Source organism: Girardinichthys multiradiatus, chromosome 23 (assembly GCF_021462225.1).
Source record: "Girardinichthys multiradiatus isolate DD_20200921_A chromosome 23, DD_fGirMul_XY1, whole genome shotgun sequence".
In the NCBI taxonomy this organism is placed as follows: domain Eukaryota; kingdom Metazoa; phylum Chordata; class Actinopteri; order Cyprinodontiformes; family Goodeidae; genus Girardinichthys; species Girardinichthys multiradiatus.
In genome coordinates, this window is record NC_061815.1 from 27,739,423 (window position 1) to 27,871,401 (window position 131,979).

Genomic DNA, 131,979 nt, shown 5'->3' on the forward strand with positions numbered 1-131,979 from the left:
TGGAAGGTTCATCAACTGGCCACACAGGTCTGAGCAGGTCCACTGATGTCCTCAAGGAAGGGAGAGGGAGCAGAGGGTCATGTTTACATAACTTCCAGGAGAAGCTGAAGATAGCCAGCCATCAAGGCCGTGCAGGGTGCCAGATTCAGAAAAACAACAATTATTTGGATTAGGTTGACTTTTCCTTTTCCCTCAGCCTTGAGAGTCTTGCTGGTGCTTCTCAATGGCGAATCCAAACAGCCAAATTCCAGGTCCTTTCCGCCAGATCCGAGCAAACAACTTTCTCCAAGATTTATCCCATTTCACCCCTGAGTCCAGGAACTGCAACCTGCCTGCGATCCTGTGTAAGGATCACATCCAGTCTGTGATTCAGCTCACATTACATCTCAGTCTGAGTTTTGATCGCTCTGCAGATCCCATCATACATGCCAGGCAACCTCATGCCTCAGTCTGAGTTTTGATCGCTCTGCAGATCCCATCATACATGCCAGGCAACCTCATGCCCAGAACAGTTGCCGACGTCTTACGAATTTCTCGATATGCCAGGCAACTGCCAACTCCAAAAAGCAGAAATCATGTTATCAAACATCCAATTGTGTACATATCTTTGACATCCTCGACTGACAATATCGACAGACACACAATCCTCTACTTCTGCCAGGAGTCCATCGTGTATCCGGAGAAAAATGTCTGGACGTCTGGACAAGAGGGTTCCCCTTCACCCTGTCTTCTCGTCAAGAAAATTTGATCAATTGCATTAAGAGACCAGCTGACCAAATCCATAACTCAGAATTTTGGAAGATATGCAAAAAGAGGCTCCAAAAAGAAAGACAAGACACAGAGCTGAAGCAGGGCAGATATGGGAGGGTGCAGGAGACAGAGAAAAGCGTCCTCCTCCACCGAGAGCAGAAAGAGAAAAAAAAAATAAAAAAAAAAAAATATATATATATATATATACATATGTTCGACTTGAAAATCACCTTAAGGTTACAGCTGTTGTGAATTAGCACTATATAAATGATCTAAATTTAACAATAGGGTTTTTGATACCTCTGACATTAAGGTGTTCAGTGTTCGACATGAAAGCAAAGTTCAGGCCTAAAGAACAACGTGATCCTGTTCAGCTCATATTTTAGATGCCACCAATCCTGATAGATATTATCCCAAGGCATCATTTCAGTCAAATAGACCAATTAAATGACATACATTTCACTTTGATACAAATAATAAAGAATAGTCAAAAATAGAACAGTGTCAATGTAACAAAGTTCCAATTAACCAAATACCAAATTAACTGTACTTTTAATACAGACTACAAAAGTTGGGATTGATGATGCAACAATAAATGCTCCTATAACAAGAACATTGTTCAATAAACAAACCTCTATGGAGGTATGAAGATAATCAGAACATCAAAGATCTATCAACATTCGTTGATGACTGATAATACTCATTTGAGGTGAAGTGGAGGAGTGAATAGGTTTGTGTTGGTGTATGTGGTTAAGATGTAAATGTATAGTACAGGGAAGTGGACAAGGGGAAGGTGCTGGGTATGGCGATGGATGCAGATATGTGGAAAAAGGTGAATGACTGCTGCACTAAGATTCCTCATAAACATAAATTTTTTCTCTCTTCAGTCTGGTTTTAAGGATACCATCTTTTATGTTGGCAAATTCCTCTGACCCTTGCTGGCCAAACAATGTTTTCATAGATGGTTTTGCAACAATATTGGACACTTGCTTTAGCACAAGTAGATTCAAAACTGAATGTAATCACTGTTACCCCCCTTTTTTGAGAATCTTGATGTTTTTGGGTGAAGGTGGACTCATGTTTTGAAATGTACTTTGGTGTGAAAGAGCAACTGGATCAGGTATAATGGTGCAATGTTTAATAAGGATTCTGATAACATGTCATCATCTGGATCACTCTGCAAAGGCTCATTTTCATCCCCATTTTCTAATTGTTTTTTGATTTGTAAATCCAACTATAAAATAACATGCTTGCTTTTCAGTTTTCTGTTATGTTTTATACATCTATAAATCTATTTGAGCAATTTGTCCATGTTCCCTGCGAGGCCGGCGGTAGGCAGGGACAAAAGGGGGGATTGCTCCCGTGTAAAACTGAGACTTTGAGATGTAAAAGGTTTTACTTTTCTGCCACACAATGACAATTTGTTTCAAATCAATTATTTCTAAAAACCTGCCAAATGTTGTGAAAAGCTACCTGGATTTTAACAACCTGTCCAAAGCTATTTTTTTTCCCAGTTCAACATCTTCAAAAGAAGCCCAATTGGGGGAAAGCCAGTCCAATCTGGCAAAAATTGCACAGCACTACACAGCTTACCTCAATACCATAAAGAAAACCCCTTTCTTAGAGAAAGAAAAAAACAAAAAATCTTTACAGTTCAATTCATTGAAAGAAATCCTAGATCAATGCTTCTGGGATTTTTTTGTCACTATATGCATGCTCAGTATGAAGGATTGCTGCAAAGTGGACAATGCGACAATCCGCTGTAGTCAATGGCTATTCAATCTGCTAGGTTTCCTTAAAAAACTAATTGGAATAATTGGAACTCGACTATGTTTGCTAACTAGCATCAATTGTAACGTACTTGACTTGGAATCTGTATTATTTATTTGAATGGACTTTTCTGTAAAGTGTCTTGATATTACAAGTTGTAAAGTGGCACTATATAAACCAAACTGAAAGCTCTCAACTCGATGTCAAGCAGGTGGATCACCCACAGAAAATGTTTTGTCATTTTGATTTAAATGAACAAATACCTGCAATGCTATTAGTTCAGGTTTAATGACATGCTAAAGTGTATATTTGCTTTCTAATCATACTTTGGAGATGAACTATAACTTGTAAATAAAACCATGCATGTGAGGACCATAGATCTCATTGACCAGAAAATATTAGGGCAGAATAGAGCACAGACCCAGAAATGGAGTTAATCTCTTAACACATTGAGTAAAGTTTTACTTTAGCATGACATTGTTCAGGAGCCTGCTTGAACTATTGAATTAATCCATCCTTTTTTTCCCAGGGAACATTGGGATACACATACACAATTGTCACCCACAAAGCATTTTGTGGTTAAGGCTCTTGCTTAGGGACCCAGAGTGACAGTCTGAGGTTTGAACCTGCAAGCATTGGGAGCCTCCACAACCACTAGGCCAGCTAACAGTTATAGCTACACTAATGGGCTTATTTGTCCCATTATGCCCTGCTCATCAAGGCCAAAAATATGCACATTTCCTGTAGTTTGGTCAGATTGAGGCCAGTTTGTATTTACAGACTATTAAGAACCCTCAAGTGGGTCTGTTTCGGTCCAGACCAGGGTTTGCCATCAGCAAGTGTGAATACTTTAAACCAATGTTACTCATACATTTGGATATTTTTTGTTTTTATTTGGTTTGCCCATTTTGTCTGTTAACATTTACTTTAAAAACACTGACGAACATTTGAAATTCACTCATTTTGGCAAGAAACAATTTTACATCTAAACTCTTAAGCTAAACTAATGCTAGTTTAACGATGGTTGTCAAGTTAAAGTCTTCAACTTGAAATTGACTTTGCACTTTCATACATTTACTTTGTGCCAAGGGCCTCCCAAAGGCCTTTAGTTGAGTATGTACAACTTGAGTCAGCAAGTATGTGAGCATTAATCACATGTGATTGTACACAGCAGTAGAGTCTGTCAGTTTAAAAAAAAAAAAACAAAAAAAAAAAACCCCACATAAACTGCATCAAGCAGCCATGTTAAACTCCACAGAAGAAAAGTCAATTTGGAGAATTTTATTTATGCCACCACAAAACCAAGACTCTGGTGCTTAATCTAAAAAAAAAAAAGGGAAGCATAAGGTTAGGCCAAAAGTTAAGAGACACCATCTGCAGATACAGATCTTAACCCACCTTGGTCTCCCTCCAAGTCTCTAGGGTGTACCTGTAAAGACCTTCGCCTGCCCAGTTCCAGGGTTCTGGGGTGCATCAGAACCATGTTCTTTCAGATACTGGATGGTCTGGTAGTAGTCTTTGCCCTTCTCATGTTCTTTGCTGAAGGTAGTGTAGGTGCCAGGAGGGTACAGGCCATACAGAAGCCTGTAGTCAAAATCAGGGTAAGGGTATGGGTAAGGAAGAGGGTAGGGAGAAGGGTAGCCCCACACACCAGGACTTTGCAGAACAGGTGGAAAACCCTGAACAGGCCTCATAGCTGGATAACCAAACTCTTCTGTCCACTGATGGAAGTTCCCAAGTTCAGCTTCCTTCACAACATTAGATGTCTCCCCAGACTGGAGGGCAGGTCCTGGAGGTGGACCAAAAACACCAGAACCCTGGTCCTGGGTGTCATTGGATGCTTCCTCAAAGGCTTGAGGAGCAGTTTTCCATTTTGCCTCTGGAGGGAGTGGAAATATTTGTATTACATTTTCTTGATACATTTGAACAAGTTGACTGAACACTGTTTGAGACTAGTTACCTGGGAGGGAAGACTGAGCAGCTCCTGTCTGTTGAGAGCTGGCATCATATACTGGCATAAAGGCAGCAGGTTGAGAATATCCTGGCTGCACAGGCACAGATGAACCATAGCTGACAGAGTAGCCCACTTCAGGCATGGAGCTCAGGCTGCCAGACACAGTCCCTGCCTGCAAATATTGAGGGTGACTGGAAGGTTGCTTGACCACTTGTACTGGCTTGGTAACACCTCCAGAAGTACTGTGAGACACAGGAGGATAGTGCACAGCACCTTGATGAGAGGTAAGTGTACCCCTCTTGGCACTACTGCTGCTGCTCTGGTGTTGGGATTGTGAACCTAGGTGTAGAGAACACATGTCTTAAGATGCATTTAAATACAGTTTTTTTGCAAGAGTGAACACTACCACCATACCTTTCACAGGAAGTCCATGAACATTCAGAAGCAGCACAGCAAAGAGGGAAACCCTGAGATTATGAAAAGAACAGTTTCACAAGTTAATTGTAATGGCCAATAAAACATTACATAACTGTAAGTTTGCCCTTACCTCAGAATGTCCTGAAGTGTCACCATATTGAAGACCAGCTATGACCAACATGCCACCAGTGCATGTTTATGAATGTTGCTAGAGACCAGTCCTGACCAATCAGAGCTTAACGAGCTAACAATACACAGCTGATCAAGAGTGGCTCTGAAGAAGAGAAGATGAAACGTCTGCTTTCATATTTTTCCTTGTAATACTCATTTTCAGTTTTAATGTCTTAGAAATGTATTTTATCAGATTTCCCATATACAACATAGCAGAGCAGCAGTAACATAGGTGTAAAGAAGATAAGGTGTTAAGGTTATGTGATGATCTATGTTTTCTGTTTCTATCATGCAGAAGGCATTTTTGTCAAAGCTCAAAATGTTAATGTTTGTAAATTATGGCTGGGAAAGTTTGAATTTATGACAACGGGGACATAATAACAACAAATATCTTTACAAAGGTTCCTTTCCAATATAACATTGTTCACACTGATGTTGCGATGACAGAAAAGTAATATATTGCATAATCTTAGTGATAATGAATCAATTTTGTCACAATAAAGTTGTAATCACGGTATTTGTTTAAAGGAGGTACTACATATTTCTCCTTGGTGATACAAAAGTATTTTTTTAATGAACAACTACTACGAACAATACCACAATAAAACAAAAGAAATACATCATTAGGAATGAGCAAAGTCTTGTTTGCAACTGATTCAAGTTAAAAGTGTCACATAAATGTACAAATTACTGTTTAAATCATTTTAAGTGTCATTGCAGCATTACCTCAGCATTCACAACAGATTGTTTTCACTCAGAGGCTTCTTCAGATTCTGTAAGACTGACCGCTACAGGAGATCCTTCTTGCCCACAGCCATCAGCATCTACTCTTTAAAGAAACTTCTATAATATTAGTTACAACAATTAATTTCCCTTTGGGTTCAATAAAGTATTTCAATAACATTCTTGTTTTTTAAAATTCTAAATTACTAAAGAATTAGATGTAAGGGTAATGTGTAGCTTTACAGCTAAAAGTCTTTTACTCAAGTCTTTAATCCCAAACAATTTGGGTTTTTGAGTCATGAGCAGGTCCCAGGACAACGATGAGTCTGCATACATACATGTATGCATATCCATGGGTTACAAGCCAATAGCTTTAACTGGCGTTTTTGGTTAATGAGTTCATGTTGTTTGCATAATGCCTCTTTTTCATTGATGGTCCCGGCTCCACAACGCAGTACTCAGCTCATCCTCACTCTACTCCATACAGAACCTGTTATGTTTCTATTGACTCACAGGTGGCTGGAGTTCTGGGTTGAAGTCCCACCTCCAGCCATCGATGTAGTGCACTGTGACACTATTAGCTGTTCCTGTGTGACACTATCACATTAATTTGTGTGAAATGGTAAAAACTGACTAAGTGAGTAATAAAAAAATAAAAAAACATTAAATTAAATACCAATAATGTTTCTATTATTATGCAAGAATGAAAACATGTTTTTCTGTGTAAAGTGGGATAATTATCTGGAACATAGACCAGCCCGCACTAGGGAGAGTGTGGCAGGAGAAACGAAAAGGAGAGAAGTTTCTGTCTGGTCTGGTCTGACCAAAGTTTGCCTGAAGAAGCTAAAATTTTGGTCTTTATGAGGAAGTTTTGTGTCTTAGCAATGGCAATAACGAGGACAAGCACTTTGTTGTAATTTGTCGCCGCATGGAGCTATGACCAGACTCGCTGACAGAATCACCTTCAGGGGAGTACGCACCAGGCCTGGAGAAGGAAACCAGCGGCAAACAGAAACGCCAACCCTTGTGAGAGGATTTTAAAGCGCAAAACCTTGCAGGAGAATTTATTTCAGAAACACATTTCAGAAACACAGTTTTCCATATGGACTATTGCATGAGCTGTTTAATGGTGGTATTGTTTTGTGTGTTTTGAGGGAAATGTTTGTGCATCTGAGCAGATGGTTTTACGTGTGATCAGCTGAAATAGTTATTAGATACAGCACAGCCGCCTGTGTGTAATTTAGAAAGCTTGCATGGTGTCATTTTTCTTTTCTTTCAGGCTTCAGGCCTGGTTTATGATTTGTAAATAGTAAAATTATATTTCAGTTTATTAGGAATAACCTTTATTAATATGCTCATAACTGTTTATACATGTATACTATAGTGAAATAAAATATAAGTTCTAATGTTTCCCTTTTGTTACAATAGGATAAGAATGCTCATAAACATACAGTACAAGGATAAATGGCCCAAGGGTTGTCATGAATGACCTGAGGCTGGCTTCTATACACAACTCACAAAAAGTTAGGGGTATTTGGCTTTCGGGGGAAATTTATGGAAAACGTAAAAATTCATGCTGCAGTGATATATCATGAAAGTAGGACGTTTAAGTAGGAGCATGCAATGGTGATTTCCTAATCTCAAACAATTTATTGAAACAAAACCCAACGACAGTGGTGGGTAACATGACGCAACGTGTCATGTGCCCTTGAGCATCAATTACAGCTTGACTTCTCATGATGTTTACAAGTCCACCTATTGTCTTCTGAGGCATGGCATCCCACTCTTCTTGAATGGTGGCCTTTAGGACATTGAGGTTCTGGAGTACAGAGCTACGAGCCTCTAGCCAACAACTCCACTGATCCCATAGGTTTTCTATGGGATTCAAATGTGGAGAAAGTACAGGCCACTCCATTCGAGGTACCCCAGTCTCCAAAAGCTGTTCCCTTATGATGGGACCTAAATGAGCTGGAGCATTGTCATTCATGAAGATGAAATTAAGCCTGTGTTGATCATGTAGGGGCACATTGACTAGATTAATGTTATTCAGGTAGTATGGACTTGTCTGTACCATTCACAAACTGCAGGGCAGTTCTGTAATGACTAGACACCTGTCCACACTAACACTGCTACCACCAAAGCTTTGTCTGGTGACAACAGTGTAGAGGTGGACAATCCAGATCATTTACACTCAGCATTAACATTTAAAGAACATACTGGGCCAACTGGTTTCTCGTCCAGCGTTAATGCTCCCTTGCAAGACGATGCCTGTGTCTGGTGGTGGGGTCAGGTACACTTGCAGGTGTCTAGCACACAGATGTAAACTGCTTTGAATGGTGTGATGTGACACTTGGGTGCCTTACTTCTTTTAAACATGCCTGAGGTTGAGTGACATTATGCAGGTCTGCTCACAGTGAAGCCGTTCAGTGTGGGATATGTCCAAGCGACATCCACTTCCATGCTTTAAGTTTCTTCCGGGCCTTTCGGAGAACCTGCTCAGTGGCCACTTTGAGAACAGTCTAAACATTCAATTGCCATCTTTTTTTCATGTCATGTGAGCAGCAGGATAAGGGAACAGTTAAAATAAATTCCAGTTTTGAGTGAACCAGGAAATTTCATCAATTCATGGACCCCGCCCCAAAAAATAGAACAATTTTTCAGTACTTCACGCTGTGCGTGAAGTACTGAAACATTGAACAGGTGCAGTCCAAAAGTCACCTGTAAAGGTTAAGGCACATTAGGTTAATCCTAAAATTTCATCCAAAAATGAAATGTGATTAACAGTTCTACTTTTAAAGGAAAGCCAAAAGTAGCAGAGGGTTACTTGAAAGCATTGCAAGTGCTGAAATCATAAGAGACAAAGACTTGCATTTTACTAGTTTGTTAAAATACAATTAATACCCAAGACATTCCTTCCATCATAGACGATTGCTGATCCAAGGGGCTGCTGGGAAGACCTCCTGTTGCCCAGATCCAGGGTTCTGGGTGTGTCAGGAGCATCAGAACCATGTTCTTTCAGGTAGTGGATGGTCTGGTAGTAGTCTTTGCCCTTTGTGTTCTTTGCTGAACGTAGTGTAGGTGCCAGGAGGGTACAGGCCATACAGAAGCATGTAGCCAAAATCAGGGTAAGGGTAAGGAAGAGGGTAGCCCCACAAAACACCCACACCAGGACGTGGCAGAACTACAGGTGGAAAACCATGAACAGGCCCCATAGCTAGATAACCAAACTCTTCTGTCTGCTGATGGTAGTTCAGCTTCCTTCACAACATTAGACGTCTCACAGACTGGAGGGCTGTTGCAGGGGGTGCTGGAGGGAATGGTGGTAGAACCTTGCTTCTGTCTTGGGGCTGGGTGTTGGTTGATTCTTCCAAAAAAGACTTTAGGAGGAATAGACCAGTGGGTCTCTGAGGGAAAAAGTAGCCCAATTGTTGACACATTAAGACTACTTGCTATTGAACTACAATTAACCAAGTTTGAGGCTTGTTACCTGGCAAGTTAGCCCTAGCAGCTCCAGGCTGATGAGAGCCAGCAACATATCCTGCCTGGAGTGGCATAGCAACACCTTCAACATATCCTGCCTGAACAGGTAGGAAGAGACCAGAACTGGCAGTATATCCTGCATCAGGCATAGGTCTTAGAGCAACAAGAACAGGCACTGCACAAAGTGGGGGTGACTAGGCGCTTGCATTGGTTTGGGCACACCTCCAGAAGCAGTCTAGGGCACAGGTCAAGGGTGCCCACCACCAGTGCCTTGATGAGAGGCAACATTACCCCCTGTATTGGAACTGCTGCCGCTGCTCTGGTGCTTGGATTTTGAACCTAGGTGAAAAAGAACATCCCTTGAGCAAAGGTGTGTTCAATAAATTTATGAATAAATTTAACCATACCTTTGAAAGCCATGAGTCTCCAGAATCAGCAGGGCAAGGAGGGAAACCCTGAAATCAGAACAAGAAAATTTTCACAAAACAATGCACAATAGTTAAATGAACTTACTAAATATATCAAGATACCTCAGAAGGCGCTCAGTAGTCACCATGGTGAAACTGTGATGACAGGCAAGGAACGATGGAAGTTAATAAATGCGATCCAGACCAGATCTGACCAATCAGAGCTTAATGACCTAACAACACACAGCTGCTGAGGGGTGACTGGAAAAATGATCAAATCTCAGTAGTTGGCCAAAATGAAGACAGTTTTTTTTTTTTTTTTTTTTTTTTAAGAACACCACTCAGTTAACCTCACATTGTTAATTTACTGTCTGATTCCTCTTTTATTTGAAAACATTAGATTTAGGAAATGTTAACTGTTAAACTGAAAACCTCCATGTTTGTCCCCAGTGGGGATACCCTGCAGTGAACACATTTTAATCTATTTTTTTCCCTGATTCATTCTTTACCATTTTGGATTGTTTTGAATTTTCTTAAGAAAGAAAAATCAAATTTTTGGTTCAAGATAACAAAAAATTCTCATTAAGGTCTAAAAATAATGAGCCTTTTAGGAGTATTGGGAACATTTAGGGGTTTTGGAACGGCACAACCTATGACAATGTGTTAAGTTTACATCACAATAAATATTTATTTCAAGCAGCTCTTTTTCTAAACTTTTGGTGGCCCTCAATTCAAATATTAGCTTTGTGGATATAACTGTCCCCAACATAGAGGATGGAAGAATCCCAACCTTTATTTATAGAAGAGCTACAGTATCTCTTTCTCTCTTTATTTCAAAACCAACAATCCTAGATTTTTTAAATACACAGTAAAGTTCTGTGGAGAACATCCTTAACTGTAAAGTTCCTACAGTTAAGGATGAAGTGCTTAGAACAATGGATACTAAAAAGTATCCATTGTGGAACAATACTGAAACATGATCAAGATCTGATTCATCCAGATCATTTAGTTATCTGGTTCCTCTTCTGTAGAGCGAGCTTCCTGTTTTAGTCTGTGAGGCAGCTCACCCTGTCTAATTTTAAGACTAGGCTGAAAACTGTCCTTTTATGAGAAAGCTTATAGTTAGACTGGCTTAGGTTATCATGAACTTTCTCTGTAGGCTTACGTTGCTGTAAGACATAATGACCACTTTTCCTCACTCTGTTACATTCTCCTGCTAATATTTAAGTCAGCTCCACTCCACTCAGTTTTGTGAACATTTCCATTATCGGTTGTTCCAGCCTGTCACCTGCTTCTTTGGGGAAACTGATTGGTCATGGGATGAGGAGAAATGAGAAGGGTTTAGTGCAGTAAAAGTTAATCCTGTGAAAAAGTTAATAAAACTCAAGCGCAACTACAATATTATTAAGGACCACCGTTCTGGCACCAGCTGCTTGGTCCTTTTTGACCGACATCTCTCTCTTTCTTTATTTATTTTTTTTCCTTTTAGTTTCCATCTCTGTGTCCAGTTAAAATGATCCCAAAGCAGTTTCCAATTAAGTTTTTTTTATATATCAAGCTAAGCATTATAGCATTTACTGTAATGCTCTACTTGTAAAAGTAAATCTGTTGGGCTTCTTCTTGGTACTCAGACAACAATTCTTAGTGCTACTCTGCCAGACAGGACACTTAAAAAAAAGGACTACAATGGCCAACACAGGTCCTTTATATAGGGCCAATTCACAACACACGTGTCAAGGCACTTCACAGAAGATTTAGAATGGTGCGGGGTAGTTGGGGAGGTTAGATTAAACTACTGAGTGTTAGAGTTTGGACATTTTAAGATGGGTTATGTGTAGGGGTGCTAAGTAAAATAATAAACTGATAAAGTTTGTCCATCTAGAGCACTGGTGGCCATTGTTATATTAAAAACCACAAGAATTGTGGGTACCTCTCTCTGTCAGAAAGATTATAACCACTAGAAAAGAGAAGGGGTCGCACAGGTAGCAGAAATGGAGGGTGTTTTTGCACCTCAACCATAACTGAGGCTTTAGGCTAAATCTGACTCCCCCTTACTCCATCCGACAGGGAGGGAGGAAGGCAGAGTTCAAAATAATTGGAGAGTGTAGTTTCCTGTTGCACTGTGTGAAAGGTGGGTAATTTTAAAATGAGCTAAGTCAATTCAAGCCAGTATAACAATGACCATCAGTGGGACCCTTTGTGGGGTGCCTTGAGACGACATTGTTGTAAATAAGCGCCGTTTAACTAAACAATCTGAACTGAAACTTTCTGTGTAGTTATGCTGCTATAGGCTTAGGCTGCTGGAGGACATAATGACCACTTTCACCCTCTTTGCTACATTCTCACACTACTCTCCAATTTTTCGCTGTTATTTCAGCTTTTAACTTTGTTCTCTCTTCCTAGAAGCTACACCTGGCCTGGCTCTGTGTCTACCTGTGACACTTTTCTGGAGAGGGGCATCGTCCAAGGGCAGCCACAGCTGCCCTGGGGCAACCTGACAAAAGTGCAGGCAAATCTGGTGAAGAGCAGGGGTTCAATCCAGCAACCCACCGATTACAGGACGAACTCCTACCACCTGAGCTGCATCGGATCAAATGGGAGGAAGACCCTTGGTAGAATGACCGGATTAAGTGGGTTTTGGTAGAATATCCGATATCCATCCTAAAACTAACTTCCCTGCAGTCAAAAGTCTACAGTTTTTTGCTTTAAAATCCTTGTCCTCATTGCCATGGTTGAGACAAAAACTCTCTTGCCACACCCTAGCCTAATTTCTCTTCTAGCCAAGTCCACATCATTAGCTTTTTACTTTTAAAATAGAAAGTACTCCTGGATCAGTACTTTTGTTTTTTGAATGCTCTGCCTTAAATCCCCACCTGGTCATGGCAGATGGCTGCTCAGACTGAGCTAGGTTCTGCTGGAGGTTTCTTCCTATTAAGAGCTTTACTTTCATCTATAGCTACATGGGTGCTCAATATACAGGTCCTTCTCAAAATATTAACATATTGTGATAAAGTTCATTATTTTCCATAATGTCATGATGAAAATTTAACATTCATATATTTTAGATTCATTGCACACTAACTGAAATATTTCAGGTCTTTTATTGTCTTAATACGGATGATTTTGGCATACAGCTCATGAAAACCCAAAATTCCTATCTCACAAAATTAGCATATTTCATCCGACCAATAAAAGAAAAGTGTTTTTAATACAAAAAACGTCAACCTTCAAATAATCATGTACAGTTATGCACTCAATACTTGGTCGGGAATCCTTTGGCAGAAATGACTGCTTCAATGCGGCGTGGCATGGAGGCAATCAGCCTGTGGCACTGCTGAGGTCTTATGGAGGCCCAGGATGCTTCGATAGCGGCCTTTAGCTCATCCAGAGTGTTGGGTCTTGAGTCTCTCAACGTTCTCTTCACAATATCCCACAGATTCTCTATGGGGTTCAGGTCAGGAGAGTTGGCAGACCAATTGAGCACAGTGATACCATGGTCAGTAAACCATTTACCAGTGGTTTTGGCACTGTGAGCAGGTGCCAGGTCGTGCTGAAAAATGAAATCTTCATCTCCATAAAGCTTTTCAGCAGATGGAAGCATGAAGTGCTCCAAAATCTCCTGATAGCTAGCTGCATTGACCCTGCCCTTGATAAAACACAGTGGACCAACACCAGCAGCTGACACGGCACCCCAGACCATCACTGACTGTGGGTACTTGACACTGGACTTCTGGCATTTTGGCATTTCCTTCTCCCCAGTCTTCCTCACCTTGATTTCCGAATGACATGCAGAATTTGCTTTCATCCGAAAAAAGTACTTTGGACCACTGAGCAACAGTCCAGTGCTGCTTCTCTGTAGCCCAGGTCAGGCGCTTCTGCCGCTGTTTCTGGTTCAAAAGTGGCTTAACCTGGGGAATGGGGCACCTGTAGCCCTTTCCTGCACACGCCTGTGCACGGTGGCTCTGGATGTTTCTACTCCAGACTCAGTCCACTGCTTCCGCAGGTCCCCCAAGGTCTGGAATCGGCCCTTCTCCACAATCTTCCTCAGGGTCCGGTCACCTCTTCTCATTGTGCAGCGTTTTCTGCCACACCTTTTCCTTCCCACAGACTTCCCACTGAGGTGCCTTGATACAGCACTCTGGGAACAGACTATTCGTTCAGAAATTTCTTTCTGTGTCTTACCCTCTTGCTTGAGGGTGTCAATAGTGGCCTTCTGGACAGCAGTCAGGTCGGCAGTCTTACCCATGATTGGGGTTTTGAGTGATGAACCAGGCTGGGAGTTTTAAAGGCCTCAGGAATCTTTTGCAGGTGTTTAGAGTTAACTCGTTGATTCAGATGATTAGGTTCATAGCTCGTTTAGAGACCCTTTTAATGATATGCTAATTTTGTGAGATAGGAATTTTGGGTTTTCATGAGCTGTATGCCAAAATCATCCGTATTAAGACAAAAGACCTGAAATATTTCAGTTAGTGTGCAATGAATCTAAAATATATGAAATTTAAATTTTCATCATGACATTATGGAAAATAATGAACTTTATCACAATATGCTAATATTTTGAGAAGGACCTGTATACAGAGGAATTGCTGCAAAGTTAAGCTTTTGCTCTGTGCTATCCAGGAGGACTGAATAGTGAAAGTCAATTCAGTTCACAGAGTTTCCTTAGAAAGCCTCAACTTTGAATATACTTGATGTGGAAGCTTCTACATTGAAGATAGTATTAGTTAATAGTACAAGTCACCAAAATTCCTGTAATTCTAAAGCAGATCTTTGTGGAGGGCTTTGGGACAGCATGGGCCATTTTTCAGCATTCTGTATAAAAGAGCATGGCCTTCTACATGGGATGGGGGCTGGAAATGCAATAGTTTTGAAATTAGAGATTTAGTCACCTTTAACTGGCTTCTTAGCCCCCCCCCCCCCCCACCTGGGTTATGAACAGCACTTCAAAGTGTGCATGCATGGTATTCAACAGCCCAGGTCTGATGCCCCCCCTTTTTGGAAAATTGTGAACCATGGACCAGGTCACTGCAGCCAATTCCAAATATAGCATTAGGGCCATTACATTCAGACATCATACCTAAGGTAAAGAGTAAATTTCAAATAATTTATTGAAAGACTAGCTCAGAGGAAAGATTGACAAGCACATGATATACATTTACAGATAACCTAGCATCACATCAAGTCAGCTTGCAGATGTCTGTCAGACACCTGGAAAGACCTTCTGTTGCTCAGATCCAGGGTTCTGGGGTGTGTCAGGAGCATCAAAACCATGTTCTTTCAGGTAGTGGATGGTCTGGTAGTGGTCTTTACCATTCTCGTGTTCTTTGCTGAAGGTAGTGTAGGTGCCAGGAGGGTACAGGCCATACAGAAGCCTGTAGTCAAAATCAGGATAATGAAGAGGGTAGGGAAAAGGGTAGCCCCACACACCAGGACTTTGCAGAACTACAGGTGGAAAACCCTGAACAGGCCCCATAGCTGGATAACCAAACTCCTCTGTCTGCTGATGGTAGTTCCCAAGTTCAGCTTCCTTCACAACATTTGAAGTTTCTCCAGACTGGAGGGCAGGTGCTTGAGGAAGTTGTGGCAGAACCATGCTGTTGTCTTGAGATTGGGTGTTTGTTGATGCCTCCTCAAAGGCATTAGGAGGAATAGACCACTCCATTTCTGGAGAAATGAGGAGAAAACAAAGTTTCAATATTAAGAATCCAAGCCCAGAAGTCTACTTACAATAAGTCACTACAGCTTTACCAGGCAAGGTAGCTCGCGTTCCAGACTCAGAACTGGCAGAATATGCTGCTGGAAGTGGCACAAGAGAACTAGGACCAGCCTGAACAGGTACATATGAGCCAGCAACATATCCTCCTTGAAGAGGGACAGGAGAACCACTGCTTGAAGTATATCTTGCATCAGGCATAGCTGAGCCCAGTGTGATAGGTACTGGCTGTGCCTGAACATACTGGGGTGGACCAAGATGTTTCACTGGCCTGGAGACACCTCCAGAGGCCCTGTGAAATGAAGATTCAGAGTGGCCAGTGGTTGATCCCTGCCGAGAGGCAACATGATGTCCATCTGGATCACGGTGTTTACCCTGGACTTGAGAGCCTGCATGTATATGAACACATGTTTAGAACCAACATAGAGACAACATTTAGTTTCAAGCAGATGCAAGACCTCACCTCTCACTGGAAAGCCATGAACATCCACAAACAGCAAGGCAAAGAGGGAAAACCTGAAGCAGATAAACCATTCAGAACCATTCCATTATCAAGAAGGTGCACCACAAGCCACTCACCTTAATAAGACCTGCACAGTCACCATCTTCAACAGCTGCTCTGACAATAGAGTGAACTGTGATGGTTTATAAATGTTGCAAAGGGCAAGCCCTGTCCAATCAGAGCTTACCTGCCTAAATACACACAGCTGATGATGACTGACTCTCAACAAAGGAACCGAAACACTGCAGATGGTTAAAATACAGAATGTATTTTAATTATCTAGGACTATATAGGGACAACAACCTGTGTTGTGCCTCAGAATATCCCCACTGAGGGTCAATGAAGGTTATTTCTAAGGGTAAATATTTAACTCATGCAGTTTAACTCAAAATGGAAACAATAACATAACCATATTTCAGGATTAGCCTAAGACAGAACCTTACATACAGCACTGACATCTAAACAGCAATCACTGACTAACTGTAGGCAAATAAGTAAATAAAAAAATTCGATTGCGTAAATCCAAACCACTTTAAGCAAACAGTAATTATACAATTAACAACATTCTATTTTATTATTTTCAAAGTATGAGCTGCATTTTGATGTATGCCTTTAACTTTTTACTGCTCCTCTCAGATTACAGAACTGAACCAGACTTTGTACCAAACTACCAAACAGTTCAGAAATCTTTATTCTGTGAAGAAGTTTTAAAAAGCCAGACAAATTAATTAAAGATAATATGGTGAATACAAATTGTGAAGATAAAATAGGTATACTTCCCCACAAGACTAAATCAATGACTAATGGAAGTGCACAGAACTTATGATTTTATGTTGCTGATGAGTGTTGATAGAAAAACACTAATTATTTTCTGTTTTGACTTTAATTAAAATAAGACTTTTTTCATAATTCATGGCTTTAAGATTAGTGAGGAATCAGAATTCAAAACTCTCGTTTATATTTTACTCACAACTCTTCGTTAATTTGTCCAAAAACACATTTTTCCACCTTATTTTACCTATTAGAGCTAAAAGTTCAGTAAAATCTGAATCAGCTTTATTGATCAAGATTGTGTGAACAAACAAAGAAACTGACTTTGGTTACATGCGCTCACATCGTACAGGAAATAAAATAAAAGATAAAGGAACAGTATGTACATGTATGTGCTTGTACAGCCAATTTTCTTTTTTATCTAAAGGAAAAGAAAAAGGCAGATTGTGATAGTGGAAAGATGCAGCATCATTTGGTATCATGTTGAGACTAGCACTGCCCATGACTGTGGTCTTAAATTAAAATAAAAAACAGCAGCAAATATGTACATTTATTTAGATTGCTGTAAACATGAACAATGGTAACTAACAATGTTGTAATTTGTGCTAATGCTCTCGCAATTATATTAGTAAATCCACAAAAATGTGAGCAAACTGGCAACAGGGATAAATAAGGTAAGTCTCCTCATGGTCTCAAGCCAGCAGGGGTCCCCCGAGAGTCCCCTCAATTTTCAGGCAGGGTACATTTCTATCAACCTTTTATCTGTTATGAAGTTTGATTTCTAAAAGATTTTTTTATCCCCATTACAGCTGCTCCAACTCAACGTCGTCCTGAGGAAAGAAGTGCCTGAAGTCATAAACACATGAAAATGTATTTCCTGACTATAACTAAAAGACCTGAATCTGCAAATGCTGCATTATGACAGAAATCTTATTTTTAACCAACTCAAAATAGAAAATACTCGTTTTTTTTTTTTTTTTTTAAAAAGTCAATATAAAGTTAAAACAAAAACTGTTCCAAGTATTCATTTGTTGTTGCTTAGAAGGAAGTGTCTATTGGTTACAGTTTACATTTTGTTATGTAATTTGGTTCATCAACGAGTCTTAGGTAGTGCTATTAAATTTGGTCCACAGGTAAATTTGTATCATTATTATTGATTTTTTAATGAATTCTTCCTTGTTATTATCTCTAACAACAGATTTCAGGGGGACATTGTAAGATAGGCCATACTATTAAAAATCTTGAATTACATTTAAAATATATAAATTCTCTATGCTTTAAAATTGGTTATGTATTAAGAGTACTTGTAAAGTACTTGTAAAGTACTTGTAAAGTAAATTCCTGCAGATTTATGAAAGTGCTTCTGAATCATTTTTTGTGATACCTTTTGTTGTTTCCTTAAATGTTTTTCCAGTCCAGCACTTAAACTGGCCTTTTCTGTCCTGAATCAAAGTTTACTGGCAGATGTGGAGTCAAAGGCAAACACTGTAGACTGGTTGGTAATGTGGAAGTTAATATAATTCTGGGACAACCTTCTTATGTAGTCGTCTTCATGATCTTACCACATTCTGAAAAATGTACATGGCTTTTTAATGTAACAAATCACCTTATTCAGGTGACGTTAATCTGTAAATTATATTTAGATGCCAGTGCCTGATTTAGAATGAAATCTTACTCAGGGTAATACTGAAATATAGTGGAACAAGTAATTATTTCCTTTTTGAGTTGAACTGCTTCATAATTATTTAGCTTTATTTTGACCATCTGCTGTGTTTTGGTTGCGTTGTTGAGAGTCAATTATCATCAGCTGCATGTTGTTAGGCAGGCTAGCTTTGATTGGACTGGGCTGGCTCTTTGTAACATTTATAAACCATCACCTTCTCCTCTGTCATCACTGCAACTGTTCAATATGGTGACTGCACAGGGTTTGTTGAGGTAAGAAGAGGTAAACTGAAACTGTAACGCTTTTATTGGGGTTTTTAAAACTGCTGTTGGTTTTTTTTGTGTTAACTGGTTCTAGGTTTTTCCTCTTTGCCTTGCTGTTTGTGGATGTTCATGGCTTTCCAGTGAAAGGTGAGATCTTGCATCTGCTTAAACCAAAATGCTGTTTCCTCTGGTTCTAAACATGTGTTCATGCACATCCAGGCTCTGAAGTTCCGAGTAGACCCCATGACCCAGACGACCGACATCATGTTGGCTCTCAGCAGGGATCAACCACTGGCCACTCTGCACCTTCATCTCACAGGTCCTCTGGAGGTGTCTCCAAGCCAGTGAAACATCTTGGTCCACCCCAGTATGTTCAGGCACAGCCAGTACCTATCGTCCTTCACTCTGCTCTGCCTGGAGCAGAATATACTGCATCTCTTGATCCTGAGCAAGCAGGATCTCTTGCTGGCTCTTACCTCCCAGTTCAGGCAGGATATGTCACTGGTGTTTCAGTGCCTGCTCATGCTGGATATGCTGCTGGTGCCTTTGTGCCTATTCAAGCAGGATATGTTGCCAGCCCTTCAGAGTCTGGACCTCAGGCTCACTTACCTGGTGAGCTCCTGAAACATGACTGTTTGGAAAAGTTTATTCTATGATCATGAGATAAAACTAATCTAAAACATTGTTCTGCAGAGATGGAGTGGGCTATTGGCCCAAAAGCCTTTGAGGAAGCCACAACTGACACCCAACCTCAAGAGATCAATGTTAGTCCACAACTTCCTCAAGCACCAGCTGCACTGGCCCTTCAGTCTGGAGAAACTTCCAATGTTGTGAAGGAAGCTGAACTTGGGAACTACAATCAGCAGACAGAGGAGTTTGGTTATCCCTCTGACCATATGGGGCCTGGCCAGGGTATTCCACCTGTACCTCTGCCGGCTCTTGGTGTGGGTGGCTTGTGGGGCTACCCTCTTCCTTACCCCTACCCTGATTTTGACTACAGGTTTCTGTATGGGCTGTACCCTCCTGGCACCTATACTAGCTTCAGCAAAGAACATGAGACAGGCCAAGATTACTTTCAGGATCATTATTTGAAAGCGCATGGTCCAGATACCCCTGACACTCCACAGGACCCTGGCGCTGGGCAGCAGAAGGTCTTCACAGTGACCCCTTAAATCTCTGCTGGTCCACACATGGAACCTGCTGCCAAAATCTGCACTTCAAAGATTTTCTGTAACTTTGTTTCTTCCCTGCAAGTTGCCTGGCTAGTCAAATAGTTGGGGCCATAATTTCAATAAAATGCTTTGAATGAGTTGAAGGTCTTGTGTTTAAGACTGCCGCTTAAAATTGCATCTTGGAGTTCTGCCAAGACTTGGCAATTGTACCTCTGAAGGAAATGTCGTTTCAATGCTTCAAAAGTAAGGAATGCTGGGGGGACTAGGCTATCCTGAATGGTTTGTGGGGTTGTAACACTAATGGCATGTCTACAGCAATGGACTGGGCTGTTTCCACATGTGGTCCTGAAGGTTTTGCATTAATTTGCTCCAAGTGTGACGACCTGATTTATGGTCCAAATAAGTGTACTTAAAGAAAGTTGGGGTGGCTCAAGGCCTCAAATTAAATTACAAAACCTGTTGAATTACCTTAATGGTTCAAGGCAGACTATCTCTAGCATGAAGGTTTAAAACGTTTAAACTTGAGGCAGTAAATTAACTTGTACCCCAGACTGCAAACAGCTTTTAATCCACTTTTGACTTTTCCCTCATGCTTGGTTTCAATTTGTGGAAACTCTCTCGTCTAGATTTCCAAATATATTGGATTGCTTGAACAAGCGTCTCGAATAAAATGGTCTGAGTTTAAATTCATATGGAGAGGGGAAACGCAGTGCATAATATGGTCACAAGGTGGCGGAAGGGGACAAGCGGTCTTCCACTTCACTATTTCTAATGTTTCACTCAGATGTAGCAATGCTGTGGGTTTAAAAACTGCTTTTAAAGCAAATATTGCGTCAACATTCCACTTCCAAGCTTTCTTTGGCTGACGGGTCTTTTGGACCTGGGGGAAATCCGGGAACAGCGTGTGCGTCCCGCCCGCCCTATACGCGGTTCTGTGGGTCCTTCCTGTCGGCTTTCAGGGACAATAGGGCCGCTTTAGGAGATCACAACAACACACCACGTAAGTGATTCCGCCATTCAATGACATCAGAAAGACGAAGATAGGACTCAAAGCTCTGCGATCCTGATGCACGACTGCACCTCATCACCCAGCTGAAGAAATGAGCATCCAGCGAGGGCTGTCTGCTGCTAAGATCATTTAACATGTCTACGTCAAACCCTGCTCCCCCGTTGAAAAATATATTTAAATTATATTTTAAAACCTGTCTAAAGATAAAGAATCACTTTTCTTTGTAATCATATATTTTGGGGGGTTTCCCAGCAGAGAGTCCTGAGGGATCTGTGTTATCAGTGATGGGAGGGGAGGGGGTTAAATCCGCGGCCCTGTGCCTATATTACAAAGTTCATATAAAGATAAGAGGAGGTTACACCAAGTGGATAACCTCTGAGATTTCTTACTGTTACAGCTACTTACCAGCAAATTATCCCAAGAGATGAAGAAAACATGAGCTGGAAGATTAATCATGTTACAGATCAAGGTAGGACAAAGTGTCGACATTTCTGTGCAGACAGAAGAATGTAAATTGCATCGTCTGTTCCTGGAAGAAGTTGGTGATGTGTAACAATTACTTTTCTTTAAATCGCAAGTGAAAGATTCTTTGAGCTTTACTCTGTATCTTGATGCCACAACAATGATGTGCTAATTAAAAAGTGCCTTGCTAAAGTGTTCATACCTCTTGAGATTTTCCAAAGTTTTGTCACAGCTCAACGTCAAATTTTAGTGAGCTTTATTGTGATGGACCAACACAAACTGACACATAATTGTGAGGCTAAAAGCAAATAATACATGGTTTTCTATTCGGTTTACAAATAAAAGTCTGAGGTGAAATGTGTGTATTCAGCCCACCTGAGTCTATACTATATAGAACAAGTGTTTTGGGACATGTATCTTTACACCATTTGTAAAGTGAGGTTTTTGCCCATTCTTCTTTTTAAAAAATGCTTAAACTCAGTTGGATTGCATGGAAAAGGTTTAAAGATTGCTTTTCAAGTCTTACCAGAGAGTTTCAATTATTTTTAGGTCTGCACTTTGACTAGGCCACTCTAGCACACAAATATGTTTTGATATAAACCATTGTAGCTCTTGCTGAATGTTAGATTGTTGTCCTGTTGGAAGGTGAACCTCTGTTCCAGTTTTAGGTCTTTTCGTGGGATGTGAATACTTTTACAAGACTTACTGCAGCAAAGCAAGGATTTGCATTTGCAGAATGTGGAAGAAATCTAATTGTAAAATCTCTAATGAGAACGGAGCTCTTTACACCAGCGCCATTGCAGTGTTTGGACCTCTTCTGAACTGTATTCTTGTCCTTCAGTTATTGGATCACTTAGCTTTAACATGCACTCGGGTTTTTTAACTTTTTTTTAACAATGTAGATGACCAATGGGTCATCTACATTGTTACACAAGTTTATATTGTTGTTGGGAAGTGTTTGCATCCTGTTGCTCTCTAAGAAAAGTTGTGCACAGACTTTAACTGTTAATAGTATGGGCACAGGTTTGTTAGTGCACTGACTCTAATTGACAGAGCTTTAGTAACCTTCTGGGTTGTAAGTGAACCAGTGAAGCTTTTAACATTATCTGATTGGTGTTTTTTTTTTACCCTGTTTGATGTCAGGTAATTGATGTTCCACTGGATCAACCAGCTCACTTCAGTTTGGTCTCTAAAGAAAAACAGGCAGAACTACCATTCACGCAGGGTGAAACTGGGAAGTTTCAAATGCGCTTGATACCAGTGCTTCATTTTTGGAATCTTTAAAAAAAAAAAGAGTCATATACAGCACTTTACATTTCGCTTTCACGTGATAGTTAAAGGAAAAAAAACTGAAGTAGGGGATATAATAGAGTGACAGTCCCATGGTTTTATTCTATTTTGGTTTTTCTTTCTAAAAAGTATAAATATAAAACATCTGGATGTTTTGAAAGACTAGAAGTTGCTGATAGTTGCTTTTTTTCTGATGACCCCAATGAGGGGGGCATTTGACTGCTGGTTATGCAAACACAGAAACAGATGTCTTCTATGACTTCTGAGGACATGATATTTATTTGAATTTAGTGGGAATGTATCTTTTTAGTATTTTATTGTGGACTAACTAAAAGGAGTTCGTTACTTTAAAATACAAGTTATTCTTTTACAAAACTCCCTCTGCTTTTAAATGAAGACCCTAAATGTAATAATGCTTTTTACGAGATTTGCAGAGAGGATTTGGGCACCACACACAAATGCATTTTTGTTACAATGTGACACTATTTAAAGGGAAACAAACAGGTTTGCCAGCAGATGTATTGTCAAGCAGCATTATTATTTGTATCTTATCAGAAAGCCAAGTAGACTTATTTTGTGTTTGAAGTGGGCATAGACAATACTGACTTTGTAATGTGCTTAAAAAACTGGGATCTGTTTAACTCTTTTAACTGGCTGTGTAGATTACAACGAAAAGCTACCAGATGAAAACCCAGGAGGCTCTAATAAAACATCTTGTGTGCTTTCACACTCTTCTTTGAATGAAACTAATATTAAACAGCACAATAAGTTCTGTTAAATTCATGGTCACGAACATCACTGATTCCTGCTTTCCCTATTGACTTTGTCGACCTTTTGGATCAGTTTGGTTTTCTTCAACAGATCCAATTTCAGCCTGTTTTCTCTTGGACTCGGGTGAAAGTCAGTAGAACTAAAATCAGCTTGCAAGGTCCTGTCAACAAATAAACACAATTTTACCAATGTTAACCATTTATCCAGACTGTGGATTTTAGCCAACCAAAAACTGCACTGTGGGAATTTTGAGTTTGTACAACAGCAGCAGAGAGTGTGGTTTAATCTGAAGAAATAAAGCTAAGCCCAGTAAATGAAGAACCCTTTGAAGGATCATTTTTGTTTTCTGTCAATATTCCTGATACTAACGTCCATTTATAAATGGGGACTTTTGGTATTTAAAGTAGAAGTTGTTTAGGTGTTACTTTGCTTAACAGAACTATTAAATGTAATTCAGAAATGATCACATACAGTTATGTGAAAAAAAATGTTCACACATTAATTCTTCATCCTAATTTTTATTTCTGGAAAACAAAATAATTACATTCCACTAAAACATCGAAATCAAACCTTTTTGTACTTATTAAACATAAGGAAAATGTGTTTAGTTAGGACACCTTAACTTCTTTGGTGAATGCCTCCCCACATACCATGACACGTCCACCTCCACGTTTTACAGTTGTTCTGAGGCTTCTCTCCTGGAAAACTGCATTTGCTTTGTGTCAAGCATGTCCTCTCTTCTGGTGTCCAATAATTCAGTTTTAGATTCAGCAGTTCAAAGAACATTATTCTGGAAGACCTGGTCTTAGTCTATTGTCTCTTCCTGGCAAATCTCATTCATTTGTGTTTTTCTTAGGGGGCAAATGTTTAATCCTTGCAGATAAATATTGGATGATACATTTGAGCAGCGTCTTTTTGATTGTGCAGGCATGCTCTTTAACATCAACAAGTCAGACCCTACTGATATTTTATGGTTTTTGAAAACTTCTTGTAGTACCTTGTGGTCTGCTTTGAGGGTCAACTTGCTTGGACGGACAGACCTAAGCGTGTTGGCAGTTGGAACCCCTCCACTTGAACACAATCTTTCAAACTGTGGATTTGCTAATTTCACCCCCTTGAGGCCTCTTTTTATCCCTTGTCGGACTCATGAACTACTACAATTTCCTTTCTGATGGTCTCAGTCAGCTCTTAGGATATTCACATGATAATCACTATTTATTCAACAGCACACCAAACTAAATGTCTGAGTATTGATGTGCACCAGATGTAGGACCAATGTATGTAATTTTAGCAATTTTAAGTTACAACAAATGTATGGGTTTCCTAAAATATTCCTCTCCGGAAAAGTGTATTTTACAAAACCTTTTTTAATGGCCCTTTCTTCTCTTTTTTGATTTTGTTAATATTACTTGAAATTTTCAACATTGTTGGATATTAAATACAGTGCCTTGCGAAAGTATTCGGCCCCCTTGAACTTTTCAACCTTTTGCCAAATTTCAGGTTTCAAACATAAAGATATAAAATTCAAATTTTTTGTGAAGAATCAACAACAAGTGGGACACAATCATGAAGTGGAATGAAATTTATTGGATGTGTCAAACTTGTTTAACAAATAAAAAACTGAAAAGTGGGGTGTTCAATATTATTCGGCCCCTTTACTGTCAGTGCAGCAAACTCACTCCAGACGTTCAGTGAGGATCTCTGAATGATCCAATGTTGTCCCAAATGACTGATGATGATACATAGAATCCATCTGTGTGTAATCAAGTCTCTGTATAAATGCACCTGCTCTGTGATAGTCTCAAGGTTCTGTTCAAGACCAAGGAACACACCAGGCAGGTCCGAGATACTGTTGTGGAGAAGTTTGAAGCCAGATTTGGATACAAAAAGATTTCCCAAGCTTTAAACATCAAAAGGAGCATTGTGCAAGCAATCATATTGAAATGGAAGGAGTATCAGACCACTGCAAATCTACCAAGACCCGGCCGTCCCTCTAAACCTTCATCTCGAACAAAGAGAAGACTGATGAGAGATGCAGCCAAGAGGCCCATGATCACTCTGGATGAACTGCAGAGATCTACAGCTGAGGTGGGAGAGTCTGTCCATAGGACAACAATCAGTCGTACACTGCACAAATCTGGCCTTTATGGAAGAGTGGCAAGAAGAAAGCCATTTCTCAAAGATATCCATAAAAAGTCTCGTTTAAAGTTTGCCACAAGCCACCTGGGAGACACACCAAACATGTGGAAGAAGGTGCTCTGGTCAGATGAAACCAAAATCAAACTGTTTGACCACAATGCAAAATGATATGTTTGGCGTAAAAGCAACACAGCTCATCACCCTGAACACACCATCCCTACAGTCAAACATGGTGGTGGCAGCATCATGGTTTGGGCCTGCTTTTCGTCAGCAGGGACAGGGAAGATGGTCACAATTGATGGGAAGATGGATGGGGCCAAATACAGGACCATTCTGGAAGAAAACCTGTTGGAGTCTGTAAGAGACCTGAGACTGGGACGGAGATTTATCTTCCAACAAGACAATGGTCCAAAACATAAAGCCAAATCTACAATGGAATGGTTCACAAATAAACGTATCCAGGTGTTGGAATGGCCTAGTCAAAGTACAGACCTGAATCCAATTGAGAATCTGTGGAAAGAGCTGAAGACTGCTGTTCATGAACAGTCCATCCAACCTCACTGAACTTGAGCTGTTTTGCAAGGAAGAATGGGCAAGAATTTCAGTCTCTCGATGTGCAAAACTGATAGAGACATACACCAAGCGACTTGCAGCTGTAATTGCAGCAAAGGGTGATGATACAAAGTATTAACGTAAGGGGGCTGAATAATATCGCACGCCCCACTTTTCAGTTTTTTATTTGTTAAAAAAGTTTGACATATCCAATAAATTTCATTCCACTTCACGATTGTGTCCCACTTCTTGTTGATTCTTCACAAAAAATTGAATTTTATATATTTATGTTTGAAGCCTGAAATGTGGCAAGAGGTTGAAAAGTTCAAGGGGGCCGAATACTTTCGCAAGGCACTGTATGTCCAAATATGTTAAAAAACACAGTTTTTCACATGATTGTATATGTTTACAACTTTCCCGGAATAGTAAGAAGTCCTCATTCTTGTAAGTTTATTAAAACAAGCAACTTTATTCTCTTAGGGAAATTAAGAAGTCTATGTGGGCATCTAATCAGGAATATTCAAGGTATGCTTATTTGAAATAAAGGCCATAGTCGAAATTTCTGTTTGACCCATAGTAACTCTGAATTATTATTAAGAGTTCTGTCATGTGTTTTATGACTTTCGCTACTCAGTATGACAACATTATTGCCACACACATATTGGCATGCAAGGTTGTGACACTTGGGTCAAATTTCTTTTTAGGAAGTGAGTAACAGCTAGTTTGCGTGTCAGAAACTTGTTTCTTGTGATGAGGTGATCGTTGTGGGTAACCATGTGGTTGTATAAGTGGTATGATAGTATGATTTACAATAAGGATTAACTGCTGCATGTTCTTCACCCTCCAAAATCTGATCCAAAAACACGACGGCAATTAATAAAGCCTGGATTATTATGCAAAGCATCTTTAACGGGGTTTTATTTTAATATTACTATTGATGTGAAGTTTGTCAAAATTGGTTTATTTATTCTTCAAATTCATTGTATTTAATCAACAATTATTTTTTTCCTGACTTTTATTGCTATATACATTTTTTATGTTACTCTTGTCAGTTGGTGGTTTCCATAGCAACCAGTAACAGTCAGCTCCTTTTTCTGTTGCTGTCTGTTACTGTGGTATGTATTAGGATCAGCTCTGTGTTTTCTTAACAAATATGATTTTTTAACATATATTTTAGATTAATTTAAATATATATTTTTTTTCATATTCAATTTTGCCATATTTTGTAAATGGTTTAAACTGTTATTGTAATTCATGTTGTGTATTTCAGCTGTGTTTAATGTTACAACTGCTAACTGCTTTATCAAATGTTCATTTGATTACTCAGTAGTTTGTCTAGAGTTATTCCTTGTATTTTATTTAATGTATAGGGGCAGAAGCTGCTGGAGCTGCTAACCACCAACTTGTTTATTTGTCTCTTGTTAGGTATGTTTTACTTTTTGATACAAAGTAACAATTCAGTTGCCAATTGTACGATAGTCTTTGAATGTTAATTATTTGTGTGTACTTTGTTTCTTTTACCACAATATATGTATTAATTGCTAACTGTGTTAAATATAATGTAGAAAAGTGATGTAAATTTATGTTAAAACCACTATACGATCACCAGACCAGAATGTGTCTGTCGTGAAGTCAACCTGCTGGATCAGAACGAACAAGATGGGTTACACATCCATGGCCTACTGACGGATGTAATGTATCGAAATGTGTTTTGATGGATCATCTGAAACAGCAGCAGCGAATTATATTCCACTCCCCAAATGTGGATTAATGCATATGTTTACACACAGTATTATGTTTCGTAGAAATGTAGGCATTGTAATTCTGCATGCAATAGTCCACTAGATCTGGTGTTTTCAACATGAGTCTACCTGATTTCTTTAGATTATGCAAAACTGGGAGCTGCAGCAGGTTTCAGATTTGTTTATATATATATTAATACCCAGAAAGCTCATTGTATTGCTGCTTTCTATAGCAAATGTCTTAGTTATCTTACCGCCAGTAAAGGGAAACATCAAATTTGCTATCTGGATAATTGTGATCCCAATAGGGCAGTTCAAAGTATTATTCGTCCTTAATTGTTTTACCCATTTTACCAAATTATAACAAAACAACAGTAGTACACAAATCAACACTAACTGGTGCATATTTGTAAAGGATTTTGTTTGGTTTTCAACATTTTTTACAAATGAAAATCTGAAGTAAGTATGCACTTCTCAATGGTTCTGGGATATGTCTGTACCAGCTTTTCACATCAATAGGGCAACATTTTTGCCTATTCTTTGCAAAGTAACTTACATTCAGTCAGACCAAATATAGAGCGAGAGCAAAAATCAATTTTCAAGTCGTAGCACAGCTTCTCAATGGTATTACAGTCTGAACTTTGACTGGGCCTCTAATTCATGAATAGCTTTTGGTCTACACCACTGGATTGTATCTCTGGCTGCATGCTTTGGGTAATTTTTTCTGTTGGAAGGTGAACCTCAGCTCCAGTCTCATCATCTGCAGCCTGTACATGTTTTTTCCAGGATTGTCCTGGATTTAGCTAAACATATCCTTTGCCCAGCTTTCCTGCTGCTCTTGCTGGAAAACGTCCCATAGCATGATCATGCCAATGATCACGTTTTACTTCAGGGGGTGATGTGTTTAGGTTGATATATGCTAATGTGTTTATACTGAAGTTTAAACTCCACACGGGTGGACTCCATTTACTAATAATTATGTTTGAAAGCAATTGGTTGCACTGGATTTTATTTAGGGTGTCCCTCTAAATGGGGCTGACCCCCTTTTCAGATTTTTATTGATTAACATTTCTGTTAATGCATATTGAAATATTTTTTTCCTTGCATTTCACATCATCCTATCTGTTGTGTTGGTTTATCACATTCAAAAGACAGAAATTACAAAAAGTGAAAATAATTTTAGTGTGCAGGGCACATTGTTCTCTGTAGATTTTTAAATTTAATTAGACTTAAACTGATGCATATGTAAACTAGTGAAGATTTCTGTGATTAAGGCTTTTTAATATGCAGAGCTGTCATTAACCTGTAATTTTATTTAGCTAGATTTCACTTCTGACATTACTATTGTAATGTACTGTTATAGTTTTGTAAGCAGAATGTAGAAGATGCATCTGCGTTTGCAGGAGGTTTGTTTTTTACCTTCATCTCTTAATTTCTTTCCCATATTTTGGGTCATTTTTAATACATTCTGTGAAACAGTGTGGAGTTGGTGCTCTGAGCAGACAATTAATTATTTTCCTTTTATTGCATGTCAGAATTGATCTGTTGTTTTTTTTTTTTCTTAGCAAAACAATGAGTATTGACTGTGATCTTGTTGCACTGGAAGCCACATTGTCTCATTTGAGACTCATTCTTATTTTGAGTTTTTCTCCTTTCATTATTCATTAGTTTTGTTTTAAAAGGCCCCCTGTTTTATTTTTTTGATTTTTCAAAGTCTTTTCATTATTGATAATGTCTCACTCTTGCAGAGTTTTCATCACCTAATCAGATGTTTTTGAGGCAGATTTACGGCCTTGGGAACATATACTAGTCAGTACTGTGGCTAGGTCTGAACACACAGCCGGTGTTTATCTGAGCTTTATATTGCAACGTGTTCTCGTTTTCCTGAGCATCAAACTTCTCATTTGCACACTAATGAGTTCCCCTTATGATTTAATTCCATTTTGCTTTTCAATGCTGGGATCTTTTGCTGACACAAAGGGCTCATGTAGATAGAACATGGGCTCAGAGTTGATATTTGCAAATGCAAACAAAAATGCAAATACCTGAAAAACCCCAGACATTTCAGCTGCTTGTCCTGCCTGATAAAGAACACGTGTATAAATCTGCAGTGTATTTCACAGGAGATGAAAAAATTGTCTTTTTTCTTGTCAATATATACACCTTCATTTTCTCTGTGGGTCAAGCTCCATGCAGCACTCAACTTATTGTCTTTAAGTGAGTCACACGACCTGTTGGTGAAACCTGCATGACCAGTCTTCACAGCATCCCCATCTGCAGCCTATCTCATAGCTTCTGTAGCCCCGCATTGAATGAAGGAGTGTTTATTTTCACAGTTGGCATTGAATGAAGGAGTGTTTATTTTCACAGTTGTTAGTACCCCTATCGGGGCTTTCTCTGCTGCAGAGCAGTGAGTGGCTGGAAAAGGGAGAAAAAAAAAAAAACCACGTTTGGGAGGGACCAAAATGTTGAAGGGTAAAAAGAGGAAGGAGGAACTGGCTGCTATAAAGGAAGACGGATGTCGCTAGAGTTGTGGCAGTCGAGAGCATTCAGGAAGACTCTCAGAATCTTGGTTTGAGTTACCATAACCAAAAGGGAAAGGTGTGCTTCTTTTTAAATGTTTCCATGCTTTTAAAACAAAAAAGGGTTGTTTTTCATCTCATATTTGTTTTTTTAAATCATTGTCTCTGTTTCTCTGACGTCAATTTTTGTGTAGGAGAGGAACAGTAAAGATCTGAAGTCAAGTAGAATATTTATAACAGATATTTCCTCTTACAGCTATAATGCAACTTTTTCCTGTACTGCACTTTCAATCGAAAGTGCAGTACATGGCAACATTTGTTTCTGACAAGAATAGTATAGAAATTGTTTGTAACCTTTATTCCCTCTAATGAAACCATCTGATTGAAAACATTGCCTTCTCTTTTTGTTTAGTTGGTAGGAAGCAGCTGCAGAGACCGAAACCACGGGACACATTTGCACAAATGCCGGTGAAGATGTGTCTGTGAATTTTCTGCTGCTGAGTGTTTGCATCTGAGTGACCATGCCGGGGCTAGAGAACAATCTGTCGGTGCGACGCTGCCTCACCTTCGCTACGGGTCTGGTGGAGTGTCTCTGTTTTGCTGGAGCCGTGTTTGGATGGGCTTCCCTCGTTTTTGTCCTCAAGGAGGACCGTTACTTCAGCTCTCTGTGCGTTAATGCCACAGGACTGAACAGCACGCAAACTCTGGGTGAGTTTAATCTGCTGTGGATTTTAAGTTTGATTAAAAGCACTTATTATTAGTATATAATATTTTTAATGGGCATGCATATTCATCTAATACTACTGGGTTTGTCTTTCACTGTATGTTGTTATAGTTTGTTTATAAATGTCCATGTAAATGCAATAAATTATGTCTTCTTACCGTGAAGCACTTTGTGACTTACTTTCTTTGTTGGTAACAGACTGCAGTGCACAGGATGAACAGTTCTCACTGATTTTCACCATCGCCTCCTTTATGAACAACTTTCTGACGCTGCCCCACGGTTTCCTCTTTGATCGATTTGGTACCACAGTGACTCGACTCTATGGAATGTGAGTAAAACGCCTTAAATAATAAGTCAAGAATGCAACACTTTAATGCCCCGTTTTAGACCATAAAATAAAGAAAATTTGCTGGCTTGAAAAATATTTTTGCTTACAAGAACCTTAACTCAAAACCAAATTTAGAACCAAAAAATTTAGGAAAATTGCACAATATGGTGTTGTTGGGAGTTATGATTATTGATTGATTAATCTTGATCAATAATTATAATTAAAAATCATAATTTGACAAAATCAATTTCTTAACCAAAATCCTCATTTATGAATCGAGACCAGAGATGTTTCTGGTGTTGTAATTGTGGCTCAACGCCTTTGACAATTACAACTGTTAAATACTCCCTAATGATTAATAACTATTACCGGAGATGTCACTGTTTAATCGACCGTTTCTGCCGAAACGTGTGGAATTTTTAACCTTCTCTTGACTGACGAATCACTTTTGCACACAATGAACACAAAACGCCTTTTGTTATCATCTACGTGAATATTTATTGAATCACCTACTCAACATGCAAGTTCTACATAAAAGGGGTAAATTATCTAACTAAGCAAAATAAAGAAAACAGCAGTGGGTGTGTATTGAATCAACCAGCAGTTATGGCAAAATTGAGAATATGACAAAGGGGTGTGGGGGGGTAGTGGAGAGTGGGGGGCGCAACTCAGTTATTCTGACTCATAAAACTTCCCCCAACTCCTGAGCAGACAAAGAGTTATAAAGCTTTTGGCGGCAGCTAGCCAGCAGTGAGGTTGGAGACAAAAAAAAATGGGGAATTTCACCATGAGGTTATTTCAGCAGTCCAGTCTTACCGCGCACCTGCGCTTGCTCTCAGGTGGTAAAACACGCACAGAGCTAGGAGCGCAGCGGTTTCAGACATCAGCACAGCACATCAAAGTTCCAATAAACAAGGTTACATGCACATATCATTCAGAACACATTAGATTCTAACTAGCGATTCTCATCGCACTACAACCTCTGACCCTGCCCAGGTCTTCTAATAAAGAAATAAAAGATTAAAAATAAAAGATGGGTTTTACTTGGGGAAGTTTCCTTCTGGGGCAGCGAGTGAGAGGGAAAGAGGGGGGGGTTGAAGCGTTGCTGCGCGTCCGCAGTTAAACTCCAAGAAAGCGGTCAGTCCTCGTCTTCTGGCCTTCTTGACGAAAAGGAAAAATATGATCTGACCATCAAAGTCGACTTGGGATGAAACACGGGAGCGGTTCGACTCCTCAAAACTTCGTGTTCTTAGTTACGTGTTAAGCTCATGTCTTCGATCGGCAAAGTGAAATTTCTGGCCTTCTTAGTCCAGAAACCTCAGTTAGGAATTGTTCGTTGTCCAACGAGAGAGAATCAATGAATTCCGCAAGGAACTCTTCTCTTGAATGGTGCGCTTCAGTTGCTAGTCCGGTCTCCAGCAGAAGGTGGCGTGTTCAACACAGAGGCCTTCCTATATAGCGTCTTGTGACGTCAGACTTGGGACGCTCGTCATATCAGTTGCAGTGCTCGACGGGATATGTAGTAGCGGGCTGTCCTGGATACAAAATGGCTGATGCCATTGGAGAGGCACAGTGACGTCCAACAACGTGCAGATAGTCCAATACTCAGCAAACAAGTGGTCCAACAGTGTTCTCATTTTTTGTAGATATGTGGCTTATATACCAGTTTCTGCAAAAAATGCTTGAGAATACCCTTTGATTTGATTATAAAAATGCACATTTAATTCAATAAATGCCACTTGATGTGCTAACATTGGACAAATCAAGGTCTTCATCAAAAAGAGGACTACAGTCAGAGTTATAAACTGTTAATATGGAGGGCTAAGAGGGACAAAATTAAATAAATAAGCTAAATATATACCTATTTGAGGCGGAAGCTGCCACATCTCCGGATCAGTGTTAGCCCCACACAATTTCATGGGTCAAGTTGACAGTTTAAATTATTTTATGATGACACTGCTGCACTGTGAAATAATTATATTTATTTTTAAATAAATTTATTTAAAAAATACCTTTAATTAATTTAATCATTTAAATGGTGTGTTTAATTATTTAACGGGACATTTAATAGTACATTTCTTTATTTCATGAGGCATTCACATTTATTTATTTCACAATATATTTATTTAATTTTGTCCCTTTTGACCCTCCATATATGGATATTCTTTTACTCTGACAAAAATTTTATTTCACAATATATTTATTTAATTTTGTCCCTTTTGTCCCTCCATACTTTTATGGGTCTTGTTTTACACTGACAGCACTTTTATGTGTTTAAAACACATTTACCTCCAGGCATGTCTCCCTATTTGAGTTTAAATTAACGTGTTTTCATCCAAGCAGCATGGTGGAACTTCACAGCTACAGGGTTCTGAGTTTTAATCCCAACCTGTTTGGAGCTGCTTGGTCTCCCAGTGCAAAACAAACACTACCAAGTAGATTATGTAAAATAGATGAATGAGAAATAGCTTTTTTTAACCCTCCACTTTATTTTTTGTCAAATTTATCCAAGTATACTGGCAGGACTATGGAGATTCTGCAGTGTTGCCTGTAAACACCAAACCACATGGTCCCTCACCTTTTTAACTTGTGAACACAATATATTGACCCTTGAGTCCCAAAATACTAAACCCATTATTCATGTGGTTCAATGCAATGAGATGGCAAACACTGATCAGTAAAGAAAATCACCTAATCATTGTTCATTAGTGTGATTATTGTGTAACAAGTACAAGGTTCCCCTGGAAGCTTCCTTCATTGCACAAATGTCTAATGGTTAAAGCCTAACTACAGTAGACTAGGGATTTTTTAAATGAAACAATTGTGTAATCAAATTGCAAGCAGTTAAGATTATTTGATGTGGACTTTATATATAGAAGCAATATTAAATCCTTGTAAATTAATAAAGTAAATTAAACGTGTAAATTAATGTGTGTTAAGTTTTTGCAAATATTTTGCTCCCATTATTTTCTTTCAATTTTTGTGCACTTAGGAAGGTACATTGTTGTGTTACAACAGCATCAACAAGAAACAAAATAAAACAAAACAGACATAAGGCAAATAATTAAACACTATTATGTACTAGTATAGAAATATTAGTGACAAATGCTGTTCAAGGAGGACAGATCCATCATTTATCTGCGCACAGTACAGTTTATAATTATACTTAGATCTGAATAAATGAGTGAACGGAACATTCAGATATTTTTGTTTGTTAAAGAGCCTAATGGCTGCAAGCTATTCCTGTAGCGTTTTGTCCTGCACCTTGGAAGGATCAAGGTGCTTCTTTGTAAAATGTGCAAAACAGTGATGATTCACAAACCAGTTTGGACTAAATACATGCTAAAGTCCAACAGATGGGAGCAATTTGCAACAGTTGTTCTCTTTTTAGCCAGAAACACAATAGATGTAGAAGTGATACAGAAAAGGCTTTATTGCTATTTTAACAAACCCTCCTGGGTCTTGCGACATTTTTTTTTATTTTACTTTTGCATTATTTTGGCATACAAATCGACTAGGTTATGTTCAGGTCTTTCAATTGCCTGAATAGAGCAAACTGTATCCCTTTGGATTTTTCTTTTTTTTGTGGTAATGACTTCCATTTAAAACACATTTCCTGAACACATTATTCTTGCAATTTTATTGCATCTAAATCCTGGCTTGGAATAAAATGCAGTGCATTCATGGACAAATGACATAAAATATTCTCTCTGTTCCCAGCAGCAAGTGGGGGCTTTCAATACCCCATTGACTGTAGATGCATAAAAGCAGTAGAAAACAAAACTTGCTCAGACAACTAATAGATGCATTGTTTGTTTTGTTTTTTATCAAGTGCTTGATGCCGCCCTGGGTAAGTGCCCTCAATGCCTATATAAAAAATCCCCAGTGGTGCATATGCCCCTAACAGTTAATTTATTTTTGTTGGAGTCTGCCTTCCTTCCATTTATTTTCTTATCAGGATTCAGATTAGGATCCACAGCTCTACCGTCTTGTTCAAATAAACTCCTGATAGGAAAACATTGACTGCAGGAAAATATTTTTTGAAGTAAGATTGGACAAACTTTAAAGTTGAACAACATTTAGGAAAGCAAAAATAAGACTAGAATTCTAGAGTTCTTCTGTTATGCTACTATTACACAGACCAGGAATAACATGAATTGGCAAGAACTGCAAATCTTTAGGATTCATGAGGATTCTTGGAATTTTGCAAATATTTGGGTCAAATTTGTCACACCCTGAGATTCATTTATTACACAGGTACAATAAATAAAGAAAACTTGTGAGATTCGACTTGAGAAGTTAAAATGTTTTAAGTAAAGTGATATTTTTGCGCATAAAATGCAGAAACTAAAGTGCTTATTTTTGGACATAAAATGTCATAGGAAACAGAATACATTTTTTTTAATTTTCTTATTTACTTAAAAAACATATATTAAGAATTATTATATATTTTTTTGGGAACACATGGGAATGCTTACGAATTAATTATGAATTGGTTACAATAACTAAGAATGAACAAGGAATTTGTTAAGAATTAACTGACCAAACTGCACCAAAAGTTTAAACAGCTCAAAGCTTTTGTCACAAATTCCAGAATGCTCAAGAATTGCAAAAGCTGACTAAGAATAAAAAATGAATCCGTTATGATTTCGGGAATTTTACGATTCAACTAAGAATCCTTACATTTAGCAATTCTTGTTGATTCGTATTAATTCTGGTCTGTGTGAAATAGAGGCCTTAAATGTAGTTAAATGTACTGATGAGTAGTCAATATCTTACCTGTTTGCTGTAAACAACCATCGGCCCCGATTTACAGAGAATCAGAAAAAATCCCTGGTTGGTGAGAAAAAACTAAGAACAGTTTTAAACAAGGTAACCATTTCAAAGAATTTGTAGCTATCTGTGACTAACAAAGCTAATAGTTATTGTTGAACAGTGGTAATGGTTTATGGTCTAATCTAGGGGTTCCCAAAGACTTTAAGGGAATACTTTTATGTCAGTAGTGTGGTCATTTTTTAGCTTTTTACAGGCTTGCCTTCCTATAAACTCTCAGCTCTTAAATCAAACATATTGTACCGGCCAGATAAACTTTTATCATGGTGGCTATTAATCACCAATATTAAAACAAGCAAAACCACCAGCAAAAACTAATGAACACAGTAATTATTATCTGCCTAAATTGTTTCTACTTGCCAAAAATCAATAAATGAATTATTAACATAGCCACACTCTTACTTTTCTAACTTCCCGCTGTAGCTAGCTGTGCTCCATGTGCAAACCCTGGCTTGTATGTAAACAGGAACAAGTGTACATTTGTTTTCCACTGTATTTTTTTTTTATATATATATTCTCCTTTATAACAGTGCAACAGTTTTTAAGAAATAAAATGTACTTTAGTGGTGCAAGTTTTCGTTTGATGTTAGTTCCTGCATTTTACTTCCCATGGTCATAAGTATGCTTAGCAATGTTTCATCTCAAGCTTGTAGCTGCCCCCCACAACTGTTTCGGCATGATATTACCAATTTGTTTAGGGTGAGATGTTAAAGAAAGGCCCTCAAACTTTCTGCTAATCAGATGGTCTCATTCTGTTTATGTGCGGAATAAACAAATTGTCTAAATGAGTTAACTTAAACAGCTGATGTGACCTTCCAAATATGTTGCTATATAGTATATAAATAAAATCCGAAAGGTTAAAAGTTTGAAAAACATTTTTTTTTTATTAAACTTGTCATGACATTAGCAAAGCGTGGTTTCAGGTTAATGTTTCATTAGGAATGTTTAAGTCATACTTTAAGAAAGGTTAACTGATGGAGTTTCATCCAACTGAGCCCAAATTATTAAAAGAGAAAGCCTGGATGGCGGAAATGTGAAATAATGTTTTTAGTAAGATTTCTGTTCAGTTTGAGTTGGAGGAATATCAGGAGAGTGTGATAATTTTATGTTTTATGTTTTCAACATTCCTTTACTAAACCTCTTTAAGCTTTCCTCTAATTTAATATCTGTAAAAAATCTGCACAAAATTGCTGATTTATTTCAGATATGTCCATTGGTGTGACTTGGTGCGAAGTCAACACATGTTTTCACTAAAAGAGGGTGGAGGACCAATAAAGAGCCAAGGAATGTAAATAGCTGAATAAGAAGGGGTCAAGTGGTGATAAGGATGAAGTCTGCTTAGTGCAAGCCAAGAAAAGGAAATTAAAGTCTGCTGAAAGCACATAAATCTGCATGAGAATCACTGTTTCTTATGAATTCTTATGAATTCCACACCTCACCTATTTTTTGAAGCTTAAAATTTATTTTTCAAAATCCAAGTTGTTTCTCCACATGGTGAATGTTGCACCTTTTATTTTAAAAACACTGTTTTTCTCTCTCCTTCCAGATTTTTTTACAGTATGGGTAGTTTGATGGTGGCTTTCTCCTCATCAGGTAAAAAAATCTAACCATTTCTCTCAAATCTTTTCTTATAATAACGAGAAGAGGATCTCGTTATTATGAGAAAAGATCTCGTTAGTACGACATTGCAGCTTCCGATTCGGGTAACGGTTAAAAGACAATTCCCCCTCATTTTTCATTACCTAGAGCATATTTAATCTGCTCCAACTCATAAACTACTCATAAACACTTCAAACCTGGACTAGATTTTTCTACACTAATAGCAGAATCTTATAAACACAATTCGGGATTTGTGAAGGCTTTTTTTGATTTGTGAAAGTTTCATAAAGGGCCATATTAATGCTTTTTTGGAATTTGGGCCACATTAGAACTGGTCCTGCTCCAAGGCAGAGTAATCTGGCCTTTGGTGTAGCGACCACATTCAGTCTATGTGAGCAGCTGGCCGAACAAACAGCTGCAGAGACATTGAGAAATGTTTTACCAACAAATTATTCATTTTAATGCCAATAAATAATAAAAAAGGCAAAAGGGCATCATATTGCTTGCAGAGCGGAAGAAGAGACATCTGTGACTCATATTTTGTGTAGTTCTCCAAATAACTAGCGAGGTCTTCCACTTAACAGTTCCTTTGGTCCCACAACTGAGTCGTTTTTCAAATCTCATGTCTGGGGATATTTTTGTATTTCAGAATTTACGAGAAGTGTAAACCTGGTTAAACTTATTAAATTAACTTAATCAACAGAAAAAATGAAGAACAGTCTGAGAATTATGCAGGGGCAATATTACAAAGCAAAGTCATGAAGAAATCAGTGACTCAGTAGATGCACCATAGCAGGAAGGTTCTAGTCCTTAATGAAGCAGTTCTGAGTTCAATTCGCGAGCCCTGCACATGCAGAGGTGCTTAACGCCGGAACTGTATTTTTGGAGCTGGACCAGTTCAAATGTGGTCTAAATGCAAAAAAAGCACTAATATGGCCTTTTTAAAAACCTTTACAAATCAAATAAAGCTTTCAGAAATCCCAAACTTGGTTTATAAGATTCTGCTGTTAGTGTAGAAATGTCTAGTTCAGGTTTGAAGTGTCTATGTACTGCAGTTTATGAGTTGGAACAGATTAAAGATGCTCAAGGTGATGAAAAAAGAGGTGGAATTGCTTTTTAACTGTTTCCCGAAACAGAAGCTTAGATGTCATAATTACAGGATCTTTTCTCATAATTATGACATCTCGTAATTATGACACCTTTCCTCAAAAGTATGACATCTCATCTCGTAATTATGACATATTTTCTTATAATTACCAGAGTCTTAATGAGAAAATATATCTATTTTATTTCCTTTGGTGAATGCAATGAACTTCCATAAATTCCCACCTGTGAATCAGGAAATTTATGTGATATCAGTTTTTTTTCCTCCATCAGCTCTGGCCTACCTACTCTTTCCGGCTCTCTCTTTCCTGGCTGTCGGAGGCATCTTATTTTTAATGACAAACATGCAGGTACTTTGGGCATTGCTTTGCATATTGATTATCATGCTGATTTCTCTCAATGATACTGGAAAACCCTTTATGCCAAAAAAACAGGGACCTGATCTAAAAGTCCTAAAGAAGTGTTGGTGTCACAGAGTTTGGACCTGAAAATACCTTTAACCTCTCTAATGCTCCCTAAAGCAGACTGCTGCTGTGATTTGAAAGAATAGTTGAAATATCAAATATAATGTTGTATGATTCCTTTACTGTGGCCAAAGATGCTATAATCATATACAAGTAAATTGGTCTAAACTCATAGGCTCCTATGTATTTATGCAATTTAGCTTTCTAAAGCTGTCTGAAATTATGTTTTTGTTTCAGCAGCAGTGAATATGTTTAGGATTTTTCCATATACAGGTCCTTCTCAAAATATTAGCATATTGTGATAAAGTTCATTATTTTCCATAATGTAATGATGAAAATTTAACATTCATATATTTTAGATTCATTGCACATTAACTGAAATATTTCAGGTCTTTTATTGTCTTAATACGGATGATTTTGGCATACAGCTCATGAAAACCCAAAATTCCTATCTCACAAAATTAGCATATTTCATCCGACCGATAAAAGAAAAGTGTTTTTAATACAAAAAACGTCAACCTTCAAATAATCATGTACAGTTATGCACTCAATACTTGGTCGGGAATCCTTTTGCAGAAATGACTGCTTCAATGCGGCGTGGCATGGAGGCAATCAGCCTGTGGCACTGCTGAGGTCTTATGGAGGCCCAGGATGCTTCAATAGCGGCCTTTAGCTCATCCAGAGTGTTGGGTCTTGAGTCTCTCAACGTTCTCTTCACAATATCCCACAGATTCTCTATGGGGTTCAGGTCAGGAGAGTTGGCAGGCCAATTGAGCACAGTGATACCATGGTCAGTAAACCATTTACCAGTGGTTTTGGCACTGTGAGCAGGTGCCAGGTCGTGCTGAAAAATGAAATCTTCATCTCCATAAAGCTTTTCAGCAGATGGAAGCATGAAGTGCTCCAAAATCTCCTAATAGCTAGCTGCATTGACCCTGCCCTTGATAAAACACAGTGGACCAACACCAGCAGCTGACACGGCACCCCAGACCATCACTGACTGTGGGTACTTGACACTGGACTTCTGGCATTTTGGCATTTCCTTCTCCCCAGTCTTCCTCCAGACTCTGGCACCTTGATTTCCGAATGGCATGCAGAATTTGCTTTCATCCAAAAAAAGTACTTTGGACCACTGAGCAACAGTCCAGTGCTGCTTCTCTGTAGCCCAGGTCAGGCGCTTCTGCTGCTGTTTCTGGTTCAAAAGTGGCTTGACCTGGGGAATGCGGCACCTGTAGCCCATTTCCTGCACACGCCTGTGCACGGTGGCTCTGGATGTTTCTACTCCAGACTCAGTCCACTGCTTCCGCAGGTCCCCCAAGGTCTGGAATCGGCCCTTCTCCACAATCTTCCTCAGGGTCCGGTCAGCTCTTCTCGTTGTGCAGCGTTTTCTGCCACACTTTTTCCTTCCCACAGACTTCCCACTGAGGTGCCTTGATACAGCACCCTGGGAACAGCCTATTCGTTCAGAAATGTCTTTCTGTGTCTTACCCTCTTGCTTGAGGGTGTCAATAGTGGCCTTCTGGACAGCAGTCAGGTCAGCAGTCTTACCCATGATTGGGATTTTGAGTGATGAACCAGGCTGGAGTTTTAAAGGCCTCAGGAATCTTTTGCAGGTGTTTAGAGTTAACTCGTTGATTCAGATGATTAGGTTCATAGCTCGTTTAGAGACCCTTTTAATGATATGCTAATTTTGTGAGATAGGAATTTTGGGTTTTCATGAGCTGTATGCCAAAATCATCCGTATTAAGACAATAAAAGACCTGAAATATTTCATTTAGTGTGCAATGAATCTAAAATATATAAATGTTAAATTTTCATCATGACATTATGGAAAATAATGAACTTTATCTCAATATGCTAATATTTTGAGAAGGACCTGTATTTACTTTCTTTGCACTGTGTAGTGATCAGAATCACACATTTATTTCCTGGTCCTGCAATAAGAATGACTCTCTTTGCCCATCTTTGATAAAAATGCTTAAAAGGTTTTACCTACTTGCAATTCAAAACGGTTATGCACTGAAAAATCTGAGGATTTTTTCTATTCATCATATACAGGTCCTTCTCAAAATATTAGCATATTGTGATAAAGTTCATTATTTTCCATAATGTCATGATGAAAATTTAACATTCATATATTTTAGATTCATTGCACACTAACTGAAATATTTCAGGTCTTTTATTGTCTTAATACGGATGATTTTGGCATACAGCTCATGAAAACCCAAAATTCCTATCTCACAAAATTAGCATATCATTAAAAGGGTCTCTAAACGAGCTATGAACCTAATCATCTGAATCAACGAGTTAACTCTAAACACCTGCAAAAGATTCCTGAGGCCTTTAAAACTCCCAGCCTGGTTCATCATTCAAAACCCCAATCATGGGTAAGACTGCCGACCTGACTGCTGTCCAGAAGGCCACTATTGACACCCTCAAGCAAGAGGGTAAGAATCTGTGGGATATTGTGAAGAGAACGTTGAGAGACTCAAGACCCAACACTCTGGATGAGCTAAAGGCCGCTATCGAAGCATCCTGGGCCTCCATAAGACCTCAGCAGTGCCACAGGCTGATTGCCTCCATGCCACGCCGCATTGAAGCAGTCATTTCTGCAAAAGGATTCCCGACCAAGTATTGAGTGCATAACTGTACATGATTATTTGAAGGTTGACGTTTTTTGTATTAAAAACACTTTTCTTTTATTGGTCGGATGAAATATGCTAATTTTGTGAGATAGGAATTTTGGGTTTTCATGAGCTGTATGCCAAAATCATCCGTATTAAGACAATAAAAGACCTGAAATATTTCAGTTAGTGTGCAATGAATCTAAAATATATGAATGTTAAATTTTTATCATGACATTATGGAAAATAATGAACTTTATCACAATATGCTAATATTTTGAGAAGGACCTGTACATCAAAACTGAAACTCCCACTATTTCTGCTCTATAAGGATGCTTTTAAAGCCCAACACAAGTAAGATGCAGGTTAGGAACTAATGCTTTGATGAATAAATGGGAAAGATTTGGTCATTCTTTGATTTTTTTTGTTGGATTCAAACGTACTGCCACTATCTCTTTAATGTGTGCTTTGAAGAAAAAATTAGAATTAGCACGTCAGACCTCAGAAATAGCTTTAAATTGAAATCGGCGGTAAACCCTGATCGGCACATCTTTAACAAAACTGATTAATTTCTGTTGGGTTTGTTGAGGAAATATAATATAATTTTTATTAGCTTTATTGCTCCTTTTTATGTAATATTGGAGTCACTGTGCACTATGTGTACTATGCAGCCACTGCATCAATTACAGTAGCAGAAGGCTAAAATGTGCACTTGCAAAGACAATTAAGACATAAATATCATTACAGTTCTTTTTGTTTTTGTTTTTGTTTTGTTTGTTTCTATTTTTTTGTTGTTGTTAAAGGAGCTGAAGAGCTGCATATGGGTTCAGGTTGTAGAGTCCTGCTCCAAAGAAAGGAAACAAACAGTCACATGATAAGGAACAACTCTTTTAGCTAATCTATGACCCACTTTCTGAGGAAACACTGAGAAGCTGTTGCAAAAGACTTTATGTGACAAAGATTATTCATGCCTACACGTCAGTGTGTCCTTGGAAAAAAAACAAATACAAAGAAAGTTCCTGGTTTGTTTTTTTTAATTCAGGCTGCTTCACATTTCAAATTCATGATGATGTGCAGAGAAAACACAAATTTCCTTTGGAAAAATTTACCTGATTAAATGCTACTGGTGTCACAGAGTGCTATGCATGTTCATACCAGCGACCTCAAGGATTAATATTATCATTTTTCTTCTAGCACCAGATGAATTCCTTACCACAGAGGACTTAATGAGCTAATTACCTCTATTAGAAAGATTGGATTAGAACCAGCTCCTACCAGTAAACTCCCAAGGATTATTAGTGTCATTTGATTTGTTGTGAAAAGCGCTATATGAATAAACTTGACTTGACTTGACTACAAGGCAGCCTGACATTCAACCCAGCCACTTTAATATAATAATAATCTGCTTTTTATCTCTTGAAGGTTGGAAACCTGTTCGGCTCCCGTCGCTCCACCATCATCACTCTTTACAACGGGGCATTTGATTCTTCCTCATCGCTCTTCCTCATCATCAAGGTGAGATTTATTGAAATACATTTTCTACATTTCCAGATGCAAATTAATGCATCACTAATGATTTGCATCATGTCTCTCTTTCTCTGCAGCTGTTACATGAGTCTGGCGTCTCTCTTCGTGCTGCCTTCCTCTTTCTGTCCGCCTGCAGTGTCATTCACATCCTCAGGACCTTCCTCCTGCTCCCCAGAAAATGTATTCCTTACCCACTGCCTGATCGCTACACATATGGGTATGAGCAGGCTGCATAGACACTATCAACTTTTTTGATAGATATATTAAAAAAGTATAAAAGGAATATAAATGTGGACCGGCAAAATATAAATACAGTGTTTTGCATAAATGTTTGCACCTGTTGAACCTCATCATTTTTTGTCACAGTATTTACCCACCCCGAATTTGTATGAGAAAGAGCAACCTTTTTGTAGTACAACCTACAGCTGGAAATCTTATGTTGTATATTTGTACCATTTTTGTATATGTGAGGAGTGAACAACTGACTGCGCTTTGATCTGAATCATTCCAGTGTAGCTCTGGCTCTATGTGTAGAGTCGTTGTCCTGCTGAAAGGTGAACCTCTGCCCTGGTCTCAAAGTCTTTTTGCAGCCTCTAGCAGATTTACTTCCACAATTACCATGTGTATAGATTAATTCCTCTTCCCATCAAATCCAATAAGGTTCCCTATCCTTACTGAAGAAATGCATCCTCAAAGCATTATTCTGCCACCACCATGTTTAGCCATGGACATGTTGTCTTTAGAGTGATGTGCAATGTTAGGGTATGCCCTTACAGAGTGTTTTGCATGTATGCTAACATTTTTACTTTAGTCTTCTCTGAACAGAGCACCTTCTTCTACATATTTGTTGTGTCCACCACATCAGTGGTTTTCAGTCCTGGTCCTCAGAGCCCACTTTCCTTCAAATGTTTCTCTGATCTAGCACAACTTCCATTAAGTGCATTAAGTCCCTTAATGGCCTCTTTATTTAGGTCAGCTATGTGGAGGCAGGGAGACACTTAAAACATGCAAGACAGTGGGTCCATAGGACCAGGATTAAAAACCACTACACTGCATTATTTTATTTAGAGGTATTGTAGTGAAGGGGGCTGATTACAAGTGCACGTCATTTGCAAGGAACTGCATATCTCCTAGCTCCTAGCTCCCATTTGTTTTTCTAAATTTATAATTTCACGTTAATAATTCAACTTTTTCAGCACAAAGCCAAAGTTTAGTGCCACTGGATCAAGGCAAAAATTTGATGGATGTAAAAACTTAACTCAATCTTAAAATATATAGTCTTCAGTTCGCAAAGTTTTAGAATCTCTGTTTCTCTTTTCAAACACGCTTTTTGCACATGGATGAAAAGTGCAAACTCAGTAGAAGAAGCTTGGTTTGCAACATATCCCTGTGGGCAGGGCACTATTACTCTCGGATGATATCTGCAAATGCTGCTAATCCATCAAAGAAAAAACACAGACTAAACTGATGAAGCTGACAAAGGTCACTGGGCTGATAGGATGTAGACAAAATAATCTGCTGCTGTGATACTGTGGGTGCAAAACTCTGATAACCATGTCTCTCCTTTAGATGCCAAGACAACTACACCACAACAAACGTCTGCAGGATTCCCACCTTATCCAATATGACAGGCATTTTAGGCCACTTATTTTAAATACTTTCATCTTATTTTGTCATTGATACTATAAACCAATTAAGAAAATTTGAGGTTGGTAAATTTATTAAATAATCATGGGTGACTCTATCACCAGCACTAGGTCGGGGTCAAAAATATGACACTATTTAGACCACAACAAATTCTTGCTTTAGCAAACACTAGCATAGTGTAGGAAAGAGTAGGATTTGAGAGAATGTGATAGAGAATGCAAAGGTAAGATTTAACTATAAAAACATGGCCATTTTGCCTTGTTAGGAAGAAAAACATCAGACCAGGCTGTGTGTGGTGGAATTCATGTTTACTGTAATCAGAACAGTTTACTTCATTCATTAAAATACACAAAAAGGGGGTTTGTTGAACAAGAAAAATGTGATGAAGACAGAGAGCAGAGGCAATGACAGATAATGTGGCATAAAAAATACATTTCTCTGAATAATTTATTTTAAAGAAACCTTGAAAACAAAAATTTATTTTTATTTTTTTTTGCTTTTTTTAACTCTCTTCCTCATCCTCTGCAGAGTCTCTTGTGGAGAATCAAAGGCTGCGAACACAGAGGTGGCAGCAAACAGTCAGACACATTCAGCAGCTGAAGAAACACCTCTCACAATGAATGCTCCTGTCAAACAAGGTTTGTAAGTTAACATAAAAAAGGCTTTAAATGGTTTGGCCCTATCCTATTTATCTGATTTGATGTGTCATTGTGTGTGGTAGATCCCTGTAGGTGGTGTTGCGTGCGATGGATAACAGGTGCAGAGTCGACCGCCCAATTTAAATGAGGAAATTGCGTGTGCTACTGGCTGGCTGATACTGGCTGGATCAAAAGGAAAAGCAAGCAGATCCTCTGCTGTGTTGCTAGAAATATGCAGGGATTGATCCAGTTGCTGATTTTTTTTCCCTTCTGTTTCGTTTGGCCCTTACTTTTCTGGACTGTTACACTTAGTTAACTTTTGTTAATTTGACGAGATTATTTCTCCTATCTTGCTCGAAGTAACTCGCAACAAATTACCAATCAATATTATCAATATAACAAACATGTCTGTTAATTGATTTATTACAGGTTTGCCTCCCCTGATCTTTTAATTATTTTCGGAGACTCACTGGGTTCTTTTGTTTTTTTTAAGAGTCTGTGTTTGAAGAGTTCAGAGTTAATGATTAACAGCCACAATATGTTAGCCTGAACATAATATTAGCAACATAAAAATAGTTTGTTGTAGGAGTTGACAATCGGTATATTATAAATTTGCAAATTTTAAAACATATCATCATAACTGTCCTGCAAAGAATTTAAATTGAACATTTATGTACTTAAAAATTAATTATTTTCCAATGATTTTACTGAATTCGTTTTGTTTGTTTTGCCAATATTTTAACGATATACAATGTGTTTGATTATTTAAATTGTTTTTTGGTGACGCAAAATAATTTTTTTACTGTATAAACAAAACTCTCCCTTGGCATATGTTCACAATTAAACAACGTAATCAAACTGATCCAGCTCCGATTGCTCTGCAATGACACAATGTTACTATCAATAATGCAATGTGTTTGGTTTAGTGACAGGGTTAAAGCATACGCTGTCTTTGTCACCACATGGAACTGATGATAACTGATGATTTTTCACCTGCTAAGAAGTGGTTTTAGCAGATAGTTTGCAAATGAAGGATTTAATCTGCCCTATAATGTCTTTATTTCTTTCATATTAATTATTTTATTAACATCAAAGCACAGTGGGTCTTTTGCATGATGTGTAATTACAGTTAACAGGCTGTGTGCGCTTGATCAGTTATGTGCGCATTTTGCATGCAGGTTTGTGCCCGTTCAGCAGATGATCTCACTGACAGCAATGTTAGGCTGGAATTACACTTTATTGTTGCGTCTGCAATTATCCAGACGCAACAATAAGGAGTTGCAATAGGAGATATATTATGGCTTTTGTTTGTGATTGACTCCAAATCAGAGCTTAGAACCCTCCATTTTCATCTATTTTTATTATTCTTATTTTTTCCACCCCAAATTGGTTGGCGCATGTACAGAAGATTCTCTTTTCCTGTCATCCGTCATTTTATCTATGCCTCCTTCTGGCCAAAGTGACAGCAGACATTTTTGCGTCCCTGTAAACACCTGAATTTCAAACGGGCTAAATTCACACGCAAAATATGCGGCCGCAAACTCTTTCAGGCTTTGAAAATCGCATTGTGGGTGGTAAGGGATGACATTTGCATATCCTCCTCCCATGAATTTGCGCGTTTGGGTCATTATGATGTGTTTTGCATGTTCGTGAAGGCAGACACGCTAAAAAGCTTGTGCTGATTTTGACGCAATCCGATTACCACGTCGTTTGTAGATCAGCTTTGCAGACACAAAGAGGTTCGTGTGCGGTTTAGTGCACGCAAACCTTTTGAAGATCAGGCCCTAAGTGTGTACATTGGGTTGACCAGGCGTTCTCGGTAGCGGCTCCTAGACTATGGAACCGACTTCCTCCGGACCTACGCTCTATCTCTCATCTAGGCCTTTTTAAATCCAGCCTTAAAACCTTTCTATTTAGAAAGACCTTTAATATCCAGTAGTTTGGTGGCCCATTATTCCAAGGTTTTTATTGTTTTATTGTTATTGCTGTGATTGATTGTTTGATGTTTTCCTTTAATGAAATGTATTTTCTGTTATATATGTAGTGTAAAGCAATGTGGTTGTCTAGTTGGCTGTATTAAAGGGCTATAAAAATGAATAAAATGACATAAAAATTAAAATGAAGTGTATAATTTGCCCTTTATATCTGGTGTGGTATTCTTTTTTGCTGTTTTACTGTATTATTAACTTTACATTTCTTTTGATCCCCCTCAGAGAGGACTTTCCGTGAGTGTTTGCTGTCCAAGTTCTTTATCTGGCACCTTCTTTGGCTGTCGGTGATGCAGCTCAGGCACTACCTGTTCATCGGCACCCTCAACCCCATGCTGCAGAGGCTGACAGAAGGAGAGCCCTCACTGGGTAACACCCATTTAAACACGCCACTGTCTCAAACGTTTCGGCTGTGACAAACATGTTGTGTTTTTTAAACTTTTGCAGCTTTAGTCCTTTTGGTGCACATTGTTTCTATATACACTGCTCAAAAAAATAAAGGGAACACTTAAACAACACAATATAACTCCAAGTAAATCAAACGTCTGTGAAATCAAACTGTCCACTTAGGAAGCAACACTGATTGACAATCAATTTCACATGTTGTTGTGCAAATGAAATAGACAACAGGGGGAAATATTTGGCGATTAGCAAGACACACTCAATAAAGGAGTGGTTCTGGAGGTGGGGACCACAGACCACTTCTCAGTACCGATGCTTTCTGGCTGATGTTTTGGTCACTTTTGAATGTTGGTGGTGCTTTCACACTCGTGGTAGCATGAGACGGACTCTACAACCCACACAAGTGGCTCAGGTAGTGCAGCTCATCCAGGATAGCACATCAATGCGAGCTGTGGCAAGAAGGTTTGCTGTGTCTGTCAGCGTAGTGTCCAGAGCCTGGAGGCGCTACCAGGAGAGAGGCCAGTACACCAGGAGACGTGGAGAAGGCCGTAGGAGGACAACAACCCAGCAGCAGGACCGCTACCTTCGTCTTTGTGCAAGGAGGAACAGGAGGAGCACTGCCAGAGCCCTGCAAAATGACCTCCAGCAGGTCACAAATGTGCATGTGTCTGCACAAACGGTTAGAAACCGACTCCATGAGGATGGTATGAGGGCCTGACGTCCACAAATGGGGGTTGTGCTCACAGCCCAACACCGTGCAGGACGCTTGGCATTTGCCAGAGAACACCAGGATTGGTAAATTCTCCACTGGCGCCCTGTGCTCCGCAGATGAAAGCAGGTTCACACTGAGAACATGTGACAGACGTGATAGAGTCTGGAGACACCATGGAGAGCGATCTGCTGCCTGCAACATCCTTCAGCATGACCAGTTTGGCAGTGGGTCAGTAATGGTGTGGGGTGGCATTTCTTTGGAGGGCTGCACGGCCCTCCATGTGCTCGCCAGAGGTAGCCTGACTGCCATTAGGTACCGAGATAAGATCCTCAGACCCCTTGTGAGACGATATGCTGGTGCGGTTGGTCCTGGGTTCCTCCTAATGCAGGACAATACTAGACCTCATGTGGCTGGAGTGTGTCAGCAGTTCCTGCAAGATGAAGACATTGAAGCTATGGACTGGCCCGCCCGTTCTCCAGACCTGAATCTGATTGAGCACATCTGGGACATCATGTCTCGCTCCATCCACCAACGTCACGTTGCACCACAGACTGTCCAGGAGTTGCCAGATGCTTTAGTCCAGGTCTGGGAGGAGATCCCTCAGGAGACCATCCACCGTCTCATCTGGAGCCCAGGCGTTGTAGGGAGGTCATACAGACACATGGAGACCACACACAATACTGAGCCTCATTTTGACTTGTTTTAAGGACATTACATCAAAGTTGGATCAGCCTGTAGTGTGTTTTTCCACTTTAATTTTTGTGTGACTCCAAATCCAGACCTCCATTGGTTAATAAATTTGATTTCCATTGATGATTTTTGTGTGATTTTGTTGTCAGCACATTCAACTTTGTACAGAACAAAGTATTCAATGAGAATATTTCATTCATTCAGATCTAGGATGTGTTATTTTAGTGTTCCCTTTATGTTTTTGAGCAGTGTATTATTGCACATAGGGCTGAGATGCTTTAAATGCATTTCTAGATCCAAATGGTTTTTTTTACAAAAATATACCACTTTCACTGTACTTTTGTCCTTGCACAATATGGTCCAATAAAAGATTCAGTATATTATAAGCAAAGGCAAAACGGTCACCCAATTTTTATTACACTAAAATACATAAAAGCATATGCTGATGATTGAGTTTTTAAATATTAGGCATTTACTGAACAGGGGAAACATTTTTTCAGTATCTAAAAGCACCTCAACCAACAGTTGTGATCAAGACATTTAAGATCAGAAATCGTTAAATATGCCAAATGGTCTCAAGCAAGTATGAGGGCTGTCTTCTTCTGACGAGTGAGCTACAGAATTGGAAAGGAACTGAGAAGTATGGAATCTTTACAAGAAACATTTGTAGGATTGAATTGCCACCGCTGCAGAGCTTACTCAACATAGCCAGCAGATGGGTGTAAGTAAATCTGCGTGCACAGTTAGGACAGTAGTTTTTGATGACAGCCTTGTGATAGAAGACAACAAAATGGAAATAAAAACATCAGGAATGGACTGAAATACAGCAGGAGGTAGAAGGATAAGCACTGGAAGACTGGCGCAAATTTATTTTCTCTGACAAATTCACCTTCTGATTGTTTGAGACGTCTGGAAATTCTCTTGTCTGGGGAAGAGCTGCTGTTAGTCCTGTGTCGTGCCAGTAGTGAAGCGTCCTGATAAAATTCAGCTGTGGAGTAGCTGCTAGGGATGGACTTTCTCACTACTCTGCCCACAACACTGGTGTGAAAGAAAAGCTGCAAAAGACTTCCAAAACTTTCCTCCAATAGCAACATCTTTCAGTCAGTTTGGTGATAAAATCTATGGAGAATCAAGTCACAATGCAAAAGTAATAATGAAGTGACTTAGAGCTCAAAACACTGAAATTCTTCTCCCATCAGATGCTAACCACTCAGAACCTGAACTTTTAAAAAGAAGCTAACAAACTGCAATCAACTCTAAGTTTAAGATTTAGAGATCCAGCATGTTGGAGTTTAATAAAGAAGAAGAAAAGTCAACACTGTAAACATATTACATATATGTTATTTATTTGCTGATAAAACCTTTTAACACAATGTGTTTTTATTTAATTGTTTATTCTACAAAACCCAACATTTACACCAGTGCCAAAACCAATGCTCCCTTTTCCAATGCATTTTTTAGTATTTATTTTAGACTGCTGTTTTTTTAGCACATGTACATTTAACCATCTTGTTTTAACTCATGTATCTGTGCAGTGAGCCAGTACACTAACGCCTTTGCCATTACCCAGCTGTGTGGGGTGCTGTGTGCTCCCTGGAACGGACTCTTAATGGACAGACATAAAGGCAAACCTCGAGCTGCAGGTAACACATTAAACAAACCAATGACCCAGCAAAGGGTCAAGCATTTTAAATCCTGAGTGACAATATGTAAATACTTACTATGTGGCGATCTCATATAGGAAACAAAATACATTTTAATATTTTATCCTCCGATGATTATCATTGAGTCCAGAATGAGCTCTAAAGTGTGGCTTGTGGACCATCTGTAGCTCGAGAAATGAATGGCACAATTTATTCCACCGGCACAGGCAGCTGATCCAAATTGGGGTGCTTTCATTAGAGAAAATTAATCGAATGAAAATGGAACATGTTAGCCACAACATAAATTGTTTGTCTTTTATTAACCACCCTTTTTGGCTTTTTATATGAATAGTAAATACAACCACAAACACCCAGTAACTAGAGTTAACAGAATAAATTCTGCACCAAGAAAAAGAAGAAAAACTTTCAACTCAAGGAATATAGGTAATGGTATGCCTTTCTTTTAAGAAGGCAAAACTTTATTACCCTTCTATCAGAATCAGAATCAGCTTTATTGCCAAGTTCGTACATGCAAACAAGGAATTTGCCTCCGGTACACTTTGCTCTTTTGTTCTGTTTTCGCATTACAGAATATACAAATTTACAATTTACAATGTACAATATACACATATTTAATAAAAAAGGTGCATTTGCAACATCTGTATGCTGTTGTTTTGTACTTTATTGAATGTTCATCAGAGAAACAGCCTGGGAGAAGAAACTGTCTCTGTGGTGGCTGGTTTTAGTAAACAGTGCTCTTTAGCGATGGCCTGAAGGTAAAACTCTGAACAGTTTATGTGCAGGGTGTGTGGGGTCTGCAGAGATTTTGGCAACTCTAAATGTTTTATGATTTACAAACCCTTCTTATACACAAATCAGACTACCTGTACATATTAGCAGGTATAGTTTATTGTTTAGCAGTTAAAATAAAAATTTTGACATTTGTTGAATGTCAGAATGTGAATACAAAGAAAAACCTTAATCTTAATTTGAAGATTTGTTTCTGTTTGGGCCTTTCATAACCAAATGTTGGTTATGAAGTGTCAAATTGGTTTTTAACTGGGATTTACCAGGTTAAAAAGTGATCCTCTGAAGTTCTAAAAGCTACCTAAAAATTATTCCTAGCAGGAATCATTTGGAAAAATAAGTTAGGTAACTACTTTACACACATATTTAGCACAACAGCTAAAAAGAGAAATAACTAAACTGTGTTTTTAGTCCTATACAGCTTTACTGGTTTAAGTTTAAGCTTCACAGAAGGATCTATGTTTGTATTTTCACAGGAGAAACTGAGCAGGAAGCTGACTTGCGGGCCTCAGTGCTTTCTTTATTCCTGACGGCGCTGCAGTGCGTGTTGTTCTCCCTGTGTGCCTCCACCCCCTACCTGCCGCTGCAGTACCTCACCTTCATCCTGCAGGTGCTAAACCGCTCCTTCCTCTACGGTGGCAACGCAGCCTTCATCAGTTTGGCGTGAGTATGAATACACAGAACATACAGAATAAATTGTAAAAGTCCTTTTAGATTGGACTATAACGTCTAAATTCTGCATAGAAATATTAATTGCTCACATCAAAACACATATTTATTGAATATGATTGCAAGTCAGTGACTGAAAGGAGAACGACTCGATAACCCACAAGCTATCTAGCATCTCTATAAGTGGTGGCATCATGAGTCAAGCAATGTGTTACAGGCAGCTGCTGGAGCGTTGAACAGTCGCAGCAATAAGTGATGGTCACCACATGGCATGTCTCATCAGTGCATTATATTAGATGACAGTATCAGTACCTGATGGAGCTTGTTAGAAGTCACATTTTGTATCTGCATAAGCACAGGTTGGCTTATCATGCAATTGTCCAACATGTGTCTAATGCCTCTAAAAGGCATCATTTATACCTGCTGACCTGCACTCACTGTTTTCCCTGACTGTCACACGCTTCAGTTAGTGTATGTATCACATCTCTTTACTCATATTTCCAATTGAATCTTTTTCTTCAGTTCAGTTTATTTGTACAACAGCAATTCAAAACAAATGTAATCTCAAGGCGTTTCACAGGACAGTTTCAATTCATATCTCGTTTTATAGATTCTAATTCGGTCCTAATGCAACTTGTAGTCATGTTCAGATTATCTTACAAACAGTCCAATTCTATCTGAATTATAATGAAGTTCAATTATAGTCAACTGACGATATAATGCAGATTGGTTGAAAGTTATTAAGGAAGCCCAGCTGATTGCACTGGGCCATTAGTTTGCAGCAATGCAGCAGTCTAATGCCTCTGTGGCTTCAAGCCCCACCTCAAGCCATCAGCTTTGTGTGCTGTGCAAAGTAAAATAAACATTCACTGTTGCACAACATGCCCTCTGAAAGAACAGATCTTTGTTTTAGTCCAGACCACCCTCCAGGCCATTGTGGTGCTTAATAATTTTGTAGTCACTGTTGTGTTTTTTAGAGGTTTTCCCGGCACAGCTGCAATGTGCGGTAAAATCCATGGCGCTGAATATTGCAGTCAGACTCATATGCCTGACAACGCTTGTAGCCAATCAGTGAACAGCAGTCTGTTGACATCACAATGGGACCTGCTGCTGAGCTGGAACCAAAAAAGCCAGTACCAGGTTGGAATAGCCAGCAATGGAAACACTTGCAAAACAGACTGAGTGGAGTGGAAGAGGGGCATTAGAGCCCAGTTAGGTCCCCAGTTATATTCTTTCTTTTGAAAGCTTTATTTGGCGCTAGTTTTGTTGTCAGTGAGTTCAAATAATCATATACTATATATCATATATATATCTTGGGACTATTTGTTTACATTTTGTAGATTCCCATCGTGCCACTTTGGGAAGCTGTATGGTCTGGTCATGGCTCTGTCTGCAGTGTTTTCTGTGCTGCAGTATCCCTGCTTTGCTCTGGTGAAAGGAGCTCTGGGTGGAGATCCTTTCTACGTGAGTGCAGTTTTTTCCCTTTTACTATCCTGTTAACTATAAACCCTCCTCTCATGGACTCCTCCCTCTCCCTCTTCATGTGCGTACAGGTTAACATCGGCTTGACGCTTCTCAGCCTGCTGGCCTTCATACATCCCTTCTTCGTCTACATGCACTGTCGAAATCTCGCCACTGAGAGAGCAAAGAGCAAAACCTCATCCTAAAGAGTTTGAAACAAGATCGGTGACTAGTGTTTAAAGCTTAACACCTCGGACAGTGTTATATGTGTTGTCCACATATGAATGCATACCATTTCCTCACTAGAAGCCAAAACAACCTTATCTCCAGTACATTAAGTGATCATTTCCACAGATCAACCTAACTTAGTTTAAGACAGATTTCTGCCTATAGATTGTCCTAAATTTCCCACAGAGGACAATTAAAGGCCTAAAATTACAAATCCTGGCTGTAAGAGTGTCAAGTTGAACAGTTTAGGGCCTAAAACTGCCCATCTGTAAACTCAGGAGCAACCAGCTAACTGGAAACCGAAGCCTACCCCCTCATGCAGCTCTAAAAGACCCGTTGATAAGACAGGGCCCGTATTTTATCGACACACTCAGCATATTAGCATAAAACGTCAACATTTACACAAATAGGATCAGATTTCACTCCTTAGTCTAGCAGCATTTAAATGTACGTTTTACAGTTCAGGGATAAAAGGCATGCATAACTGATAATAAGTCATTAAAGCCTTACATGTGGATAAATATCTATAATGTTGAACTTACCTTAAAGCTGGCTTTTACTGCTATTCAGGGTTCTTTTCTAGGGTAAAAATTGTCTTTTAACAGATAGTATTTGAATTAAAACCTGCCATCCATGAATGCACCCTCACTATGTGGTTGTGTTATATTTCACTGCACTCTGGATAATGAAAGGGAAATTATATCCATCCAACCAGATTACTAAGCATCCTTTAAAATGAAAAATAAAAGAACTAAATATAAAAATGACAGAACAGATTTCAGAAGAAGAGTTTGTTTCTCTTCTTTACCTTTTTCAAGTTTCATATTATTTTAACAAGACTGTTTTTATGTTTACTCATTTATCTGATGCTTGAAGTAACTCTTTTTCCCTTTTCTCATAGTTTTACCAAATTTGTTGCAGAACTTTTCATCAGTATGTCTTGATACTTAGTTACATGGTGCTACGATATGTTATGTAGGTCATGCATTTTTTCTTCTAATGCAAAATTTCTGTAAAGCTAAACAGTTAATGTTGCTTATTTTACACAGTCCTACTTAAATTAGAAATATGTTGTGTACTGTTTGTGTACTAATGGTAGTTTGCCATTTATTGCTAAAAGGGAAACGGCACTGAGGCTAGTAAACCTTTTAATGATCAGTTATGTAGAAAGGGAAACAACTCTGCCCTCTACTGGCTGCACAGCAGATTAATTTCACTCAGCAGGCTCTGCAGAACCAAAATAACATCAGAACAAACATAATTAGTGAGGATGTGTCTGTGCCTGGTACATGTTTGGATTAAAACATGTTTGTAACGAGCTGGGTAGAGTAGCTGGAAATTGTACTCAAGTAAGAGTAGCTTTACTTCAAAATAATATTACTCAAAAATTACTGTAAAAGTAAAATTCGGTGCAGTAAAACTACTCTTGTTACATTCTCTTCAAAAAGTTACTTAAGTAAATGTAACTATTTACTACAGATCTCTAATAAGATGAAGTAAAGTTTTTGTCCTTTATGTGGAGTCTTATAATTTAATTTTTTTATAATAAATCATGAAGATATATCAATATACTGTACTAAAACATTTAAAGGATAAAGGGACATTTTTTAATTGCCAATGTAAGTGTCAAACTAAAGCTGATCAGTATTCTTTTAAAGAGATATTATTAAAAATCAAATGTATGTAACATCACTTAACAAAATGTAGCTTTTGATCAACTGTGTGATAAACGGAATTGATGTTTTTAAACCTCACCCTCTGGTGCTTTTCTTAAACTGAGGTCAACTGCCATCTACAGGTCATGAAACAAAGTGCAAGTGTACCATTGTTTTTATCACACTTGACTAATAAACATGTTTTACATACAACCATCCAGCTCTGCCTGAATAAAAACTGATTATATTTCAGCAGTGATGTCTAAATGTTTGTTTTACTGAGTCCATGTTTTCCGTTAACATTTGCTTAAACAACATCTGCAACATCTTTATTCTCACATTTCCAAATAGGAAATCATAAAGTATTGAAGCTGCAAGACAGCAATGTGCTGGAAAGCAGGGATGTCCAAATGTTTCATCTTAAACAGGGCACAGATTTATTTATTTGTTTATTTATTTGTGCAGGGACAGTACAACTAAACATTATCACCCATGGGCAACTAATGCAGTGTACACAGGGCTTCTAGCCAAAGGGTAATTTACAGCCCCTATCCCCAGTTAGGCTTTTTAAACCAAGAAAACAGAATTTAAAAATTATGACACAGGTAAAGAAGTACTATACAATTGCAAGTTACACACGTTACACAAATAAAATACATGAAAACACACATCCAGATAAATAAACAATGTTGGTCTTTCAGCTGGTTCTTCAGTTTTGTAGAGAAAAACTTCATGTTTTGACTGAGAACAAGGATTATGGTCCAGAGTCATTCTGGACCTTTTGACTCTGTACTTCCCACTTACTCCATCTCTTGCGACATATGTGATAATATTATTGCTTGAATATACATTTGAGCTGCTTTGGTAGATATAAAGAGTCTTATCAAATGAGAACAGTTTATATTAGTCTTGCTAGACCTAAAACATTTTCTAAGCATCAAACTTAAGTTTAGAGTCTAAAATAACCTTCTAATGTTTGAACTCAGATACTTAATTGATTTCCTTTTGGTCCATATTTACTTTAAACTTTCTGTGTTTTTCTCTTTACAGTTTAAAGTTGGGTATTTGTCCAACCAACTGCTGAGTTAACATTCTTCAGCCTGATAAGGAGTGTCTGCTGTTACATAAATTATTGTATCATCTGCGTACAGTTGGCAGTTAGCATCTTTGCAGATTTTCGGAACAATGCTTCTCTGTTGGACTGAGGAGTTCAAATATCTGAGTTCAAAGTTGGAAACCAGTGTCTGTATTCACAAAAAATTCTAAGACTAAAAGTAGCTTCTAGTGATGTCATTTTAAGAAAAATCTTAGAATTCGTCGCTCCACCCAATAAACAGTCCAGTAAATGAGCACATACGCTTCTATATCAATCGTACAATTATTAATATAGAGATAAGACCAACTTCATCATCCCCTATGGGAAATTAAATAGTTGCAACAGCAGGACAGGTTCAAGGTGCACCTCTAGTAAGGTAATATTGGTAAGGATGAATAAATAACACTGAATAAAAAGTGTAAAAATGTACAAAACATATAGCACAGAAGAATTTGAGTATTGTTACTCACTGTAAAATGCTATGTTTATAAACTACACACTCTAGATAAGATACAGTACAATAACATAAACACTATATACATAGAAGGAAGATGTAAATGAGGTGAATAAGTATTTGTTCTATTGTACATAATGGTGTCAGCAGCCATGGCCTAAATGGTCATCTACACCCACCTGTCTGTGAAAAAGGTCTCTGGTGTGCTGCTCCTCTGTAGCTTCTGATCACAGCAGCTACCAGCACTGCTTGCATTCTAGACTGGTGCTAAAAGCAGAAGCATTGATCTGCACTGCAATGCGCTCCCAAGTACGTCTCTTTGTTCCCTCTTTGTGATCCTGGGACCAAAACCTTTTAACATTTTAATAATCTCCTCCACCAGCTGCTGCTCTGTCCAGTTCACTTTTCTACACCTTTTCTCCATTTTGTTTTGATGGTTTTGCCAAATTAAATCTCTTTATACAAGAAGGCAATCGCAGTAAAATGCTGACACGTGAGTGTCTACATTAATATCAAATAGATTAAGTAGGAAAATTAGCAGCATGGCGAATAAACTTAAACAAATCAAAATAATGATGAGTATGTAAATAAGGTTTAAACATTTTGATGCTGTGACAATTAATTTAATTTTGATAAGTTTCATGAAGATTTACGAAGTTCTTAATCCAGTATAAATTCAATGATCGAAAGATTTCTCTCTGTGGATTACTAGGAGCCATTTGCTTTATTTTTTTGTTTCTTTTAACAACCAATAACAGCTCTTAGAAGACAGCATCACAGCCAGAGCGAACCTTTGTGATTACAGGCCCATTGGTTTATTGGTTTGTATTAATAACTAGGCTGTTAGCCTGGTCAATGAGTACGATAACTATCAAATGCCACTGGTTTTCCAACTTTGTAGTGCTACTGTGATAATCTTAAAAAACAATTTATAACTTCTTTTCAGTCTTTTTTTAGGTTACTGTGTGGCTCTGACTGCATCTCACAGCAATCGTAGCCCCTCAAACACAAATACTGGTCTTGCAAAATATACCCATTTTGAAATAGACTTCTTCAGGACGCCAGTTACTTAAAGAAGTGTGATTTTCATCACTAAATTGCACACAGTAACTGCATATAAGCAGATTTTCAAATTTCTTGATATTTATTTTATTATCTCATGGAATAAACAGTGAAGAAAATAGTAAAAGCACAATCCCAACAATACAGCCGGTTTATGGAGTTTTCAAACATCTAAAGTTGGAATGTATTATGTCACAATAATTCAAAATGTTTATCATGATAAGATTTTCTTTATGATAAACAATACGATAAATGCCCACCCCTAGTTTACAGTGTACAGGACATTGTGAATATAATTACTAAAGCAATTAGTCTCACTTGTTTTTAACAAAATATTAAAAAGGAAAAAAATATGTTTTACTTAATATAGAGGTAAGAAAAGTCTAAAACTTATTTCTCTCCTAAGTTTAACAGGAAATAAAATTGAAGAATCAGAGGTCCTATTTGTGGTCTAATAAATGAATCCTGCCAATGGAAAACAGTTTTCATGAGAAAAACAGAAGTAGCAGTGGAAAAGGCTAAAAAGTTGCACAGAGACACTCGTGGCTCCAGAGGGAGCTGTGCCAGAGCTGATAAAAGGTTCAGAAACAATTACATTACTTGGCAATTTTACACTTTAAAGTTATGAATCTGTTGAGTTTTTGAATGCAGAAATATTATCAATTTCAAATCTGTGGGATTTGCAGCTGCTTCAGAGGAAAACGTTATTGACAGCAGAAAAGTTTAGACAAATTTAGTTTTTAAGTGTTACAAATCATTTATAAAACAGTTAAGGGCACAGTAACAAGACAACAGCATCAGGTTGCTCGATCTATATTGAAACTGCTAATAGTTTTTGTAAATAACATCCTATCTGCAATCATTATTTAAACATCTAAAATTCTTTATGATATCCCAAGGTTATTTCCACTTGGTGTTTCACAGTCCGACTTAAACCTTTAGGAGGTAAAGTCAGTTTTCACACAAAGGCTGCACTGTTACTTACAACCCTGACATATAACCCATGTCACTCACACATGTACTTTAAATTTCTTTGTTTCATATTATTATTACAAATAAAACAGGAAGAATTCCTGCCGAACTTTGAGCATTTCTATTTACTTTCAGACCACATTGGAACGTTGCATTATCTGCATTAGGCTTCTGTTATAGTCTATTTACAATATGAGAATGTGAATTTCATTAGTCTACAGCTGTTATACTTCTGCCGTTAATGATTTAAACATCAGCTGTAATTTATTTTCTTTACAGGTGAAAAGGCGTTTCATGAGCACAGCCTGCAGCAACAAATTTTATCTGTTATATTAGAATTTCTCACCCATTTTTAGGCCTACTGAGACTGATTTACAGAATCTGTCACAGATTGCAAAGCCTTCAGGGCTATAGTCTTCATTCAGACCCAAATGTATTAACTTGGTCTGAGAAAATGTTAATCAATAATCCTATTGACATGTAGGCTCATTACTATTTAAGTCATGTTTCATCTTGTGGTACTTCAAAAATTAGGTTAATGTTTGTGCCTCCTAACCATTCCACTCTTTTAGATGCGTGACATTGACTGTAACCCCACTGTTGTTCTAAAGCTGCCAAAGATCTGATTGGTACCTACACACCAGTTCTGTGTATACATCCACAGTGTGCTTCAAATGATACTTTGACTAAACCTGCTTATCCATGCCTTGCAGCATCCGCATCTACAGGACACGTCTCAAGGTCTTTTTGGTTTTGGTGCGCGGCTTTCCACAGGAGAGAATATTCTTCACAGGCATCACCCTGAGGATGAGGGCTTTCTCTGTGTTTTTCAGAGGGAGAAGAAGACTGGGGAGAGATAAGAGGGAGGAAACTGTGGGGTGCAGAGTGTGTGTGTGTGTGTGTGTGTCTGTGTGTGTGTGGGGGGGGGGGGGGGGGGGGGGGGGGGACTATAAAACTATAAAAAAAATAAGTAAGACAGCGTGACCAGAGAAAGAAGCTTTGGTAGCTGAGAGCATTTAAGAAGACAGACTCCCAGTAAGCAACAGAAAGCTACAACTTGACAAAGGTTTGTTTGTTTCTGTAAAATGTTTCTGTGATTTTGCAATACAAAAAGGTTAGTACAGCAGATTTCTAATTTTTAATGGTTTACTTTTGTTGATGAAATTTGAGTTTTTGCAGCAGCCCAGCAGATGTATAGCAGATATTTCCTGTTCAAAATGTTTCACTTTATTCTCTCCAAGGAAACCAACAAACTAAAACATGTTTTCCTTGTCTTGATTGTTAGGAGGCAGGTGTAGAGACTAAAACTTCTCGTGTGAATGAGTTTTGTGCCACTGAGTACTCGTATCTGAGTGAGCATGCAGGTGTTGGAGAACAAGTTGTCGGCGCGACACTGCCTCACCTTTGCTACGGGGCTGGTGGAGTGTCTATGCTTCGCAGGGGCCGTCTTTGGATGGGCTTCTCTTGTTTTTGTCCTCAAGGTTGACGGCTACTTCAGCTCCCTGTGCTTTAACTCGACAGGAGTCAATGACACTCAAATATTAGGTCTGTTTGATGTTTCCACTGCTTTAAAGTCAGAACCTGAGTTTATTTGACAAAATTATTTAAATTTTAAGCCTTAACTGTAAATATTACTGCATTGTTTTTAATATTACATAGCATACATATCTGCCATACATCTAAATACTGTCTTGTTTATGTTTTTCTCTGTATTGCCAACAGACTGCAGCGCGCAGGATGAACAATTCTCGCTTATTTTCACCATCACCGCCTTTATGAACAACTTCCTCACACTACCCAACGGCTTCCTTTATGATCACTTTGGTACTACAGTGGCTCGGCTCTTCGCAATGTGAGTACATCGACATTTATAAATTAAATCTTTATACCCATTTTTTTTATGCATGCTCTACTAAAAGTTTCCCTCATTTAGAGACCAACAGTGTATTCATAACCTTAAATCTTTTTCCACATTTTGTCATATTACAGCCACAAATCTAATTGTAATTAACTGGGAATTTATAGACCAAAACAAAGTAGCGTATAATAGTAAAGTGCAACGGAAATCACACATTTTTTTTCAATTGTTTTACAAATAACGTAAGCTAATTAATTAAGAGTCCAACTGTTTGTGATTTAATCGTAGTATGAATACAGCTGTCCTGTGAAGGACTCAGAGGTTTGTCACAGAACTTTAGCACACACCAGCGTAAACATATAACCCTCATGGTAAATCACAATTGTAGCATAAACCTCATAGAAAAATATGTGGAGCTGAATTCAGTACTCCTGGGTGAAAACCTGTTAGAGGCCGTAGAAGACTTGAGGTCAGAGCTGGTTGTATTAGGTTAGGTTTCATCAGGTTAGGTTAACATGCCGACTATCAGTTGTGCACTCCACAACTCTCTATAGAAGAAAGGCAAAATGAAAGACTTTGCCAAAAGAAAGCCTAAAGAAGTCCCCTTTGTAGTTTGCAAAACGCCATGTGCGAACATGTGGATCGTATGCACCCTGGTTGCATGATACAAAACCTTTCAGCCTACATTTATTAAGTGGAAGAAAACTTACACTGCCCTTTACCCCTAACAATCCCTATGGTCAAACATTGTAGTCTGAAGGTAGATTTTGGTGAGATAGAGGACTATCCTACATAAAACCAGTTGGAGGATTTTTGTGAAATGATGATCTGTGCTGTTCCCTTTTGCCCGACCAGTTTTGCACTAAAATGTTTCTATCTCCCACCAGATTTCTTTATACTGTGGGTACCCTGATGGTGGCTTTCTCCTCACCAGGTGAAAAACAGTGGTGTATCTGGTGGCTAAAAAAATTTTATCTCTGTTTCTTATTCTTTTTTTCTTTTCCAATCAGCTCTGCCTTACCTACTCTTCCCAGCTCTCCCGTTTATGGCTGTGGGAGGCATCTTATTTCTGATCTCAAACATGCAGGTATGTTGGGTTTTGTGTATGGGGAGACAGTGGCTCAGGTGATAGGGGTTTACTCTTTAACGGGTGGGTTGTTGGTTCAAAACCACACTCCATCCGTCTCACTCGTCTTGTCCTTGGACAAGACACTTCACCCTGAGGCGCCAATTGTATGGCAGCCTTACTTCTGTCAGTCTGCCCCAGGGCAGCCATGGCTACAATGTAGTTTACCATTGTCAGTGTTTTAATGTGTGTATGAATGGACGGATGACTGATTGTAATGTAATGCCCATTGGAGTCCTCATAAATTGCAGGCCATTTACCATTTAGGACTGTCGACACAGTCACATACAAACTACGTTTGTCTTTGCAGCTCCTGCAGAATTTAAGAGGGGAGAAAGCAGCCATCAGGTTTAGATTCAACTGATAAGATGGAGGTGTCACTATCTTTGTGATCTCCGGTTATCCTTGAGGGGAGACTGCATGTCAATGTTTTGTTCAAACTGACCTTCTTCTAAAGAGCTGGAAAGACAATTCCTTGCTTCATTGCTTGGAGGATCAGGAATAGCTTCAGAACTGTGTAGCAGTTGAGGAAGCACAGCCTTGGAGGGCAGCTTTTCCTGCTTGAATGGTGTCTTTTAGCTATGTTAAAGTTTTCCTGTCTGTTTGCTGAGGATATTATACACTTGTTCTTTATGCTTCTTGCTAAATTCTTGCACAACTATTTTTTCATAGCCACAACATAGGCAAAACTCCATGGTAAGTTCAAAATTGCATTTTATTGGATAATTACATAATAATTATATTACTAAATAATACATTTACAGCAAAACAGTAAAGGTAAATTGCAGCCAACATCCAGCTGGTCAAGGCGTGAGAGCGCCGCTTACTGAAATAGGTCACAGGGCTGAGTGCAGAGTGGCATTGCTGAGTGCTGCCACCCTGCTCAACTGATCAGCTCACAGTCTTGGCAGTGTACTTTCCAGAATAATATTACAATAAATGTGGACAAACATTAATTATTTTCCTGTCACAAAATGTGCACTGCACACTCAAGCATGAGTGAGGTTCAAGCGTCCAAATCCACCTTGGATATCCGATTCAACCACAGTAGTCGACGTTGTGTACTCAGTGTTTTTGTTTTCTCACACTGATTTTGGCAGACGATAGACTGAACGTTGGTCTTGACCACCACATGCAGCACAACCCACAATTAAGCAAGTTTTCCCTATAGTTAAATTGAATGGTCCGGAGGTTTGCTTCACTGATCACGCTAAAACAACGAAAACAGGCTGCAGCTGCCACCCAAGATGGCGATTGCGAAGTGCGGTCACATGACTGCAACGTCATGTGAAAACCCCCATTACCCAAAACCACAGTGCAAAGCAAGATCTCTATACACAAAATACATAAAGCTCTGTGCACTTTATGCACAAAGTGTCTTTCAAGTAGTCATTTCATCAGCAAACATGCAGCCCGCAATCTATAAAACAGTTGTGTTCCCCTCCAACCCCTAACAGTATATTAGTGTGTCATCTACCATCAGGTCCTGCATAACATTTATTACCCAGCATGTAGTTGTCAAAACTGTGAAGTCATTTTGCGTTGCAAATGGACAAGATGGCAGCAGGAAGGACATTTGACTTTGTACTGAAAGACACATTTTCGTTTTCCCAAACATTGCTACAACAGCCACTAAGGAAAACATATTCTACTATTCTCTCCCATACTTGTCAGTTTTCCCTCCCCTGTACTGTCACATAGCGACTGGTATGGAGAAAATCATTACAGGAAGAACACAAAAACATTTACTTCACTCCATGTAAAGTTTCAAACAACAGTTCAAAAGTGTGCAAAGACTGTACATACCTTCCTCTACTTGTAATGGATTTCTAAGTAACGTCTCTAAATACTTTACCTGCAATGTATTTATCAATATATTAATCATTCTGAGAGAAATTAGAAAACACTACATAGACAAAACACAATGTCCCAGAGTTTGAATAGTGGTTGGACTATGTAAATAACGGGGTTATGCACTTTTACTGGAACTGGACTATAAAAACTGAATGTAAAACTTTTCATTTTAGGAAACAATGCAAGTTAAAGTCAGTTCTCTGACTCATCATTTTAAACATCTTTTGGCATGTCTAAAATAGTATTATTGTCTGTAAATGATCCCCTAAAGCAAGACGGAGAAAAGGCACATGATTAGAAACCACTTTTTAACCTCTCCATGACCCACTTTCTGAAGAAATGCTCCTTTTTGGGTGCTTTTTCTGGCTGATTCACTTTAGTTGGATCAATCTCATGATCTTGTGCCATACCAGAAGTCCCCTTAGGAAAACTTAAGATTTAGTGAAAGATTGCATTGTGTGCCATTTTGTCTAACACCTCATTCTTAAGTTTACCTCTACAAAAAACAGCTTCAGTTTTCTTTGGGTACATCCTGCAAAAATGTTAATACAATATTTATCTGTTTTTGCTTCCTGAAGGTTGGAAACCTGTTTGGCTCACATCGCTCCACCATCATCAATCTTTACAATGGAGCTTTTGATTCTTCCTCAGCACTCTTCCTAATCATTAAGGTGACAAACATTTAGAAACTTAGTTTTCATATAAGATGAAAGAATGCACTTATACCAATAAGTCTCCTTGTCTCTGCAGCTGCTACATGAGTCTGGCGTCTCTCTTCGTGCCGCCTTCCTCTTTCTGTCTGCCTGCAGCGTCTTTCACATCCTCAGGACGTTCTTCCTGCTACCCAGAAGCTTCATTCCTTACCCACTGCCTGATCGCTATGTATATGGGTGGGAACAGACTGCTTTGATATACTGATATGAAGCCACTTTAAAACATGACTGTTATGAATCAAGCTGTCTCATGATCTAAGTAAACACGTACCTTATTTTTTGAAGTACTAGACAACAGTCTCATAAAAAGGTATTGTGTGCCTTACTTGGATCCGAACTAAGCTGTCACACCAGTCACAGAAACCGCTGGATTTCGCCAGACAGATGAACATTTCCAACCGCCTATCTCTCAGCTTTGCTGTCAATAAACTCTTGGGACAAAGGTTGTTTCAAAGAGGCACTAGCCACTGTTACTTGTGATCTCTGGATCACACTGGTATTGGATTATCAATAATAATTGACAAAAGGATTTTTTTCTAGATAACTTCAATTCAATTCAGTTTTATTTATATGGCGCCAATTCATGTCATCATTTTTCTAGCTGCTTTGACCCACATCCAGAAATACACTCAGGAAACAGGAAACAAAGAGATTTTTCTTGGCCAGCTAGAGTTGCCACTGTAGGTTAACACTCAGGCACCGGAGTGTTGGCAGCGTTGGGTTCTTAAGCTCCTCTCCTGATGAGGCTATTGGGGAACACCTGTGGACTCAGCTCCTAACGTGCGTCTGGTGCCATCTAGAGGTTGGATGGGGTTAGTAGCAGGTAAAGCAAGTGAACAGTAAACTCCTAGAACTCCACACGTGAGGGCTCCAACAACACAACTTGGTGGTAGGATAGGAGCAGGTTCCCTGTCAGAGTCGTCTGGGGAGAACTGTCGAGAGAGGGCGTAGGGCTTGATATTCTTGGAACCAGGTCTGTATGAGATCGAGAGGTTAAAACGGGAAAAGAAAAGGGACCAACGAGACTGGTGAGGGTTAATGTGTTTGGCTGCTTGAAGGTAGGCTAGGTTTTTATGATCTGTCCGTACCACAACTGGGTGTTCAGCAACCTCCGGCCAATGACGCTCCTCCAGGGCCAGTTTTATTGCAAAAAGTTCACGGTCTCCCACATCATAATTTTTCTCTGCTGGATTGAATCTGTGGGAGAAAAAGGCACAAGGGAGAAGTTTGCCGTCAGAGCCAGGAACTTGGGACAGCACAGCTCCTGCTCCAATGTTAGACGCATCTAGTTCTAAGGTGAATTACTTTGAAGGGTTTGGGTGAATGAGAATTGGGGCTTGGGAGAAACTGTCCTTGAGTCTATGAAAAGCATCATCTGCCTGTGGAGTCCACTCAAAAGGGTGTTTAGTGGAAGTCAAAGCCGTTAATAGGGCTGCAGTTTGACTGTAGTTTCTGATGAATCTTCTATTAAAATTGGCAAAACCATTGAAGTTGTTTACGTGAGTCAGGAGTGGGCCATTCTAGTACAGCCTTTATCTTGTCTGGGTCTGAACGAACCTGCCCACCCTCCAGGATGAATCCGAGGAAGGTAACAGAGGTCTTGTGAAACTCACATTTTTCAGCTTTTACATATAAACGGTTCTCAAGGAGGCGTTGAAGGACCAGGCGGACGTGTTGTTGATGCTCTGAGAGGTTCTTTGAGTAAATGAGGATGTCATCTAGATACACGAAGACGAAACGATCAATGAAGTCCCACAGGATATCATTCACTAGGGCCTGAAATACGGCCGGCGTGTTATAGAGGCCGAAAGGCATAACAAGATGCTCAAAATGTCCCAAGGGGGTCTTAAAAGCTGTTTTCCATTCGTCCCCCTGGCGGATTCGGACGAGATGGTAAGCATTTCTGAGGTTGAGTTTGGAGAATATGGTTGCATCTTGTACAGGTTCAAATGCGGAAGAGATGGGTGGAAGAGGATATTTGTTCTTTATTGTGATAAGATTGAGTCCCCTGTAATCAATGCATGGACAAAGGGATCCATCTTTTTACCCCACAAAGAAAAATCCTGCCCCTATAGGAGACGATGAGGGACAAATGATGCCTGCAGCTAGGGACTCAGTGATATATCTTTCAAGAGTTTGTCGTTCTGGGCGTGAGATCTTATATAGTCGACTGGAGGGCAGAGGAGCCCCAAAGAGAAGGTCAAAGGCACAGTCCTATGGCCTGTGAGGGGGTAAGGACAGAGCCTTGGTCTTACTGAAGACCTGTTTTAAATCCATATATTCCTCAGGAACTGAAGTTAAGTCTGGGTACTCCGCTGTTCCAGGATCAAGTTCTGGTTGTTTGGGCAAAACGACTGAATGTAGACAGGATGAGAGGCAGTTAGTGGACCAGGAACGTATTTGACAGTTTGACCAATTAAGGAGTGGATTGTGTCTCTGGAGCCAGGGAAAACCTAACACTAGGGGGTTCTGAGAAACAGGAAACAGGAAACACAAAGAAGGATATTAGTTCACGATGAATGCCTGAGATTATTCATTCTAAAGGCTTGGTCTTGTGTGTGATGTGTTGAAGGTTCTTACCGTCAATGGCAGAAACTAGTTGAGGGAAAGGAAGAAGTTCTGTGTCGATCTGAGCCTGCTCCACCAAGCGTTGGTCGATTAAATTTTGCTCACTTCCTGAGTCAATGAGAGCAGATAAGTGGAGTGAGTCTTGGGAGAACAAGATGGTAGTTGGTATGGTGAATCTGTTATTGGTATGGGTGAAGTGATGGTCCATCAGGTTCCCCTTTACAACTGGCGGACCCTCTCTTTTGGTCGCACTGGACAAGAGGTGATGAAGTGTCCATGTGTCCCACAGTATAAACCCTGCTTGGACTCCATTCTTTATTGGCGTTCCTCTAGGGAGAATGGAGTTCGACCAATCTGCATGGGTTCTGGGGAGGGTCAAAGTGGTTCAGGGAGAGGTACTTCAGCTGAGCTCAGAGGTGTCTGTGATCTCACAGCAAACCTTTCAAAACGTGACTTCCTTCTATCTTTCAATCTATTATCTATTTGAGTAGCTAAAGCTATTAACTCATTTAGAGTCTTGGGTTCATCTAGCAAAACTAACTCATCCTTCAAAGATTCATCAAGGGACTGGGAAAAGGTGGCTTTAAGAGGACAGGTGTCCCAACCTGATGCGGTTGCTAGAGAACGAAATTCTGTAGAAAACTCTGAAATTGGTTTATTTCTTTGTTTTAACGCCCACAGACGGCGGGCTGTACTGGTCTGGTCTAATTCGGTGTCAAAAGTCTTGCTTGAACTCACTTATAAAATCATTATAAGTACAGCCCAAGCGGTTATGATTGGTAAAGCGAGCCTCAGTCCATCTTAATGCCTTTCCAGTCAGGAGTCCTAAAAACCAGGAGATTTTAACATTGTCATGGGGAAAGGATTGTGGAGAACGATTAAACACTAGGGAGCACTGTAGAAGGAAACCTCCACAACTACCATCCTCACCGGAAAACTTCTCCGGGTTGGGGGAATTGACGTCATGGGAATGAGGAAGTTGCTGTGAGACGGCAGACTCAGCGGCGTCCTCCAGTGCAGCGGGGCTTAGGCTGTTTAGTGCATGCTGGAGTAATGAGGACATCTGTCCAATCTGTTGGTTGGTGTGGCGTTGTTGTTCCAGGAGGGATCTAAGTGAGTTTCCGTGGGACTGGATCTTGAGGTGATCGGAAAGAGCCATCCTGAGTGTATCTGCTGGGTCAGAATGGCCTGAGTGTTCTGTCATCGTTTTTCTAGCTGCTTTGACCCACATGCAGAAATACACTCAGGAAACAGGAAACGTTTAACAAGTTTATTATGAAATATAATTGAATGCTGGAGAATCCAGGAACTCGCCGCAGCATGGAGAAGGGATCAATGGTAAGTGGCAGAAAATATTCTGGATTGTTGATCTTGATATATTTTGCCTATAGAGGGTGATTTGGAGATCCACCAGGGGGGAGGAGAAGAAAGATGGATGGAAACTCCGGGAGCGTGTCGGGTAAGTGAATGGTCGAGGTAATCCTGTCTTACTTGCACTTGAGGTAGAGGTGGCACCAGGTGGATGATCTTAGAGGGGAGCACGGTGGAGGGTGAGCCAGGTTCGTTCACAGAAAGCCTGAGGAGCCTTGAAACCCAAATGCAGCCAACTGAGAAGATAGTCCGTGAAGTTCTCTTGCAAAGAGAGAGTCTGGGTTTTCTGCACAAGCAGGTTGGATACAGAAGCTTGGAACTGGAGGTAACCTGGGAAGGAGGACACGAGAAAGTAAGTACTCGGGAAAAAATCACACAGATATTTGTCTTGGCCAGCTAGAGTTACCACTGTAGGTTAACACTCAGGCACTGGAGTGTTGGCAGCATTGGGTTCTTAAGCTCCTCTCCTGATGAGGCTGATGGAGAACACCTGTGGACTCAGCTCCTACCGTGTGTCTGGTGCCATCTAAAGGTTGTTGGGGTTAGTAGCAGGTAAAGCAGGTGAACAGAAAACTCTCAGAACTTCGACAATTCACAACACATGTCCTCTCAAGGCACTTTACAAAGTCAATTCAATCGAATCATACAGATTTCAAGTCAGGTGCATACATTCTAATTAACCCTATCTATCAAACAGTGCAGTCACATTCAGTTATAGATATCAGATATTATTCAAATTGGTGAAAAGTTATTCTATCTAAGGAAACCCAGCAGATTGCATCGAGTCAGTGACTTGTAGCATTCACTCCTCCTGGATGAGCATGTAGCGACAGTGGGCAGTCACTTGCATTGACTTTGAAGCAATCCCTCATACTGAGCATGCATGTAGCGACAGTGGAGAGGAAACTCCCTTCACCCTAACCTGCTAAGCTTAGGGTGAAGGGGGTAAAAAACACAATCTTCTACAACCTTTGCATAACGTACCACATAGGGTAAACAAAAGAACTGATCATTGCGACCTAATCTCAACAGGGTAATCAGTCCTTTTTCTGGATCAGATAGGCAAGTATTGTTCTTGTTGAATTGTAAAGTTCTGGCTGAACTTCCTAACTCAGTTCCTTGGTAGAAGTGCTTCCAGAGTAGGAGTCGTCATGAGAGACTGAACAACCAATCCGACACAGACTTAGAGTAATATTAGGGCTACGCTACGTTAGACATTTATTATTAAATAGATGCAAAAACAATGTTTGTCAAACTCTTCACGTATTAATGAGAGCTCCAAAGATATCAACAATGTGTTTATAACCATGTCTTGATTGAGGTTGTCTTGACATTCAATCATTTCAAGTATGTATCCATTCCACTGATTTACATACACATTAACATTCAAAGTTTGACACAATAACAATTAATATTACAATTTACATTTAATTATGGATTATTTTAAAGCTTTCCAGGTTTCCTAATTAAACATAGACTGACTAAATAAAACCATTGTTTGACAGAAATTGTGTTAACTGTGAAGGGGGTCAATGTACGCCCAGGCTGGTATACGTCTTAGCATAAACATTTTTGAGAAAGATAAAACAGATATTATGGATCAATATTTAAAAAACAATATTTAAAGGAGAAAAAAAGCAACACATTAACATTTATGTCTGACTCATTTTTAATTTATCTGCAGGATCTCTTGTGATGCAATACAGACTGTGAGCAGTGAGCTGACTGCGAATGGTCATACACAATCAGCAGTGGAGGACACACTGTTTACAAAGGATGTCCCTTTCAAACAAGGTTTGTAATTTCTACCACCTTTCTATGCTTTATTTTATGTGCCTTCTTCTTCTTTGGGTTTATTAACGGTCTTTCACCCTCAGAGAAGACTTTCCGTGAGTGTTTGCTGTCCAGGTTCTTTGTGTGCCACCTGCTTTGGCTTTCGTTGATGCAGCTCAGGCACTACCTGTTCATCGGCACTCTCAACCCCATGCTGCAGAGGCTAACAGAAGGAGATTCCTCACTGGGTAACACCCTAACAGTTATCCTAATTCTTGTCAAGAATAATGAATTTGAGTTAAGATGTATTTTTGAAGGCCTTGCTGCTGCTTTGCAGAAGCAGAAAATTTTCAATAGAAGCTGAATCAGCATAGCAATCTAGTATGCCAGCCATGCACTCAAACTATTTACTGTAGCTGTTGAAACTGTGGAAACAATGTTTGTTTAAACATCTTTTTATGTTAATGCAGTACAGACCAAAAGTTTGGACACACATTATTCAAAGAGTTTCCTTTATTTTCATGACTATGAATATTGTAGCTTCACACTGAAGGCATCAAAACTATGAATTAACACATGTTGAATTATATACTGAATAAAAAAGTGTGAAACAACTGAAAATATGTCTTATATTCAAAGTAGCCACCTTTTGCTTTGATTTCTGCTCCACACACTCTTGGCATTCTGTTGATGAGCTTCAAGAGGTAGTCACCTGAAATGGTTTTCACTTCACAGGTGTGCCCTGTCAAGTTTAATAAGTGGGATTTCAAGACTTATAAATGGGGTTGGGACCATAAGTTGTGTTGTGCAGGAGGTGGATACAGTACACTGCTGATAGTCCTACTGAATAGACTGTTAGAATTTGTATTATGGCAAGAAAAAAGCAACTAAGTAAAGAAAAACAAGTGGCCATTATTACTTTAAGAAATTAAGGTCAGTCAGTCCGAACAATTGGGAAAACTTTGAAAGTGGCCCAAAGTGCAGTCCCAAAAACCATCAAGCGCTACAAAGAAACTTGCTCACATGAGGACCGCCTCAGGAAAAGAAGACCAAGAGTCACCTCTGCTGTAGACGATACGTTCCCAGCCTCAGAAATCGCAGGTTAACAGCAGCTCAGATTAGAGAACAGGTCAATGCCACACAGAGTTCTAGCAGCAGACACATCTCTAGAACAACTGTTAAGAGGAGACTGTGTGAATCAGGCCTTTATGGTAAAATAGCTGCTAGGAAACCACTGCTGAGGACAGGCAAAAGCAGAAAAGACTTGTTTGGGCTAGAGAACACAAGGAATGGACATTAGACCAGTGGAAATCTGTGCTTTGGTCTGATGAGTCCAAGTTTGAGATCTTTGGTTCCAACCACCGTGTCTTTGTGCGGCGCAGAAGAGGTGAATGGATGGACTCTACATGCCTGGTTCCCACCGTGAAGCATGGAGGAGGTGTGATGGTGTGGGGGTGCTTTGCTGGTGACACTGTTGGGGATTTATTCAAAATTGAAGGCACCATGGCTACCACAGCATCTTGCAGCAGCATGCTATTCCATCTGGTTTGCGTTTAGTTGGACCATCATTTATTTTTCAACAGGACAATGACCCCAAACACACCTCCAGGCTGTGTAAGGGCTATTTGACCAAGAAGGAGAGTGATGGGGTGCTGCGCCAGAGGACCTGGCCTCCATAGTCACCGGACCTGAACCCAATCGAGATGATTTGGGGTGAGCTGGACCACAGAGTGAAGGCAAAAGGGCCAACAAGTGCTAAGCATGTCTGGGAACTCCTTCAAGACTGTTGGAAAACCATTTCAGGTGACTACCTCTTGAAGCTCATCAACAGAATGCCAAGAGTGTGTGGAGCAGTAATCAAAGCAAAAGGTGGCTACTTTGAAGAACCTAGAATATAAGACACATTTTCAGTTGTTTCACACTTTTTTGTTCAGTATATAATTCCACATGTGTTAATTCATAGTTTTGATGCCTTCAGTGTGAAGCTGCAATATTCATAGTCATGAAAATAAAGGAAACTCTTTGAATGAGAAGGTGTGTCCAAACCTTTGGTGTGTACTGTATATCTCTGCAGTGAGCCAGTACACCAATGCCTTTGCATTCACCCAGCTGTGTGCTGTGCTGTGTGGCCCCTGCAATGGCCTCATTATGGACAGACACAGGAGCAAACCTCGAGCTGCAGGTAACCTACCGAACATTTTTAGGAGGACCTCAGAAATTTTTAAACCTACAAGCCAACATTTATATGATCAGTTAACATGTATATTAACCAATGAGCATTAGATTTAGGATGATAAAAAACAGCATGAAATCCGCTGAAACCTGGGTGTGATACATTTTCACATTATTTTCTATGCTTGTAGGAGAGACCGAGCACGAGGCTGACCTGCGGGCCTCGGTGCTTTCTTTATTCCTGACAGTGCTGCAGTGCCTGTTGTTCTCTCTATGTGCCTCCACCCCATACCTGCGACTTCAGTACCTCACCTTCATCCTGCAGGTGCTGAACCGCTCCTTCCTGTATGGCGGCATCGCAGCCTTCATCAGTGTAGCGTGAGTATCATCCTCAGTGAAGTGAAATCTTAAGAGCAAGACACTTTTGTTTTTTTTAAAGAAGACCACTATTAAAGACACATTTTTTAAGCTCGTACTCGTACTCGTCGTCTTCCGCTTATCTGGGACCGGGTCACGGGGCAGCAGATTCAGCAGAGACACCCAGACGTCCCTCTCCCCATACACCTCTTCTATACTCTTGGAGCACCCCCCACAGGGCATCACGGGTCCGAGTTTTTGCATCTGCCACAGCCCGGGCCGCAGCACGCTTGGCCTCACGGTACCCGTCAGCCGCCTCAGGAGTCCCACAAGCCAACCACAGCCGATAGGACTCCGTCTTCAGCTTGATAGCATCCCTTACTGCCGGTGTCCACCGCCGGGTTCTGGGATTGCCGCCACGACAGGCACTGCAGACCTTACGGCCACAGCTACGGGCAGCAGCATTGACAATAGATGCGGAGAACATGGCCCACTCGGACTGTATGTCTCCAACATCCCCCGGGATCTGGTCAAAGCTCTCCCGGAGGTGGGAGTTGAATACATCCCTGGCCGAGGGCTCCGCCAGGCATTCCCAGCAGACCCTCACTATGCGCTTGGGCCTGCCAAGTCTGTCCGGCTTTCTCCTTCTCCAGCGGATCCAACTCACCACCAGGTGGTGATCAGTGGACAGCTCAGCCCCTCTCTTCACCCGAGTGTCCAAAACATGCGGCCGAAGGTCTGATGATACGACAACAAAGTCGATCATTGACCTCCTGCCTAGGGTGTCCTGGTGCCAAGTGCACTGTTGGACACCCTTATGTTTGAACATGGTGTTCATTATGGACAATCCATGACTAGCACAGAAGTCGAATAACAAAACACCACTCGGATTCAGATCAGGGAGGCCATTCCGGGGAGGCCCGATCACGCCTCTCCAGGTGTCACTGTCGTTTCCCACGTGGGCGTTGACGTCCCCCAGCAAAATAATGGAGTCCCCGGGAGGGGCACTATCCAGCAACCCCGACAGGGACACCAAGAAGGCCTGGTACTCCGCACTACCACTCGGCCCATAGGCCGAGACGACAGTCAGAAACCTATCCCCAACCCGAAGGCACAGGGGTGCGATCCTCTCATCCACTGGGGTAAACCCCAACACGAGACGGCTGAGCTGGGGTCAACAAGCAAACCCACGCCAGCCCACCGCCTCTCCCCATGGACCACTCCAGAGTAGAAGAGAGTCCAACCCACTCTCAAGGAGATGGGTTCCAGAGCCCACGCTGTGCGTGGAGGCGAGTCCGACTATTTCTAGTCGATATCTCTCGACCTCCCGCACAAGCTCAGGCTCCTTCCCCCCCAGCGAGGTGACATTCCACGTCCCTAGAGCCAGCCTAAGCATCCGGGGATCGGGCCGCTGAGGTCTCCACCTTCGTCCGCCACCCAATTCTCTTTGCACCGGTCCCTCACGGTTCCCCCTGCAGGTGGTGGGCCCACTGGGGGATGGCCTCGCGTCTCTCGTTCGGGCTTGGCCCGGCTGGGTCCCGCAAGGAGCAACCCGGCCACCAGGCGCTCTCCGACGAGTCCCGACCCAGGCCTGGCTCCAGGGTGGGAACCCCGGCTCCGCTGTACCGGGCGACGTCACGTGCCTCGATATTTTAGTCCTCATGAAGGATTCTTGTACCGCTCTTTGTCTGACCCGTCACCTACAGCCTGTTTGCCATGGGAGACCCTACCAGGGGGATTTAGGCCCCAGACAACATAGCCTCTAGGATCATTTGGGCACTCAAACCCCTCCACCACGTTAAGCTGGCGGTTCAAGGTGGTTTAAGCTATACCTGTGCATAAAAATGTATGACTGTTATTTTATCTATACCTATATATAAATTTAAATAATTTCTTTTTTATTTGAGGTTTTCTGACACTCAGCTTCGTCTTTGTTTTGTTGGTAAGATTTCCGTCGTGTCACTTTGGGAAGCTGTATGGTCTTGCTATGTCGCTGTCTGCATCGTTTTCTCTGCTTCAGTATCCCTGCTTTGCTCTGGTGAATGGAGCACTGGGTGGAGATCCTTTATATGTGAGCACATTTCATACCGTTTTCTTTTACTTTTATCATCTCATTCTCTTTGTTGTGAAACATCCCCTGATGGCCTCTTTCCCCACCCCTTATGTGTGTGCAGGTAAACATCGGCCTAACGCTGCTCAGCCTGCTGGCCTTCATACATCCCCTCTATGTCTACCTTCATTGTCGAAAAGTTGCCTCTCAGAGAGACAAGAGAAAAACCATCGCTTCCTCTTCTTGAAGAGCACTGACTTGTGGGACAATGTTACCTACATATGACTGTGCCATTAAACAAGTGGAAACAAACACATTTTCCATTCAGTACACACAATGGTAACCCAGCAATTTGGCTTAATGTATAAAAATTTAGAAATTGGATTTTTTGTATTTATCTCAAGCACAAAATAAACCAATTATGGATGGAACTACAAATATTGTAAGGTGCCATTAAATGTTACAGACAGGATGAGGCTTATTTTCAAGATAATTTCTCAATAACCACAGTGGTTTGCCAGGAGCTTCACAGTTTAGCTGAGCCACAAGAAGCACCCTGTTGCTGAAGGGGGGTCTGTTATTCACCAACACATACAGCTTGTTTCTTTATTCCACTCCAAAGATCACGAGTATATATGAAATCTGCTGAGGTATTAAAGTTGCCACTTGTTGCTAAGGTCAGAAAAGGCCCCTTCGCAGAATCAACTTTGATTTAAAAAAAAAAAAAGAAAACATTCACTTACATAAACGTTATTGGTCAGGAGAGAAGAACCTAACATCAGTGTCCCCCCTGAAATTTTTCAGCTCATTTTGATGGAAACCCAAGACCATGAGGTATATATAGGCACTTTAAGTCTGCCCTTTGTTCTCTTCCCAGTAGGATATATCCTCTTATGTTGTCCTCCGCTTTAAGAAATTTGGTCCATCATTCCAATATGTCACACCAAAGGCATTTTCAAAGTACTTCATGCACCAGAGTCTTGCCAACCACAACAGCCGCACAACAAGTCTTCAGAGGGAATCTCATCTAATCCATATACCCAGCTGTCTGGAGTTTTTTAATTGCCTCTGACTCTTCCAATGAGGCGATCAGCCAATCTTTCCCTGCACCTGCCCATCAGGTGTTGCCACTGTACCACATTACCGAGGACCTCTGTATACTCCGTCCACTATTGAACAGGAGAAAGTATATTTCTTTTTTTGTTTTACCTTTTATAACTGAATATTTTTTATTAAGTTATATGATGCTTGAATCAGTTATTTTTAGTCTGTTGCAAGATTTTATCTCTTACTTGGAGCAAAACAAAAGCTGATTATGTGGTGCTAATATGCCTCGTTGAGACCTCATTATTTCCTTTCTGTAACATCTGTGACATGACTAATGCCCCGTGTTATTGCTTTTGTTTGTTTGTATTTGTTGCATGTGCCGGATCATATGTTGGTACTATGTATTGTGTTCTGTAGTAAATGCCTAAAGCTGAAGGTGAAGCATATCCTATTCAGAGCTCTTCAAGTCATGTTTACTTTGCTTTAGTGATTAAAAAAGCTTCGACACTCTTCAGAACAGTGACTTCATTAGAAATAGTAGGAATTAAATATGAGACTTAATCAAGACTATTGCTTTGCTGTGAAACCTATTCAATGAACCCCCAGGAATAGTGCATGGCAGCATGTTTCTGCCATCTGCTGGCTTCACAACAGACCTGTTGCAATAGACTCCTTAAATATTGGTATCACCTCAGACAAAAAAAGTGTCATGGTGGTAAATTAAAATGAATCTCATGGGCTCAGTGCTTTAGAAAAGGAGAAGATATTTTCAAAATACTTGCAGAATTCATGTAAAGTAAAGCATCACATGGAAGACATGTTTTTTTTTCCAGTAGATGACATTTTAGACTAATGTTTTTTTTTTCTTATTTTCTGAGGGAAATGTATATTAAAATTTGAATAAAGACACACACTTCTTTTCACCTCTCCAGGTAGATTTTAGCTTAATTGCCTTGATCTAGGAAGCTAATTTTAATTTAATCTGCCTTCTTTTGCGTTTAGGAAAGCTTCAACTGCTACATGCAGGTAATTAATGTTCTTCAGTAAGAAATAACAATTGTAACAACGACAACAACAATAATAATAATAATAATATTAATACACAACAATATAAACAAACAATAAATCTGTGTTGATATAGAGTGCATTAATGCATATTTTATATCAATATATTGGCATTAACTACATTTGTAAAATAAGACATTTGTTGTCTGGAAAAACTTCAAAGATAAAAATATGTTCATTAGAAATAAGTAATAAAAAAAAACAAGATGTTGAGTGGATCATTCATAGTAGCACTAGGAATAATAATAATAATAATAACAATAATAATAATAATAATAGTTTAAATAATAATAACAATAATAATAATAACAACTGTAATAGTACAATAATAATAATAATAGCTTGGAAGAACACAAAAACATTTTGTCCTATTTATTGCTCTCTGCTTTTTTCCTTCTTTTACTCTCCACCTTTTGACAATTCTCTGTATTAGATTATTGTTGACTGAAGAATGCAAACTCTCTTAATGAACCACTTAAAATAACGCAATAACACAAATAGCCTCAGGTCTCTGTTTTAACTCGTTGGTACAATGTCAAAGACCCTGAAAAGTTACATAAAATCAGAGACCCAACTGTGATAAAAATGGTTTAGCTCTACAGTGTGAAACGGGTTAAGTGACCTTGCAGAAAAAGATGAAAACTTTTTTTATGTTCCTGCAAATGCAATATCATTTTAATCACAAACTTAAAATTCAAAATAAATGTGAAAACAATTACATGGCTGTCTTCAACCCTTCAAGTTAATGTGAAAAGTGTCACCTTGTCTTTTGTGTCTCCAGAGGGAGCTGTGCTAAAGATGATGAACAGCCTCATGTGTTTCTGGTTAGGAAGACAAGTTTGTAAGCTGTCAGTTATATTTCCTGACAGTTTCTGCTGAGGAAGAGCCGAAAAAGGCTGCACAGCTGAACCATAGAGGCTTTAAATTTCTATGGCCAGCTTAGATACATTTTCACTAAAGACAGAACTTGCACGAAATAGTTCATCACTAGCACCAAGAAAAAAAAAGACTAGCTCATATTTTCACTGTGAAGTGATGAATCAATTAAATTCTTAATTGAGGAAATTTCATGAATGAGATTAAAATCTGCAGGATTGTAGCAGTTTTTAAATCAGCATGACGTCTGTGATCCAATCAAAACAGATTTTTTTTTCTGGGAGGTGTTGGGAGGTTTGTCACTGGGCAGGATGGTCGTGGAGAAAATGTCTGGCTTTTGTAAATAGAAGGGAAACTCCCCCACAACACCTGTTGTGCATCATCACAACCCGAAAAAAGAGTTTATGAATCCCCACAAACTCTCTCACGCCAAGTTTGTGTGTGTTTGTGTGTGTGCGCACCCATGTGTTGCATCTGCGTCATCGATAATTTCAGCTTCAGCCTCTTGCCCATTTAAAAATAAAAACCTGTAAGACTCCATGTCCAAAACAAGGATGAAAACAGCAGGAGATTAAAAATATCCCAATCTGTTAATGAGGTGACTTGTTGCTGCACTAAATCTTTGTGACAGATTTTAAAGGCTCAGTTAAACTGTCTGTTCCTTTTGATTGTTGCAGCAGGCAAATAAATGTCTGCTCCTTGCTGCCAATAGGAAAACAAATCCTCTCTGAAAGGGACTGAATGTCTCAGTAGCAGCAGCAGAGGGCATAACGATGCACAGCTCTGAGCTGCAACATCTAAGCTACATCTAAAAACATCATTAACATATAGGCATTTATATTCACACAACTCAAAAAGTTAGATTTGATTTCCAACAATTGGTCTGGATTTAATTAAACACTGCCGTGGAAAAATTTATTTTTGGGGCAGCTTTTTTGAAAGACACTTTCAGTGTGTCTTCTTCATATTTTGAGGTATAACGGGTTTGCAGAATATTATAGATGAACCCAACAATATTCTCTTATGTCAAAATGTGACCTGAGGTTTCTGAAAGTTTGTCATGATGAGGTCTTATAGTAGGTTGAGTTCTAAATTTTACTTTTGTTGATTTGATTATTGTTTACTATGATTTAAATAATGTTGTGGTTTCTGGTTTCCTGTGTTTCCTTGTAGTATTTTCATTACAGACTTGGATGGATGGATGGATGGATAGATGGATGGATGGATGGATGGATGGATGGATGGATGGATGGATGGATGGATGGATGGATGGATGGATGGATGGATGGATGGATGGATGGATGGATGGATGGATGGATGGACAGCACTGCAGTCTAAAGTGATCAGAAAGTATAAATATCACAACACGATTGTTTTCCCAAAGCTTGGGGTAAAGAAGGCTTTGGATCAAACAGTACCCAACACTGGCAGATAGAGTTAGGATTTAGGGCCAATAACTGCTATTGTATTTCACAGCTGACATTGTAAATTAAAAGGTCTAAAACAAAAAAGCTGTGTTGCAAAAATGCAGAACTTCATCTAAACTAAATGCAGCCCTTACTAATGCACCCCTTCTGCTCATCCTGCTATTTCAAGTCTGTCTCTTTCATTGATAGGAACACACTAGCAAAAGATAATCATCATCAGATGGTCAAACAGCTGCCTATATCTTTTCATGCCCAATTAAAATTTCAGATTTTCAGATTCACATGTCCATTTTGGGGACACACATTCAAGTAGTGGGTGACTATTGGAATAAAAACCTTGGCACAGCTAGCAAGCTTAAACTGATGAACAATAAATTAGAAGGAGAATAATGTAGAAAGTCAGGAAGAGGCTGAGGAGGTGGAGGGAAGTGAGTTACAGATGAGACAAGAGTAGGAGCAGAGAAGAGCAGGAAAACTGAATAAATGCTGTTATAGCATCGACTCAATCTCTGACTGACGAGAGAAACTACATTTCTTTGAGCAGGTCATGGAGAACAAATGCTTGGAGACTAAAGGGATGAAGCTGAAAGGGCAGCATCCAGAATGATTATGGGAAGGATATTAATGCCTTTGGCTTGAGTTATTATAGAGATATTTTTCAGAAAGCCATCAAATTCTAAAGAAACTAACAATTCCATATTTAAATATGCAAAATAAATGCTTCTTTACTAAAATTAGAGAGCTAAAGTTACCTGTCAGTGGCTGTAAGTTGTGACTCACTGAACTGCTGAAAAAGTGGGAACTACATATAAAACATGGATGGAAAACATGTTGCATTAAGATCTATTTCAACAACTAATGTCTTCAGTTCATTTTTAAAAAGAAGAGGAAGAGATTATGTAGTTTTGTCCCTGGCATCAAAACCGAAGTGAGAAAAGCAACATTTCTGTCAACACTGGATATGTTGTCTTAAAAAAAAAAGAGAAACAGAATCTTTAATAATCATAGTAATCAAGTCATGATCTCTGTTTTTATTTGAAAGATTGATGCATTCATTTCTGACTGAAATTTTATAGCATTTATACTTACACATATATTTTTTTATTATATTCTTGTCCAGTTCAGTTTGTGCCGTGTCTATTACATGTTGGCTACTAAAATAACCTATTTTTGTTGAACAGGACTGAGCCTGTACAAAAAATGTATTATTATACAATGTATAAACAGACACATAACTGTTATTTCTCGCTGTATGATATTAAAGCAGACTAAATATTCCTGTTAGGTAGGGTAGGATTACCAAGAACAAGATGTTTTAAGTTTAAAGTGTACTTATTAATATGCCTTTAAATAATTTTGGAAGGTTTCTTATGCTATTGTTTGGTAAGCCTTTGATAGGTTAATTCACAATATTTGCATTTGTGGTTCCACACAAATCCCTTGTTAACAATATTAAAGAATGAAAAAGTTAAGCTTTCTGTTTCCCCTATGTTTTTCTTCTATGTCTATTTTTCCATAGTTTCCCAGTTTGCGTTAATAGTAATAGTTGGTGATAGAATGTTTTTATAACATGGCATCATAAAATTCACTCAAACAGCATTATTCATGCTTGAACCATTATTAGAACTTGGTTTAATTTATGTATATTAACTATTAAGGCTAATTAAAGGAATCATGCAGTGATTTTAAATCTAAACTGACAATTCAGATTCAAACAAACTTAGCATCCATGTCCAAAGAAAAGCACAACCAATATAGATTGTAACATTTTGCTATTTTTGAGGGTTTTGTACTTAGTTTTTCATAAACCTTTCCATTTTGGCTTCAACTTTGCTGAATAATTAATAACATTGCATAATTTGTGCCGATATCAGGACCTAGCAAAGACCAGGGGTCTCATTTATAAAATATTGCGTAGGATCTACACTCACCAGCCACTTGATTAGGTACACCTTGCTAGTACCGAGCTGGACCCCCTTTTGCCTTCAGAACTGCCTTAATCCTTCGTGACATAGATTCAACAAGGTACTGGAAACATTCCTCAGAGAGTTTGGTCCATATTGACATGATAGCATCACACAGATGCTACAGATTTGTCAGCTGCACATCCATGATGCGAATCTCCCGTTCCACTACATCCCAAAGGTGCTCTACTGGATTGAGATCTGGTGACTGTGGAGGTCATTTGAGTCCAGTGAACTCACTGTCATGTTCAAGAAACCAGTCTGAGATGATTCGTGCTTTATGACATGGCGCGTTATCCTGCTGGAAGTAACCATCAGAAGATGGGTACACTGTGGTCATAAAGGGATGGACATGGTCAGCAACAATACTCAGGTAGGCTGTGGCGTTGACACGATGCTCAATTGGTACTAATTTGCAATTGGTACTCCCATTTGCAATATCTTCCTGCAGTGCCAATGCATCCATTGACAGCATTATGCATGAGTGTCACCACGGTATTTAAATATTGACAGCAATCAGTCTTATTGCCTCACACCTTGTCACAATTAATCTGTGGTAAACATCACCCTGGTGTTCATCAGAGGTAGAGGAATGTGGTGGTGAGAAAACTTTGATGAAATGTTGTGCGGACATTAAGATTTAAGTTGGTTTATAGACCGTTTTTACTTATGTAAAAGGTCCTTAGTTATGACTCAACAGCGCAAACATAAATCTCACTGCGGTTCTGAATGCTTATGATAAAGACGATCTTTGCTTAAAGTTTGATATGGAGTAAAAAAGAATGTCTGAGAGGAATCATGATCCACCTCACCATCTGCGCCGCCAGTTTCTCCTGTCTCCAAAACAAGTGTACATATGGGTCATAGTTTACATTCTCCTTTCAAGTTTGTTTTTAAAAGATCACAACCTGTTCCAGGCCCTGTTTTTTGCATAAATGAGACCCCAGATCTTTCTTTTTATCATAACTTTAACTCTGCTGGCAATAATGTTCTGCAATAATTAATCTCATAGGCATATTGCCCACATATTCCCTCAGTCACGTTGCATCTTGTGGAGGTTCACGGTTTAGGTTAAGATTTCTTAACCTCTTCAACATATTGTGATGCATCATTTTTCACTTTTGTGTAACAAACATGTAGTTCGTAGGTCTTCAAAGATCAAAGTAGGCGTATATTTAAATTGGTTGCAAATATGAACTTTATACATATCGGCTTTTCCTCTGACACTTAATATCAAATGATTCATTGTCTTGTCAGACCTTTACTGTCCCAAATGGCGCCTACATTTTTAATGATTCATACATTTGTATCAGCTTCTCACACCAAACAAAAAAAGGATGTGTAATTTATTTGAAAATACATCTTAACCATGTGTTTGTATAACCGAGGATCACTTAGAAATTCCCCAGAGGAAAATTCCCCCAATGATTAAATTTTTTGGAGTTTTCTTCTTGACCTTGCAACCAGTGGGCAGAAACAAGTTCTGTTCACACAGTGTCTTCAGGACACTCTGTATGTTTGTGCGTTTTTGTGTTTGGGTGTGTCTGTGTGTGTGTATGTAGGTTGATGGGTGGTTGACAGAGTCAGTTACATGTTAATTTAGGATCAGGGACAGAGTCCATGAGCATGCTGTGTTTACACCAGTTTAAATGCCAGAGTCCTCGTGATTCACTTGGTCACAGGAGGCAAGTGAGAGGATGCATGGGAGGTGATCTGGTAGCGGGATCTGCATGTGTGTTTGTGATTGTGTTAGGTGCATGCACATACACATAGTTATTCTCTTCCCATTGCACTCAATAACAATACAAGGTGTGGTACCAGAAAGATGCACAAGTCAGAGGAATGCTTTCAAAATGACCTTTCAGATTTTCGAGGAATAATTAAGTAGAAGCACCAAGAACCTCTTACATTCACTTACTCTCAGCATTATTGAAGATGGAGATACGTTGATGAGCCAGCTGCCTAGCCTTGTTACTCCAGGGCCACTGAATAAATCATTTGTGCACGCACACACACACACACCAGCGACCTTATCAGCTCCACAGCCCCCTGCGGAGGCCGGCTGCTTGGTGAGTTGTCCACCTCCCCCTCTAACAACACTGCAGCCAACAAGTGGTCCGATTCCAAGCTCACAGTTAATTACTCCCCGCGCTGCATGCTCAACTTGGAGTTGCAGATGACCTTCCATGGAGCAGGTTTTGGTGAGTTGGGAGCAGATGATGTGACTCATGGAGCACCTGGCCATGACATTTAGGGAGGACTCACACGTGAGTGAAACCCAGCCCAACCTCTTTGCCCTGACACAGGCTGCAACACCCCTAAGTAAGAGGCATCACACCATGACCTAAAGTCACTCATAGGGTAAATAAATAAATATCCAAATCTTTGATGTTCCCCCGTAGCACCATCAAATCCATCATCTTCAAATGGAAAGCACATGGTACCACAACAAACCTGCCAAAAGAGGGCAGCCCACCAAAACTCACAGACCAGGCAAAGAGGGCATTAATCAGAGAGGCAGCAGAGAGACCAAAGGTAACCCTGAAGTAGCTGCAAAGTTCCACAGCAGAGACTGGCATATCTGTCTATAGGACCACAATAAGCCAAACACTCCATAGAGCTGGACTTTATGAAAGAGTGGCCAGAAAAAACCATTGCTTAGTGTTAAAAATAAGAAGGCATGTTTTGAGTTTGTCAAAAGGCATGTGGACAATACCCCAAATGTATAAAGGATGGTTCAGATGAGCCTAAAATGTCACTTTTCAGCCACCAAGAACGACATTATTTCTAGTGCAAACCCCAAGAACACCATCCCCACAGTGGAACATGGGGGAAGCAGCATCATGCTGTGGGAATGTTTTTCAGCAGGAGGGACTAGGAAACAGTTCCAAGTTGGGGGAAAGACTAATGGTGCTAAGTACAGGAATTTTCTTGAGCTAAATTTATGTCCGTCTGCCTGTGATTTGAGACTGAAACAGAGGTTCACCCTCCAGCAGAACAATTACCCAAAGCATACTGCTAAAGTAACTCTTGAGCAGTTTAAGGGGATACATTTAAATTTGTTGGAATGGCCTTGTCAACACCCAGAACTCAATCCATTTGAGAATCTTTGGTTAGACTTGAAGATTCACGAGCAAAAACCAGTCAACATAAAGGAGTTGAAGCAGTTTTGCCGTGACAAATGGGTAAAAATCCCAGTGCCAAGAAGTAGCAAGCTCATACAGACTTAGTAACTTACAGCTGTAATTGCCGCAAAAAGTGGCTCTACAAAGTACACTAAATTAAGGGAGGGGGGTGAACAGTTATGCACAGTGAAATGTTTTACTTTTTCACAATTTGTTTCACAATAAATAAATAAAAACCTAATACATTATACACAAGGCTGCACAGTGGTGCAGTAGGTAGCACTGTTGCCTTGCACCAAGAAAGTCCTGGGTTCAACTCCTGGCTGGGGGTCTTTCTTCATGGAATTTGCATGTTCTCACTGTGCATGCGTGGGTTCTCACCGGGTACTCTGGCTTCCTCCCACAGCCCAAAGACATGCCTGTTAAGTTAACTGGTCTCTCTTAATTGCTCTTAGGTGTGTAAATGAGTGTGTGCATGGTTGTTTGTGTGTTGCCCTGCGATGGACTGGCAACCTGTCCAGGATTTGGTTCTGCCCATAGACTGCTGGAGAAACCAGCTGCCCCGCAACCCACTATGTAGGAAGCAGTATAGAAAATGACTGACATACATAATAAATCTTCAAAGTAGTAGCCATGTTCTGTAAATGAAATGGTGCACACGCTGCATCATCAAGTTCCTGTCATAATTCTGGCTAGTTGTTTAGTTTTCTTATCAAAAATGCTGCAGCTCATTCAAATTGGTTGGTTTCTTGTCACAGACCTGGTTTCAAATATTATCCATAAATTTCAATATAGTTAAGGTAGGAACCATTTCAGAAGCTAAAAGGCCATTTATCATAATTTTCACAAATTACAATTTTCAATTGGGTTATGGATTGTACCTCACAATGATTACATTCATTTTCAAGATGGAAATCCAGAAATAAGTAAATGTTTGTGAAAGAAAAAATCTGAGCACAGCTGAAAGTTTCAGAAAAGCGATGAAATGGTGAACTGAGGCTTCAATGCATTACAAAATGTCCACCCAAGGCAAAAATAGTGATAGCAAAGACTCTTGCTTAAATCTGAGCTCATAAACTGAAGATTTATACTGTGATTCATGAAAGAGGTAAGAAAGACGATGTAAGGAGAATTGTTTTCTGAGAACAGTAGTTTGAAGACTTAACAAACGTGCAACCGATGGAGGAATTTAAAAGCTTTCTGTTGTGATACCTCCCTGTAAGTCATCACCATGGTGAATGGCTGCTAGTGACCATAAATGTAAACTCTAAATTCCATTCGTATTCGGGTGGATGTAATTTCTGCTCCTGTTCTGACCAGCATTATTACTGAGATGCATGTTCCTCTCAACAACTGTGTCTCCAGAAAACCTTGAGTTTTAGTCACACAGTAGAGTCACTTCAAGCCAATGATACAAGTGTAGAATGGAAGGAAAGATAAAATACTGAAATAAAATCTGACTGTCAGACACTCTCATTCATTTGGATCAAACACTGAGAAAGAAGCTGTGCACCTGAAACTAATTATCAGGGCTTATCATAGAATGGAATTTGTGGACATTAACAGACATTTTGTATTGACAGAGAACACAAAAAAATCACTGTAGAAGAGTAATTTTTTACCTGATTAACATTATGCTCACAAACAAAAGCTGCAGTTGACTTGATGTTTACTCCCTGTTCAAGTTTGCTGTGGTAGCTGTCAATGTGTGAACTGTGCTGTTTCCTCTTTTTGGTTGTTCCTTCACTTAACTCCACTCCGCTAATAAGGTCTCCTCTTTTTTGCCACAAAAACGATTCATTCTGTGATTACAGTGAGAGATTTCCTGACAGTGCCATAACAAACTCATCATCCATATACAAAGTGCTTCCTGTTTTACAACCACAGTTCCAATGAATTTAGAATTGGGGTTGTAAAACCAGATGGATTTGTAAATAAAAACAGAATACAATAATTTGCAAATCCAGTTTAGCCTATTAAATGCACTACAAAGACATGTAGTTACATGTTCAAACTGCTAAACTTTATTGTTTTAGTGCAAAGATTTGCTCATTTGAATTTGATGCTTGCAACACATTCCAACAAATCTAAAACAGGAGCAACAAAAGACTGGGAAAGGAATGCTCAAAAAACACCAGTTTGGAACATTTCACAGGTAACAGGTTAATTGGAAACAGGTGAGTGTCATGATTAGGTATTAAAGGAGCATCCCTGAAAGGCTCAGTCGAATACAAACAAGGATAGGGTGAAGTTTACCACTTTGTGAACAAATACTGCTCACTTGTGAGCACATAGTCCAACAGTTTAAGAACATTTCTCAATGTACAATTTCAATGAACTTAGGGATTTCATCTTCTACAGTCCTTAAAATGATCAAAAGATTCAGAGAATCTGGAGAAATCTCTGCATATAAGCGACATGGCCGAAAACTAACTGTCATACCTGCTTGTGCTTTTGTTATATTACCTGGTCTAGTCCTGTGTTTTCTGTCTCTCTGCACCCCAACCCCACACCTGTTCTGTGTTTTCCCCTGATTGTCTTGTCACGTTTGTCATTGGTTTCCCCTGCTGTTCAGTTTTTGTATTTAAGCCCGTTTGTTTCCTTTGTTCCCCGCTGGTTCCATATGTGAGATTATGTGTATGTGGGTTTCCTGCTGCGTGTTTGCCACCCTGTCTGTGTCCTGCCATGGAAAATAAAGACTCATCTGACCTTCAAACCTTGAGCTCCAGGAGTTCTTCCCTGCATATTGGTCCATCAAAAACCCACTTTATATGACACCAACTTTAAATGCCCGTGACCTTCGATCTCTCGGGGGGCAATGCATTTAAAACCAACATGATTCTGTAATGGATATCACCACCTGGGCTCAGGAACACTTCCGAAAACCATTGTCAGTTAATACAGTTCATCGCTACGTCTACAAGTGCAACTTAAAACTCTACCACGTAAAGCAAAAGTCATATATCGACAACACCCAGAAAAGCCACCAGCTTCTCTGGTCCCAAGTTCATCTGAGATGGACTGACGCTAAGTGCAAAAGTATGCTGTGGTCTGCCAAGCCCACGTTTCAAATTGATTTTGGAAATTATGGACGTCGTGTCTTCCAAGTCAAAGCAGAAAAGGACTTTCCTGATTGTTAGCAGCACAAAGTTTAAAAGCCAGCATCTGTGATGGTATGGGGGTGTTAGTGATCATGGCATGGGTAACTTGCACATCTCTGAAGGCACTATTAATGCTGAAAGGCACATACTGTCATGGTTTATTGAGTTGAAGGACCAAAGCGGCAACAGGACATCGGTAGGCACATAGTGGTAACTCTATAAATCCTACTGAGAAGAGTGTTCAAAAAACCAGTCAGACTTATATCTGCTGCTTTTTGATGGCTATAAAAATGTGTTGTTGAAGTGGATCTTTCTAAAGCACATTTGTCCAAATGTCTGTATATATTTAAGCCTGTAAGCATCAGTTTCACTAACAAAAAGGAACCTGCCATTAAACAAAGCATAAAGATGCACTTCATATGACTTTGATAAATACTGTAGATAATTAAAATGAATGGTTTGTTTTGATGATTAACTTGATGGGCAGGATGTACTGTACCACAAAGATTTGTCAGTGTTATGTCACCCCTCTGCCACACACACAATGTAACCCATCCATATGTTGGTTTGGGTCATTTTGCTCCACCACTGGGTTTTCCTTTCATGTTCATCTGTTGTTGTGAGCTGTAGGTGGCTTTCGGCATCTCTTCAAACTAGCCTACACTGAAGTAGGGTAATAAGGTTTTGATTTTAATGCCAAATGAGTTGTTCAACCTCCTATTCTCACCCCTGCATGATGTGCCACAGGTGAAACCACAGCACTGTTGATTAGTTGTAGGTTTACAGTAAATTCTTTGGCTTTCTTCCAGGAACCAGTAAGCTTGTTTTGTGCCAGAACTGCCTCCATCCCACCTACAGCTTCCAGAAGTCAACCAATCCTCCCACACTGTGCTTTGTCTTAAGGGAAAAAGATGACTGTATCAAGTAGTCTGTGATTCTTGCCTTTATATAATAGCCTAATTTAATACATTTTCACAAATTCTTAATCAAATGTATGCATTTTGGATGTTAGGCCATTCTTGTGCTTTAATAGTCATCCCCACACTTGTAAGTAAAAAGAGATCATCTCTCCAGCAGGCTGTTATCAATATTTGGAGAGAGCCAAGTCCCTGCTTTCCACTGCCTTTCGAGGCGCTTCCTCCGTCGGCTCCCACCCCTCCCTCCTGGCTGACGTCGAGAGGATCCTTCGCTGCCCACGGCCGGCCGCGGATATAAAAGGCTTCTCGAGAATCCTGCACGTCACTGCCTGAAGCCGCAGTAACTCGGTCACCAGAGCTGAACCGCAGCAGAGATAGCAGCAAGCAGGCACTTCCACGCTGCGCAGGCTAACTCGCTTTGGGCTTTGGTTCGAGATGGAGACCCGTAGGACCGTGAGGAGCTCCAGCGCTCACAACTTCAAGAGTAAGTTGCGCACCATCTTCATCCTGCAGGAGGTTCTTGAATTTTGAAAATATATGCATGTAATGTTGTCTTGTTTGTACGCTGGGTACTTTTTTGAGTTTAAAGTAGATGGTTGAATATTTAAACAACTAAACTATTAACATGGATTTTTTGGGAGCTCAGGAATTTCTTGCGCTTTTACGCGCAGACTCTTTAGTTTAGTTTTAAATGTTTATGAACTCATGAATTAACACGACATTTTTAGCTTATAAATTGTTCGATACGCATTTCTAAGACATAATAGGCAACTTTTGTACTTTTAAAGTATATATAAGTAAATAATATTGTTTTGATTCATATAAAAAACCGCTTTGAAGCTTCTGTTTGTTTCTGTTGCAAAGTTATTCTCTGCATCTATACAATTTATTATGCAAACATTTAAGATTGGAAACGGACAAGCTTTTTATTGAGAGTGGAATTATTTTAAAATCTTGTGCACAAAATCTTGCACCGACTAAAACAAGCTTGTTTAAAACATCAAATCAGCCAAATTTCATATACTTGAACACATGAGCTTAGGCTGGTTAAAAAAGTCCTAATGATCAAAAAGTTGGTTGTTTTTTTTTTTTTGGAATTGGATCCAAATTTCTTGTTCACCAATATATAAATACCTAAATAATACTTTAGAAATTCTTTTCTGGCGTTTGGTTTGGTGTGGCACCCATCTGGCCACCCCCTCATAAAACTATCTTGCTGTGTTCCTGTAAGCATGAATTAAGTGGGCAACTTTGTGGGCTTTACTGCTCATCTCATATCGCCATGCCGTAAACACTCTAAAACTCTACAGAAACGAGACTGTATTTGTCTCCACAGCCTCCAGTTCAAATAACCAACGAAACATGTTAAAAGGTCACAGGGTTAGACGGTGGAAAATCTTGCATGGAGCAGGTGAATGGAACAACGTTAAAATTTAATGCATGTACTTTTCCCACGTTGACTTCTTCTGTAAGGCGTCATCCAAGCGCTGTCAGATGGCTTCTAAATTATTAATTAAAACTGAAATTGATCCCACTGGTTGTACCCTGTGTGCCCTCTCCACTGGCACTCCTCCCAGTGGAAACAACCGTTTGGTTAAAATAACATGAGATCTGGAAATCTGTGTTGATTTACCGCTGAAGATAACATTTTCAGTCCTTTGAGTCTTAATTGAATAGTGCCGAGTTTGCAACTTAAATTTACCTAAAGCCAGAGTTACGCAAACAAGTCACTGATACTTGTGTAAAGCGATCTTCTGGAAATGAATAGGTGAATTATTTTTGTCTGAATTATGTATGTAGCCTTGAGGAGTATCAAAATGACATGGGTGAAGGAACAGCAATGTTAAAAGGAATTACAACAACAGGTTTGATGGGCAGAAAGTCGTTGCCAGAAGCTGGAATCATCTTCTTGTGTCTTTATCTGTCACTCATTCATAAATAAACAGGGCCCGGGTTCCCAAACCATGACCTACAACAACAGAAGTATCCCTCCAGTCTACTGTAAAATATGGTACTTTTCGCCTTAGTAAAGAGCTTTTTCTTCTTCTCTGTACGTTCAGGTGGACTGTCCCTTTGGTTGATTCTGTGGCTGGTGGTGGTGAAGCCAGGCGGGGTTTCTGCATGTCCCAGGCTGTGTGTGTGTTACCCTACGCCCATGACGGTCAGCTGCCAGTCCCAGAACCTGACCATGGTTCCAGCTGGAGTACCCTACGACTCCCAACGAGTCTTTCTACAGAACAACCGCATCACAGAGCTTCGCGCAGACTCCTTTGGCTTCGAGACACAGGTGAGCTCTCTATTTCTGGAAAATGTTTCCTCTGTAATCCAATCATTTCTTTTCTAAAACATCCCCCATTAAATCCCTGTGCAGGTGCTTTGGCTGTATGGAAACAACATTACATGGATTGAGGCCGGCGCCTTCAGTAACCTGAGGATACTGGAGGAGCTGGATCTGGGTGACAACCCCTCGCTGCGGCACCTGGAAGGTGGAGCATTCAGGGGGCTGGAGAAGTTGCAGAGCCTGCACATGCATCGCTGCAAGCTGGCCACTCTCCCCCATGATATCTTCCACAAGCTGTATAGCCTTCAATTTCTCTACCTGCAGGTAATTGCAGCATCCAAACACACACACACAAACCTAAACAAGATGTTTGGAGGTGTTCAAGAATTAACATGCATGCTCAATGCTTTCAGCAGGACGCAGTCACGTTGCAGAATTAGTTTACTGACACATCAGTCCGCATCCAGGCTGCACACCCCCACACACACAGTGACGCTTTCCACACTGCACACGTGGAAAGATTCAGTCTAAGCAACTCATTCAAATACAAAATCAGAAAACCAAGGCAGCACATGTACACCTGCAGTAAACTCAGAAGCAATCAGATGTGTTTCTGTCTTTGCACCAGCGGTCTAACCTCGTCTAATCACACATACTATCCAGTTTCAGCAAAGGCAGAGGATAAATCCAGGAATATATGAAAAAGAGCATGTGTCAACCCACTTTTAAAGATTAAAAACAAACAACTCAGCAATAAAATAAAGCAGCTGAATAAATAAATGTCAAATGTAGTCTTCTTTATGAATAATATCTACACATTGTACTGTTTGAAAGCCTGAAGGTACTTAAGAGTTTTTATTTCAAACAGCTTTGACACCCCCCCCCCCCCCCCCCCCCCCCCTCCCTTTGCACATCACTAAATCCTATAATTTTGTGATTTCTTTGTAGGAAAATCAACTCCATTTTCTGCAAGATGACCTGTTTTCAGATCTGGTCAACCTGACCCATCTCTTCCTGCATGGGAATCGCATCCGTGCCCTCTCTGAGAATGTCTTCAGAGGCCTGGTCAACCTGGACCGCCTCCTTCTCCATGACAACCGCATCAAACAGGTGCACCGTCGGGCGTTCCGCGATCTGGGTCGTCTGACAATCCTTTATCTTTTCAACAACTCTCTGGCCGAGCTGCCAGGTCAGACCATGAAGGATACCCAGGGCATCCAGTTTCTGCGCCTCAACAGCAACCCCTGGTCCTGCGGCTGTGAGTCCCGTCCCCTCTGGGAGTGGTTCCGCAAAGCCCGCATCTCATCCTCTGATGTCGTGTGCACCTCCCCATCTCAGCGTCGTGGCCAGGACCTCCGATTCTTGCGAGAGATGGATTTTGCCCTCTGCCCACTGCCTGATCCAGGCTCCCTCGCTGGGAGCACAACAACCACCTTCAGCACCAAGACCCGCTGGTGGTTCTCCAAGAACAAGCCAGCATCTTCATCGAAGGCCTCATACAAGAAGAGCTCAGAGAGTGTGAAGACCTTACCCATCTCCCCTGTAAAGCCTCAGTATCCTCCCAAGAAGCCCGCTGAAACCTTGCCTATCAAGTATGAACTGTCCGAGGACGAGGCAGCTCTTCCCAAGCTGGATCTGGAAGAGTACTGGGCCAACTATGGAAACGAAGACTCTTCTATTCGCTGCATCGACCTGGACTGTGCTCCCAGCTACGACAGTGAAGGATTCCCCTCACCCTCCTCTCCAGCCACCGCTCCATCCCCACTCCACCTCCTCTCCTTCTTCATAGTAACACTCCTACTTCATCTCCTTTTAAGTTGAACTGTTTTCTCCACTTACACCTTCTTTTTCCTCTAGAGTTTCCTTCTGCTCTTTCTTGTTAACAGTAAAGAAATTGCGTCTTGATTCTCTTCAATTGCCTCCCACACATTCAGGAGGGATGATTCAGTGATGCAGGAGATGAACGAGGCAGCAAGGAGCTGTTTCACAGAGCAGAGGTCAGATTAGCTGAAGCAGAAAGGGCTACGTAAGTGCAAGTGATCTGGTGGAGTCTTCAAATACTACTTGTGATGTCTCAGTTCAAACTTTGTAGGCTACATGATCCAATGATTATCTAATCACAATTTATATCATAGTAGTTGCATAGAGGAGGGGATTCACAGTCAGTTTGGCACCACCAGAAATTAGAGAAATATGCAGATGCTGAGAAGTAATGGGAATGATGAAAAAGTTCAAAATCTTACCAGCAAACAAGCACCTGTAAATACAGCACAACATCACTGTAGATATACTCATTCCATATTGTACATAGACCTTACAGGATTTGTACTTTTAGTAAGAACAGTTTGTATTAGGTCCATAGATTTGGAATGGAAGGCAGCCTAATAACATGTGTTTGCTTGTACAGTTTCCCACAATTCACTTTACGCTTACTTGCTTTTTTGTTGTTTCCTGGATTGCTCTCATCTTTAGTCTGTTAGATTATGTTTGTACAACTTGTTTATGTGTTTCTAACCGGAACATTTTAGACAAAAAGAAGAATTTGATGTATGAATGGTTCTGGATCAACAAATCCGCTGGTTCTTCTGGTTTCACCAGCATGTATGCAAAACATGGTCCAACAGAGCATGACAATCAACAACATATATCTGTTTATTCCATGATGGAGCTGCAGCTTTCTGTCTCTATCTGTAAAAAAAAATGTTACAGTAATGGATCAACCCTGTACTGTCAATCAAGGCCATATGTTTGTGACCAGCCCCCCATGTTTCATCTGAATCATGTCAGTTAGTGTCTAAACTGATCATAAATTATACTGTGATGTTGCTGGATTTTTTTATTTTTCAATGGAAGATGCAATTGAAGTGTGTTGTTTAATTAAAAAAACCTGAATTCATAAAGTGACAGTGAGTGTCTTTCTTGTCAAAGTCGTATATTTCTTTCCAACATTAAAAATAGTAAAAAAAAGATTTGACACTGGAATTAAAATACACAATATGAGCTGAGGTTAAGGAGATGCAGATATGTACAAACACAATATATAACATTTACATTACAGGATGTTATTTCCCTTAAATGTCACCTTACCCTTTTTTATATATAACAGGCTATATTGATGAATATTATTTTATATTTATCAAGTCAATGATTTGTTTGTTTTTCTTAATTATGCTGAAAATTGTCTCTTGTCAATTTACTTTTGGGACTATTTAATTAATTGATTTGATCAATAGTATCAATAGTACCACTTCACAGCAAAATAAAACATCTCTGGAACCTAAAAAAAGAAATAGCAATAATAATAATAATAAAATAATAATAGTAATAATAATAATATTATTATTATATTTAGTTATCAGCAATCTAGTTCATTCTTACAAGTTTTTACAAGTAAAATCACAAAGTGCTTCACAAAGAAAGTAGAAACATTAAAATATGATTAAATAAAAACATGAAAAGAAATGAACAAATTGAGGAATATCACTAATGAAAATTTAATAGGATAGTAAGTATGATTATTTTCTATGCTATTCTCCAAATAAGAGTGAAAGTAATCTGGAATATTTCTTTTCCTTATGTGCCAGTTTTACAGCTCTTGATAAAAATGATGGCAAGACTGTAATGTAAAAACCTGCTAACAAACAAGCACATATCAAAAGTTATGTCCATTCAAAGACAAAGCTCTGGCAGTGGTTTAAGCTCAGAGCAGTTTATTAACCAAGTTTTAATCCTGCACGCTGTGTGCATTTTTACTCTAAACGGCCTTTTTTTTTTCCTGCTCTGAACTGCTCGTTCATAAAATGAGAGGTGGCGGGTGGTTTTTTTTCTGTGTGTCTGCAAGCAAGATCTGTTAGCAGTTCATGTGTGACTGGGAGTGTTAGTGAAGAAGGTCACCGGTTTAATCGCTGGTCACTTTGCACCCCAGCCTCTTTTCCCACCGCTTACAGAAGGCAGCTATTTCAGGCTACTGAGGAGGGTGTATGAATGTGCATGTGTTTGGGGGTTGGTGGGTGGATTTATATGTGAATCAGGGATAGAGGCAGAATGGGGAACACACCAGGACCAAAATGTGACGATGTGTGCCGGAGTCAGCACACCCCCTCAACAGATCCTCTCTCACCATGATTTGTGTCCTGATGATGCATATAGTCATGCATGTTCTTGCAAATGTCGAGACACTAACATACACATTAAAACACAATCTGGAAAGTTCAAAGAGGACTGCATTCCTTCCCTTTCATAATCTATTGCACCTTTGCCTTTTTAAATAAAAACATTAACAAATAATAGTTTTCCACCTCAAAACACATTCTTAATTTCAGTCAACAAATGCAAGAAAAACCTGTTCAGAAATAGCAGCAGAATGCTGCACTGACTCCAGCCACTGTCCTTACGTTGTGAATCTCCCCCAAACTTTTGAATCAGCTTTACTTTGAACTCATTCAAGGCTTTGGTTACTGGAGTTGCTTGTGCACTTACTTACCTCACTTTTTCCTTCTGCTTAATTTTCCATTAGTATGCTTGGATACCGCACACTGCAAAAACCCAGCTTTTTTTGCAATAACCTTTTCTGACCATTCCCGTCCTTGTGGAGGGTGTCAATGACTTTCTGCTGCCAACTGAGTACTCTTCCCCATAATGCTGCTGGCTACAAAATTACATCTCTGAATTAAAAAACATTTTTTAATAGTGCTATGAAATATATTTTTGAGAGAATTTCATTTTAGGGTTTTTATTAGCTAGAAGCCACAAATCAAGAAAAAAACTTGAAATATAGCAGTTTGTGTGCAATAAATCTATATAATACAATATTTTTAATTGTTTACTGAAATAAATGGCCTTTATGATGATATTGCAATTCACTGAGACTCACCTGTCGGAGACAGTTGCCAAAGCCTGAATAGAGGCAAATAATGTTGAGTTTTAATCCTTTGGCAACATCTTTAGAAAACATGCTGTTGAATATTAAAATGAAATGGATTGAGCCTACTTGACTGTTTTTTGGCAAGTCACTTCACCGGTTGCCTGGCAACTGCTTAGGGAAAGGAAACAGTCTGAAACCCAATACATTTTGTAAAACATAAATCTATACAGATACAATACACCAGAAAATGTATAACCAGTTAATTGGTGATCTTCAAATGATACTGAGTGACAAATGACAATTGGTCTCTGTTTGATAGAACCATTATTAATGTTTCCAGCCTTTGAGCTGATATAAGCTAGCTCCAGCATGCAGTGAGTAAGAGGCAGGCTACACCTTGGACAGATAACCATTTCATAGGCTAACTTAATATTGTTTCCTGAAAGTCACTAATTATGATCTCAGTTAAAACACATATATTATCTTTATCCATCGTTATCCTTCATGCACCTTCACCTGCTTCAGGGTGAAGGCTTAGGGGCCTAAAACAAAGATATAGGAGATGAACAACTGTCCACGGAAGCATCTATAGAGTGCCTTCTTAAAGGAATCATACTCCTTGAACTTTTTTCCACATTATGTCACATTGCAATCACAGATGTTTCTGCAATTTATTTGGATTTTGTTGCGGTATAGGTCACCATAGAGTACAACATGATTAAGTGAAAGGAACATGGTTTTCATTTTTGATAGGCCAAAATAAAACCCAGTGTAACAAATTGCTTTCAGAAATCACCTAATTAAATAGAGTCCTCCTGTTTGTAATTATTCTGAAGATAAATCCAGCTGTTCTGTTGATTTGAAGAGAACATTAGTGAACAACCAGCATAATGAAGACTAAGGAACACAGCAGACAAGTCAGGGAGAAAGTTGTGGAGAAGTTATGAAACAACTCCCACAGAACCTCTTACAGAGCACTGCTCAATCCATCCTCTGAAAATGGACAGAGTATGGCACAACTGCAAAATTCCCAAGACAATGTGAAAAGAGAGTATTCATCAGCAAAGCAACCAAAAGGTCCAATGTAACTCTGGAGGAGCTGCAGAGATGCACAGCTCAGATGAGATAATCTGTTGAAAGAACAACTATTAGTTGTGCAGTCCACAAATCTGTCCTAAGGTGCTCTGGTCAGATAGGACAAAAATGAATCTTTTTAGTCTAAATGGAAAACTCTTCATGGCAGAAAACTGACACTGCAAATCACCCTGAACACACCATCTCCAAGGTGAAACATGGTGGTGGCAGCATCATGCTTTGGGAATGCTTTTCTGATTAAAGTTAATCTGAAAATGGAAAAAGCTAAATACAGGACTGCACAAGACTGGGATGGAGGATCGCCTTTAAGCAGGGCAACAACCGCAAATGCACAGCAAGAACTACATGGTTTAAATCAAATGTATTAAAATGTCCAAGACTAAGTCCACACATAAATCCAATTGAAAATCTGTGCTTGAAAATTGTTATAAACACACCAATGTGGTCCTGGTATTTCTGCATTTATACAAAGCCCGTGAATGATCAAATAATCTAAAATACAGTACACACCAAAAGTTTGGACACACCTTCTCATTCTTTGGGTTTATTAACGGTCTTTCCCCCTCAGAGAAGACTTTCCGTGAGTGTTTGCTGTCCAGGTTCTTTGTGTGCCACCTGCTTTGGCTTTCGTTGATGCAGCTCAGGCACTACCTGTTCATCGGCACTCTCAACCCCATGCTGCAGAGGCTAACAGAAGGAGATTCCTCACTGGGTAACACCCTAACAGTTATCCTAATTCTTGTCAAGAATAATTAATTTGAGTTAAGATGTATTTTTGAAGGCCTTGCTGCTGCTTTGCAGAAGCAGAAAATTTTCAATGAAAGCTGAATCAGCATAGCAATCTAGTATGCCAGCCATGCACTCAAACTATTTACTGTAGCTGTTGAAACTGTGGAAACAATGTTTGTTTAAACATCTTTTTATGTTAATGCAGTACAGACCAAAAGTTTGGACACACATTATTCAAAGAGTTTCCTTTATTTTCATGACTATGAATATTGTAGCTTCACACTGAAGGCATCAAAACTATGAATTAACACATGTTGAATTATATACTGAATAAAAAAGTGTGAAACAACTAAAAATATGTCTTATATTCTAGGTTCTTCAAAGTCGCCACCTTTTGCTTTGATTACTGCTCCACACACTCTTGGCATTCTGTTGATGAGCTTCAAGAGGTAGTCACCTGAAATCGTTTTCACTTCACAGGTGTGCCCTGTCAGGTTTAATAAGTGTGATTTCAAGGCTTATAAATGGGGTTGGGACCATCAGTTGTGTTGTGCAGGAGGTGGATACAGTACACAGCTGATATTCCTATTGAATAGACTGTTAGAATTTGTATTATGGCAAGAAAAAAGCAGCTAAGTAAAGAAAAACAAGTGGCCATCATTACTTTAAGAAATGAAGGTCAGTCAGTCCGAACAATTGGGAAAACTTTGAAAGTGTCCCCAAGTGCAGTCGCAAAAACCATCAAGCGCTTCAAAGAAACTGGCTCACATGAGGACCGCCCCAGGAAAGGAAGACCAAGAGTCACCTCTGCTGTAGACGATAAGTTCATCAGAGTCACCAGCCTCAGAAATCGCAGGTTAACAGCAGCTCAGATTAGAGAACAGGTCAATGCCACACAGAGTTCTAGCAGCAGACACATCTCTAGAACAACTGTTAAGAGGAGACTGTGTGAATCAGGCCTTCATGGTAAAATAGCTGCTAGGAAACCACTGCTGAGGACAGGCAACAAGCAGGAGAGACTTGTTTGGGCTAAAGAACACCAGGAATGGACATTAAACCAGTGGAAATCTGTGCTTTGGTCTGATGCTTTTGGTCTGATGAGTCCAAGTTTGAGATCTTTGGTTCCAACCACCGTGTCTTTTGACACTGTTGGGGATTTATTCAAAATTGAAGACATACTGAACCAGCATGGCTACCACAGCATCTTACAGCGGCATGCTATTCCATCCGGTTTGCGTTTAGTTGGACCATCATTTATTTTTCAACAGGACAATGACCCCAAAAACACCTCCAGGCTGTGTAAGGGCTATTTGACCAAGGAGAGTGATGGGGTGCTGCGCCAGATGACCTGGCCTCCACAGTCTTGGACCTGAACCCAATCGAGATGGTTTAGGGTGAGCTGGACCGCAGAGTGAAGGCAAAAGGGTCAACAAGTGCTAAGCATCTCTGGGAACTCCTTCAAGACTGTTGGAAAACCATTTCAGGTGACTACCTCTTGAAGATCATCAACAGAATGCCAAGAGTGTGCGGAGCAGTAATCAAAGCAAAAGGTGGCTACTTTGAAGAACCTAGAATATAAGACATATTTTCAGTTGTTTCACACTTTTTTGTTCAGTATATAATTCCACATGTTAATTCATAATTTTGATGCCTTCAGTGTGAAGCTACAATATTCATAGTCATGAAAATAAAGACAACTCTTTGAACGAGAAGGTGTGTCCAAACCTTTGGTCTGTACTGTATGTGATAACTGTTTTTATAAGAAAACAGCTCAGGATGTAGTTCTGAGACTTTTATGTAACAAGACATTCACAAATGTTAACATTAAAAAATGACTACATGAAGACTACCTGCATATTTCAGAGCTACTCTGTTGTAAAAGAACTGTAATCAGTCCCATACAGGGAATTTTTTGGACTTTCATTGTGTTTTTCCGGTGCAAAACCAGGTCAGTAGCTGCGAGAATCTCTCTGACAATACATGCCCACTCTTTCTCCACCCATCTGACAGCCAATGCATCCGTGCACAGCTTTTCATCGTGTCTTTTATCCTTTTGTGTGGCTTTATATGGCTGTCACTCACTGATCTCGTTCTTTTTTATCTTAAGCTCCATCACACCAGCGCATCTACTTCCTTGTCACACTCTTCCCATCTGGCTGTGCCTTTTTTGGCTGGTCTTATTCCAATTGGCGTGTTCATCTGCGTAGATCTTGGTTGTTTGCTGACGTTCACCTTAACACGTGTTGTTTGCAGAGGATGTAATGTATCAGGACACCACCAGGAAGCTCCCAGAAAGGAGCAGGCTGGAAAATACTTTCTAGAAAAGGAAATACCTGAACGCTCAGTGTTTGATACAAAGGGATATAATTGATGTACAGCTTAACATAATAAGAGACCTTTTGCTTCCATATTTGATGAGCATCATTTGTTGCATTGCATAGGGCAGCTTTATTACCAGCAATTCTGTGCTTGCAGAGCAGCAAACTTTAGCTCTGATATTTAACTTAAAATAAGCAAAAAAATATATATACAGAGTTTGGGAGATTGCCTATTCATTTGACTATTGACACATTTTGAATTTTGTGTAAAAGTACAATTTGTTTGCCAGTCATCATGGAAAGTGAAACTCATATTATATAGAATCATTACACAGAGTGATATATTTCAAGCCAATGTTTCTTGTAATATTGATAATTATGGCTTACAGTTAAAAAACAAACTAATTCAATGTCCTAAAATTAAAATTGTTGTCAAGAGGAAGATGAAAGACACCAGACCCAACAAGACAGATGACCTGAAGGCAGCTATCAAAGCAATCTAGGCTTCCATTACACCTACGCAGTGCCCCAGGCTGATCGCCTCTATGCCATGTCGCATTGATGCAGTAACTAATGCAAGAGGAGGCCCAACGAAGTATAGAGTTCATAAAAATGGGCATGCTTTTCAGAAGCCTGACATTTGTGCGTAACACAACCTTTTTTGATTGGTCTAATGTAATAATCAAATTTTCTGAGACACTGAATTTGGGGTTTTCTTCACCTGTTAGCCATAAAATTACAACAAGTAAAAGTTTGAAAAATTTTACTCTATGTGGAATGAATCTCTATGAAATAACCGGTAATATTGCACTTTTACACAATATTCAAACTTTTTTAGCTGTACCTGTACATTTAGCAATAATTAGATGACACGTAGCAAGAAGTTTGACTTCTAAACCGCAAAAACCCCATTGCTAAACCATACAATTACAAAATACCTTGATAAAACTAGAATCTACTTGGTCCCTATCTGTGTCTTGTCTTTACTCAGTAGTTTAATGGTTGTGCTGCACAGCTTGTTGGTTTCTTACAAGGTCACTGCAAAGATTCACCAAACAAATTAGATTTCCCTCACACTTTTACTTGGCAATTAGGAGGAAGCATGTCTTAGCATGGTGAGAGAAAGCTGCGGTACCCTAAGAAACCCAAAACATAGGGTTTCCATGTATAGCAAAACAAAAATCATAAAGCTTAATACTTAACAAGTAAAAATTAATAATTTAAATGTTCCTTAGATTCAAACAAAGATCTTCAACTTTTGCAATTTCTTGTGAGTTTTACAATTACAGTCATAAAACCTTTTTTATTTCTTATTTAATGGGTGTGGAAGAAAGTCTGTAGAGAGTGAGGTAAGTTCGCAGGTGCAGAGGACTGAAAGACAGTTGCAATAAAACAGACTACAGGTCCTTCTCAAAAAATTAGCATATTGTGATAAAGTTCATTATTTTCCATAATGTCATGATGAAAATTTAACATTCATATATTTTAGATTCATTGCACACTAACTGAAATATTTCAGGTCTTTTATTGTCTTAATACGGATGATTTTGGCATACAGCTCATGAAAACCCAAAATTCCTATCTCACAAAATTAGCATATCATTAAAAGGGTCTCTAAACGAGCTATGAACCTAATCATCTGAATCAACGAGTTAACTCTAAACACCTGCAAAAGATTCCTGAGGCCTTTAAAACTCCCAGCCTGGTTCATCACTCAAAACCCCAATCATGGGTAAGACTGCCGACCTGACTGCTGTCCAGAAGGCCACTATTGACACCCTAAAGCAAGAGGGTAAGACACAGAAAGAAATTTCTGAATGAATAGGCTGTTCCCAGAGTGCTGTATCAAGGTACCTCAGTGGGAAGTCTGTGGGAAGGAAAAAGTGTGGCAGAAAACGCTGCACAATGAGAAGAGGTGACCGGACCCTGAGGAAGATTGTGGAGAAGGGCCGATTCCAGACCTTGGGGGACCTGCGGAAGCAGTGGACTGAGTCTGGAGTAGAAACATCCAGAGCCACCGTGCACAGGCGTGTGCAGGAAATGGGCTACAGGTGCCGCATTCCCCAGACCCGGGCTACAGAGAAGCAGCACTGGACTGTTGCTCAGTGGTCCAAAGTACTTTTTTCGGATGAAAGCAAATTCTGCATGTCATTCGGAAATCAAGGTGCCAGAGTCTGGAGGAAGACTGGGGAGAAGGAAATGCCAAAATGCCAGAAGTCCAGTGTCAAGTACCCACAGACAGTGATGGTCTGGGGTGCCGTGTCAGCTGCTGGTGTTGGTCCACTGTGTTTTATCAAGGGCAGGGTCAATGCAGCTAGCTATCAGGAGATTTTGGAGCACTTCATGCTTCCATCTGCTGAAAAGCTTTATGGAGATGAAGATTTCATTTTTCAGCACGACCTGGCACCTGCTCACAGTGCCAAAACCACTGGTAAATGGTTTACTGACCATGGTATCACTGTGCTCAATTGGCCTGCCAACTCTCCTGACCTGAACCCCATAGAGAATCTGTGGGATATTGTGAAGAGAACGTTGAGAGACTCAAGACCCAACACTCTGGATGAGCTAAAGGCCGCTATCGAAGCATCCTGGGCCTCTATAAGACCTCAGCAGTGCCACAGGCTGATTGCCTCCATGCCACGCCGCATTGAAGCAGTCATTTCTGCAAAAGGATTCCTGACCAAGTATTGAGTGCATAACTGTACATGATTATTTGAGGGTTGACGTTTTTTGTATTAAAAACACGTTTCTTTTATTGGTCGGATGAAATATGCTAATTTTGTGAGATAGGAATTTTGGGTTTTCATGAGCTGTATGCCAAAATCATCCGTATTAAGACAATAAAAGACCTGGAATATTTCAGTTATTGTGCAATGAATCTAAAATATATGAATATTAAATTTGCATCATGACATTATAGAAAATAATTAACTTTATAACAATATGCTAATTTTTTGAGAAGGACCTGTATATGTATGATTGAGACGTAGAGTAAAATAGAGTCACAAGTAAAATCAGGGGAGTTGAGTTAATTAGGGTGGATGCTTTAAAGCACCTGGTGTCAGTCGTTTAAAACAAACGGCAAAGCACATGACAAAAGAAGTGTTGTCAGGGTGGACTGAATGGAGATGATGGTCAGAGCTGATTTGTGGCAGAAGGGAAGCTATAAAACAGAAAGGAAAAGTTTTCTCTTATTTGAATATTTGTTTTTAAATTCACCCACGTTAGAGAATTTTTATGATTGAAAGTGTGTAGGATGATCTTTTTTGAAGATCATCCTACAGCATCTCAATTCGTTCAAAGTCCGCACTTTGACTAGGCCAATCCAAAATCTTCATTTTGTTATTTTTGACCCATTTAGATATGGGCTTGCTGGTGTGCTTTGGTTAACTGTCCTTCTGCATAACCTAAGACCCAAGCTTAATGTTTTGAACTAGCCTGAGGTTCTCTCCTGCATTTAGGTTATCTTTGTGTAATATTACAGTTGTTTTTTAGCCTTTATTAAACCAGGTTCATTCCATTGAGATAGAAATGTCTCTTTTACAAGAGAGTCCTGGCCAATAAGCCAGCATCACAGTTACATTACTAAAAACAAGAAAGAAATACAAATTACATTAAAAACATTGGTCCTATAAAACATTTGCACACAAATGTTGTTGACTGCAGTTATTTCAACAGAGCTTTAATTTCCTTCAATGTCACCAGAGCTTTAAGTTGAAGATCAGTCTGTAATTGATTCCAAGTTTTAGGAGCTGAAAGCCAGAATGATGTCTTGCCGTGTTCATTTCAAACTTCAGGAACAACAAACTATTGAACATCCATCCAACAATGGTTAGATGTTGAAAACAAGTAACAAAAAAGCAAATACAAGAAATCTGTATACATAATCTATAGTAAAGGAGGCAACTGCCTATAACCTCACTTCAAAATCCAGAGTCCCTTTTAGTTTGATGTATTTAATATCTCTTTAAAAAAATAACATTTGCTGACCTTTACTGAAATTAGTAATTTTAAGATTTAAGCATATCAGTACAGATGTCATAGAGTGCCAAACAGATCTTAGAGATCAGTAAACTCATACATTGCCTCCACCAGCTGAATACTGCATTTAAAAATACAGAGGGAAGATGATGTTGATGGAAGCATCCGATGTCCAAAAATGGACAAATTAATCAATGACTGCCTTCTGGTGTTCTTCTACCCCTCTGCACGTGTTTGTATTTGCACAGAAATATGAGCATGTTGCTGGTATGAGCATTTGTGAAGAATGGGGAGGCGGCAGCACTGACCGGTGAGGGTTTGGGAGAGGTGAAGGAAGGGCACATGTGTCCTGCAGTCTGTCCACTCCTCTATATCCTTCTGCAAGCAGCTAAAAATACACTGCAAAGAGAGGCTAAGACCCACAGAAACCACAGAGATTTGATGTATCTGTTTGCCTGATATTCACAAAGGGTAAAAAATGTGTCAAAGACAAGAGAAGAAGAGGCAATGCAAATGAGAAGTGTTGTTCTTGAGGTTGTTAACAAAAGAAAATAAGAACCGTGATTAGATGTGCTTTTGTGAGTCACCCCGCCTCTCTATCGGGTGGTCTTTTTCTGGCACAGACGCAACTTGTGACGTGACGTTGGACAAACCAACTTTTGGTGCCCAAACAAAGTCACTGTCATTTCCACTGTGACGGACAAGGATTGCTATTCCGGGAACACCATATTGGTTCCTGACTTTGGAGCACTCAGTCACATCCGTCTGATGCTCTGAAAGGATTTAGCAGTCTTTCCTGCTGTCTGTCTTGGATTTGGTCTAAGAAACTCTTCAAATAACACTAGATTTTGGGATTATGAAAGTTCTAAGAATATGGAAGCACAATATATTGGAAGTACAGAGGCTCTCAAAAGTGTACACACCCTTCTTAAAATGTTTCATTTGTAAGACTTAAAAAGAATTTAATAAAATAAAAAAATAAAAACAATAACCTGACGGCATATGTTGTCACAAGCTTAAAATAATGCTTTTTGGAGCACATTTTGATGTATTTTAAGCATTCAGTTATTGCAGTTCATCTGTGAGAATGAATCTGACAAAGACTTTGTTCTCAAAACTGTTGAAAACAAGACAGAAACTGATCAGGAAAGCTGACAGGAACACCCAAGGAGCTGCAGCTATTTCAGACAAATACTAGTTATGCTTTGCATATGACAACAAGCTGCTCTATTCTTCATATGTCTGGACAGTAGGTTTGCTGTATAAAAGTATTTTCCTCCAAAGAGACCACTCAGGTCTGCCAAAAACCCTCAGAAAAACTTGTGGGAGAAGGTTCATGGTTTATGGCAGACACAAAACAACACTGCGCCACATTAAAAAGAACCTAATACTGACAGTAAAACATGGCAGTGGCAGTGTACTGCTCTGTGGTACATTTATATTTTGAAGTGAATGAACCCGAGTGGTTCCAAATACCATTCCGTTTTGACCCAAAACCTTCATGTGTCTGCTAGAAAGCTGAATAGGGATTTTATTTTTCAGGGTCACAGCATGAAAACCTACAAAAGTAGGACTCCATGAGAGGAACATTAAAGTTTAGGTAAAACCTAGCCAGAGTCTAGAAATAAATCTTACAGAAAATCTTTGGGGTTACAAGGGAGTACTGTAGATAGCGCGTGTGTAAAGAAGGTGGTGCCTTTCAGAGTAGAAATGCAGACAGACAGGCAGCCGCAGAAGACGGTGAGTGGAGAAGAGTTAATAAATAAAAAGCAAAAACTTACAGGCAGGCATAAAGAGAATGAAGCATGGAGCGCAGGGAAAAAAACCACAGACATGAACATGGGTCAATTAGGCAGGATCAGCGCAGACATGCCATGAAAAGCAATATAAACCAGAGAGGAGCAAAGAGAACACAGCATACATAGTGCCACACACAGGTGAGACAGGGAGACTGATTGGCATAAAGCAGGTGGACCGAATAAAGCTTCTTCTTCTTCTGTGTTATTTTTTGGCAGTTGGCAAATAACTTGAAGATGTGCGTTACCGCCATCGACTGGTATGGAGTGTGGTTCTTCATGGTTTTAAATCTTATTTACTATTACAACAATCAAATTCTATTTATTAATTTAGTGCTTTTGAAAAATCTAATTCTAATTTTAATATGTTTGCTACCTAAACTTCTTTGCAAAGTATCTCTCAAAATAAAATTTTCTTTAATACCTACAAATTCTCTCCTTAAAATTGTTCTTTCTTGTTCATATTTCTGACACTTCAATATTACATGTTCTATTGTTTCCTCCTCTCCACAATAATCACATTTTCCTGTATTATGTTTCTTTATCTTGAACAATGTAGAATTAAGTCCTGTATGTCCTATTCTTAATCTTGTAATTAATCTTTCCTCTTTTCTACTCCTTCTTCCTGTTCTTACTTCTCCTACTATCTTGTTGATTCTGTAAAACCATCTTCCTTTCTTTTCTTCATCCCACCTTTTTTGCCACTCTTTCCTGATTCTCTGTTTAATTATATTTCTTGCCTCTGACCTACTAATATTTATTATAAAGCTAATGTTGTTTTGTGTTGCCTTCTTTGCTATCCTGTCCGCCTTCTCATTCCCTCCAACTCCTACATGTGCTGGTACCCATAAAAACACTAATATTAATCCCATTCTTTGTATTCTAAATAAAGTATGTTTTATTTCCAACAAAATGTCTGGTCTACCCTCTGAATGATTATGTTTTAAACTTAATAATGCTGAACTTGAATCTGAACAAACGATTGTTTTTAATGGTTTTATATCCTCCACCCACTGCACTGCTAACAATATGGCTAATAATTCTCCTGAATATACTGATAATCCATCTGTAATTCTTTTTCCTACTTTTATTTTAAATTCTGGTATTACAAATGCTACTCCTATTTTTTCATCTGTTTTTGATGCATCTGTGTAAATCTGGACATAATGATAGTAATTGTTTATATATTCTTGTATTATACTTGAATCTAATCTACATTTTGGATCCTTTTTCTTTTCCATCAATGCCATATCCACCACTGCTTCTGGTAATAGCCACGGTGGCACTACTGGCAAAGGCAACATTAAACTTATTTCTTTTTCATATATTTGAAATTCTTCTGCTATATTATTGATAATCCAACCAAAACTCTTAACTTGTTTTTTTTCTTTTTCCCAGCATGGTTTTAAAATATCACGTGTGGGATGATCCGGATTATTGCTTTGTAAGTTTATCCAGTAATTTAATGCTAACTGTTTCCTTCTTAAATCTAATGGCATCTCTCCCATCTCTACCTGAAGTGCTGCTATTGGACTGGTTTTGATTGCTCTTGTACAAATTCTTAAAGCTTGATGTTGTATATTGTCTAATTTTATAAGATGAGTGTTTGCTGCTGATCCATAAATTATACTTCCATAATCAATATTTGATCTAATTAATCCTGTATAAATTCTTTTTAATGATGTTCGATCTGCTCCCCAATCAATACCAGCCATACATCTCATAATGTTTAATATTTTTTTGCATTTATCTATGATTTTTTCTATATGTACTTTCCATATAATTTTTTCATCCAACCATATACCTAAAAATTTTATATTTTTTACTTGTTCTAAAACTTGATTGTATAATTTTAGTTTTATATTTTCTCTTTTCCTTTTCTGTGTAAACACCATTACTTTTGTTTTTTCCACTGATAATTTAAATCCCCATTGATTTGCCCATTGTTCTATTCTAATAATCTCATCCTGTATTTTCTTTTCAATAAGTTTGATATTACGACCCCTTTTCCATATAGCTCCATCATCTGCAAATAGTGAGCAACCGACGTCCTTACCAATATTTTTAAATACATCATTTATCATTATAGAAAACAATAACGGACTTATAATACTTCCTTGAGGAGTACCATTATCTATTATATATTTATCTGACAATTCTTGACCAACCGAATAAAGGTGATTACAAGAAAGGAAGATCAGTTTGTTGCAGTGGAGATTTGGATGAATGCTGAACCATTTATAATAATAAATTATAATAATCCATGTGAAAGATTAGATCTAAACAAACTGAAGGGAATTCAGGGATAGAAAAGAAATCAAATTATTTGGTGTGAGGACTTTGGTGCTCATAGCAATTTATGGAATGGACAAAGAACAGATATAAATGGGGACATTACAGAACAACTTTTGGAAGACAATCACTTGGTGTGTATGAATGACAGGAGAGGGACAAGAATAGATTTTCACACAGGAAACTACTCGGCAATAGATTTAACTTTAGTATCAAGAGATTTAGCTGGAATATGTGAGTGGGAGATAGTGCAGGAAACAACAATTGGTAGTGATCATTTTCCAATTTTGTGTAGGATCCATACTAATAAAGAGATAGAAGTGGAGGAAAGGCAGGGAAGATGGGTATTTGACAAAGCTAAATGGGATATTTTTAAATATTTATGTGAAAGACAAAGTGAGGAAGTTAATTTAAATTTAGATGTAGAGGATGTTGAGGGAAAGGTCAGGGAAATTATACTGAGGGCAGCAAAATTGACAATCCCTATGAGTAAGGGTAAGATTAAAAAAAGAGAGCAATACCATGGTGGACACAAGAGTGTGGTGAAGCTGTAAAAGAAAGGAATCGAGCTTTTAGAATATTAAGGAAAACACATAATTTTGAAAATTTAATTAAGTATAAAAGAGCTCAGGCACAAGTTAGAAAAGGTATTAAAAAAGCAAAGAAGGATAAATGGAGGAATTTTTGTGAAACAATAGGAAGAACAACACCTATAAATAATGTATGGAGAATGATTAAGAAAATGAGAGGTAATAGACATGAGAGAACATATCCAATTTTAAAATATGAGCAAGAGATGGCAATAACAAATGAGAAAAAGGTAGAGATAATGGCAAACACATTTGCAAAGATTCATAGCTCGGATAATTTAACAGAACAAGGGAAAAATAGGAGGGAACAGACAAGGGAAGAGAATGCTATAATCTTAAATAATCAAACAAACATAGGTAATATTATGGATACTCCATTTACCATACAAGAAATGAAGAGAGCAATGTCAAAATCAGGATTAACAGCACCAGGAAAAGATCACATATGCTATATTATGTTAAAGCACTTAGGAAACAAAATCGAAGATAAACTTTTAGGCTTGTTTAGTAAAATATGGGAAGAAGGAAGGCTACCTTGTAACTGGGAGGAGGCAATTATAATTCCAATTGTCAAACCAGGAAAGGACCCAACAAATCCTTCAAGTTATAGGCCCATTGCACTGACATCAGGTTTAGGTAAGATTATGGAGAGAATGATGTTGCGATGCGACTGTTGGACACTCTTCCTTCTGTCAAACGTTCGCTGTTCAAGAAAATGACCGGTTGGTGGCACGTCTCAATAATGACTTTCTGCCCCCCAATGTAACTGCGGAAATGTTCTACTGCCCAAACTGTAGAAAGCAGAGCTCTCTCACAGTCGGAGAACTTAACCTCTATGTCACTCAAAGGTCGGCTTGCGTATGCGACAACTCGCATGTCCTGGTCATGTTTCTGCTTCAATGCAGCACTTAGACACTTGGAGGAGAAACCCGCTTCCAGGTAGAACTCCTTGTCCTTATCTGGGTAGGCCAGGCAAGGAGCAGAACCAAGTTTCTGTTTCAGGAGTTGGAAGGCATGCTCTTGGGGTTCCCCCCAAGTAAAAGGCGTGTCTTTGCGCAGGAGTTCTGTGAGGGATCTGGCCATCTCCGCATAGTCCTCAATAAACTGGTGGGAGTAGTTACAGACCCCTAAGAAACTCCGAAGTTCAGACACGTTCGTTGGAGCCTTTATGTCTTGGATGGCTCGGATCCTGCTGGCTTGGGGCTCAAGGCCGTTTGGGCCCACGGTTAAACCAACGTATTCCACCTTTGTCCGGCACCATTGGCCTTTGGCGAGTGCTAGCTTAGCCCTGCTGCGCCAAGCTGGTCCAGGATGTGCCGGAGTTCAGCTAGGTGTTCCTCGAACGTCCTGCTCCTCATAAGGATGTCATTGACGTAAATGAGGTTTCCCCGGGTTGCGGCATTGGACATGGCCTTGTGAAGGAAGATGTTAAATTCAGCTGGAGAGTTCGAGTACCCAAAGGGGCACCTGTTCCAGGTATACTGGCGGTTCCCGAAGGAAAACGCCAATTTGTACTGGTCGGCCGGGTCTACCTTCATTGTCCAAAAGCCATTTGCCACGTCCACTGTGGAGAAGAAGCGAGCGTCTCTCACCTTAGCCAGCTCATGGTCCAGATGAATCATGGGCCAGCGTAAGAGGGGTACCTGCTTGTTCAGTGAACGGTAGTCGATTTGACACGCCCCAAGTTGTACGTGGAGTTGCATTCACGTATTATCTGTTTCTCCAACAGCTTGTCGAGGATCTCTTGAATCGACTCGTAAGCGGCCAGAGGTATCTTATATTGACGCACGAACGTGGGGGGTGCGTTTGGGTTCGTTGGAATACGAACCATGTGGAGGTCGGTGACCCCACAGTCATGGGAGTCCTTCGAGAGGACTGACTGATATTCATAAATCAACTTCTTAAGAACTGTTCTTTCCTCTTGTGTGCTTAGCGCATTGGCTTTCTCCAGCTGCTCGCTGAACTGGTTAAAGGTGTCTAACTGGGCGCCCAGCTGAACCAGTAGATCTGCCCCGATGAAAACCGGCGGGTGCAGGTGTTGAGCAATACTGAAGGTATGGGAGAGCTGTCTCACGCCCAGCTGCACATTGATGATGCAGACTCCAGTTGCCTTCAGCAGGCGGCGTGGCCAGCCTGCTGAGAGCAGACTGTGGCTACGTCACGCCTCAATTAGATGTGGGTTTTCCCGAGACCGACGGTCATATAACTCCCTGCTGATTGCGGACTTCTCCAGCCAAAGTGCTAAGATCACTTCCGGTGTGAAGGTGTCCTCCAGGTGCACACTTTCCACTATTTTGGGGTTGTAAAGTTTCACCCCTTCGCTTTCCAGAGAGCAGAGAAACGAGTCATGACCGCGAAGGGCAGTTCCCTGGGTGGCCGGATGCACTTGTGCCCCACAGGTGCCCGAGACTGGTTCTGTCGAAGGCATAAGCTTCGCTAGAGGTTCTTTGGGACCCTCCACACTGGAAACTTGGTTGGTGGAAAAGGGCGGTTTACTGCTCGTGCCCAGGGGTTTTGGCGTCTCCACCTGGGCCCAGAGTTGGCCCTGGTGGCAGTCAATGAGCGGGGCTAACCTGCCTAGCAGGTCCTGGCCGACAATACTCAGTAATATTTAATAACTATTACCGGAGATGTCACTGTTTAATCGACCGTTTCTGCCAAAACGTGTGGAACTTTAACCTTATCTTGACTGACAAATCACTTTTTGCACACAATGAACACAAAAACGCTCTCTCTTTATCTATGTGAATATTTATTCATCTTCACCTACTCAACATGCAAAATTCTACATAACAAGGGTAACACATCTAACTAAGCAAAAATAAAGAAAACAACTCAGTGATGTCCTGATCATAAAACTTCCCCCAACTCCTGAGCAGACAAAGGGTTATAAAACTTTTGGCGGCAAGCTAGCGAGCAGTGAGATTGGAGACAAAGGAAAATGGGGAATTTCACCATGAGGTGATTTTAACATTCCAGTCTTACCACACACCTGCATTGACTCTCATGTGGTAAAACACGCACAGAGCTAGGAGCACAGCGGCTTCAGACATCAACACAACACATCAAAGTTCCAATAAGCAAGGTTACATGCACATATCATTCAGAACACGTGATCCTAACTAGCGATTCTGATCACTCTACAACCTCTGACCCTGCCCAGGCCTTCTAATAAAGAAATAAAAATAAAGGATGGGTTTTACTTGGTGAAGCTCCTTCTGGGGCAGCGAGTGAGAGGGAAAGAGGGGGGGTGGTTGAAGCGTTGTGGGCGTCCACAGCTCAACTCCAGGCCTTCTTGACGAAAAGGAAAAATATGATCTGACCATCAAAGTCGACTTGTGATGAAAACACGGTGGCGGTTCGTTTCCTCGAACTCCGTGTTTTTAGTTACGTGCTAAACTCACGTCTTTGATCGGCAAAGTGAAATTTCTGGCCTTCTTAGTCCAGAAACCTCAATTATGAATTGTTCGTTGGCCAACGAGAGAGAATGAATGAACTCTGCAAAGAGTTCTTCTCTTGAAGTGGCGCAGAAGGCGGGGTTTTCAACATGGAGGCCTCCATATATAGCGCCCTGTGACGTCAGACTTGGGGCGTGTCATATCAGCCGCCATGTCCTGGATACAAAATGGCCGAAAGCACCAGGAGGCCTGGTGTCTGTGCAAGTAGTCCAATATTCAGCAACAAGTGGTCCAACAATGATAACTGAAAGAATTACATATTATGCAGAAAGTAGAGGATTACTGTCAGCATATCAAAGTGGGTTTAGAAAAGGAAGAGGTACAATGGACCCTACTGTATGTTTGGAATCAGATATTAGAAAAGCCCAAGTTAATAGGGAAGTGATGGTAGTGGTATTTTTTTATATTGAAAAAGCGTATGAAATGGTATGGAAGGATGGATTACTCATAAAACTACATAAAATGGGAATAACAGGAAGAGCCTATAATTGGATTAAAATTGTTTTATTAGATAGAGTTATTCAGGTACAGATAGGAGTAGCAAGATCAGATAAATGTAGAGTAGAAAATGGAACTCTACAGGGCAGTATTATAAGTCCTTTATTATTTTCGATTATGATTAATGATATTTTTTCCGGAGTTGATCAGGATATTATGCAATCATTATTCGCTGATGATGGTGCTTTATGGAGAAGGGGAAAAAATGTAACATTAGTGTATAAAAATTAAAAAATGCTATTAAATCTGTTGAGAATTGGGCTTATACTTGGGGGGTAAAATTCTCAGTAGATAAAACTAAAACAGTTGTATTTAGTAGAAAGAAGGTTGAAAAAATGTATTCAAAAATGTATGGAGAAAAAATAGAAAAAATAAGTAACTTTATATTTCTTGGAATATTATTTGATGCAAAACTTCTATGGGGTGACCATATAAGATATATTGAGGGAAAATGTAAGAAAATTGTGAATATAATGAGGTGCTTAACAGGATCAGATTGGGTGGCAGATAAAACTGTTCTAAAAACGATATATATCGCTCTGATAAGATCAATATTAGATTATGGATCTGTAGTATATAAACAGGCTGCAAAAACAATGATTCTTAAATTAGAGATAATTCAGAGATTATGCTGTGGGGCTATGAGAACTTCTCCAAATTTGGCTGTACAGGTGGAAAAGGGATAGCTACCTTTGCATCTAAGATATAAACAAGTTATGATGAATTATTGGGCAAACTTGCAAGGACATAAGGGAGAAAAAAAAGTGGAAAGGCAAAAGTAGATTGTTTTGCTTGGGCAGCAAACAAATGTGGTAAGGAAATGGGATTACAAGGGAAGAAATATAGCACAGCTGTGCCCTATTCAGTTACACCTTATTGGTTGTTTCCTAGTATTAATGTTTATCTAGATATCCATAAAGAAATGCAGATTTATAAAGATAAGAGGAATTGGATAGATGTAGTACATCATAGAATTGAGAACACATACAGATCATATCTTGTAATATATACAGATGGTTCTAAGGATTCAGATTCAGGTAAAACAGGATTTGTGTATTTTATTCCTTAGTTAAACATATCATTGAAACAAAGAACATCAGATCATTTAGCTGTCTTTGCAGTTGAAATGATTGCAATTCTGATGGCATTACAATGTGTAGAACAAAACAGAATAGAAAGAGTTCTTATCTGCTCAGATTCACTGTCCTCCTTGATGTCGATTATGGGTTTCTCATCCAAAAGCCGTATAGATTTAGTATATGAAATTTATGAAATTTTATTTACACTTATACAATTTCATTTAATAGTTAAGTTCATGTGGATTCCTGCTCATAAAGAAATAGAAGGTAACTAGAAACCTGCAAGCAGCTTTGAAGGCCCTCGCACCCTCAGCGCAACTCGGGGTGTTGAGCGACCGCAGGAGCCTGGCATCACCTCCTACACGCCACATACGATGACACCGCGTCACTTAAACACGTCGCCAGTAGGTGGCACTTTGAGCAACATGTCATATTATCTTTGGTCATGCAGAGTTTCAGTCTGGCAAAAAGCATTCAAAATTTTGAGTAAATCTGACCTTCCAGATGGAAGCTGCACTCACTTGTTTGTTTGTGGGTGGGGCTAAAACGACATCATCAATTGATTGTGTCAAAATGTCCATCATTAACTCATGATCATGTATACTACATTTCAAGTGGATCCGATGATGTATGAGGGAGATATAGCCCTTGAAGTGTCCTAGGGGGCGCTATTGATCCAAATTTAAATGTAATCCAATAGAGCTGTTTGGGGGCTGACAAAGATCAAGAATATTCAGTTTGGAGTGAATCGGACCATGCATGTCTAATTTAGAGGCAAACGTATGGCCGTGGCGTGACATCATAATAGGGCACGCCATCATAGCCACACTCTCCAGCTAAAGCAGTAAGTACTGGCGACTGTCTAAGACCATCATGTTATCTGTTACTTGGGACAGTTTCACATTGATTAGGTGAAGAACATCAAACACTGATTTTTTAAAGGAAAACGGGACACTTTCTGTTGTCAAGGGGCGGGGCTTCGATGATGTCAGCATCTGATCAGTGAATATTGTTCAGGCCTAGAGGCAGATCAATCCCAGAAAGTTTCATGTGTCTGTGACTTTCCTTGTAGGAGCTATATCAATTTAGTGTTTTATGGCGAGAAGTCATATTTTGAGGCTTAGCCACGCCCACATACTTTCATGTAGCAAAACGTTTTTGATAACTTTTCATCCCCAATGCCTTAAGAGTATACTGAGTGATTTTCAAGTCTCTAAGTCAAAAGCTGTAGGAGGAGTTCGCTCAGATATGCGGGCTAAAAACGCCAAAAAGAGGGTCAAAATGGCAACTTCAATCCAAAATGGCTGACTTTCTTTTGCGTTTGGACCAATGCTCCAATAGAGTTTTTTGTAGGTCCTAAGAAGATACATATGTGTACCAAATTTCAGATTCCTCGGTCAAAGCATGGCATGGGGCTGATTTTTTCTAATTTTGTAGGGGGCGCTGTGGACGAATTAGGCCACGCCCACCGAATATGTCATCAGATCTCTGTTGGGGACTGGACAAGGATCAATCACATTGAATTTGGTGCAGATCAGATGATCTATGTGGAAATTAGAGCCAAACGTATGGCCATGGCGTGACGTCTGACTTCGCGGCGCCGCCACGGCCACGCCCTTTTATGAAAAGTTACTGTGCTTCAAACGAAGTTAGACCCACTAGTTATCTGTGTTCTGACGCAGATTCAAGTTGATTGGGTGAAGAGGGTCTGAGAGGCACCTTTCTAAGTGAAAAAAGTGACTTCCGGTTCTGAGGGGGCGTGGCTTTGATAATGTCAGCATATGACCCCATAGGATCGTCGGGAAGCCGAAGGCCCTCCTTCATGCCAATTTTGGTGTGATTTGTATTTTTTTGGGGAAAGTTATTGCAATTTTTCACTTTTGGCGCGAACGCCATGTTTGTGCCCCGGCCACGCCACCTAAACATGCTCAAAAACTCACGATTTTGATAACTTTTAATCCCCCATCCCTTATCTGCATATTGACCAAATATGAAGGCGATAGCTTAAAATCCCTAGGAGGAGTTCGTTAAAGTTCGAGGTGAGTAAAAGTGAAAAATGGGCAAAAATCTGCTTTAATTCAAAATGGCCGACTTCCTGTACGTTTTAGGGCATACCCCCAAGAGACTTTTTTTCTTGGTTTGAGGAGCTGTAGCAGTGTGCCAAATTTCAGATCTCCACGACTTACGGTTGGGCCTATCTCACGTTTGGGGGTGTGGCTAAGTGGTTTGGCCACGTCCACTGACAACGACATTATGGACCGAGTTTTCCTGCTCGGGCCTAATGAAGTTGAAGATCGTTTAGCCAAACAGTCTTTAAGTCAAGATAGAGTTATGGAAATTGCATATAGCAAATCTGAAATAAAATCTGTTATTAAGAACAAAGTAAAATCAGAATGGCAGCAGCTTTGGGAGGAGGGAACCAAAGGGCGACATCTATTTCATATACAAAAATCGGTAGGTAAAATGGAAGTAATTGAAGAATATCGGAAAGAACAGGCAGTCATAACAAGATTACGATTAAGACATACACAATTAAATAAAACATTACATATGTTGGGTAAACATCCAACAGGCAGATGCGATTGTGGAATGGATTTGGAAACAGTAGAGCATGTTGTAATTCATTGTGAAAAGTATAGGGTGAGTAGAGAAAAATTAAAGCAAGAATTAAGGAAGTATGGTATGGAAGCATTAAAAGTGAATACAGTACTAGCTAAACATGAAATGATAAATAGAGTATTTATAAGATTTTTAAGACAAACGGGATTATTTGCGAGAATATAAAATAGCTCAGTTAGATACTCTGGTCCACATTCCAGCACAGTAGATGGCAATAATGCATCTAAACATTTGATGCCACCCGCCAAAAAATCTCAAAAAGAAGAAGAAGAAGCTGATTACAAGCTGACTGGGAGTGGTAACAAGAACATGAATGAGCTGCCCAGAGATGCAAGAAAACTAACCAAAGAAAGCTCTTACAGATTTAACAACAGAAACTAAAATGCATCATCAGAATACAACAATGTTTAAGGAACTAAACCTAAGAAATTAACTATAGTACTATCTGGAAAACAATCCTGATCAGAGGAAAAACCCAAAACAAAAACACATTCAAATCATGACAAGATAGTCTGATAGGTTTGTACGACCCTTTGCAAGGTAAAGTGGGGAAATATTTTCCAGTCAGGATGTGGCATGCTGACTTCTACGAAAGCTTCAAAAAATATTAGTTTAAGCATGTGCACTCTGAGGCAGTCCGGTTATTGCAACCTTTTTTTGTTTTCCAGCTTTCCTGCAACAGAGTTGTTTGTTTTTCAGTTGAATTGTACTGGATATGTGCCACAATTAATGGAGAATAACGTTTATAAAAGATTACGTTTTCAAGTCTCAAAAACCTGTCATTTTAACAGGGGTTTGAACTTTTCTGAGAGCCACTGTACATAAATCTATCCAGTTGTTTGTCTAACTGACATTTTATCAGCTGATGATTTTAGTATGACATTGGAAAAGCTGATAGATTGATTTTTCATTGAGGAACTGACAATATTGCTTATAAACATGTCCAAAAAAAACGAAGATCAAGACTTTTACACAACTTGCAAAAAAAAAAAAAAAAATCTCTAGTTTGTTTCTCTTTATGTGTTTGAGTAATCTATTTTCAATTAATCAATAAGGAAAATTCCCAAATTTTAGAAAAAGTTGTCTACACCCTGAAAGCATACCTGGATGAATATAGAATTCTGGAAGTGTTCCAGTCTGGGTTTAAAACATATCGCAGGAATGAATCTGCACTTTTTAAGGGTTTTTAATTACATATTTTTAGTGATGGATCCTGGGAACTGTGTTTTACTTGTGTTTTCAGATTTAACAACTGCTTTTGACACAATGGACCACAACGTTCTCAGCTCCTGACTGGAGCAGTTGGTGGGCATCACTGGCTCAGCTCTGCAATGGTTTGGGTCCTACCTCTCTGATAGGAGTTTCTGTGACAAGATGGATGATTTTACTTCTCCTTCTGCTGCCCTCGCCTGGGAGGGGCAACTCAGGGCTCGGTTCTTGGTCCTCTCCTGTTCTCTCTTTATTCGCTCCCACTTGGTGCAATCATTAGAAAGCAGTGTGTGCTAATTCATTTATATGCTGACGACTGTCAAGTCTATTTCCCTTTAAAACATAATGGTTCTGTTCAGCCTCTTCTATATGTCTTGTTGACATCAGGGGATGGATGGCACTGACATTCCTAAATTTAATTTAAAAAAGGCTGAGGTTATGCTTTTTAAATCCAGTAGCTCCAGCTGCATCTTTGACTTTTCCTTGTAGGTCCCACATGGAAAATCCACTATCACTAATTTAGGTGTAAAAATGGACCCCAGCCTAAAATTTGACTAGTAGGTCATCCTTTCAGTTGAGGCAGCTGTCAAAAATGTACATTGCATATAAAAAGAAATGAAACAGCCAGAAAAGTCGCAAAGAATGCATCAACAAATTGATCCATTGACATGATGGATGATTAAACAGAGAAAAAAAAAAACGAAAAAAGGAAATAATTATTTCAAGATTTGGACATACTGGATTAAATGACACACTATTCACATTAGGAATATATATTTCAGGTACTGTAGATGTGACGATGGTTCGATGCCAGCAGTACGAGGAAGAAAGAAAACTCTCAACTGAAAATCTCAGCAAGGTGAAAGTTAAATTTAACTTTTGATAAAAGAATTCAAGAAATTATGGTTACCAATAGTTATTGGAATATCTATTAAAGACAAGAGATTAGAAGAATATAGTCTTTATAAACTTTTTTTTTATTGAAAAAAATCTTTGTTCACAAATACAAAGAATAGAACAGAATGCGTAACAGAGTATGCCAGGGGATATGCTTCTACAATAAAAACATTTAGTACAAAGAAACAACAATCAAGGAAATTATGATAAATTAAATATTTTTCAATGATGTACAGCATTCATATGTGTTTACAGCTTTTTTGTTTGTACTCTTAGAAATAGTAGATATATATAGTTCAATTTCTTTAGCCAACACAAAAAAAAATTGTGAAGATGATAAAAATTTACTTTTTATCAAAAATTTATTTACCAAAGATAATATGCTCATACTTGGGAACATTTGTATTAATATTACAAATTATAAAGCTGTTACATTCCTTCCAAAACCTCTTTATTATATGACAATTCCAAAATGAAGACTGATTGTTTCTGGATGCTCTTAGCAAAATTGACCAATGGTGTCTATTGTTTTAACATATTTCATGATGCATTGATTAGTAGGATAAATTCTGTGTAACAGTTTAAAAGGAAACATCTCTTATTTTGTTATTTATCAAAATTTAGGGTTAGAGAGATTTTAATTCATTATAACTTAGTAAACATCTGTTTTTTTAAATGGCTGACCCACCAGAAGTATTTTATTGTTGAACCATTTATGGTAACATAGTGACTTGCTTTTGTAAAAGATATATTTGTTATTCCAGATAAAGAAAAAAATATATGAGGTGCCCATGAAAGAAGTCCTTGTTTGTGAAATGCAGAGAGTTTGACAAGTATTTTCTCTATATTGCAATTACAGAGAAATAGGAAACTGAGCCCACCTAAACTTGAAAAATGTAATTTGGGAAAATATTCCAGATGGAGGATAGATTTTGTTTTTTAAACGAATATGAATGGATATTATCCAATTCACTTTGAAGGTATTATTTAAAGTTGTGAAGTCAAGAAAATGTAACCCTCCTTTTTCATAAGAGTTCATTACCACCAATTTTCTTAGGTAATGTATACGATCTTTCCATAAGAAATTGTATATTTGGTGAATAGATTTAACGGTTTGATTGTCTAAATGCAAGGAGAGCGGAGAATAAGTAAGCCGTGATATCCCATCTGCTTTAGATAACAATTTCTGTCCTCCAAAACCTAGGTCTCTTTGAAGCCAAAGATTAAGATGTTTTTTTGTGTGTTTTATCAACTAAGGGAGAAAAATTGAATGAACATCTTTCTGAGTTGTTTGAGATAATTATGCCTAAATATGTGTGACATTTTATTTTACATGAATAGATTATAAAGCACAAAGTTTAGCCAGAGGAAGTTTAATTTTTTTTATATTTAAGTGAAGTCCTGAAATATGAGAGAAAGCTGGGATTAAGTTTAAAGCAGGGTTTTGTTTTTTTTAAACATACTTGAATAAAATTGCCAGCCTGATCCACACTCCTCACCAGTTGGTGGCGCTAATGCACCAAATAGCTGTTTGCCAACCGCAAATAAATCCTCAGTTTGTCAGAGCGCGAAACTTCTCTAACAAACATGACGTCCAAAGCAGGTAGGCAGAAAAATGGGTTATTTTCTCCACATTATAAAGTTGAACTCTTAATAAATGTTGTAATGACATTTTGTCATCAGTTTCACTGCTTGTAGTTTTTATGTTTTTATTATTGGTTACATTTGTTCAAAGATTCTGAACTTTCTTTAACGTATGTAATGATTTATTGTTATTATAACACGGCGTCGCCTTTCATAAAGTGGACAGATATTTAATGCATTTAAAGACAAACACATGTTTGTTCTTGGTGTGAAACAAACATGTAACACCATGTGTTTTCCAGGCCGCAGAGGGACGAAGCGCAAAGCGGAGGTTCGGGCCGAGGAGGAGCAGACATCCATAGAGGAGAAGAAGGAGAGAGGAGGGGAGGAGGAGAGCGACCAAAGTAGCTTAAAGGTGGTCATTGAACACTGGTGAGCGCCTCCGGCAACTTATTATTACAACAGATATGAATAGTCGTGTGAACCACTTAAGAGTTTAATATGCAAGCGTGCTGTGATTAAATTATTCACTAATTACTCTTCTAACAAACAAGCAAAGGGTAGACAACTCCATTTCCCGAGCTGGTGTCCTGCATATTTAACATGTTTCCCCGGTCCAGCTCACCTGAATCCAATATCTGGTTCTATAGCAGCCTCCAGCAGAACCTGATGACACGCTGAGGACGTGATGACGTCATTTGAAGATGTGGTGTCCTGTGTCAGACTGGAGTTGGCTACCCCTGGAAAGGGAAACAATTTTCTGAACTCTTTGTTCTTAAATGATTGATCAAACTGAAGTTGCTTCACATACCGTCTTGCTTTGTAAAAATGGACACTCATGTCAATTATATTTTTGACAGTATTAATGTAACATGGATTAGAAATGGGTTTAAAGAAAAAGTTGCACAGGTATGTTTTTTTTTTTTTACGCTTAAACATCTACATAGTCTTCTTTAAGCCAGTTGGAATACGGTAAACTCCCAGTATGTCCTGGGAGATCTAGTCTTGAGTGGACAGCTACAAGTTATCTCACAGCTGGCATTTAAAGTTTTCTGAAAGACATTTTGCAAATGGATCTCATTGGGCCCATATTCCTTTACAGCCAGCTGGTGGATGAGCCAAGTAATAAAGATGACCATTGGTGAGGGAGAAGTGGAGGTGTTGGGTTTTTACCCAGAAATCAAGGGCAAACCTGTCAGTGATCTAAGTCTACTGCATCATTAACTGTTGATGGTGTTAGTATGTTATTCAGAAATATAAAGTACTTGAGATCACCTGCTGATTAATCTACATCCGGGGATTTACGGGTTCTATCAAATTGCTTTTTTTTTTCAAAAGAGCCTTTAAATCTTAGCATCCAATTAGCCAGGTGTGTTTACTTCAGCCATGTGATCAAAGTAGGCACTTTTGCAGCTAAATCCGACCTGGTCGCTGTCTAATGCACCACTTGTGATCCGGTGCAACGATGCTCGCCTCGCCGGGTTTGTTTGAATGTAATTGCAGATTTTCTGATCCAAACTACATGAGGTCAACGTGATCCTGATTCATTTGTGCAAACGTTAGTTAAGCAACAGACCAAATAAGGGAGAAACAAATAATCTTGCATAGCTTAATGTCAGCATAACTCTGATGAAAACGTGTAGTCTGAAGCTTTTTCTTCTGTCAGTAACACTGCAACCTGATAGCAGGTTTTCGTACACGTGTCATGCTGGGGAGAACTGAGGTTGAAATGAATTGATCTATTAAATCTTTTCTTGGTGCCACATTTGCATCAAAGACACAGATTACACCACCGAGGCAGTTTGATTATAAAACCTTGTACAAATTCATTCTATGACGGAAACATTCAGGTGGTGTCTGCTGTGGTTTTGACTCCCTCTGAATGTGTTTTGAGGGATTTTGTTTGAGTGTTTTTGTCCTCACACCTTCATGTAGCGCTTCCCACATGTTATTAGATCACCCAGGACCTACGTTACTAGATGTGAGCTAGGCCAATGACCCATAAAAGCCGGCTATCCATAAATATTTTTTTTACCTGTTAATCTGGTGGCTCAACGCTTTTCTTTTCTACCACAGGAAGTACATATTTGGGCTCTTGTTCATTCTTGATCTTTGTCTTGCAGTAAAAGCTGACGAGTGTATGGACGTAATGCCGAGGAGGTGAAATCTGCCCTTCTGGCTGCCCGTTCCAGTCTGACTGTGGTCCTCAACCCCGAGAAGCCCCGCAGGAACAGCTTCGAGATCACTCTGCTGGACGGAGGCAAAGGTGAGGAGAGATGAGATGGAGTTGCCAAGAATAACTGGGCCATTTGGTCTCTCCTAGGGAAGACCGTTGCTCTTGCCAAGCCTTTGCCCTTTCAGTTCGTACAGTCGTTGTCATGAGTTAACTCTAAACACCTGCAAAAGATTCCTGAGGCCTTTAAAACTCCCAGCCTGGTTCATCACTCAAAACCCCAATCATGGGTAAGACTGCCGACCTGACTCCTGTCCAGAAGGCCACTATTGACACCCTCAAGCAAGAGGGTAAGACACAGAAAGACATTTCTGAACGAATAGGCTGTTCCCAGAGTGCTGTATCAAGGCACCTCAGTGGGAAGTCTGTGGGAAGGAAAAAGTGTGGCAGAAAACGCTGCACAACGAGAAGAGGTGACCGGACCCTGAGGAAGATTGTGGAGAAGGGCCGATTCCAGACCTTGGGGGACCTGCAGAAGCAGTGGACTGAGTCTGGAGTAGAAACATCCAGAGCCACCGTGCACAGGCGTGTGCAGGAAATGGGCTACAGGTGCCGCATTCCCCAGACCTGGGCTACAGAGAAGCAGCACTGGACTGTTGCTCAGTGCTTGTAACCATTGCTAGCCACACACAGGCATAGAGATCCAAAGTGTTAAAGAAGAATTTACCATAGTGTGAGCTCAAACGATGCAATCTTGTCCTAAGGTCCATTCATGGTAGAGTGACCCTTGAACTGCACCAGCTCCAGTTGTTTATACCAATCTATGTTTGCAGATATTTCCTTTTAATGCCTATGTACATATAATATGGCTTGCTGATTTTCTGTGTTGCTCTTTTAAATGATGGACCGCTCTGTTTTTGTCATCTCTAAAGAAATATCTCTCTGGACGGGAATAAAGAAGGGTCCGCCTCGTAAGCTGAAGTTTCCTCAGCCTGATGATGTTGTCGTTGCTCTGCAGGAAACTGTTGAGACTGAATAAACACCTAGTGAAGGTTTGTCAAAGCTGCTGTACCTTTTCATTTAGGTGGATGTTAGTCTAAGCACATATAGTATACCAGTTTGCTACATCTTTCCCAACTTTTGTTGCTTGTTTTAAGTGTCTTAAATAACATTCAACAGATGTGTATTTGTCTTGTAGCTGAGCATCTAGAAGATGTGACTGGTGGAAGCAGAATGATGAGGGGTGACCAATGAGACTTTCTCAGTCTCTCCTCTGATGAGCCCAGCTCCATCTGAACTCTTCTAGAGACACGGTGACACCTGGTGGATCATCTGTGCAAATGCAGAATTATGTTTAAGTGTTCTGCAGCCTAGTTCTCAAAAGCCGCAATTTTTATACCTGATGTTGCTAAATAAAGTGTTTAAACGTTACTTTGTTGGTGTGTTTTACTTTTCAGAATCACTTTCTTTGAAAGTAACTTAATGATAGAAACAGTCTTAAAGTTTTGCTCTAAAACTGTAGGCCACCCAGTCAAAAAACTTAATGAACCTTCTTACAATAATAATATAAGATTACATAATAATGTCGTCTGTAACCCTGACCACTATCTGAATCATAATTACAGACTGTTACCAGGTCAATGACAGTGTTCCTAAGTTGAACTGAAAAATGCCTTTTTGACTCCCATCTGTTTAGCTGAAAACAGTTGAATTCCCCCTGCTGCCATTTTTATAGTGCTTGTACCTGATGGGTGTTTTTAAATGAAGCTCTTACACATTTGGACAGGTGGTGGATGTGTTTAGCCAGTTGGTTCATAGGTGTGGCCATTTGCAAAGTGTGTGCTTTGACAATGTATTGTGATATTTGTGCAAATCATTGTGTACTGGTGTGAAAAATGTGTGATGTGGATTTTGTGCATATAGTTGTCAAAATCAGGGCTGAGGTTTTCCAAATTGTGAGTAGTGACTAAGCAATCCTAAAAAACTGTAAATCTTATACATGATTTGTTTACAAAAAAAAAAAAAATTTTTTATAGGTTTTATCTTTTAAAATTCAAGTAGAGTAAATTGTAAAGTTATTAAATGAAAGCAGTGGTTGAGTTTTCCTAATGTAGAGATACTTGACTGTTAGAACAAACATGAGTTACAGTGGGATAAGAAACTGTTTGAAATCTAACTCTTAGTGAAACGCTACTAAAATTGACATTGCTGCAGTCAAACTCATCTTGTGGATGCAATTTTTTCAAAGGGAACAAATGTAGCCAACTGCAAACCAATTAAGGCACTGCTGTCCACCTAAACAGGCGGGAGAATCTGCCCACAGGACAACTACAGGTCCTTCTCAAAATATTAGCATATTGTGATAAAGTTCATTATTTTCTATAATGTAATGATGAAAATTTAACATTCATATATTTTAGATTCATTGCACACTAACTGAAATATTTCAGGTCTTTTATTGTCTTAATACGGATGATTTTGGCATACAGCTCATGAAAACCCAAAATTCCTATCTCACAAAATTAGCATATCATTAAAAGATTCTCTAAACGAGCTATGAACCTAATCATCTGAATCAACGAGTTAACTCTAAACACCTGCAAAAGATTCCTGAGGCCTTTAAAACTCCCAGCCTGGTTCATCACTCAAAACCCCAATCATGGGTAAGACTGCCGACCTGACTGCTGTCCAGAAGGCCACTATAGACACCCTCAAGCAAGAGGGTAAGACACAGAAAGAAATTTCTGAACGAATAGGCTGTTCCCAGAGTGCTGTATCAAGGCACCTCAGTGGGAAGTCTGTGGGAAGGAAAAAGTGAGGAAGATTGTGGAGAAGGGCCGATTCCAGACCTTGGGGGACCTGCGGAAGCAGTGGACTGAGTCTGGAGTAGAAACATCCAGAGCCACCGTGCACAGGCGTGTGCAGGAAATGGGCTACAGGTGCCGCATTCCCCAGACCTGGGCTACAGAGAAGCAGCACTGGACTGTTGCTCAGTGGTCCAAAGTACTTTTTTCGGATGAAAGCAAATTCTGCATGTCATTCGGAAATCAAGGTGCCAGAGTCTGGAGGAAGACTGGGGAGAAGGAAATGCCAAAATGCCAGAAGTCCAGTGTCAAGTACCCACAGTCAGTGATGGTCTGGGGTGCCGTGTCAGCTGCTGGTGTTGGTCCACTATGTTTTATCAAGGGCAGGGTCAATGCAGCTAGCTATCAGGAGATTTTGGAGCACTTCATGCTTCCATCTGCTGAAAAGCTTTATGGATATGAAGATTTTATTTTTCAGCACGACCTGGCACCTGCTCACAGTGCCAAAACCACTGGTAAATGGTTTACTGACCATGGTATCACTGTGCTCAATTGGCCTGCCAACTCTCCTGACCTGAACCCCATAGAGAATCTGTGGGATATTGTGAAGAGAACGTTGAGAGACTCAAGACCCAACACTCTGGATGAGCTAAAGGCCGCTATCGAAGCATCCTGGGCCTCCATAAGACCTCAGCAGTGCCACAGGCTGATTGCCTCCATGCCACGCCGCATTGAAGCAGTCATTTCTGCAAAAGGATTCCCGACCAAGTATTGAGTGCATAACTGTACATGATTATTTGAAGGTTGATGTTTTTTGTATTAAAAACACTTTCCTTTATGAAATATGCTAATTTTGTGAGATAGGAATTTTGGGTTTTCATGAGCTGTATGCCAAAATCATCCGTATTAAGACAATAAAAGACCTGAAATATTTCAGTTGGTGTGCAATGAATCTAAAATATATGAATATTAAATTTTCATCATTACATTATAGAAAATAATGAACTTTATCACAATATGCTAATTTTTTGAGAAGGACCTGTATATATGTATCGACAGCAAAATATAGTTTAATCACAGTGAATCAATGATTTTACATGTTACTTAATTCCAGAGGACCCGACAATGGATGGATGGGTGTTTATGCAATATTAAAATTTGTTTGAGTTGAAACATTTAAGTGTCAATGAAGTGTTAAAACACTTAAATGTTTCATCTCATCAAACAAAGGAAGCCTTGAAGTGGCCTAGCCAAAGTCTGGACTTAAATCTAATTCTGATACTCTAGTAACACCTTAAACATGCCGTTTGTACTTGAAAACCCTCCAAAGTGGCAGAATTAAAACTGCAAACGACAGTGGGCCCAAATTCCTCACTGGTGATGGTAAAGACACCTTGCCAATTATTGCAAACTCTTGATGTCAGTTGTTGCTGCTAAGGGTGGCACAGCTAGTTATTGGGGTTAGGGGGCATTTGCTTTTTCACATAGGGCCACGTTTTCTTTAATGAATGACAGCATCATTGAACTGCTTCATTTTGTCTTTATTTAATATTAACAAATAAGCAAAAACAGTCGAAACCTATAGGGGGGGCGAACACTTTTCCACAGCACTGCATATGTAAACATGTGTATTTGCTGCAGCATATCCAGTTTCTCACCTGTTGCAATAATCTTACATTTTACTTGTTAAATCTAATTTTTAAAGAATCCTCAAGTTGTATTTATGATACAAGCATACACAGCAGTGGTCGTGTAAAATTTTATACATTAATATTTGTTCCTTTTCCAAATGTTTCATCCTCAAGGAAGGTCTGCTGCAGAGCTAATTTACTTTTGCTGCCTGTATTCGTGTTCTCTATTTTCTTTTGTCCTTCTCTGTATTATGTTTATTTTTTCCGCTTTGATCAAGTGCCGTCTCAATAATGCACCATCCTTTTGTTATTTGAAATCGTTCAATAAAGGAATTGCAGAAAGTTAATTAGAAATTGGACCTTGTAGTGCTAACAATGTCCGCAAGGGGGCAGACATTCAAAAGAAAGTCTAGTCACCGTTTGCGTGATCTCATCATTACGCGACAGTGGTTCCTCATGAGGAGTGTACTATTTTTTTTTCTCCAATACAAGCTTGAAATCTGACGTGTAAGTATTATAAAGCGAATTAAACAACATATTAACCACTTTTTTTGGCAAAACAGGAGACATGTGGCGCATTTGTATGCAATTATTCCTTCTTTTTACTTGGATTATTTTGTCATATTAGCAGCGTGCTAACTGAGAGCTGGTTTATTTTTTAGTTTTCGTATTTTTAAATTAACATGATTAATGTGTAATCGGACAACTACTAGTTTTCTCTCTACAAGAATGTGTATCACTGTTAGTTAATACCTAAATATTTTAAGTGGGTTTACTTTGGAAGACATGTTCAATGAAAACATGAAGTGATTCCTCTTTCAACCTTTTTTTTTTTTTTTTAGAAACGTGACAGCCTTTCTGTAGCACTGTTGAGGCAGGATGAAGCGTTTTCTAGCTATTTTGAGAACAGTTTAAAGAGATGTGATTTCTCCTTCACAGTCATGGCAGCAGAGGGTGTGGAAAAGACCAGTGAAGATGCTTCATCTTCGGGGAAGGTGTGCACCAGGTTCGACCTGGAGAAGGAGACCGAGCTTCGTTTCGAGGTGGAGGCCGGAGAGGCAGTGGATCAGGTGGAGCTGGAGCTCCTGACGGGCATGGCAGAGGTGTTTGGGTCTGAGCTCAACCGCAACAAGAAGTACATCTTTGGACCAGGCTCCAAGATCGCAGTTTTCACCTGGCAAGGCTGCAGTGTGAATCTTTACGGAAAGCCAGAGGTCAGTACCTTGATGAGAGCCTCATGCAACTGTTGACAAGTTTTAATTTTTGTAATCTGCAAAAACACTTTTTTTTTTTTTTGCACTTTTTAGTTTACAATAGAATGTGTGCCCATGTGTGTGTTTTATGAGTAGGAAGCTTGGTTTGTAGTGCAATGGAAGAAAGGTAACTTTGAGTGATAGAGAACTATTTATAAGGTTAGGCTAATCTTTGTTATCGTGCTTGAAAATGAGATTTTCCTCAAGGCTCCAACATACCTCTGCAACTTTATTTTTAATAAATGTTATTTGTAGGGTTACAAGGGTACTATTATCACCACAGGTGGCCTATGTGTCCAAGGATACTCCTATGCTGCTCTACCTGAACACTCATGCTGCCCTGGAACAGATGAGGAAACAAGCAGAGCGGGAAAATGAGAGAGGGCCCAGAGTAGGTGTCATCAAGATTCTTCTAGATCGGTTCATAAAAGTTTCAGAACCAAATAAATATAGTTTGCTACACCACTGAATGTTTGTGCTCCAGGTGATGGTGGTGGGACCTACAGACGTGGGGAAGTCCACAGTGTGCCGGATGCTTCTCAGCTATGCTGTGAGAGTTGGAAGGAGACCTACATTGGTGGAACTGGATGTTGGACAGAGTGGGGTAAAACAGTTTTCATTTTATAATGTCAAATTGACGTTATGAGGTTAATTTTTGAGGGGACACAAATAACATACACAGATAACGCATAGCAGCGTGAGGATGTTTGGAAATGGATAAGGACAGTGTCCTACTCCTTTCAATAGACTTTTTTTGTTCGTAGATAGTGCTGCGTGATATTAGGAAACATGCAAATGAAATATTATTGCAGTATTGTTCCAAGTTTAAAAATCTGTTGGTGTGTTAATCAGTGTTACAAAAATGTGTTTAATTTTTTATGTTTTTTTTGGGCCAAACTTGTGTTGTAAACTAAAGCAAAATCTGCTGTTCTTGGGAATAAACTGTAAATGGTATTTTGTTCTTTGAGGTTTCTGTTCCAGGGACAGTATCAGCTCTGTGCATCGAGCGTCCTGCAGATGTGGAGGAAAGCTTCTCTGTCCAGGCTCCTTTGGTGTATCATTTTGGTTCTACTACTCCTGGAACCAACATCAAACTTTACAACAAGGTGAGAAGGGATATTTTGCATCAGTCCAATAAAAGGTTGGTTTATACTGTATATCGCTGACCGTTTTAAAATATTATCCCATAGCTGACATCGTGCCTGGCAGAGGTGTTCTCTCAACGCTGTGAGGTAAACAGGAAGGCCAGTGTTGGAGGCTGCATCATCAACACTTGCGGCTGGGTGAAGGGTTCTGGGTACCAGGCTCTGGTCCACTGTGCCTCCACCTTTCAGGTGGACGTGGTGCTTGTGCTGGACCACGAGCGGCTCTACAATGAACTCAAACGGGACCTGCCTCACTTCGTGCGCGTTGTCCTGCTGCCAAAGTCCGGAGGAGTGGTTGAACGCTCTAAGGAGTGCCGGCGAGATGCTCGGGATGAAAAGATTCGGGAGTACTTCTACGGCTTCCGCGGACTGTCCTTCTTCCCTTTCTCTTTTGAAGTGCGATTCTCAGATGTTCGCATCTACAAGATAGGGGCGCCGTCCATCCCGGACTCGTGCTTGCCACTGGGAATGTCTCAGGATGACACGCAGCTGAAGCTGGTGCCTGTGACTCCAGGAAGGGACCTGACGTATCACGTGCTGAGCGTGAGCAGCGTCGAAGACGGAGTCGAAGACGCCAGGAAGAGCATTGTGGAGAGCCCTGTGTGCGGGTTTATTGTGGTGACTAACGTTGACACTCAGACACAGGTGATGAAGGTGCTGTCGCCGGCACCCAGGCCGCTGCCCAGACACACGCTGCTCATTATGGACATCCGCTTTATGGACATGAAATGAATCCACATGTTGGAGAAGAGGACGTGGGATAAAGTAATAATCATATTAGTGGGCATTCCTGCTGCTTTTTGTTACTAAATAGTTTTGTGCTTTGCAAGGAGAAAACAAGATGGAAATAACAGCAATTAAATTATACCTTTTATTATATTCTACACTGTACAAATTTCTGTCATTTTTAGGTGCTGGGATATTTTTATTGATAACTTGTTTCATATAAATGTTTTTGGTTTTTTTCTTGAATTAAAAAGAAATGCTAATTTTGAGAAATCATGTGTGTTAATACTAAATGATTTAGTTTATTTCTATTCCTCCAATTCCAAATTCTAATGTAGTCTACACTGAATCATAACTATTTTATTAAGTTCTGAAAATTATTAGGTGATATCTCTTTAAGGTGAAGTCAAGTATATTTCTTTTAACTCATAGCCAGACCTGCTGAGTTTGTGTATGAAATGGGAGAAATGTCTGGTCCTTTGTGTTGTCCACATCCAGACAGCGTTCATCATGTCTGTTTTTAGAACGCTTAAGGACACCGACCTGTTTGGCGTATACCAGGAACGCTACGGCAGTAAATGTTTGGGAGCGCTACATTAAGGTCTCATTTAAGATTTGGTGTGTAAACATCTGCCAGCTCAGAGTATATTCAGACCTTTATAACGTTTTTTTAATTTGCCGGATCATTAACGTGGACATTTTTACGGGTATAACAATACATGGATAGTCAGGACAAGCAGTTTATTAAAACAGTTTTTATTCGCTGAAATGTCAGTGATGCACACAGTCTGCTTGTTTTAAATCATTTCATTACTCCGAGATTAATTTGAAATCTTTAGATTTTAGTGATAATGCATGTTTCTGTAGATTTTTACTGTTGATGGTTGGGTAAATTATTGACAATTTCCATGTCCTGATTATTGTTTGGCATTTTTCGATTTTATGTTACTCTGCTCCAATCATTTTGCTTTAATCGACAGCTTTATAATTGGGATTTATAGCTGTGTGTTTTATAAATTTTAAATGCAGAAAACTAGGGCAAAATTATTCTTAGAAGTTACATCTTGCTTGGTTTCTGTTTAGCCGTGACATTTTTCTGGAGGAGCCGGGCTGAGCTATTACTAAAAAAAAAAAATCCTATTTTATGTTTTTAGATGATACATGTAATCCTGCATTTCACCTAGACAAACCAAATGAAGGAGCTATTGCTGCGACTAACTATATGTACTGTTATTCATCCCATTGATTTTACTTCTAGCTCAGTATATATTTAGCGGTGTTTCTTTCTGAGATTAAGTCACTAAAGGAGCAACTGCTGCCATTAACTCATTACCTTTTCCTTAACATAAAAAGTACTCTTTACCAGCAGTTCTGTGCTTTTTATGCGTCTGCTCTGTCTTCTCAAACTCCCGGTCGGCTGCAGCCGATGGCCACTCCTTCCTGTTAATAGTGAGTTTTATTTTTCACTATCACCACATGGCATGCTCAGCAGGAGAGAGCTGCAAATTCAGTCACTTGATGCAATTGGCTGCATTTCCTTGGATAGGCATTATGCACTTGACCGAATTGTTATATAAATAGGATTGGATTCGATAAATAAAACTTTCTTTTATTTATTACGCAATAGACTAAGTGAAACATTATATACGTACATTATATATGTACTTTTAATCAGACAAATGTGCCTCAACAGAATGCATATTCTGTTTTATTAAATGACTAATAGTCTGATTCTGTCTGTGTGATTGGATGGAATTAACTATATACATGTAGATCTAAAAAAAATGTGACATTGTGAAAAAAGTTGACGATCCCGTTTTTCCATTTGTACTCAGAAATCAGAATTTCTGACCTCTGATTTGGAAATTTTAACTGGAATACCTGCGAAAGTCTAAATTACAAGTCGGGGCAACACGACCAAACCCATTCAAGATGATTGCTACTCACATCAATAGTAGAAAAACGTTCTTACTGTGACTGCTTTTAGCAGTTCCTTATTAATTATGCAACATTTAATCAGTCA

The 131,979-nt window shown here is 39.5% G+C and overlaps 8 protein-coding genes and 2 long non-coding RNA genes across 14 annotated transcripts; 6 read left to right on the forward strand and 4 right to left on the reverse strand.

Annotated features, from left to right (window-relative positions):
- Positions 1-3,786: 3,786 nt before the first annotated feature.
- Positions 3,787-5,128, reverse strand: LOC124860665. Its single transcript, XM_047354156.1, has 5 exons — positions 5,022-5,128; positions 4,889-4,941; positions 4,481-4,813; positions 3,919-4,399; positions 3,787-3,841 (listed from the first exon to the last, which is right to left on the reverse strand). Exons 1-4 carry the CDS (start codon positions 5,045-5,047, stop codon positions 3,939-3,941), a joined length of 873 nt encoding a protein of 290 aa, XP_047210112.1. The 5' UTR covers positions 5,048-5,128; the 3' UTR covers positions 3,787-3,841; positions 3,919-3,938.
- A 3,522-nt stretch (positions 5,129-8,650) lies between these two features.
- Positions 8,651-9,838, reverse strand: LOC124860763. The gene is made up of 4 exons (XR_007036432.1): positions 9,796-9,838; positions 9,673-9,720; positions 9,273-9,604; positions 8,651-9,189 (listed from the first exon to the last, which is right to left on the reverse strand). It is a non-coding gene; the product is annotated as an uncharacterized LOC124860763 (long non-coding RNA).
- A 4,924-nt stretch (positions 9,839-14,762) lies between these two features.
- LOC124860615 lies at positions 14,763-16,070 on the reverse strand. Its single transcript, XM_047354066.1, has 4 exons — positions 15,965-16,070; positions 15,849-15,901; positions 15,421-15,774; positions 14,763-15,336 (listed from the first exon to the last, which is right to left on the reverse strand). The coding sequence occupies exons 1-4, from the start codon at positions 15,988-15,990 to the stop codon at positions 14,873-14,875; spliced, it is 897 nt and encodes a 298-aa protein (XP_047210022.1). The 5' UTR covers positions 15,991-16,070; the 3' UTR covers positions 14,763-14,872.
- Positions 16,071-18,487: 2,417 nt separating this feature from the next.
- LOC124860280 lies at positions 18,488-19,894 on the forward strand. Its single transcript, XM_047353447.1, has 4 exons — positions 18,488-18,593; positions 18,679-18,731; positions 18,804-19,196; positions 19,278-19,894. Exons 1-4 carry the CDS (start codon positions 18,568-18,570, stop codon positions 19,754-19,756), a joined length of 951 nt encoding a protein of 316 aa, XP_047209403.1. The 5' UTR covers positions 18,488-18,567; the 3' UTR covers positions 19,757-19,894.
- A 632-nt stretch (positions 19,895-20,526) lies between these two features.
- LOC124860279 (equilibrative nucleobase transporter 1-like) lies at positions 20,527-56,238 on the forward strand. Of its 4 annotated transcripts, XM_047353442.1 has the most exons (14): positions 20,527-20,756; positions 21,163-21,234; positions 30,656-30,951; positions 31,166-31,295; positions 37,675-37,721; positions 39,105-39,181; positions 43,342-43,434; positions 43,524-43,663; positions 45,622-45,731; positions 47,945-48,088; positions 51,059-51,166; positions 52,450-52,636; positions 53,983-54,106; positions 54,196-56,238. In XM_047353442.1, the coding sequence occupies exons 3-14, from the start codon at positions 30,765-30,767 to the stop codon at positions 54,307-54,309; spliced, it is 1,461 nt and encodes a 486-aa protein (XP_047209398.1). In that variant the 5' UTR covers positions 20,527-20,756; positions 21,163-21,234; positions 30,656-30,764; the 3' UTR covers positions 54,310-56,238. The 4 variants fall into 4 exon arrangements, with proteins under 4 accessions (XP_047209398.1, XP_047209402.1, XP_047209401.1 ...); XM_047353446.1 differs by lacking the exon at positions 21,163-21,234; XM_047353445.1 differs by lacking the exons at positions 20,527-20,756; positions 21,163-21,234 and adding an exon at positions 27,350-27,404.
- Positions 56,239-60,538: 4,300 nt separating this feature from the next.
- On the forward strand, positions 60,539-77,278 carry LOC124859910 (equilibrative nucleobase transporter 1-like). Its single transcript, XM_047352804.1, has 13 exons — positions 60,539-60,636; positions 60,856-61,115; positions 61,293-61,422; positions 62,316-62,362; positions 62,439-62,515; positions 64,987-65,079; positions 65,159-65,298; positions 70,745-70,854; positions 70,938-71,081; positions 72,908-73,015; positions 73,197-73,383; positions 75,310-75,433; positions 75,537-77,278. The coding sequence occupies exons 2-13, from the start codon at positions 60,929-60,931 to the stop codon at positions 75,657-75,659; spliced, it is 1,470 nt and encodes a 489-aa protein (XP_047208760.1). The 5' UTR covers positions 60,539-60,636; positions 60,856-60,928; the 3' UTR covers positions 75,660-77,278.
- On the reverse strand, positions 65,780-96,215 carry LOC124859912. The gene is made up of 5 exons (XR_007036222.1): positions 96,089-96,215; positions 69,467-69,586; positions 69,181-69,390; positions 66,210-66,318; positions 65,780-66,096 (listed from the first exon to the last, which is right to left on the reverse strand). It is a non-coding gene; the product is annotated as an uncharacterized LOC124859912 (long non-coding RNA).
- rtn4rl2b (reticulon 4 receptor-like 2b) lies at positions 89,268-94,119 on the forward strand. The gene is made up of 4 exons (XM_047352805.1): positions 89,268-89,418; positions 90,995-91,221; positions 91,306-91,539; positions 92,164-94,119. Exons 1-4 carry the CDS (start codon positions 89,370-89,372, stop codon positions 93,034-93,036), a joined length of 1,383 nt encoding a protein of 460 aa, XP_047208761.1. The 5' UTR covers positions 89,268-89,369; the 3' UTR covers positions 93,037-94,119.
- Positions 96,216-120,137: 23,922 nt separating the features above from the next.
- selenoh (selenoprotein H) lies at positions 120,138-123,828 on the forward strand. 2 transcript variants are annotated; one of them, XM_047354198.1, is made up of 5 exons: positions 120,138-120,243; positions 120,527-120,656; positions 122,348-122,490; positions 123,330-123,449; positions 123,577-123,828. In XM_047354198.1, exons 1-4 carry the CDS (start codon positions 120,228-120,230, stop codon positions 123,434-123,436), a joined length of 396 nt encoding a protein of 131 aa, XP_047210154.1. In that variant the 5' UTR covers positions 120,138-120,227; the 3' UTR covers positions 123,437-123,449; positions 123,577-123,828. The 2 variants fall into 2 exon arrangements, with proteins under 2 accessions (XP_047210154.1, XP_047210153.1); XM_047354197.1 differs by having other exon boundaries at positions 123,596-123,828.
- Positions 123,829-127,201: 3,373 nt separating this feature from the next.
- Positions 127,202-130,219, forward strand: clp1 (cleavage factor polyribonucleotide kinase subunit 1). Its single transcript, XM_047353827.1, has 6 exons — positions 127,202-127,339; positions 127,772-128,046; positions 128,369-128,476; positions 128,570-128,689; positions 129,054-129,191; positions 129,276-130,219. Exons 2-6 carry the CDS (start codon positions 127,774-127,776, stop codon positions 129,960-129,962), a joined length of 1,326 nt encoding a protein of 441 aa, XP_047209783.1. The 5' UTR covers positions 127,202-127,339; positions 127,772-127,773; the 3' UTR covers positions 129,963-130,219.
- Positions 130,220-131,979: the final 1,760 nt, after the last annotated feature.

Excerpts from the sequence above, each read along its gene's own strand:
- LOC124860665 (XM_047354156.1), bottom strand. The coding sequence starts at position 5,047 with ATGGTGACACTTCAGGACATTCTGAG. Across the intron at positions 4,942-5,021 it reads ACACTTCAGGACATTCTGAG|GGTTTCCCTCTTTGCTGTGC; the intron begins GTAAGGGCAAAC and ends TCATAATCTCAG. Across the intron at positions 4,400-4,480 it reads TGCTCAGTCTTCCCTCCCAG|AGGCAAAATGGAAAACTGCT; the intron begins GTAACTAGTCTC and ends CACTCCCTCCAG.
- LOC124860615 (XM_047354066.1), bottom strand. The coding sequence starts at position 15,990 with ATGGTGACTGTGCAGGTCTTATTAAG. Across the intron at positions 15,902-15,964 it reads ACTGTGCAGGTCTTATTAAG|GTTTTCCCTCTTTGCCTTGC; the intron begins GTGAGTGGCTTG and ends TATCTGCTTCAG. Across the intron at positions 15,337-15,420 it reads AACGCGAGCTACCTTGCCTG|AAATGGAGTGGTCTATTCCT; the intron begins GTAAAGCTGTAG and ends TCATTTCTCCAG.
- LOC124860280 (XM_047353447.1), top strand. The coding sequence starts at position 18,568 with ATGGTGACTGCACAGGGTTTGTTGAG. Across the intron at positions 18,594-18,678 it reads ACTGCACAGGGTTTGTTGAG|GTTTTTCCTCTTTGCCTTGC; the intron begins GTAAGAAGAGGT and ends AACTGGTTCTAG. Across the intron at positions 18,732-18,803 it reads TCATGGCTTTCCAGTGAAAG|GCTCTGAAGTTCCGAGTAGA; the intron begins GTGAGATCTTGC and ends ATGCACATCCAG.
- LOC124860279 (XM_047353442.1), top strand. The coding sequence starts at position 30,765 with ATGCCGGGGCTAGAGAACAATCTGTCGGTGCGACGCTGCCTCACCTTC. Across the intron at positions 43,435-43,523 it reads CGCTCTTCCTCATCATCAAG|CTGTTACATGAGTCTGGCGT; the intron begins GTGAGATTTATT and ends CTTTCTCTGCAG. Across the intron at positions 48,089-51,058 it reads AGAAGGAGAGCCCTCACTGG|TGAGCCAGTACACTAACGCC; the intron begins GTAACACCCATT and ends GTATCTGTGCAG.
- LOC124859910 (XM_047352804.1), top strand. The coding sequence starts at position 60,929 with ATGCAGGTGTTGGAGAACAAGTTGTCGGCGCGACACTGCCTCACCTTT. Across the intron at positions 65,299-70,744 it reads CCTGATCGCTATGTATATGG|GATCTCTTGTGATGCAATAC; the intron begins GTGGGAACAGAC and ends ATTTATCTGCAG. Across the intron at positions 73,016-73,196 it reads GAGCAAACCTCGAGCTGCAG|GAGAGACCGAGCACGAGGCT; the intron begins GTAACCTACCGA and ends CTATGCTTGTAG.
- rtn4rl2b (XM_047352805.1), top strand. The coding sequence starts at position 89,370 with ATGGAGACCCGTAGGACCGTGAGGAGCTCCAGCGCTCACAACTTCAAG. Across the intron at positions 89,419-90,994 it reads CAGCGCTCACAACTTCAAGA|GTGGACTGTCCCTTTGGTTG; the intron begins GTAAGTTGCGCA and ends CTGTACGTTCAG. Across the intron at positions 91,222-91,305 it reads CCTTTGGCTTCGAGACACAG|GTGCTTTGGCTGTATGGAAA; the intron begins GTGAGCTCTCTA and ends ATCCCTGTGCAG.
- clp1 (XM_047353827.1), top strand. The coding sequence starts at position 127,774 with ATGGCAGCAGAGGGTGTGGAAAAGACCAGTGAAGATGCTTCATCTTCG. Across the intron at positions 128,477-128,569 it reads AAAATGAGAGAGGGCCCAGA|GTGATGGTGGTGGGACCTAC; the intron begins GTAGGTGTCATC and ends TTTGTGCTCCAG. Across the intron at positions 128,690-129,053 it reads TGGATGTTGGACAGAGTGGG|GTTTCTGTTCCAGGGACAGT; the intron begins GTAAAACAGTTT and ends TTGTTCTTTGAG.